Source organism: Malus sylvestris, chromosome 8 (genome assembly GCF_916048215.2).
Source record: "Malus sylvestris chromosome 8, drMalSylv7.2, whole genome shotgun sequence".
NCBI classification, from domain to species: domain Eukaryota; kingdom Viridiplantae; phylum Streptophyta; class Magnoliopsida; order Rosales; family Rosaceae; genus Malus; species Malus sylvestris.
The window spans coordinates 28,238,538-28,362,247 of record NC_062267.1 but is presented as its reverse complement, the minus strand read 5'-3'; the positions used below and the strand labels follow the sequence as shown (position 1 = coordinate 28,362,247).

General features: G+C 38.6%; 11 protein-coding genes, 3 long non-coding RNA genes and 2 pseudogenes across 21 annotated transcripts; 11 read left to right on the top strand and 5 right to left on the bottom strand.

The window, feature by feature from the left end:
- Positions 1 to 11,138: 11,138 nt before the first annotated feature.
- Positions 11,139 to 17,184, top strand: LOC126632997 (peroxidase N1-like). Of its 2 annotated transcripts, XM_050303543.1 has the most exons (3): positions 11,139 to 11,701; positions 11,924 to 12,126; positions 16,605 to 17,184. In XM_050303543.1, the coding sequence occupies exons 1-3, from the start codon at positions 11,291 to 11,293 to the stop codon at positions 16,984 to 16,986; spliced, it is 996 nt and encodes a 331-aa protein (XP_050159500.1). In that variant the 5' UTR covers positions 11,139 to 11,290; the 3' UTR covers positions 16,987 to 17,184. The 2 variants fall into 2 exon arrangements, with proteins under 2 accessions (XP_050159500.1, XP_050159501.1); XM_050303544.1 differs by lacking the exons at positions 11,139 to 11,701; positions 11,924 to 12,126 and adding an exon at positions 15,511 to 16,174 and having other exon boundaries at positions 16,402 to 17,184.
- A 1,057-nt stretch (positions 17,185 to 18,241) lies between these two features.
- On the bottom strand, positions 18,242 to 20,444 carry LOC126630920 (54S ribosomal protein L51, mitochondrial). Its single transcript, XM_050301061.1, has 4 exons — positions 20,240 to 20,444; positions 19,992 to 20,071; positions 18,785 to 18,891; positions 18,242 to 18,668 (listed from the first exon to the last, which is right to left on the bottom strand). The coding sequence occupies exons 2-4, from the start codon at positions 20,069 to 20,071 to the stop codon at positions 18,496 to 18,498; spliced, it is 360 nt and encodes a 119-aa protein (XP_050157018.1). The 5' UTR covers positions 20,240 to 20,444; the 3' UTR covers positions 18,242 to 18,495.
- Positions 20,445 to 25,007: 4,563 nt separating this feature from the next.
- LOC126633202 (3-ketoacyl-CoA synthase 7-like) lies at positions 25,008 to 26,517 on the top strand. The gene has a single exon (XM_050303775.1). The coding sequence runs from the start codon at positions 25,092 to 25,094 to the stop codon at positions 26,460 to 26,462; it is 1,371 nt and encodes a 456-aa protein (XP_050159732.1). The 5' UTR covers positions 25,008 to 25,091; the 3' UTR covers positions 26,463 to 26,517.
- Positions 26,518 to 27,455: 938 nt separating this feature from the next.
- On the top strand, positions 27,456 to 28,883 carry LOC126632893 (3-ketoacyl-CoA synthase 7-like). Its single transcript, XM_050303423.1, has one exon. It carries the CDS (start codon positions 27,456 to 27,458, stop codon positions 28,803 to 28,805), a length of 1,350 nt encoding a protein of 449 aa, XP_050159380.1. The 3' UTR covers positions 28,806 to 28,883.
- Positions 28,884 to 32,717: 3,834 nt separating this feature from the next.
- On the bottom strand, positions 32,718 to 33,790 carry LOC126631148 (uncharacterized). The gene is made up of 3 exons (XR_007626254.1): positions 33,734 to 33,790; positions 32,900 to 32,969; positions 32,718 to 32,758 (listed from the first exon to the last, which is right to left on the bottom strand). It is a non-coding gene; the product is annotated as an uncharacterized LOC126631148 (long non-coding RNA).
- Positions 33,791 to 44,690: 10,900 nt separating this feature from the next.
- LOC126632058 (phosphatidylinositol 4-phosphate 5-kinase 8-like) lies at positions 44,691 to 52,655 on the top strand. 3 transcript variants are annotated; one of them, XM_050302278.1, is made up of 10 exons: positions 44,691 to 44,859; positions 46,263 to 46,404; positions 46,499 to 47,566; positions 47,821 to 47,988; positions 49,263 to 49,428; positions 49,705 to 49,815; positions 49,907 to 50,094; positions 50,976 to 51,130; positions 51,684 to 51,852; positions 52,033 to 52,155. In XM_050302278.1, exons 2-10 carry the CDS (start codon positions 46,388 to 46,390, stop codon positions 52,079 to 52,081), a joined length of 2,091 nt encoding a protein of 696 aa, XP_050158235.1. In that variant the 5' UTR covers positions 44,691 to 44,859; positions 46,263 to 46,387; the 3' UTR covers positions 52,082 to 52,155. The 3 variants fall into 3 exon arrangements, with proteins under 3 accessions (XP_050158235.1, XP_050158236.1, XP_050158234.1); XM_050302277.1 differs by lacking the exon at positions 52,033 to 52,155 and adding an exon at positions 52,187 to 52,655 and having other exon boundaries at positions 44,693 to 44,859; XM_050302279.1 differs by lacking the exons at positions 51,684 to 51,852; positions 52,033 to 52,155 and adding an exon at positions 51,260 to 51,606.
- A 783-nt stretch (positions 52,656 to 53,438) lies between these two features.
- Positions 53,439 to 82,210, top strand: LOC126632057 (disease resistance protein RPV1-like; annotated as a pseudogene).
- Positions 59,792 to 67,559, top strand: LOC126632073 (uncharacterized). 5 transcript variants are annotated; one of them, XR_007626564.1, is made up of 9 exons: positions 59,792 to 60,076; positions 60,161 to 60,317; positions 60,414 to 60,470; positions 60,566 to 60,643; positions 60,729 to 60,808; positions 60,920 to 61,039; positions 61,508 to 61,601; positions 61,934 to 61,982; positions 67,460 to 67,559. It is a non-coding gene; the product is annotated as an uncharacterized LOC126632073 (long non-coding RNA). The 5 variants fall into 5 exon arrangements; XR_007626560.1 differs by having other exon boundaries at positions 59,794 to 60,076; positions 60,239 to 60,317; XR_007626561.1 differs by having other exon boundaries at positions 59,794 to 60,076; positions 60,239 to 60,317; positions 60,897 to 61,039.
- Positions 68,523 to 95,203, top strand: LOC126632055 (disease resistance protein RPV1-like; annotated as a pseudogene).
- A 551-nt stretch (positions 95,204 to 95,754) lies between these two features.
- LOC126632074 (uncharacterized) lies at positions 95,755 to 96,607 on the top strand. Its single transcript, XR_007626566.1, has 2 exons — positions 95,755 to 95,977; positions 96,014 to 96,607. It is a non-coding gene; the product is annotated as an uncharacterized LOC126632074 (long non-coding RNA).
- Positions 96,608 to 98,080: 1,473 nt separating this feature from the next.
- On the bottom strand, positions 98,081 to 103,389 carry LOC126632072 (uncharacterized protein At1g10890-like). The gene is made up of 5 exons (XM_050302300.1): positions 103,227 to 103,389; positions 102,534 to 102,694; positions 101,335 to 101,656; positions 99,138 to 99,357; positions 98,081 to 98,653 (listed from the first exon to the last, which is right to left on the bottom strand). Exons 2-5 carry the CDS (start codon positions 102,610 to 102,612, stop codon positions 98,387 to 98,389), a joined length of 888 nt encoding a protein of 295 aa, XP_050158257.1. The 5' UTR covers positions 102,613 to 102,694; positions 103,227 to 103,389; the 3' UTR covers positions 98,081 to 98,386.
- A 113-nt stretch (positions 103,390 to 103,502) lies between these two features.
- On the top strand, positions 103,503 to 106,823 carry LOC126632068 (uncharacterized). The gene is made up of 5 exons (XM_050302296.1): positions 103,503 to 103,725; positions 103,815 to 103,873; positions 104,026 to 104,075; positions 106,067 to 106,209; positions 106,305 to 106,823. Exons 1-5 carry the CDS (start codon positions 103,706 to 103,708, stop codon positions 106,507 to 106,509), a joined length of 477 nt encoding a protein of 158 aa, XP_050158253.1. The 5' UTR covers positions 103,503 to 103,705; the 3' UTR covers positions 106,510 to 106,823.
- Positions 106,824 to 108,146: 1,323 nt separating this feature from the next.
- LOC126632069 (uncharacterized) lies at positions 108,147 to 108,881 on the bottom strand. The gene has a single exon (XM_050302297.1). It carries the CDS (start codon positions 108,761 to 108,763, stop codon positions 108,320 to 108,322), a length of 444 nt encoding a protein of 147 aa, XP_050158254.1. The 5' UTR covers positions 108,764 to 108,881; the 3' UTR covers positions 108,147 to 108,319.
- A 1,695-nt stretch (positions 108,882 to 110,576) lies between these two features.
- On the top strand, positions 110,577 to 114,425 carry LOC126632066 (transmembrane emp24 domain-containing protein p24delta3-like). The gene is made up of 4 exons (XM_050302294.1): positions 110,577 to 110,988; positions 112,187 to 112,399; positions 113,933 to 114,009; positions 114,107 to 114,425. The coding sequence occupies exons 1-4, from the start codon at positions 110,776 to 110,778 to the stop codon at positions 114,249 to 114,251; spliced, it is 648 nt and encodes a 215-aa protein (XP_050158251.1). The 5' UTR covers positions 110,577 to 110,775; the 3' UTR covers positions 114,252 to 114,425.
- A 1,085-nt stretch (positions 114,426 to 115,510) lies between these two features.
- LOC126632067 (transmembrane emp24 domain-containing protein p24delta3-like) lies at positions 115,511 to 118,008 on the top strand. The gene is made up of 4 exons (XM_050302295.1): positions 115,511 to 115,798; positions 116,545 to 116,757; positions 117,630 to 117,706; positions 117,797 to 118,008. The coding sequence occupies exons 1-4, from the start codon at positions 115,592 to 115,594 to the stop codon at positions 117,939 to 117,941; spliced, it is 642 nt and encodes a 213-aa protein (XP_050158252.1). The 5' UTR covers positions 115,511 to 115,591; the 3' UTR covers positions 117,942 to 118,008.
- Positions 118,009 to 118,921: 913 nt separating this feature from the next.
- Positions 118,922 to 121,481, bottom strand: LOC126632061 (F-box protein At1g10780-like). The gene is made up of 4 exons (XM_050302287.1): positions 121,317 to 121,481; positions 119,804 to 120,546; positions 119,390 to 119,670; positions 118,922 to 119,297 (listed from the first exon to the last, which is right to left on the bottom strand). Exons 2-4 carry the CDS (start codon positions 120,543 to 120,545, stop codon positions 119,061 to 119,063), a joined length of 1,260 nt encoding a protein of 419 aa, XP_050158244.1. The 5' UTR covers position 120,546; positions 121,317 to 121,481; the 3' UTR covers positions 118,922 to 119,060.
- Between the last annotated feature and the right edge of the window lie 2,229 nt (positions 121,482 to 123,710).

The following is a 123,710-nucleotide window of genomic DNA, read 5'->3' as shown; positions in this document are numbered from 1 at the left end:
TGCCATCAAATTAGTTGCGTTAATCCGCACAACATGGAAAGCCCAAAACATCCATTTTGGGGACAACAAATAATTTATTAACACCTGAATTACTAATTTTGTAATCACTTTTCTTGATTGTTAATCTCTTTCTTCTTTTAATTTTATTGTATATAAAAAAAATCTAATTTATGTCGAATGTCACTTTTTTTGTTTTTTTTTTCAAACATGGAACCTATAAGATCCCACATCATCCAGAGGAGAAGAGGTGATGTGCCTTATATGTACATGTCCACCTCCCTATAGTAAGACATGTTTTGGGTGGAAGCCCAAGAACAAATCCGTGAGGGCATGGCCCAAAGTGGACAATATCTTACTATGTGGACTGGGATGTGACAATTTGGTCTCAGAGCCACTCCCCGGCCGGAAGTGTGCCGATGAGGACATCGGCCCCCTTAGGGGGGTGGATTGTAAGATCCCACATCGCTCGGGGGAGAGGAGGTGATGTGCCTTATATGTACATGTCCACCTCCCTATAGTAAGACACGTTTTGGATGGATGTCCAAGAACAAATCCGTAAGGGCGTGGTCCAAAACAAACAATATCTGCAGACTGGGATGTGACAGAACCCTTCCACAGCACTTCTGAATTTTCTATTCCTAATTTGTCAACCATATATGAATATGTACACATTTTTTATTGGTGGTGTAATTTACCGCGTATCTTTGGCTAATTGCCAACCGTTGTCATTCTTTAATCACCGCCGTGAAATGCTAGAAACATATTAATTGCCTAACGAGGGTCATCAGCATTCTGCATGGAGAGAGGAAATGATTACCAATGATTAGGAGAACACATGCTATGGTGCCAACCAAGTCAAATTAAAATATAATTCAACTATAAGAACTCATTTACCATATTGAAAAATTTTCTCTTGAAACAAATTACTTTATTAAAACTGATTAAATGACGTACATAAAGAAGACATGTAAAACGTAATTAAGAGGTCACACAAGCCAAAAGAAAAACCAACAACTTTACAATTACAAACTTATCAAGAATACGATGCAATTCCAACCATTAACACTCATGATGACTAAACTTTGCAAGTTGTAGAACTATAGGAAAAGCACCAAGTGGAAATGACAGCTCCACCCTTTGATGATCATACAATCATCAGCAAAGAAGCACTCGGTGAGTTACTTCCGACAAACGTTGAGCTTCCTTTTCATATGCACAAAAGCTCACCACACACCTTCATTAACTCTAAACAACAACCGTCATTCAAATATTCGAGTTTGAGTAGTAAGTCATTTATAGTTTCTACAAGGCTCTCATTGACAAAGCGAAAGAGCTACATGCACAACTTAACTTTGTTAAGTAATTTCTTTCTCTTCACCAAAGTGCTTAAGTAATTTCTCTTTCTCTTCACCACTTGCATATTGTGATATAATTCTCTACATACGTAAAGTCCTCAATAGGTAAGGCCAAGAAAGAAATTAAAGTTAAGTCACTCCAACTTAATGGCGTAGTATTTGGTTAGGCGTCAATTGATTAAGTGCAATCTCCATTAGTCAAACCCCATCTAAAACTGGTAACTAGTTGTAGCACACTCGAAATCACCAAATTCATATTCAAGTAAATTACCAACCTACATGCAGGACTCATGACGAATTTAGGGAATGAACAACTATTAATTTGCATCTTATTATATTTCACTAGCATAATTCTGCCTATATATAATGTGAGTAACTCTATTGTTTTAGTAACCTTCTAGTATTCTAGGTTTTCTGAAGGAAAAAAATATATAATGTTTATTCCTGGGCCTCATTCTTAGGTGAACATCACTTAGTCTTTCTTCAGTTCTAATGGTTTATCTAGTTTGTTATTAGGGTTTTTTCAGGAAAAATGCAGGGGACATGCCCAACCACCGTCCCTCACGTGCTCCGCCCCTGATTTCCTGGATAAATTCGTCACTGAAAGTTTACAAAACTAGGTATCCATGAAAATGTTTGTGAGGGTAAAAAAAGTCGGCCACAAAAAATTGGTCAACCAGATGAGGAAAGATCAACTCTCTTTCTATATACTTATCTTAGCAGTTGGCAGTACTTATGTTTTGGTTTTACTCCTTCCTCGGTTGTAACGCTCGTACCCGTGAATGCATGTGCTGTTTCCTTTTCTTGTTTTAATTCTAGTCAAACATGGAGCCCCTCCACTTCTGTATTTTCTAGTCCCACTTTGTCAACCATGTATGTATGTATGTATGTATGTATGTATGTATGTATGTATATGAATATACATACATATATATATATATATGTGTATATATGTATACACTGTTGCTTTTTGGTGTGCTTTACGGCGTGTCTTTGCCAAACGTAGTCATTTTCTAACAATTCTTTCTTTAATCGCTGCCAAAAGATAGAATCTAAACTATCAAGGTTTTACTTTAAAATTAATTGGTAATACAAGGAGCAATTTAATTATTTATAAGCACATGTAAGTCCCTCATTTCATAAATATAGGATTCGACCTCAATACGTCTCTCACATGTGGCGAACTGTCAGCTTAACACATGAACAATACAAACACGGTGACGTGGAGCACTTGCGGCCGTTTGGTTTCACACGTGGGACAATCTGTGATGATACCACGAAGAAAGTTGAGATTCTACCATATAAAACCAATTGGCAATATGGAGGTAGCCTAATTACTTATAACCACATATAATATTCCTCCTCCCATCAATGTGAGATTCATTCTTTAATTATTGCTCCAAATCATTTCTAGGGCTGGGTTCGGTTTGGAAAAATTGTATATCAAAACTAAAGCGATATGCAATTTTTGGGTTTTTTGGTATTTGGGTCTGGATTTTTCGAGTCAATTGTATTTCGGTACGAAAATCCCAACCCTAATTCCCCTCTTCATGTATAGGGAATTTTCTAATATAACCAAGAGTATGGAATACTACAAGTATTTTAACCGTAAATTTTTGTTAAATATAAAAAAATTAAGATTTAATAATTAAAACATCTAGAGTATCTCCATTTTGTTGACTGAGATGGATCAATGGTTAGATGGAGTGCCAGCTCATTACTTCAATCAACGGTTAGAATATCAAAACAGTTTATAGTTAGTTAGTTAGTTAGTTAAAAGAGAAAGCTTGCTAGCTAAGACTGTATGTTGGTTTATAAATAGCAGTGAACACATATTGTAATTCAGTTAGTCAATTCTAAAGATCAATACAATTTCTTTTTTCTTCATTTCTCTCTTTCCTTCTTTCGTCTTAGTTTTCTGGTTCTTCTCTGATACTCATAGTGTTGGTCTTAGAGTATCCAGAGCACAGAACGATCACTTGGGATTCTTCCGTTGCAGTTTTGTGTATCAGGCCGACTGAGATGCTTACTGGGGAGTTTCTGGAATCTAGTATTTTCGTTTTTCGATTGTATTTTTCTGTTCTTGAAGTTGTAGATGAATTGTTTGATGAAATGTCGCTGTGAAATATATGCTTTGCTGGGTGTGAAATGATTGTAATTGGTGGTGAAATTTTTTAGTTGAAAGATTGTTGATTGTCAAAGTGTTGAAGATTGAAAGAATGAAAATGGTTGATTGTTAAGTTGTGTACTGCATAAAAAGGCCAAAGCCAGCAGTGTGAAGTGTGTTTTGTGTATAAAGATTCAGAAGTTTGTTGATTGTTGAGTGTTATTTTTGTGTTACAATGGCTATGAATTCAGTCAAGATTGAAGGGTTACTTGGTATGATTACTGTAAAATTGCAAGAAGATAATTTTGTCAAATGGAATTATCAGTTTTCTTCTGTTCTTCGTGGGTATGATCTGTTTGATTTCTTTACTGGTGAATCACAATGTCCACCGAAGTATTGTATTACGCCTGAAGGAGGTGTTACAAATGAGATTACTTAGGCTTATAAACAATGGATACAGAAAGATTTGGCGTTACTGAGCTTACTCATTGCTACTCTTAGTGATGAAGTTATGGATCATGTGATAGGATGCAAGACTGCACAAGAAGCTTGGGAAAGTTTACAAGAAAGATTTGCTTCTATTTCTGTAGTGAGGATCAATCAGTTAAAAACTGAATTTCACACTGCTCAAAAAGGGTCTGAATCGGTTGATAAATTCTTGCTGAGACTGAAGGTTATTAAAGATCAACTTGTAGCTACAGGGGAGAGGATTACTGAGAATGATTTGATGATTGCGGTGTTGTCAGGGCTGCCACCAGAGTATGAAGTCATTAAAACTAGAATTCTTGCTCGAGATACATCTATATCTCTAAAGGATTTCAGGGCTCAATTGATTGGAGTTGAGGGTTCTCTTGAAACAAGATTGACTAATATTGCTGGGCCAATGTCAGCTATGTATGTTCATGGTGATTCAACACATGATCAAGGAAGTCAAGGCGGCTATCAGTCATTTGAACAAGGTGAAAGTTCTCATTCACAGAGATTTAATGGTTCAAGCAGTTTTAATGGTGGATTCGGTTTTACTGGCAATGGTGGGAGATCTTTTCAACAGAGATCGAATTTCAACAATAACAGGCGGTTCAATGGTCCTAATAACAATACCAGGTCCTATTCTAATTTTGGGAATATATCTTATGGTTTCAGTGATTCTAATGGTTCAACTAGTTCCAATGGGTCAGTTGACAATCAAAAAGGTCAGTATGGTAGTTCTAACACTCTGTCGGGTGGAAGTGGTTTTCGACAAGGAAGTAATTGGCATGGTAATACAAATTACAAGGCTGCTATATCTCCAGAGTGTCAGATTTGTTCAAGAAGGGGTCATACTACACCAAATTGTTATTATAGGACTGACAGTGATCAAGTGTTCAAGGGACCAGTTTTTTGTCAAATCTGTGGCAAGAAAGGACATACGGCTATACAATGCTATCACAGGAACAATTATTCTTATCAAGGACCTCCTCCACCTCAGTCATTGAATCCAACGCCTGTGGGAATGGCAGCTCAATCATCCAATTCAACACAAGCAGCTCCAAGTATTCATGGGTTTTCTAATGCCGATACATGGGTAGTTGACACAGGTGCAAGTCATCACATGACAGCTAATCTTGAGCATATTAACCAAGTCACTCCTTACAATGGTGACTCGAAAATCACAATAGGAAATGGAGAAGGTTTGCTTGTCAAAAACATTGGTGTATCTAAACTTATTACTGATACTCATACTTTTGTGTTGAATCATGTACTGCATGTCTTACTTCTTGCAATGAATTTGTTATCAGTCAAGAAATTATGTAGAGATAATGGTTGTTGGTTTATTTGTGATGATTTGGTGTTTTTTATCCAGGACAAGGCAACTCGGGTGATTTTGTACCAAGGAAAGAGTGATGATGGGGAATTATTCAAGATACCAGCATCTGTTTTCAGAAGTTCATTTGCTGCAAAATTAGAGAAGTGTAGTGCATTTCTTGGGAAGAAAGTGAGCAGTTCAATTTGGCACAAGCGATTGGGACATCCATCTGAGGAAGTATTGTCTATCATATTGAAGACTGCAGGTGTATCTGTTCATAAAGATTCTTGTTCTACTATGTGTTCAGCTTGTATTTCAGGGAAAATGTGTAGACTGCCTTTTTCTGTAAAGCAAGTTAGAACAACACATAGGTTTGAAAAGATACATTCGGATGTCTGGGGTCCATCACCTCAGAAATCTATAGAGGGATATAGATACTATGTCAGCTTTGTAGATGATTTTTCCCGTTTTGTATGGATTTTTCCAATGATCAATAAATCATATGTGTTTCAGATTTTTGCAACGTTTCATGCGTTTGTTAACACTCAGTTTAATATCTCAATTAAATGTCTGCAAACTGATGGTGGTGGAGAGTATGTCAATAATGTGATGAAGAGGTTTTTGGATCAAAAAGGTATTACACATCAGATTTCATGTCCTTACACCCCTCAACAGAATGGAGTTGTAGAGAGAAAATATAGGCATTTGGTTGAAACTGCTTTGAGTTTAATGACAGACAGTTCACTTCCTGCTATATTTTGGTATCATGCCTGTTCATATGCTACATTCTTGATAAATAGGATGCCGTGCACAGGATTGGATAACAAGTCACCTTATCAGATTTTATTTGGTGAAAATGCTGCAATACATAATCTTAAGGTGTTTAGGACAGCAATATATCCATATCTCAGGCCTTACAATCAAAATAAGTTGCAAGTGAGATTAAAGCAGTTTGTTTTTCTTGGATTTGCAATGGGATACAAAGGTGTGATCTGTTATGATATTCTTAGTGGGAAATTCATTATTTCTCGCCATGTAATTCATGATGAGGATGTTTATCCTTTTAAACATTCGTCTGGTTTACAGGGTGTTCATTCCGGTGGGACTTCCAATTCACATCAGAATCATATAGCTATTCAGGTACCTATTCCAATGTCTAGTATTCAAGGGGACAATTCAGGATCACATGCTACCAATGATGTTGAACTGCAATCTTCATCTCCAAGTCACACTATATCAGTTACAAATACTGACACGGGTACACAGTCAAGGGAGTCAAGGGAATCAGTTTTGGATTCACAGCAATATCAAGCTCAAAACACTTCTCATCATCACTCTGGTACATCATCACTGTTGCCTGTCCACACGGATTCCCAACTTCAGGTAGTTTTACCTTTTTCATCACAAAGTGAATCATCCATTAATACTGCAAATTCTACTGATATAAATAATGTTGGTTTTGTCCACCAAATGGTTACACGATTGAAAAGTGGTGTTATTCAGAGACAAGATTATAGTGCTTTCATTGCATCATTTCCTGAACTTCAATCTCTAAAGCTAACTACAGAAGATCATTTTGGGGGAGGCTACAGTTTTGTGTCTGAGATTACTGATGCCACAGAACCAACCACATTCAGGAAGGCTGCTTTATTACCACAATGGCAGCAAGCAATGCAAGAAGAATATGACTCACTCAGGAGTCAAGGCACTTGGGTTTTAGTACCATCTCCAAGTGACAGGTCAATTGTTGGCAGTAAGTGGGTATATAAAGTGAAAAAAAACCCTGATGGTAGTGTTTCTAGGTATAAAGCAAGGCTTGTGGCTCAAGGGTTCTCTCAAGAGCACGGCATTGACTACTTAGATACTTTCAGTCCAATGGTTCGACATACTACTGTGAGAATCGTGTTGGCTTTAGCAGCAACCAATCATTGGCAGCTTAGACAGCTTGATATTAAAAATGCATTCTTGCATGGTGATTTACAAGAAGAAATTTACATGAAACAACCACAAAGGTTTGTAGATGCATCACATCCCATTCATGTCTGCAAACTGATCAAGTCATTATATGGCCTAAAACAGGCTCCAAGGGCATGGAATTCCAAGTTTACATCCTATTTGGCAGCTATGAATTTTCAAGTTTCAGCTTCCGATACAAGTTTATTTATCAAGAAAGATGATAGTGACATTGTTATTCTCCTCCTATATGTTGATGATATCATATTGACAGGTTCAAATTCAGTTAAAATTCAGAAGATGATTGATGAGCTATCTGAGGTATTTGAACTCAAAGATATGGGACAGTTGACATACTTCCTTGGATTGCAGATTTCTTATAAGGACAATGGGGATATTTTTCTAAATCAGTCCAAGTATATTAGAGATGTGATTCATAAGGCTGGGATGGATTCATGTAAACCTGCAGCTACTCCATGCAAACCTCATGATCAACTGGTCATTTTTGGGGGTTCTTTGTTGACTGATCCTTCTCTTTATAGGAGTATTGTAGGATCATTGCAGTATTTGACCTTTACTAGGCCAGATATTGCATATGTTGTTAATACAGTATGTCAGTTTATGAAGTCTCCAATGGAAATGCATTATGCAGCAGTCAAACGCATACTCCGTTATCTTCAAGGCACACAACACCATGGGATTCTATATTCAGCAGCTAAGGAAACAACATTAACTGCGTTTTCCGATGCTGATTGGGCGGCTGATATCAACACTAGAAGGTCGATAACAGGCTATGTTGTGTATCTGGGTAACAATCCCGTGTCTTGGCAATCAAAGAAACAATGTTCAGTCTCGAGGAGTTCAACAGAGGCTGAATATAAGGCTCTTGCTCACACTGCAGCTGATGTTGCTTGGGTGAGGGGAATACTGAAGGATCTTGAAGTGTTTTTGTCTTCACCTCCTACAATTCATTGCGATAATATGTCGGCCATAGCTCTTACTGCGAATCCTGTATTTCATTATCGCATAAAGCATCTTGACACGGATTTTCATTTTGTGCGTGAACGTGTTCAACAAGGAGATCTAGAAATGGTGTACATTCCAACTGAGAATCAAACTGCCGATGTTCTTACAAAAGGTTTGCATAGTCCAGCCTTTCTTCGACACTGTTACAATCTTAGGCTGAGTACCCCAGCCACGATTGAGGGGGGATGTTGACTGAGATGGATCAATGGTTAGATGGAGTGCCAGCTCATTACTTCAATCAACGGTTAGAATATCAAAACAGTTTATAGTTAGTTAGTTAAAAGAGAAAGCTTGCTAGCTAAGACTGAACACATATTGTAATTCAGTTAGTCAATTCTAAAGATCAATACAATTTCTTTCTTCTTCATTTCTCTCTTTCCTTCTTTCGTCTCAGTTTTCTGGTTCTTCTCTGATACTCATAGTGTTGGTCTTAGAGTGTTATCACATTTCTAATATTTTATGGCGATAAAAAATAAATAATTGGATGAAAACGACAACGGTTGGTCAAAAGCAAAAGATTCGTGGTTGACAAAGTACACCAATCATGCATGTATTGCTTTGCATCCATCTCTCGGGGTGGACTATTCACCAGTCACTCATTTGAAAATTATTTCTAAAAAAGATATCATTCTAATACCAAGTTATTTAGTCATTCACGGATATATGAAATAAATAAAAGAATAATCACGAACATAAACGAAAATAGAAATATTTTTGAGTGGGGTCAACTTTGAATAAAAAATTATATTAAAACTTTAATACATGCTATTATTTTATTGTCCAACAACATAATTTTGAGTAATTGGTGTTTAGAACGGTAATATTGTAGAGATAATACTTACGTACTTACTCTTTTTTTTTTATTTTGGTCCAATCATATTTTAACACATGTTTTATTTTATTGTTTTAAAAAAGTAGACGATTTGAGTTTTAAAAAACAAAGAGCATATGACATATTTTGATTGAACAAAATAAAAAAAGTGAGTATCTGAGGAACTCACCTAAGTGCCATCCATATTGTAAATTATTAGCTAGTGGAAAAACTACTTGGCTCGGAAGGGTAAGAGATGGAAGTTACAAGATCGGAAAACCGATGTCGCTTAGACTATCAATCACAATATGTGTGAGGATATGAATTAAAGAGTGAGAACAATTATATGTTGGAATTGAATGCTCCGACAAGAAAGGTATTTGGTGAATATATAGAGATGAGATACCCTTTTTGGAGGAGTTGTATTCTTCAGGGGAAGTTACAACTTTTCCTATTGAATACAACTGTTCAATTATATCCAGCAGTCATATCCTTTAGAATTAATTAATTAAATAATAAATGATTGTATTACTTTCTTTATTGATTAATCAACTTATTCAACTACAATCATATGAATATTAGTTTACTAGTATTATGATGTATCTTCACACAGGATTACACATATTGTGAAAACTATGTCATCATAATCATATTGCAACATAAGAGGGTATAAAAAGTATAGAAGATCAGAGCATATTTTAAGTTGAGTCTTTAGAGCAACTCCAGTGTAGGAGCCCTCCCCCTAGGCTATTCACTATTTAATCCACCTAGTGAACAGTAACTGCCCTTAATGAATAGTAATTGCCGTGACAATTGCCTTTTGCATCTTCACCCCTGCATTGAATAACCCTGGCAATTGGTAATAAAATATTTTTTTTTTATTTATAATTAATATTATATTATTTACTTTGTATAAATTAATATTATATATTCCTCCTTCTTCCTTTTCTCTACAGATTTCCTTCTTCTTCTCTGCAGATTTGGTTCTGCTTCTTCTTCAATTATTCATCTTCTTCTTCACTTCCTTCTTTCTTCTTCGTTTGTTTATCGGAAAACTTCTTCAATTATGCATCTTCTACATCTTCTCTGACAACCATCTCCGAGGAAGTCACAACGCCAGCTTCGAGAAAGCACGATGCCGACTTCGGGAAAGCCCACGATGTTGACTTGGCCTTTAAAGATGACGAAGCTTCGAAGGATGACGGAGGTCGGGTAGCTGCAAGGTTGAGGCCCAGAAATGCAAAGGAGATTATGGCTGACGTCGCCGGGACGTTAACCTTGCGTCAGGATGCCTTCGGCTCTCGGGCTGGCAATCGCTGCCAGGCTTGTCGCTCGGGCATGGCTTGTCCCTCGGGCTCGCATACGCTAGACCACATTCCCCGACCTATTCGGTCCTGTTCCGCAGCCTATCCCTCGAGCAGAAGCTCCCGCTGGAGCTGCTCTTAGACCGAGACTCATTTATGAATATATAGGAATTTTATAGCTTTAATTGGAGCATTTTATGGGAAAAAAAATTTTAAAAAATCAAAGTTGAGTAGGGAAAACTGTCTCAGCGGGTATATTCTGCCCTCGATCGTGAATATGTTGATTATGGTTGACAAACTAGGGATAGAAAGTTCTGAGGTGGAACAGTTCCATGTTTGACCAAAAACAAGAAACGAAACAGCACCATGCCACCATGCATTCCCAGGTATGGTCCTAAGCAAAAATATTACTCTTACCATATACTTGAACTATTATTTGTATCATTTGTTTAATAGAGATGATACATACATGTTGCTGAGTCCTATCTCTATTAAAAATGGTACATTAATAATACAAATAAGTAATAAATGATAAATGTAGTATTAGTCGGTCATAAGATATCATTCTGAACGTTGCAAGTGGTAACTGCCAAGTGCCAGCCAGCTGACCAGATAAATATATAGATAAAGAGTTGATCTTTTCTCTTCTGGTTGACCCCCATACATTTGTAGCCCCATTTTGTTTACCCTCGCATATTATACTTGCATATAATTTAATATCTACGCGTTTAATAATTTGACCAGCTCCTATAAATACCTGAGGCTTCATTCTCTCCAACACACACAGAGCAGATTACAGTACTCACACAGCCTAAAGCACTTTTGATCGAGAGAGTGAAAATAATCCCTTTCCCTCGCTAGCTATATATATTATTTCTCCAAACTACAAGCTGCGTCTAGCTTGCAATATATACACACACATCCTTTAACCACAAACTGTCACACAACATGAGCTCCTCCAAATTGTTACTAATGTACTTTCTACAGCTACTTGTTGGTTTTGCTACCACCTTGGTGATGGTGCAAGGCCAAGGCCAACTTACGCGCGTTGGATTTTATTCGCGTACATGTCCCACGGCAGAATCTATTGTCAAACAAACAGTTCAAACTCATTTCAACTCCAACCCTTCCGTTGCTCCTGGCTTGTTAAGGATGCACTTCCATGACTGCTTTGTCCAAGGTTGTGATGCTTCTGTCCTTCTTGACGGCCCTAATACTGAGAAAACCGCCGGGCCCAACCTCGGTTTAAGAGGTTCGGAAGTCATTGACGATGCAAAGACCAAGCTTGAAGCTGCATGTCCCGGGGTTGTTTCCTGTGCAGATATTCTCGCTCTTGCGGCCCGTGATTCCGTGGTTCTGGTAAGTATTAATTTGATGGAAGCTCTTGTGTGCTTGTTAATTTTAAGTTGATATACCGTTAAAAACTGAGTCATACACTAATATTAAAACACTAACTGAAGGAATGCATAATTACATTCTACGTTTGGGAATAACATTGCTCAATATTTATGTATCTAGCTAAATTATAATGTCTAGTTAATTAATCATCTCCTTCTAATGTACATAAATTTAATTCTACAGACCAAAGGATTCACTTGGAATGTGCCTACTGGAAGAAGAGATGGACGAGTTTCGCTGGCAACTGAGACTACTAATTTGCCTGGCTTTAGAGATTCCATTGATGTACAAAAGGCCAAGTTCCAAGATTTAGGTCTCAACACTCAAGATCTTGTCACGCTAGTTGGCGCACACACCATTGGCACCTCAGCTTGCCAGTTCTTCAGGTACAGACTGTATAACTTCACCACCACCGGAAATGGCGCTGACGAAACAATCAACCCTTTATTCCTTGCTCAACTACGATCAATTTGCCCTGAAAATGGTGACGCGGCCAGGCGTGTTGATTTAGACACGGGCAGCGCAAGTCGATTCGATGCAACTTTCTTCACAAACTTGAAGAATGGTCGTGGGATACTTGAGTCGGATCAGAAGTTGTGGACCGACGCCACCACTAAAAGTTTTGTCCAACGGTTTTTGGGCGTGAGAGGCTTACAAGCATTGAATTTCAACGTCGAGTTCGGAAAGTCGATGGTAAAAATGAGTAACATCGGTGTAAAATCTGCCACAAATGGTGAAATCCGCCGCATTTGTTCTGCAGTCAACTAACGAAATGACCCAGATTGTTGGATATTTCTACTAATTAATTAGTTCATTATTTTGTCGGCACAATCAAGCCATGTTGTATTACTGTCTTTTCGTTTCTCATGTGTCTTCGAAGAGAAAGATACTTTGAGCTCATATTATCGTTTCTGTAAGCTGTTAAATGTATCATTCTTTTAATTGAAAGTCACATATTTCAAATACATTTTACTTTTCTTGCATAGTACTGTGTTTATTTTACTGGATAATGTGTATATGATAGGGAATCTAACCTTTAAGGACATAGACAACTTTAAAAAACAAAACTTCAAGACCACGAACGAGTTTTCAGTTTTCAATGCCAAATTGAAGAAATGGTGATTATCGGTAGGTTTCCTGATGTGGGACGAACAAAGAAAGGATGAGTAAGCGGTGATATGACAATCTTATATTACATTAGTTAGTTTCATTATAGTTTATTCTTTTAATAAGATGCTTTATTAAACATCATAAGATAGTACACATGATAACATAATCCAAACATGAATATCATGAACTAAAGTTGTGTCTTAATTGAAAGACATGCTACCTGATTAATATCAAGGGGCTTAAACAAAAAAGTCTTTCAAATATCAGCACAACTAACTATAGATACAAAGTCTTCGAAGAAAGAATACATCAAGCGGGATTATCTACGCTAATGATGTCGATCTTGGTAAAAATAAATAAATAAATAAATTCCACTTAGAAAAAAATTTTGAGATAGAAAAAAAAAAAAGAGAGCCGCACATGCTTGAAGTACAATATAAACCAACTTTATCATTAGTCTGCACCACTTCCATGACAGCAACACTAGTAAGAACATCCTCAATGTTAACTCCAAACGTCATCAAATTATTAAGAAGTCTTCCAGAAGAAAACCCATGTAGAACAAAACACTGGGCCAGGGAAAAGAGCGCCGCAAACTTACATGAATTGAGTCATAAGCTTGTTTCCATTACAGTAATTCAGGGTTACATTCTATTAATAATCTTTCATTATGTTGATTTTTTTTTTTTTTGAACAAACGATATGTTCAATATGTTGATTTGATTAAGTAAAGTTATTCACGGTCACATTTTACTATTATATAATATAGATTACACTGATGCAGTAGAGTTAGTGTGAGGGTATATTGGCCGCTCGAGCAATATTATATTAAAGGTGTTTGCACCATACTTGACCAATCTCGAAACTACTGAGTACCGGTCAACGTTATACCGTCAAGGACCCAGAAGAGCTTCCCTTCAACCAGGAGACCAATCACAATGTGACACGTGACATCAGAAGCCAATCACAGCGCGACACGTGTCAACATCAGAAGCCAATCACAACACAACACGTGTCAATGTCAGAACAAAACTAGAAACTCTCTTCTATAAATAGGGATCATTCTCCCACAATAATTTCTAATGTCATTTTGTACTAAACTATTCACTAGAACTCACAAAATGAGAGCTTGAACCTATGTATTTGTGTAAACCCTTCACAATTAATGAGAACTCCTCTACTCCGTGGACATAGTCATTCTGGGTGAACCACGTATATCTTGTGTTTGCTTCTCTGTCTCTATTCATTTACATATTTATCCTCACTAGTGACCGAAGCAACCAAGCGAAGTCACAAAACCTGACACTTTCTGTTGTACCAAAGTCCTCACTGATTTTGTGCATCAACAAAAGGTAATTTAGATATACCAATCCATATGGTACTAAATGAAAACCCTAGTCTGCAGAGAGATATAGTAAAAAAAGAAAGAAAAAAAATCCTCCGGCAGCGTGTCAGAGACCATTCCTCTTGGTCTCTTCTTTTTATTTCCTTCGTGTTTCGCCTACCTTTTAACTACCATTAGTTCTTGGTTGTGGTCACTCTCTAGGTTATGATGCTCAAACTAGAATCTATGAACAATGGTTGTTGTTTAGAGTTAAGGTGGTAGCTTTTGTATTTCTTTTGATTTTGTGAGCATGCAAAAAGGACTATGAGGAAGAAGCTTGACATTTATTGAAGATAACAAATGACAGTGCTTCTTGGCTAATGATTGTATTATTATCATAGAGTGTAGTCTTTTTGTCATGCTTCCTTTACAATTTTAATCTTCGTAAGTGTTATCTTTCATGTCGGTAGGATTTGTATCGTATTCCTTATAATCAATTTGTAATTGTAAAGGTATGATGTTTGTTTTGGCTTATGTGACATGTCTTTTCTAGATTTACGTACGTTCTTTATCGGTTTTAATTAAGTTTCATTTGATTTAAAATAAAAATCCATATGGTATATGAATCACTATAGTTGTATATATATTTGAATCTGACTTGGCGCCATAACAGTCTTCACCAAATCCTTGTTCGTAGTCATCTCCTCCATCCATGCAGATTGACGTCCCTCTTTATGCAATATTTTTCTAGTATTTTATGGCGGTGATTTTAAAAAAATGATTGGCTGATACGACTATGGTTGGCAATTAGTCAAAGATACGCGGTATAGTACACCCAATAAAACAGGTTAGGATCGGAGTCACATGCATACTTATAAAAAAATTCAAAGATTTAAACAATCTTTAAATTATTATTTAGAGATATTTTTTTACAAAAAATTAGATAAATTTAAAATTATTAAGAAATTTATTTATAATAAAAAAATAGATGAATTCGATTAAATAAAAATCTAATATGACAATCATTGAATCCAGCGATTATATAGTTTCAATTTTGAATCTTTGAAAAAAAACCTAAAAAGAAAATAGTTGAACCTACAAAATACATTGCGGAATGAGTTTGTGTCAAAAATTTGATACCCACTACCCTAACCCATATATATGTGGTTGACAAAGTAGGAGTAGAAAATTCAAAAGTGGACAGCTCCAAGTTTGACCAAAAACAAGCGAAGGAACAGCACCATGCATTCACGGGTAACTGCCAAGGGCGAGCCAGCGGATAAGATAAATATATGGATAGAGTTGATCTTTCTTCTTCTGGTTGACCCATGCATCATTGCATCTTGTAGCCCGACTTTGTTTACCCTCACATACATACATGCATATAATCAGTTTCTCCTCCGCGTTAGCTCCTATAAATACTTGAAGCTTGAAGGCTTCATTCACTCCAAAACACAACCAGCAGATTACAATACTCACAGAGCCAAAAGCACTTTGTTTCACAGCAGATATCATCTTCCTACTAGCAAAGCCAAAAGCTACAAGCTGCGTCTAGCTTGCACTATATACACATCATTTTAACCACCGAACTGTACCACAACATGAGCTCCTCCAAATCATTGTTACTGCACTTTCTACAGATTCTTATCGTTGGTTTGGTGGTGCAATGCCAAGGCCAACTTACGCGCATTGGATTCTATTCGCGTACATGTCCCACGGCAGAGTCTATTGTCAAACAAACAGTTCAAACTCATTTCAACTCCAACCCTTCCGTTGCTCCTGGCTTGTTAAGGATGCATTTCCATGACTGCTTTGTCCAAGGTTGTGATGCTTCTGTCCTTCTTGACGGCCCTAATACTGAGAAAACCGCCGGGCCTAACCTCGGTTTAAGAGGTTCGGAAGTCATTGACGATGCAAAGACCAAGCTTGAAGCTGCATGTCCCGGGGTTGTTTCCTGTGCAGATATTCTCGCTCTTGCTGCCCGTGATTCCGTGGTTCTGGTAAGTATTATTAATTTGATTGCAGCTCTTGTGTGCTTGTTAATTTTAAGTTGATATATCGGTAAAAACGGATAGTCATACACTAATATTAAAACACTAATGGAAGGAATGCATAATTACATTCCAAGTTTGGGAATAACATTGCTCAATATTTATGTATCTAGCTAAATTCTAATGTCTAGTTAATTAATCATCTCCTTCTTATGTACATAAATTTAATTCTACAGACCAAAGGATTCACTTGGAATGTGCCTACTGGAAGAAGAGATGGACGAGTTTCGCTGGCAACCGAGACTACTAATTTGCCTGGCTTTAGAGATTCCATTGATGTACAAAAGGCCAAGTTCCAAGATCTGGGTCTCAACACTCAAGATCTTGTCACGCTAGTTGGCGCACACACCATTGGCACCTCAGCTTGCCAGTTCTTCAGGTACAGACTGTATAACTTCACCACCACCGGAAATGGCGCTGACGAAACAATCGACCCTTCATTCCTTGCTCAACTACGATCAATTTGCCCTGAAAATGGTGACGCGGCCAGGCGTGTTGATTTAGACACGGGCAGCGCAAGTCGATTCGATGCAACTTTCTTCGCAAACTTGAAGAATGGTCGTGGGATACTTGAGTCGGATCAGAAGTTATGGACCGACGCCACCACTAAAAGTTTTGTCCAACGGTTTTTGGGCGTGAGAGGCTTACAAGCATTGAATTTCAACGTCGAGTTCGGAAAGTCGATGGTGAAAATGAGTAACATCGGTGTAAAATCTGCCACAAATGGTGAAATCCGCCGCATTTGTTCTGCAGTCAACTAACGAAATTACCCAGTTTGTTCTAATTAATTTATTAATTGGATTCATTTTTATTTTGTTGGCACAATCAAGCCATTTTGTATTACTTTCTTTTCGTTTCTCATGTGTCTTCAAAGAGAAAGATACTTTGATCTCATTCTTTGGTTTCTGTGAGCTGTTTAAAATCATTCGTTCAATTGAAAGTTATACAGGCTTAATTTTTAGTTATGATACCCGTACTTTTAATCAAATCTCATTTTAGCTCCGGACGCTTTATATTGACTCACTTTACACCTGCAATCTATCTCCGTACTCCACTTTACCCTTACACTCTATATTGTCTCACTTTAATACCTACACTTTTCCTCAATGTCCCACTTAATCTTATTTCGTCAAATAAGCTAAAAGGGGCTGTTAATTGTGATAACGTGACATGGACAATTTAGTCTTTTCAACGATGTTAGTATAAGAACCATAAGTGCAATTTAGTCTTTTCAACGATGTTAGTATAAGAACCATAAGTGCAGGATGTGGGTTAAACTTAAGAGTTCGATTTCTCTAGATTAAGAAAAATAAAGAAGGGGAGAGCGATGGCGGTAGAGATTCCCACGACTGAACCCTAAGAATCTTTGCAAAAGCATCCGAAAACATTGAAATTGATTCACAAATATTGAAATTCAACCTTCACTTATATTTTTTTTTCTTAACAACGATGTTAGTATAAGAACCATAAGTGCAGGATGTGGGTTAAACTTAAGAGTTCGATTTCTCTAGATTAAGAAAAATAAAGAAGGGGAGAACGATGGCGGTAGAGATTCCCACGACTGAACCCTAAGAATCTTTGCAAAAGCATCCGAAAACATTGAAATTGATTCACAAATCTTGAAATTCAACCTTCACTTATATTTTTTTTTTCTTAACTATGGAGAAATCAAACCCTAATCTGAGTTTAACCCACCTCTCTGTATTCTTTATTAAGTCTCCCATATACACTGTTGTGTCTCACTATCGTATGTGCTCTTGTTCTGTGGCTCAGTTTACCTTACTCCGACAATTCCGTCAACAAAACCATCAAGTACTAATGTGGCATGGGCATTATACGAGAAACTAATTAGAATTACAAATAAAAAAATTGAACCCAAGAAGATAAAAATTTAAAGATTTTCAACCCACACATCTCCTTAACGATTTTGTTGACGGAATTGACAGAATAGGGACCAGAAACAATAGCATGGGAGTAAAGTGAGACGCAATACAGTGAAGATTATGGGAGCATTGATAAAAATAAGCCTTTTTTCTATTTTCTCAATGATAAGCAGTCACTTTCCATGTAAGCATCCAATTGAGAATATCATAATCTCGAACAGCATCTTGATGAGGTTAAATTATTTGATCAAGAACATAATACCATATTCATAGAAGAGAAACTGCTAAAGTAAACAACTGACTTGACTACCAATTCCGAACTATAGTCCACAACTGCTCGGAAACATGCCAGAAGAAACTGCCTGTGATGCGATTGTTTCTTGTGCTTCAAAACTTTACGTCTGTTGTCCAGGTACCTTGCACGCTGGGATGTTTGGTTACATGTCTAGTCTTCAGCTTCACCACTTTTCTCCCCAGTTGGTTTCTTAGCCTGTTTGCATATTGAAGAACCTCTTCTGAATCCATGTTTTTCACACATACCACCTTTTCAGTCTTGTTCTCTGTGCATTGACAAAGAAAACTCTCATGAGGATTTAAGGTGTTATGCAGTGACCATGAGTGCAAGTGACTGTGTGCACGGGTGCTTGATAAGAGAGAGAACGGGAGAGAGAGTTACTGTATAAGCCCTTCAGATGTGGATGCTGACCGCGGATGAGTTCAGTAATCACCTCTAGCTGAGGATTCTTCTCCTTAAATGTCGGTAGATATGTCTCCATAAATGATCTACCATGTAAACAACTAAATTCATCAAAACTTGAAAAGGAAAGCAGTAAAGTTTAACATTCCAACATTATCCATCAATATAATGAAATGAAAAGGATTCATTTCCCTTCTTGAACACCAGGAAAGAATTAGAGCCTCGCTAAGGGGGACACGATGTTGGGAACCCCAAAAAGATTGGAATAAAATGAAAGAGAATGTGCTATCCAATGAAAATATCACCTAAATATCCTAAGAGACCCATAAATTCATTTGTGTGTGTGTTACAATTTAAGAAGGTCCTAAAGGCTAAAGGCTAAAAGATTATAAATATGCCTCGTAAAGAGTTCCAGTAGCTGGACTGACGATGCCATGATGACCTTCACTTCAGTTCAGCTCTTAGTCTATTAACCTCCGAACTTAACATTGTAATGCAAAATACCAAAGCACCTCCTAACACATAACACAAACCCATTCCCCAGCTGCAACCCAAAAGTCATGTCCTAAAAGTGCAGAGAATGCAGCTAAGTCACGAAGCCTAGGCCCTCGTGTCCAATTTCATACTGCGCCTAGAGAAACACATTCCCTTCCTATAATATCAAGAAAACAAACAAAAAAAGTTTCCTTTCAAAATGATCTTGCAGTAAATTATAATTTCCAAATTTTACGCCACATTTGCACGGAAAAAGTGTCACTCAATACTTTATCAGAGTAGTTCAGCGGTTTCCAGTAAATTTGAAAGAAAAACAAACACCCTGACAACTACAAGTTTTATAAAAACAAAATCCAAGAACTCAGTTGGAGAATAAAAAACCACTTCTTCCATTGCAAAGAAGGAAGGGTGTTTTTCTAAAATATTGGGTTCAAAGTGTTTTTCTCTGAAGTATAATGGTATTGAGTACTTAGAGCTAAAGGAAGACTTGGCGCAATACTGAGCGCAGTGGCGTTTTAGGATTCATACAGCCAACCCCACTTAGTGGGATAAGGCTTTGTTGTTGTTGGTGTTGTTCTAATGGTATCAAGGGCTTCTTTCCCATAAATTTTCGAAATTGATAAAATCAGATAATCTAACTTGATAAGAATACAGAGAATTGCAAGTGGTGGTGGGGTTTTGAGGAACAAACCTGATGCCCCTACTGCTTCCTCCCCAATCAGAATAGCTCACAACTAGTTTTTGCAATTGCCACACTCCTCTCAACGCCATCTGCCACGCATTCGTTCCCAATTTCAACATAAATCATTTCAATCAGAAATTTAAAACAAAAATTAAAACAAATAATGAGTTCAAATTTTGTTAAATTCATATATGAATTTCAAATTACAAAAACACTAAAATGTCATTTCATAAAAAGTTATCAGTCTTAAGAATTACCTTTTTCTCGAAGCTCTGTTACAGTGAAGCTTGTATACGGCGTCGATAATGAGAGAGGAAGTAGGAAGAGGTGAGATTGTGGAGGCGGAGATGGCGTCGACCCGTGCTTTGGGGTGGTGGTGGACCGGTGGCGGCGGCGCAGCAAACAGAGAGAGAAAATAGACAGAAAGCGAGCGAGAGAGGGAGTTGTAGGAGGAAGAGTTGTGTGGCGTGGGCTTCGTACTTAATTGAAACGATGGGCTTCCTGGTTGTGGGCCTTTAAGCCTGCATGAGATTGAGCCCACTTCAACCAAACCCAGCCCAGTTTGTTACTCTAAATTTCCCACCTTGCCCCAAGTTGGCTAAGTGTGAATTGTTATGGAGAGTTAACAACAATGTTAGCGACTTCTAATGAAGAGGTTTTGAAGAAGACCAACTAGCTCTTATGGCATGTTTGGGAATGCGTAAGCACCTTTGTTCATATGTGTTCTATCATTTTATACGTACGTAACTTTAGTGCTGGTTGGAAATGTGTTTGAATCAGGTGCCTATCCTACTGAAAGTTTCGTAGTTCAGCACCTCAACTGGCTCTGGTTTTACATTCCGCTCCCAAATCCAAATCCAAAAAAAATAAAGGTTTGCCCATGATTAGATGCCTAGAACGCCAAAGTCTATTTGACTCTAATGTTGAGAAGTACGAAAGCATTTTATAACGGGGCGATATTATGATAGTATCTTAAACCTATCAAATGTTGTCGATTGATGAAAAGAATATTTAGTATGTCACGCAAATACGGAAACACTGAATTAAATTCTATAATTACGGTACTAGACCAGTTAACAACATCGTTAGTGACGCACGATCATCCACGGATGTCGATTTTAAAAGCTTGCTTTCAAAATATGAGAATCGTTAGATCATTTTGGTTTTACACGTTTAGTAACTCGTGTATCCGTACGAATCTATCATATGGCCATGCAGAATCTTCCTAATTTCTCCAATCAAGGCTGCAATGTGGATCGCAATTATTCGGGCACAAATCGAGGTAATTTTCAGAATCGTGGAAATTCCAGATTCAACAATGGCAGAAATAACAACTCTTGAAATAACAATCAAAGATTCAATCGTGGAGCTTGCAACAACTACTCTTCAAATCGAAAGCTTTTCTGTCAGATTCATCGACAACCAGACCATGAAGCTTGTGATTGTCCTCATCGCATGGATCAAAACTACAATGGCAAATCTTCTCATTCTACTCCTACCTGGATTGTTGACTGTGGTGCTAGTTCCCATATGACAAACTCATATGCCAACCTTCAGAATCCAGAAGCATACACTAGTCTTGAGCAAGTGTATATTGGAGATGGTAAAGGTTTGCCTATTCTCCATTCTGGCTCAACATCTTTACATACTTCTACTCAATCCTTTGCATTGAAGCATGTCTTACATGTTCTTGATTTGAAGCATAATCTTCTTTCTGCTAATCAATTTCTACTTGAAAATTCTTGTTCTATGCATCTTTATCCTTTTTACTTCACTATGAATGATCTTTCTTCGGGGAGAATGCTCTTTAAAAGACCAGTTCAACATGGTTTCTATCCCTTGCACTCCTTATCCTTTCCTGCTAACTCTCAACAAGCTTAGTTGCATCTGTCAAAGCTCCAAAGCATCTTTGGCATCAAAGATTGGGCCACCATTCTGTAAAGATCATAAATAAGTTGGCCTCTCAATCATGTATTTCTGTTCCTGATGCTTCAAATCAAACTTTTTGCGCAACTTATGCATTAGGGAAGTGTTCTAAACTTCCTTTTTCTAGTACTACTTGTATAACCTGCAAGCCTTTAGAACTCATCCATATGGATGTTTGGGGACCTTCACCATAATGTCTCATCACGATTTTCGGCATTATGTCATTTTCATAGATATTGTTGGTTCTATCTTTTAAAGTGTAAATATGATGTACTCTCCACTTTTATGCAATGGAAATTACTTGTTGAGAATTCTCTGTGTACAAAAGTCATTACATTACGATCAGATTCTGGTGGAGAATTTGTTAGCACTGTTATTTCTCAGTTCTTAGCTAGCTATGGCATTCATCATCAGCTCACTTGTCCTCATACCCTCGAGCAAAATGGGTGTGCAGAACGTAATCATCAGCATAGTGTTGAGACTTCTCGAACTCTCTTGACAGCATCTAAGGTGCCCCATGCTTATTGGGTTGAGGCTTTTGCTACCTCTATCTATCTCATCAACAGGTTACCTACTATTTCCAAATACTCTCCTTAGCAGTCTCTTTTCAAGAAAGCAATATACTATAAATCTCTCAAGATCTTTGGTCGTAGTTGTTTCCCTTGGTTGAAACCATACACCTCCTCAAAACTAGATCCTAAAAGCAAGCCCTGTGTCTTCTTGGGGTATAGCTTAAATCACAAGGGCTACCTGTGTCTACATCCATCTACTCACAGGTTGTACATTTCAAGGCATGTCATCTTTGATGAGTTAACCTTTCCATTTCATACCTTCCAACCTCCTTCATCCCAACCTGTTTCCTCTTCCTTATACCAATCTTTTATTGCCTCATCCCTCACATTTACTCCTTATCCTACTCATATTATTTCTACACCAAATCCAGCACTCACATCCACTTTATTACCTTCTGTCTCTTCATCAACCTCTCGAAATACAACATCTGCAGCTTCTCCAAATATCAACTCCTCACAGCCTACATTACCTACTAACAACCACCCAATGCAAACCAGATCTAAATTTGGAATTTTCAAACCCCAAGCATTAGCTGCAACTAAGCACCTCATTCCCTCACATCTTGCAGTTGACTATGTTCCTACAACCTACCTACAAGCCTCCAAACACTCTCATTGGCGCACAACAATGCAATAGGAGTTTAATGCCCTTGTAATAACTGGTACCTGGTCTCTTGTACCACCTTCTTCTTCTCATAACCTTGTGGGATGTAAGTGGGTTTTTAGAATCAAAAGGAAACCATATCAATCTATTGACAGGTACAAAGCCCGTTTGGTTGCTAAAGGGTTTCACCAGCGAGAGGGTCTTGACTACACTAAAACCTTTAGTCCAGTGGCCAAACCTGTGACTATTCGCCTCATTCTCACTCTTGCAACCCAATATGATTGGTTCCTCAATCAATTAGATGTTAGTAATGCCTTTCTCCATGACACACTTATTGAATCAGTGTTTATGCAACAGCCACCTGGCTTTGAAGATCCAACAAAACTACATCATGTTTGTCATTTTCACAAATCCCTTTATGGTTTGAAACAGGCTCCTCGAGCCTGGTATGACAAGCTTCATAGTGCTCTATATTCTCTTGGGTTTCAAGGCTCTCAAAGTGATCATTATCTGTTTATAAAGAGTTCTCCTACTCTGGTATTCATCCTACTCTATGTGGATGACATCTTAGTCACTGGACCTTCATCTGCAGCTTGTCAACAAGTCATCACTCAACTTAGTGCTCTTTTTTCCATCAAGAATCTTGGTGCTCTTCACTATTTCCTTGGTATTGAACTTAAAAGATCATCATCTGGTCTTTTTATCTCTCAAACCAAGTATATTTTGGATCTATTGGTAAAAGAAAAAATGGAAGGTGCCAAGCCTTGCAGCACCCCTCTCAGTACCACCAAGCTGGATCACTCATCTCCTGAAAATGCTTCTGAATATCGATCTCTAGTTGGAGCTCTTCAATACTTAACATGGACTAGACCTGATCTTAGTTTTGATGTTAATTTGGTATGTCAGTTTATGCATAGTCCACAAATTTCACATATGCAAGTAGTAAAACGCATTCTCAAATATCTTAAGGGCTTTCTTGATCTTGGATTATGGTTCTCCAAGTGCTCTCAGACTCCATCTATTCAGCCTTTTCAGATGCCGATTGGGTAGGGTGTTCTTTGGACAGAAGATCTACATGAAGTTATTGTGTCTATTTTGGCAACTCTCTCATAACAAGAAGCAACCTACTATTGCTCGTTCATCAACAGAAGCTGAGTATCTCTCTCTTGCTAATACAGCTATAGAAATCACATGGGCATGCAAACTGCTTGCTGACATTTCTTACTCTTTGCCTCATTCTCCCAAGATATGGTGTGACAATATCTCTGCCATTTCATTAGCGAAAAATCCCATTTTCCATGCTCGAACAAAGCATGTCGAGATTGATTACCATTATATTCGTGAAAAGGTTCTAGCCAATCAAGTTTTTGTGTAGTTTGTTTGTACACAGGATCAGGTAGCAGATATTTGCACCAAGTCTTTGTCCAAGCCTCGGTTCTTCCTTCTTCGTGACAAACTACAACTGAGAGCACCACAGTCTCGTTTGAGGGGGGATATTAAAGATAAAAATGTAATTACACCTTCAAGGGATAATACTTAGAGGCTAAGGAATGTTTAGTTAGTTTTGGTTGTTATTCCTCTTTTGTTAGCTGTGATGACAACTGTGATGGCTGTGATGGTTTTGTATAAATACCCTAAGTGTAAGGTTATACATTGAATTAATGAGAACTATGTTTCTCAATATTTGGTACGTCACGCAAATTGGAGGTTCTGAGGTTAAAAAGGTCTTCATAATTGTATGGTCATGAAAACTTTGTGATCAAACCAACTAGAGGTTGCCCTTACCCGCAGAATGTAACCATCTAAAGAAGAAAGATTGACAGATTATGCACTAAGAAGAGAACAATCTTTAGGTCTAATCGTCACAAAAATGATCATTCATGCGTAAAATCTCGGCTTTTTCAACGAAGCAAACAACGCACGCGTAAAATCTCAGACACCCTTCACTGCGTACTTAAATTGCATTATATGCGAAAACAAAGTGAACTCCTCGATTAACAAGTCGACATGGAGACCGCATTGTTTGCATCTTTCTCATCTATCACCGCAGAATTATCTCCAATCTCCCTCACCCATTTCTTAGCTACAACTGTCTTGACCACTGCCCTAGTTCTCTATTTTCTTTTACGATCCAAGAGTATATACCTTGTCGATTTCACCTGCTACCTGCCTCCTGAGAACCTGCGGGTTCCGGCTTCGAAATTCATCGAACACATTGAAATATCGGGAATTCATGACAAAGAAAGTGTCAACTTCCAAGCCAAGGTATTGCAAAGATCAGGCATCGGATCGGAGAGTTGCATGCCTGTTACAGTGCATGAGATCCCATCTTATTCTTCATTGGAAGCTACTAGGAAAGAAACAGAACTGGTTCTCTTCACTGTTGTTGAAGAGCTTCTTTCCAAACACAACATAAATCCGAAAAGCATTGACATTCTTGTATCGAACTGCAGCCTTTTCTGCCCTACGCCGTCCATTTCATCAATGGTCATTAACAAGTTTGGATTCCGAAGCAGCATAAAGAGCATCAGCCTCGGTGGAATGGGTTGTAGTGCGGGAATCTTGTCGATAAGTTTGGCTAAAGATCTTCTAAAAGTTCACAAGAATTCACTGGCTTTAGTTCTCAGCATGGAAGCTGTAACTCCCAACGGTTATAATGGTAAAAGAAAATCAATGCTTCTTCCAAACATTTTGTTCCGAATGGGAGGAGCTGCTATCCTACTATCAAATAGGAAACAAGACAAGGGAATAGCTAAGTACGAGCTCCAGCATCTTGTTCGAACCCACATTGGTTCGGATGACCAAGCATACGAATCTGTTTTCCAGCAACCTGATGAAGCAGGACATGTAGGGGTCTCACTGTCGCGGGAACTTGTACATGTGGCCACCAAAGCTCTGAGAATTAACTTATCAGAGTTGGGGCCACTCGTGCTACCATATTCTGAGCAGCTTCGATATGGATGGTCAATGATCCACAAGAAGCTTTGGTTTTTACCAAAGCAAAAGGCAATTTATGTTCCGAAATTCAGCAAAGCTCTCCAGCAGTTCTGTATACATGCCGGTGGAAGGGCGGTGATTGATGGAATTGTAGATAGTCTCAAGCTGCAGAAAGAAGATGGAGAAGCTTCGAGGATGACGTTACACAGATTTGGCAACACTTCATCATCTTCGGTGTGGTACGAGCTATGCTACTTGGAGGCAAAAGGAAGGGTGAAGAAAGGAAACCGAGTTTGGCAAATTGCGTTTGGAAGTGGCTTCAAGTGTAACAGTGCAATCTGGAAATGCATTGCGGATATTGATCGGACAGAAAGAAATGCATGGTCGGACAGCATCCATTCGTATCCCATTGACGATGATGCCCCAAATGTAACCAAATGACATCCAGTGTAGATGCAAGCAATGATAATCTATGTCTATACTCAAAAGAACTCTTCCTGTTAACATAATGAAATCCAATATTTTCAATTCAAGAAAAGTTCATATTTTCGTTCATTGCATTCATCGCACTTCAGACATTGTATTTTTAGGGCAACATGTTTAAAGTTCTTCAGTTCTTACTCTCTTGATAATCATTCGACTGAAGCTCGATAAAATACTCAATTTAGAGTGTCAAAATTGCAACCAATTACGAGTCCATGCCACGTCATTTATGTTCATGGCTTCGCCAAACATTATTTGATAAAAATTAGGAAGTTGTTTTCACTGCTTCGCCAAACATTTATGTTCTAGGCGTGTTTTAATACAAATGACAAGAGGCCTAATTAGGAAGTTGTTTTCACTGCTAATATTGCGGAGAGATTTAGTTGTAAGTTAGGAGGATTCCTAGTTGTATGCACATGAAAACTTTGTGACTAAAACAAACTAGAGATTGACGTTACCCATGGAATTCTAGCATCTACAAAAGAAAGATTGGCAATTATCTTGGATACTTGGGATGAGGGGTCTCTCTCCGTTTTTATCGGTGGAGGTCAGAGAATTCGAACTTGAAACCTCTTCAAATATAGATTAGAGAAGATAGTTGTATGGTAAAATAAATGGTAATGTTGGATTAAAACAATCAAATACTAGGTTTTTTTTATCAATGGAGACCAGAGAATTCGAACTTGAAACCTCTTCCAACGTTAGATGACCCGACAGGCCAAGCATGTCAACAACTTAATCCCGAATTTGAAATTAGTGTATCCGAACTAATCCAATCCCTAAACAACAATTAAATCCAACCCCAAGTAGTCAGTACCGTAAGGCTAATTAGCACAAGTAAAATGCGCTCTGCATGAATCTTAGGTAAGTTAGAAAGAATTTCAGACTTTCTTTCCTACTAATATATAAGCAAACAACATACCAAATCAAATCAAAACATAACACTTTGAGATGGGGACTGCATTGCTTACATACATTACGGAATCTCCAATCTCCATCGCACATTTATTAGCCGCGACTGTCCTTATCATTGCGGTTCTTGGTTTCAAATTCAAATCCAAGAGTATATACCTTGTCGACTTCACTTGCTATCTGCCTCCCAATGGCTTGCGAATCGCAAAGGAGAGCTACATTGAACACCTTGAAATTTCAAACCTCTATGATGAAGAAAGCCGAAATTTCCAAATCAAGGTAATGAAAAGATCGGGAATCGGAGAGGAGAGTTGCTTGCCTATTACAACCCATGAGCTCCCTCCATATTCTTCTTTAAACGCTACTAGAAAAGAAACCGAAACAGTTCTCTTCTCTGTTGTCGAAGACCTTCTTTCCAAGCACAAAATAAATCCAACAAGCATTGACATCCTTGTCTCAAACTGTAGCCTTTTCTGCCCAACTCCGTCCGTTACATCAATGGTCATAAACAAGTTTGGATTCCGTAGCAACATAAAGAGCATCAGCCTCAGCGGAATGGGTTGCAGTGCTGGACTGTTGTCGATAAGTTTGGCTAAAGATCTTCTACGAGTCCACAAGAACTCATTGGCTTTAGTTCTCAGCATGGAAGCTGTAACTCCCAACGGTTATATAGGTAAAAGAAAGTCCATGCTTATTCCCAACCTTTTGTTTCGGATGGGAGGAGCTGCTATCCTATTGTCCAGTAGGAAGCAGGACAAGAAAATAGCAAAGTACGAGCTCCAGCATCTTGTCCGAACACACTTTGGTTCGGATGATGAAGCATACCAATCTGTCTTCCAGCAACCAGATGAAGATGGCACTGTAGGGGTCTCACTGTCAAGGGCACTTGTACCTGTGGCCACCAAAGCTTTAAGAATTAACATATCCAAGTTGGGGCCACTCGTGCTGCCATATTCCGAGCAGCTACGATATGTATGGTCAGTAATCCGCAAGAAACTATTTTTTTCACCTCGCCAGAAGAGAACTTATGTGCCGAATTTCAAGAAGGCTCTCCAGCATTTCTGTATTCATGCTGGCGGAAGGGCAGTCATTGATGGCATAGTAGATAGTCTGAAGCTGGACAAGGAAGATGGAGAAGCTTCAAGGATGACGTTACATAGATTTGGCAATACTTCATCGTCTTCAGTTTGGTATGAGCTCTGCTATTTGGAGGCGAAAGGAAGGATGAAGAAAGGAAACCGAGTGTGGCAAATAGCCTTCGGAAGTGGCTTCAAGTGTAACAGTGCAATTTGGAAATGCATTTCGGATGTTGATCCAACAGTAAGAAATGCATGGTCCAACAGAATCTATTTGTATCCCGTCGATGAGATCTCAAATGAATCCTTTTGAGATCAATTGCGTCGTAAACTATTTGTATCTGATTACATGCGTCGAAGGTTATGTGATAAACCTAATTCAATTCTTTCACTGTACAAAGGGTCTGCCAAAACCAGTCGAACCCTGGATTTTTATACACCAAGCAACTAGCTCGAATATGTTGATGGCAATGCCAAGCTTTGACCTCAACCATCAAATTGCACTATTTTTCTCACGAAGTGTTGAGCTAGGATGGAATATACCTGGTATTTCACAGATTTCAAACTCTTTTATCCTTCTCGCGAGATTTCGAAGCTTTCGAAATCATATGCTGCTTTGAGAACATCTCCGCAATTTGTTGGCGACCAAATAAGTGAGAGCTATTCGGTATCGGGTTTCTTGTAGCTGAATCAGCAACATAACCTTGTCCTGGCATCCAGTGTAGCATTTGAAAAAGCATGTCCTTCTCAGGGAGTGAAAAATAGTCCCTGTGGAATGCAGGAAGGTGTTAGATGACGTCAGCATACTCAGCGCATCACTGAAACTTGTGGAGTTTGACTTGGTTCAAACTCCTATCCTTTCAGCTGTTCCTAGTTTATAGGACTGCTTGGTGATTTGTTTTTCTGTTGTAATTTGAACCTGTGGTTGTAATCCTTTCCTTGGTTTCTGATTGTATTTTTGAATTTCGAAAGCTCCTTGTATCTAGGGTTTTCAAACCCAATCTATAATCATGACAGTATTATAAATACATGCATCCCACAATTGTTTGGGTATGCAATTGAAGTGAAACATTGAACTAGTAAGTTTTACATGGTATTGAGCCCTTTTTTTTGTCTAACTACATCGATCCTTTCCTTCCTTTCCCCACGCTCCAATGGCTGAAAACAATGTTACCTCTTCCTCCTCCACTTCAAACCCTCATCCCACCCCCACTTCAAATCATTCCTTCCACCCATTTTCCACCGTCGTTAACATCAAACTTGACAGGACCAACTACCCACTGTGGTTGGCCCAAATTCTCCCAATTCTCAAAAGTCGAGATTTGATGGGATATGTTGATGGTACCTCGGTGTCCTCTTCCAAGTATCTGGTTGGTTCAACAACCGTGGACCCTGCGTACACTACATGGGTTCAACAGGATCAAATTATCCTCAGTTGGATAAATGGATCTTTAACGGCTTCTGTACTATCTGTCATGGCGAGCAAGATGACTGCTCGGGCCACCTGGGAAGCACTCTAGCAAAGGTATGCTTCTACTTCCTAACACAGGATTTTGTTTTTGCGAAATGAATTGATATAGACAAAGAAAGGTGATCTTACTGTGGCGGATTACCTAAATCGCATGAACGTGATTGCCGACAACCTTACTCTAGCTGGGCAACCTGTGAGTGATGATGAACTTGTTCAAATTGTGTTGAACAATCTCGGACCTGCCTTTGAGATGACTGTCTGTGCAGCTCAAACCCGTGATTCACCAATCACCTACCCTACTCTTGAGGCTCTGCTGTTAACAACTGAGCGTCTGAGCACACTGCTCCTTTGGTGGAATCTGCACAGGTCAATGCATTTCTTCCTTCTCGAGGCCGATGTGGTGGCCGCACTCGAGGGATTGGAAGAGGTGCATCTTCATTCTATCGAGGTAACTCTTTCAACCAACGAGGCAATGGCCCTCGTAACAACAACACCTTCCGCACCATGCCATGCAGTGGCGAACGGGTTGGCTCTAATGGTGAGAGAATTGTCTGCCAAATTTGTGGCAAACCAGGCCATCCGGCCCTTGATTGTTATCAAAGAATGAATGCTGCCTTTGAAGGCAAAATTCCAGCAACAAAGCTCTCAGCAATGACGTCTTCTCCCGTCTCTCTCAACAAACAAAATAATGGTACCTGGCTGTTAGACACAGGCGCCAATGCTCACGTTACTCCTGATCTTCAGAATCTGGTTAACCCTAAAGAGTACACTGGTAACGAAACTATTGGGGGTGTAGGTAATGGCTCTGGCATTTCTATCTCACATCATGGTTCAAATACATTACATACTTCAACTTGCTCATTTGATTTGCCTAATATCCTTCACTGTCCCACTGCCTCCCAAAACATTCTTTCTGCACATAAGTTCACTTTAGACAACCATTGCTACCTACTAATTTTTCCATATTTTTTCCTTGTTAAGGACCTCAAGACCCTGAAGACGTTTTTTCGAGGGAGATGTGAGAATGGATTATATCCATTTCCATGTGGCACTGGACAACTCAAACATCCACTATCTGCATTTGTAGGGCTTCGGTGTTCAGTGAATACATGGCATGCGAGGCTAGGTCACCCTGCCAATTCTATAATTAAGTTTTTAATTTCCAATAATTTGGTACCAATTCATGGTACTTCAGATGTAAGCTTTTGTGAGTCTTGTCCCTTAGGCAAGAGTACTAAGTTACCTTTCAAATTGTCTGAGTCAGTTTCTAAGTTTCCTTTGCAACTGTTGCACTCTGATGTGTGGTGTTCTCCTATTATTTCGAATGAAGGTTGTCGTTATTATGTTTTGTTTGTGGATGATTACTCTCTCTATTCTTGGATTTTTCCTATGAAACACAAAAGTGAAGTGTTCCAAATCTTTGTCAAATTTAAGGCCAATGTCGAAAAAATGCTTAATTTGCAAATTAAAACCCTTCAGTGTGATGAAGGTGGAGAATATAAAAGCCATGCCTTTCAAAAATTTCTCACTGATAATGGTATTTCACAATGGTTTTCGTGTCCTAAACACCCTGAACAAAATGGAGTCGCCGAGCGCAAACATCGACATATTGTTGAAACAAGTATAGTCATGCTTTCTCAATCTCACATGCCTAACAAATTTTGGTTTGATGCATGCTCCACTGCCATTTACTTGATAAATCGTTTGCCCACTAAACTTCTGTCCTATGCGTCTCCTTATGAGAAATTTTTTCAAAAAACCCCAAAGTATGACATTTTAAAGGTTTTTGGATGTCGATGTTTTCCTTGGTTAGTGCCTTATATGCAAAATAAACTTCAACAAAAATCAAAACCGTGTGTTTTCTTAGGTTATTCACTGAATCACCAAGATTACAAGTGCTTAGATCTGTCTACTAGACGTATTTACGTGTCTCGTCATGTCCTATTCGATGAGGACTGCTTCCCTTTTAAGGGACTCACATCTTCTTCAGAAAACGTCACAACTTCAGGTAATACTCAGGCCCCGGCCCTATTATTCACTTTTGATAACCCTAACAGCCATAGTTTACCTCCACCACGTAACCTTAATCTGGTCGTCCCACCACTTGCCCAAGAAGCCAATCCCACTCCACTCCCTCTAGCCACGGCAGTCTCCCAACCTGTTACACACTCTAACCTCATTGTAGTTCCAAACTATCCTACCATACAAGTGTCATCCAATCTTCCACAGACTCTCCAACCATCAAATGAGCAAGTCGCCGTAACTTCTGAACCTATGCCTCCTGTCCCTGCCAGTAGTTCACACCATCCAATTGCTATATGCTCCAAGTCAGGAATCCATAAACCCAATCCTAAATACGCTATGCATCTAACTGTTGACAAGTTACCTGTTGAACCAATGTGTTTCAGTCAATCTGTCAAGTCTCAGGAGTGGAGGAACGCAATGATTCAAGAATTTAATGCACTGCAGAGATGTGGAACTTGGAGTTTGGTTCTTCATCATCCCAAAATGAATCTGTTGCTTAATAAATAGGTGTTCAAGTTGAAGAGACGTGCAGATGGTTCGATTGAACGACATAAAGCTCGACTTGTCGCCAACGGGTTTCATCAACAGGCTGGTGTGGATTACAATGAGACCTTCAGTCCCGTTGGTAAGCACAGTACGATAAGGCTTGTTTTAAGTCTTGCTTTGTCCAACAAATGGCATGTCAAGCAGCTGATATTCCTCGAAATACCAGGATAGACACGTGTTAGCCGACACCCGAGGGTGACGAAAGCCATTAATTGATACAAAAGCTAAGAATAAGAAATAAATAAGAGTTAGAAATTTAAAATACAAGGAATTAATAATTTAGGAACGTGCTCAGAGCATACAACTAAACCTAATCACTAAAAAGAATTAAGATGAAATTGAATGAATAAAGAAGTTAGTCCTACATCGAGAGGATCCGAAGATGCTACTGCGGAAGTGCCTTCACGCCGGGATTATGTGCCTTGATTCTAAGTCCTGGATGGGGGCGCAAAACAAAGGTGAGTGGACCAAGTTCATATATATAATAATAATAATAAAACAGTTATCAAGGTACTATCCCCCACAGTTTATATAATAAAAAATACTAGCATAATAAATGATGGACTTAATAAAAATCCTAGCATGCCAAAATATCTTAAAAGCCATAACGCGGAAAACATCATATAAATCATCGCGTAAATCATCTCGTAGATCGTCTCGTAAGCGCGGTGTGCTGCTAGTAAGATCACCGAATAAATATAACTCCCGACCCAATGTCTGCTCCGTGGTCTCTGCGCCCGTAGCCATAGATTACCAACTCCCGGCCCAATGCCTTTTCATGTCCTTCAGCCCGTAGCTAGGGATTATTTCTCCCGGCCTAAATGCCAACACCAGTTCCTCGCCCCAGGCGGCATAGTGTCCACTAGGTACGCACAAATAGTTACGCCTCTCATAAATAACCACTTCCTAGCATAGATACTGATCATCGTCTACACTATAAAGAGGGGTTCAAAAACATGTTCTAGCATCCTATCGTCATCTATCAGATAGTCTACCAGTTCACGATTTTTATAGAAAAATAGATATATTAAAATATAGCTCAATATAGGCCAACAATTAATTCCTCACCAAAACACGAGACGAAAATCAATATATTCAATAAATAGGCTTCACATAAATCAATCATAAACTCGTAGGCATGCTAATCATTTATGCAATTAAACTATAAAATCATGTAATTTTAGAAGGGGTCCACTCACAGTACTTAGTTGCCAAAAGCTGCGCCATTAGCGAAGACAGAAACGTCACAATAATTGTCCCTAAGCACATAAATAACACATTTAGTCAAACTCTACTTAAACGATTGAATCTGTTTCCAACACTCGAGGGTGACGAAAGCCATTAATTGATACAAAAGCTAAGAATAAGAAATAAATAAGGGTTATGAATTTAAAACACCATGAATTAATAATTTAGGAACGTGTTCAGAGCATACAACTAAACCTAGTCACTAAAAAGAATTAAGATAAAATTTAATGAATAAAGGAGTGGGTCCTACATCGAGAGGATCCGAAGATACTACTGCGGAAGTATCTTGACGCCGAGATTATGTGCCTTGATTCTAAGTCCTGAATGGGGGCGCAAAACAAAGGTGAGTGGACCAAGTTATATATATAATAATAATAAAACAGTTATCAAGATACTAACCCCCACAGTTTATATAATGAAAACTACTAGCATAATAAATGATGGATTTAATAAAAATCCTAGCATGCCAAAAATATCTCAAAAGCTATATCGCGGAATATCATTACGTAAAACCAAAGCATGAATCGTCTCACAGATCGTCTTGTAAGCGCGGTGTGCTGCTAGTAAGATCACCGAATAAATATAACTCCTAGCGTGAAGGCACTTCCGCAGCAGCATCTTCGGATCCTCTCGATGTAGGACTCACTTCTTTATTCATTCAATTTCATCTTAATTCTTTTTAGTGATTAGGTTTAGTTGTATGCTCTGAGCACGTTCCTAAATTATTAATTCCTTGTATTTTAAATTTCTAACACTTATTTATTTCTTATTCTTAGCTTTTGTATCAATTAATGGCTTTCGTCACCCTCGGGTGTCGGCCAGCACGTGTCTATCGTGTCTATCCTGGTATTTCGGGGAATATCAGGGTCGGGGCGTGTCAACATGCCCCAACCACTAGGTTTTGTTGACCAACAATTTCCTACTCATGTGTGTAAACTTCAACGTAGTATTTACGGTCTAAAACAAGCGCCCAGGGCTTGGTTTTAGAGGTTCTCAGATTTTCTGCTCGAACTCAGTTTCCAAGAATCCACATGTGACTACAGTTTGTTTGTGTTCAGACAACAAGGTGTGTATCTGATTCTTTTAATCTATGTCGATGATATACTAATCATCGGAAATAGTCCTCATCAAATATCCAGATTGATTCAGGGATTGGGCACATTGTTTTCGATGAAAGATTTAGGTCTTCTTCATTATTTTTTGGGTGTCGAAGTCAAATATTAAGGGACTGCTATGCATCTTTGTCAGTCTAAATATGCATTAGACTTGCTCTCTTGCACCAAATTCACTAAAGCAAAGCCAATATCCACTCCGGTCTCATCTGGTCACAAGCTCAGTGCGTATGTGGGAGACTCGTATGACAAACCCGATGTGTATCGTAGGGTAGTTGGAGCACTACAATACATCACCATTACACGACCCGATCTGTCCTATGTTGTCAACCAAGTGTGCCAATTTATGCATGCTCCAAAAACTACTCACTGGATGGTTGTCAAACGGATTTTGAGATATTTGAAGGCCACGCATACTCATGGTCTTCTATATAAGCCTAGAACTACTCAATTAAGTGCATTCTCTGATGCAAATTATGCAGGGAATCCAAATACTCAGCATTCCACTGGTGGCTTTTGTATATATCTTGGTTCCAACCTTGTCTCCTGGAGTTCTAAGAAGCAAAAGACAGTATCTCGATTTAGTGTTGAAGCCGAATACAGGCAGTTAGCATATACTGCGGCTGAGCTATCGTGGTTCAGGTCTTTATTCAAGGACTTGCATTTGCATCTGGTTTGTCTTCAAATTTGGTGCGATAATGTCTCCTCCATAGCTCTGGCGTCTAATCCAGTATTCCATGCACGCATCAAACACTTGGAAGTTGATTATCACTATGTCAGGGAGAAGGTTGTTCGTGGTCAATTATTGGTTAATTATATTTGTTCGCAAGACCAACTTGCTGACTTGTTCACCAAAGGCCTGTCGTCGTCTCGGTTTAAGTTACTTGTCTCCAAGCTTCCGATTGTTCCACAGCTTGTCAGCTTGCGGGGGGCTGTTAGATGACGTCAGCATACTCAGCGCATCACCGAAACTTGTGGAGTTTGACTTGGTTCAAACTCCTATCCTTTCAGCTGTTCTTAGTTTATAGGACTGCTTGGTGATTTGTTTTTGGGAAATTTGGAAATATAGCCCTTTTGAGAAACACTTAATGAAATATGGCCAATCTTTTTAAATTGGTATAAAATTAACCAAAATTGATGTTAAAAAGATTTAATTACCCTTAATTTAAAACTCTCTCTTCTCCTATTCCTCTGTCGTCTGGAGTTCATCTCCTATCCTTATGACCAAAAACGCTAGTCTCTACTCCAGCAAGTTGAAGAAGGAGAATCATTTCTTCTTAGCCAAAGAATCTCCTAAATTCAATCCAATACAACAATTTCTAATTTCCTTGTCTGAAACTCGTATGTCCCACCAATTTCCCCTAGAAAATTCCCAACTATTTTCCCAGAAAATTCACGACTTTCTGGAGAAAATCAGACCCAGGTTTCCAAATCCGAAAATGACGACAATCAAAGACCCAAGTCTCGCAATTGACTAATGGGGTAGCGCCATTTACTTATCCAATTTCCCTGAGGATGTCCAGCTCTGCTTCATCTCATTCCTTACGCCTTCCGAGATCGCTAGCTTGGCCTGCACATCGGACTGGTTTGTTTCGCGCTACAAATCCAATGACAAGCTCTGGTTCAACATGTGCGATCGCAGGTGGGATTGCAAATTAGGCGGCAATTAAGGAGATATTGGAGAAAGATCTAGGATTGGATGCGATCGTACAAGTTGCTAAATTATTGTTTTGTCTTTTAGAATAGAAGATTGGCAATTATACTTATATACGAAAGGTTTATCTTTTCTAAACATGTGTTGGTTTTCCAAGTCGCCTGGCTCATAGACTTGCAGTTTTTGGTTATATGGATGGAATCGATACCGCATAAGCTATTCTACAGAGATGTATTTGTTATGCTGGGATATCACCAAACCAATTGGAACCAACTCAAGCTAACCCACATATATATATATATAATGGAATGCAAGAACAAATATAAAAGAACATCAAGATTTTAACGAGGTTCCTCAATAGTCAATGTAACTGGAGTACGTCCTCGAAGCAGTAGGAGCTCACCCAATAATCCACTATCAACCAAATAGGAGTTTACAAAGTGTTGGCAAGCTCACAACCCAAAAAACCCGAATACAACCAATAGCTCTCACACACTAAAGAAACAAATAGAGAAAGAAATATAGTGATTAATTTATTCTCTATACAAAGCTCAAAGCTATTACAACAACAACTACCTTGGTGGATGATTACTAACCAAAGAAAATATCACCTTCTTCTTCTCTTCAAAATGGGGCTGCTGCCTTTTATTTTTCTGCTTCTCTCTCGGTTTCTTTCATTACCAAATGCAACAAGTGGGAGCACAACAACCAATTCTCTCCCTTTCTTTATTTGCTGCTCTATGTTTTTCTGCAGCCATTCCCGTGACTTTTCACATATGCCAAAGAAAAAAACTTTAGACAAAGTGCCATTTTTTTCTCCCCAAAACAAGGAAGAAACATAATCATGTTGTCCTTTTTTCTCTTTTGATTTGTTTAATAGCCAAAAGCATTTTGTTTTGTTCTCCACTTGGCCACTTGGCCACTTATTCAACAATCTCCACCTTAGCCAAGTTCCGAAAAACACCATGATAAGCCAACCAACACAATTAACACACAACATCACTCCCAAACACTAGCAACAGAACAACTCATGCCAAGCCAAATGCTCCAAAACTCCTACTGCTCATCGCCTTCTTTATATAGGCAAAATGTGGGTCAAGTTCAAGCAATGAACAAACTTGTCTACACCAACAACCTTAGTCAACATATCAGCGTGGTTGTCTTTAGTTGGAATCTTCTGGAGAATAATCTCTCATTCATCAACGACTTTACGCACAAAGTGATAACGCACATCTATGTGCTTGGTCCTCGCATGATGAACCTGATACTTAGCCAAATAAATGGCACTTTGACTATCACAATGTACCTCCACCTACTTCTGATCAACCCCCAAATCTCTAATCAGCCCATATATCCAAATGGCCTCCTTTATAGCTTCGACAACTGCCATATATTCAGCCTCTGTAGTAGACAAGGCAACAGACGACTGCAAAATGGACCTCCAACAAACTGGCCATTTAGTCATAGTAAACACATAGCCTGTAGTAAACTTCCTTCCATCCAGATCACCTGCATAATCTGAATCAACATAACCAACTGCAAAATGACCAATACCAGAGTCTTCTCTCTCAAAGCATAAACCAACATTTCGAGTACTATGGAGATATCGACTCACCATGCCAACCGCATGAGCAATATCCGGTCTAGAGCATACCATTACATACATCAAACTACCAACCAAATTTGCATATGGTATATTTTTCATTTGCAACTTCTCTTTATCAGTTTTAGGACATTGTAGAGAATTCAATTTAAAATGAGGAGCCAAAGAGGTACTAACCGGTTTGGTTGAATCATGAACTCCAAACTTCCGAATCAACTTCTCAAGGTATTGTCTTTGATTCAAACTGACCAAACCCTTCTCTCTATCTCTAGTGATCTCCATGCCAAGGATCTTCTTCGCTTCACCAAGATCCTTCATCTCAAACTCATTCTTCATTTGCTTCTTCAATTTCTCAATCTCTTCGACATTCTTTGAGACAATCAACATATCATCAACACATATCAACAAATAAATGAAAGACCCATCTTGCAACTTCTTGAAGTACACATAATGATCATATTGACTTCTAGAATAATTTTGGCCTCTCATAAATTTATCAAACCTCAAATACCATTGCCTGCAAAACAAATTCTCCTTTCCTTTCACTATATACCCATCCAGTTGACACATATAGATCTCTTCATTCAAATCACCATGTAGGAAAGTCGTCTTCACATCGAGTTGCACAAGCTCAAGATTATAATGTGCAACAAGAGCTAACATAATGCGAATTAAGGAGTGCTTCACAACCGGAGAAAAGATTTCGTTGTAGTCAATGCCCTCCTTTTGTGCATACCCTTTAGCAACTAATCTTGCTTTGAATCTCACATTGCTTTTCTGATCAGCATCTTCTTTCTTGGCATACACCCATTTGCAACGGATAGCTTTCTTGCCCTTAGGCAATTTAGCTAACTCCCAAGTCTTGTTCTTTAAGAGAGAATTCATCTCATCACCCATGGCATTGCACCACCTCTCATTTTCTTCACTCTCAATAACTTCCTCAAAATTGGATGGAATCTCATCAGTGATAATAGGAAGAGCAAAAGCAACATAGTCACTATACCGAGCTGGCTTGGTAATTTGTCTCTTTCCTCTGTTCTTGGCAATAGACTCTTGAGGTGAAACTTGCTCTTCAACTTGAATAGAATCTTCAAGTTCAACTTCTTCAACATCCTCATGGCCTCCCACTTCTTCACTTGTAGTGGCTTCAACATCACCGGAAATAGGATTTGAAGTACCAAAGGCAACTTTCTCAAGCTCCACTTGTTGGACATCTTTCACATTCTTCTCAGAGTCTCTGAACATACTTTCTTCATCAAATGTCACATCTCTACTGATTACAAGTTTCTTCATCTCTGGGCACCACAACCTGTAACCTTTGACACCATTACTAAAACCAAGAAAGATAGCCTTTTTGGCTCTAGGATCAAGTTTATTTTCAGTTACATGAAAATAAGTAGGCGAACCAAAAATATAAATATAATCATAATCAGTAGAAGGTTTCCATGTCCATACCTCCATTGGTGTCTTACCCTGAATAACAGCTGAGGGTAACCGGTTGATGATGTGACATGCATAATTAACTGCCTCTGCCCAAAATGACTTGCTTAAACCCGACTGAGACAACATACATCTAACCTTCTCAAGCAAGGTTCGATTCAATCTTTCTGCAACTCCATTTTGTTGTGGAGTTCCTCGGACACTAAAATGTCTCACAATCCCTTCCTCTTTTCAAACTTTAAAGAAAGGGTCGGATGTGTATTCACCACCATTATCCGATCTCAAAATCTTAATCTTTATCCCAGTTTGGTTCTCAACCATTTTCTTCCAACCCAAGAAAATGCTCAACACATCACTCTTGTGCTTCATAGTGTAGACCCAAGACCTTCTTGAATAATCATCAACAAAGGTCACGAACCAATGTCTACCACTTAAAGAGGGAGTCTTTGTAGGACCCCAAACATCTGAATGCACATAATCAAGAATGCCCTTCGTCTGATGTACTGCAATACCAAACTTCACTCTAGTTTGTTTCCCCAAGACACAATGCTCGCAGAAATCAAGCTTACAAGTCGTGGCACCTTTTAGAAGACCTTGTTTCATAAGCATTTGTAGAGCTTTCTCACCGGCATGGCCTAATCTCATATGCTAGTAGTATCTGAATCAGATGTGCCCATATTTTCTGAGACTACAGACGCTTCACCTGTCACAGTGCTTCCTTGCAATAGATACAAATGACCACATCGAGGAGCTTTCATCACAACAAGTGCACCATAAGTAACTTTCAATGTCTGCCCATCTGAATGAAACCTGAAGCCCTTGGATTCTAAAGTGCCCAAAGAAATAAGATTTTTCTTCAAATTCGGTACATACCGAACACCTGTCAACTCTTTAACCATGTCATCGTGCAACTTCAAACGAACTGTACCAATCCTTTTTGTTATACAAGGATTGTCATCTCCCATGAACACAACACCACCATCAAACTCTTTCAAGCGTGAAAACCAATCCTTGTGAGGAGTCATATAATGAGTACAACCCGTATCCAACACCAATTTAGTAGCACAATCAAATGATGAGGAAGTGATTAAAGTAAAATCAAAAAAATTTGTTTCAACCTCAACAACATTGGCTTTAGAACTTTCTTTTCCTTTGGTCTTCAACTTAGGACAATCTTTCTTCCAATGACCCTTATTATGACAAAAGGCACATTCATCCCTTTCCAAGGTTTTTCTACCTTTAGAGTTTCCTTTAGGTCAAGAGTGTGATTTTTTCCTACTAGAAGATGACCTCCTCTCCGATGATCTACCTCTAACAAATAAAGCTTCAGAGGTACTATCATGATTTTTATCTATATGCCTCATTTCATAATTCATCAAGGCATTTGACACATCTTCAAATTTCACAGTTTCTTTACGATGCATAATAGTGGTAACAAAATGCTCATAAGAGTCCAGCAAGGAATTCAACAATATTAATGCCTTATCTTCATCTTTAATATCCTCATCTAAATTTAACAAGTCGGCAATCAACTTATTAAAAGCATCAAGGTGTCTAATCATTTTTGTACCTTCTTTGTATTGGAAGTGGTAGAGTTTTTTCTTCAAGTGTAGACAGTTCTCTGTACTCTTCGTCATATACTTGTCTTCCAATTTTTGCCATAACACACTTGCCAATGTCTCCCGCATCACAAAATACTTTTGAATTTTTGCAAGGCACAACCGAATTGAAGAGCAAGCCCACAAGTTTAATTTCTCCCATTCCGGCTTCGACGTAGCTTCTGGCTTCTCTCCCAAAGCGGCAAGTAGATCTTGTTGAGCCAACACATCTTTGACCTCACATTGCCACATCCCGAAGTTGTTTGTGTCATCAAACTTTTCCACTTCGAACTTTGCATTTTGCATCGTAATTCTTGCAAAACCGGAGCTGCTTCCAAAAGGATTTTCATCTTGCCCGTCTGACATCTTTGGCAACTAGACAGTACCCAAGAGCAACCAGTGCTCTGATACCAATTGTTGTGCTGGGATAGCACCAAACCAATTGGAACCAACTCAAGCTAACCCACATATATATATAAAATGGAATGCAAGAACAAAATATAAAAGAACACCAAGATTTTAACGAGGTTCCTCAACAGTCAGTGTAACTGGAGTACGTCCTCGGAGCAGTAGGAGCTCACCTAATAATCCACTATCAACCAAATGGGAGTTTACAAAGTGTTGGCAAGCTCACAACCCAAAAAACCCGAATACAACCAATAGCTCTCACACACCAAAGAAACAAATAGGGAAAGAAATATAGTGATTAATTTCTTCTCTATACAAAGCTCAAAGCTATTACAACAACAACTACCTTGGTGGATGATTATTAACCAAAGAAAATATCACCTTCTTCTTCTCTTCAAAATGGGGCTGCTGCCTTTTATTTTTCTGCTTCTCTCTCGGTTTCTTTCATTACCAAATGCAACAAGTGGAAGCACAACAACCAATTCTCTCCCTTTCTTTATTTGCTGCTCTATGTTTTTCTGCAGCCATTCCTGTGACTTTTCACATATGCCAAAGAAAAAAACTTTAGACAAAGTGCCCTTTTTTTCTCCCCAAAACAAGGAAGAAACATAATCATGTTGTCCTTTTTTTTTCTTTTGATTTGTTTAATAGCCAAAAGCATTTTGTTTTGTTATCCACTTGGCCACTTGGCCACTTATTCAACAGTATTCTTTGCTGCAATTTATTTTTTCAGAATATTTTACAAAGTTTTACCATATGGAGTGGTAGATATAAAGATGACCGAACGGGCTGATAAAACTAAAGATGGCTGAATGAAACCATGGAAGCGGTGGAATGCAGGTTCCGCTGTATGAGTCAAAGCTGATCGTTTAAGTAATTCAATATGCACCTTAAGGGTAATTAAGTCTTTTTAACTTCAATTTTGGTTAGTTTTATAATAAGTGAGAAAGATAGGTTATATTTCTTTAGTTGGTTCTCAAATGGCTACATTTCCAGATTTCCCTTTGTTTTTCTGTTGTAATCTGAACCTGTGGTTGTAATCCTTTCCTTGGTTTCTGATTGTATTTTTGAATTTTGAAAGCTTGTATCTAGGGTTTTCAAACCCAATCTGTAATCATGACAGTATTATAAATTTATAAATACATGCATCCCACAATTGTTTGGGTATGCAATTGAAGTGAAACATTGAACTAGTAAGTTTTACAGAAGGAAACTGAGACTGAGAGTGATTTGAAAAGGTCAAAGCTGAAACAGAAGAGGTGAAAAGCTTCCACTGAACATTTTATAGACATCGAAGATTTCATTGCTTATTTAGATTTTTCGCCACAACTCTGCATATTTATTGACATTGTTTACGCCAGCCCGTATACCCCAGCCCGCATACCTGAGGGAAGGCGATAGGGTTTGCTAGCAGCAATGCAGGGTTTGATGATTCCCCCATGCTAGCAAAAAATGTGACCATGACCGACTCGTCATTCTTCTAAATATGCACGCGTAGCAACTGATCGTCAGTGCTTCTAGCAAAAAGAAGTACAAACTTTCTGAAAAAACTTATTGACAAGCACGATACTCACCTGATCAATCTTGCAGCCAGAAGCATCAACTGCCGTCAAAACATCATTTATCAAACTGATATTTCCCAACTTGATAAAGGCAGTTGCTAACTTTTTAACAGCAGGCTCAGGAATCAACCCTGCATTGTCCTGACCAGGAAAGAAAAAAAATAGAATTGTTACAGCAGTCGTACGATACGGGAAGAAACAGTAAGGAGGAACGCAGTTCCTGAAATACAAGATACCGCCACAGTTTCAAAACTCAAGGTTCTTGCATAATCCCGTATGTATGTGTGTAGGTATTTTATGCATCTATATATGTGTGTAAATACAAAGAAAACACTTATGAACAAGGAGAAAGGGATTCATGCACATGTTACTGTTGAGAGTGAATCCCACATCGGGAGAAAGAATGGATCTTGCGTGTGCTTATAACTAATTGGCTACTTTTTATATTAACAATTGATTTTATAGTGAAATCTCAATTTTCTTCAGTTACTTAAGATAATTTAAGAGGACCTATCTTGTACATATCATTATTGACTGCCTGTTTGCGTCACATGTTCGTTTTGAAATTGAGTCTCAGGCAAACCCATTTTGATTGATCCGAATTTTTATAAGGGGATGCCTCAAATTGGAGAGCAATATATAAAATGCTTTTACTCTCACGTGTAATTTCTATTTAATAATACATTTTTATATGAAAAAATAATTGCACATAATAATATATTATTACATAAGAATGTGGTAATAATTTATCCGTTGCATGCAATTTTTTTCAAACGATTTAAAATACAATTACGAGAGAATCCGGTCGGTTGCAAGTAGAGGCTATTCCACATGGCTTTTAGGCTTAGCTGAAGACTGAAGCGACCAATGGAATCCAATTCCCCACACGAATCACGACGTCGTTTGGTGCGCCGAGACACACCCGATTCGACCCCCTCAGCCCCCAGGTAAACCATACTATACTTTTCGTGCCAGTAAACTTGGTGTGAGTCGGCGGCTGCTTTTAGAATCCTAGATCGGGTACAACGCAGGTACACGCTTTTGGGAAGGATCCTCTCCGGATGTCTTCTACCAAGTCCATGAGACTTTTAAAATGTAATCAAACAATTAAAATTATTATAACTTTTAAAATGGATTGTCAGCCCTCCACTTCCGGTCCCTCCGTGCCCTCCTGTTTTGTGTAGTCACGGTTAAATCACGTCAACATTTTATATTATTTTTTATAGATATAATAAAATTAAAATAAATAGTAATATAAAATTTTAATATAGGTTAACCATGATCATACAAACAGAAATGTACAGGAGAGTATCGAAAGTGGAGGCAGACAATCCTTGTCCGAGAGAGGATCCATTTCCCACGCATTTCCCCGTCCCTCTCTTTCTGTCTGTCCGTCAATCACATTCCACGTGGTGATGCCATGAAGTAAGAGGAGAAAGAAAACAAAGATGTGGGTCCCAAACTACGGTTGCATTACACGTGGCAGGATTCCTTAACAACGGAATCAAGGCTCTGTTTTTCGGATGGGTTTTGTCGCGTTTTCCTTTGATTCTGCGTTCTTCATTCCCAGCTGGCGAAAAAATAGGAAACAGCTTCAAACCGAATGATCACTTAAATTTCGGTCCTTGAAAGCCGGAATCCGGTTCAGTGAGCTGAGAGTTCGTCTCGGTTCTCGAATCGAGTTTTTCTTCTGAACCCAGGTGAGTTCATGCTGCTCCTCCTCGTTTAACTCACTAATTATTTACTTGTTTGAATGGTTCTACTACTAATTACGCATACTCCTTTTTGTATAAAACTCTGCACCTGTTGGACGGTTAAGTTGAGGATAATATCGGTGTTGATTATTAGTGGGTCGCTAGACCGTCCCTGGAACTTTACCAATAAATAATCTGTTGGATCATTTGTCTGATAATTGTGTCGAAAATTCATTAGTGTTTGAAAGGAAAAGAAGTTCAATTTATCGGGTGAGGTCTCTCAATGACGGAAAGCGGTTTTAGAGAAAATATTTCCAAGTTCCAAAAGCGCTTGAAGTGCTTTTACTAAGAATTGGTTTTAAAAACATTTTCTCTAAAAGCGGTTTCAGTCATTTAAAAACACTTCCCAAACAAGCCCTAAGTAGTTGCGAACGTGCGTTGGTGTTTTGTATATCTTTTACTTATCCAATGTTATAGGAATAGTTTACCTCACTGCATCAATTTTCTGTAAAAGGTAGTTGATTATTGGATACTTACCAATACCATGTCACAGGCTTCAAAAATTATGATCATGAGACCGTTTTCATGTTGTAAAATTACTGTGAAGGAGACAACGGTTAGCTGTATAATCCGTTGTCTGGGTAAGTAGTAGTTTACATAATTAAAATTATTTGAAATTTAGGTTCTGTCATTTTATAAATTAGTGTTGGATTTGTTGTCGAAGTTTCGGAGATGGTGTAGTGGCCCAGTATTTTCAATTTCATTAGGTTTCCGAGGTGGTACTTCACGTGCTTCAACGGTCTATACACTTAGTACATGCTGCAAGTAGTGTTCGTTTGTAAGAAGCTGTGCTCTGTTGGTAGCTTGTTGCAATTCGTTTTTATCCAAAAAATGAAGTCATATAGTGATGTTAAGAAAGATATAAGATCTACGGTTTTTAGTTTGGAAGTAGATGATTAGGACAGTAAGAAACTGTGCTTTTACGTTAAATCCTTTGGGTTTGTTGCTTACAATTGTTTGGAATTCGATGTGTAGTGTTTGCTTTAGACGCGTCCACCTGAGATTCCTTTCTGAAAGCTACGAGCTCTCGAAGTTTCTATAACTCAGCATCTTAAGCTTTTATAATGTACCTCATAATTTAAGACATAGAAGTCAAAATGCATTGGAATTAAGAAAAAAAAAGATGACTATTTGCAAATAATATCCTATACGATTGGCAACCGTAATACAAATGTGTGATAACCTAAAAGGATCGTACATCTTTTTGCTAGTGCAGAAGTAATCAGAATCTGCGTCCACTATCTCCTCTTTTTGGCATCACAAAATGGGAAATATGATATATGATTTTTCGTTTGATGTATGTGCTTCAATTACTGAGTCCCAAAACCCGCTTGCTGCTTCTATCGTAGATGGTGAAGCTGATTGAAGATAATTTGTTATACTACCTGATGATCTGTCTATAGTTAGAAAGCCTGTACAAGATGAAGTCTGTGAATGCTATACAGTACAGCTGAGTTAATTGTTATATGCTGTCATGGAGTACGCTGTAAGGTAATAATTCTCAGGTTATCTCTCTATCTTCTCTCCTTTGATCTATAAACCAGGTTCCATAAATGATATCTTTCTTTTTTTATCTGTTGCATAGCGAGAAAGCCTTCTCAAATGGAGATGTCTACATTGGAAATTTCAAGGGAACTCTGCCTCATGGTAACGGTAAATACACATGGTGTGATGGAACAGTATACGATGGTGATTGGGAAGAAGGGAAAATGACAGGTAAAGGGAAGCTAATTTGGACATCAGGAGCACAATATGTTGGTGATTTCTCTGGAGGTTACCTTCATGGTTATGGCATTTTTAATGGACCTGATGGTTCTTTCTACCAGGGTTCCTGGAGGATGAATATTCAGCACGGGATGGGAAAAAAACAGTATTGGAATTCAGATATCTATGAAGGATCGTGCAAGGAAGGAGTACAGGAAGGTAGTGGTAGGTATTTGTGGAGTAGTGGGAATACATATATTGGGAGTTGGAAAGGCGGGAAAATGTGTGGAAGAGGGATCATGAAATGGGAAAATGGTGATCTGTACAATGGCTCTTGGTTAAATGGGTTAAGAGATGGGTGTGGAGTTTACAAGTTTCCTGACGGAGGATATTATTTTGGAACGTGGAGTCGGGGCCTAAAGGATGGAAAAGGAACATTTTATCCAGCAGGAACTAAACATCCGTCCCTAAAGAAGTGGTGCGGCTCTGTAGGATATAGCAGTGACGGGCCAAGCTCGTTGTCTGGACATTTGCTAAATTCAACGGAAGGCAACACTAGACCAACTGTCAAGTGCAGTTTTTCAGAGAAAATGTCTATTGGTGGAATTTTAAGAAATTCGAGGCATATATCACGCAAGGCCATGTCATTAGATAAAAATTGGACCGATCGCTATCCTTCTAGAGATTTTATACGTTATGACTCCTTAAGCTCATTGTCCCAATCCTCTGAGGATATTGAACATGAGATGCGAGATAATAACACTTCAGTTTATGAGAGAGAATATGTGCAAGGGGTGTTGGTTAGAGAGAGAGAGAGGAATCATACAGAGATATCCCGGAAAAGTAAACAACGAAATAATGTTTCAGTGATGCCAAAGAGTTCATGTATTGACATGATTGGAGCCAACATAAGCTATTATCTAATGCTTAATTTGCAACTCGGTATCAGGTAAATTGCATGACCCACACCTTTGTAGTCTTAAATTTTAATACTACGATGTTCACAAAAGTGACGGTTTGATATTCAACATCTGGTTTGCATGTGTGTTCAATCTTCAATGTTTCTGATTTCATGCATATTCACCGGCACTGATCTCTCAATATTTTACCTGACGTCGGCCAGTATAAAAAAATATTGGGCAGATCTGTTTCTGCTGAAGTCATTATTTTACACGTACTAAATATTCTGCTTGAAGCTCACAGGTACACTGTTGGGAAGATCACACCAGTTCCTGTACGTGAAGTTCGACCTTCTGATTTTGCAGATCGAGCCAGAATAAGAATGTATTTCCCTAGAAAGGGTTCTCAGTTTACACCTCCACATTATTCAGTTGATTTCTATTGGAAAGATTATTGTCCGATGGTCTTCAGGTAATAGTTGTCGTATCCACGTTTTCTAACCTCTGAAAGTGAGTGACATAATGAGCATCATGCATTTGGATTGTTTGGTTTCTGATCAGTGCATATTTGTCTACATATGTCTCAATGAATGGAAAAATCTTGAGTCCGATTTGTTATCTTTCATCCAGCACAATACATGAACCATTAACCCATCGGTTTTGGAAGAATAGCACAGTACATTTCTTCACTACAAATATAGACGGATTTGTCTCATATTTACAAGAATGATCTATGAATGATGAATTGAAATATAGACGTTTCGGATCCTTGAAAAAAGTAAGTTACACAATGGGAACCGCAAAAATGTGTGTCAAAATGTTTAAATAAATACACATCTGTTGACCGCAACAGTGGTTCTCTTGGCATCTCTCTTTTTTTCAATGTTATATAACTGCCTTCTGTCCTGCTCCTATGTTTTTTCTTTACTGTCCATCACCAACACCTGACCACTTTTAAATTTATTTGAGTGAATTACATTGATTTCTAGGACTAATGAAAAACAATGAAACTTCCCACTATTTGTAACATAGCACTAGCCTCCTCCATCACAGTGGATTTCAGCAGAGCTTTTAGTACTGGTTTATGCGCATGAATAAGGTAAGTATAGGATGCTACCTACACTTAATGATTTCCTGGCCTCGGAAGTACCAATTAGCCCTTATATTCGAGCTTGCTTGCACACTTACAGAATGTAGAATAATTGTCGGGTGTTGGTTCAACCTCTAATAGGTTAAGCGTTTGGGAATAATAGTAACGAACAATTGAAGATGTTACCTATGGAGGGGGAGTTTGGGTTCCCACATGCGGGTTACTGCTTTGAAATTCAACTATTATCGGTCCATGTCCTAATAGCTAAGCTCAAGTATTTGGAAGCACTAAAAATAGACTAGCAGATAATAGCTCTATCACGAGAAGGCCTAATCAACTTATTTCCCTTTGGTAATGTGCTTGTTGTACCTGGATTTACATGGTTGGCCTCCATAATTGTGATATTTGTGGAGAATCTGCAGATATGGAACTTTAAAAATGATGCTGTTTCTGTTAAATCTGTAAATTTGATTCATTTATATTTCGACTTAATCTCTTGTTTAATTGGAGTTGTATTCAAATAAGTTCAAGTTTAATTGGAGTCATACATGTCTTAACAATATGGACAATGTATCGTTGCAAGTTTATGTTTCCGCTGTATCTGTGCAAATAAGCAATTGGATCTCTTTCTGCCTGATGAAACTTTCGCATTTCAGGAATTTAAGGGAGATGTTTAAATTAGATGCAGCAGAGTACATGATGTCCATTTGTGGTGACAATGGTTTACGAGAGATTTCTTCTCCGGGGAAAAGTGGCAGTATTTTCTATATTTCTCATGATGATAGATTTTTCATCAAGACTTTAAGAAAAACTGAACTGAAGGTTTGAACTCACGCAAACTTCTACGCTACATACACACGCACGATAACTTCTTTGTACTCAAAATTCCTGTCGTTCCAAGCCGTTTAATTACCCTTTATATTCCTTTTTCTTCGTACTCGAACAGAATGATCAATCAGCTCCATATGAGGACTTAGATTTTGCTTTTCTCAATTTTATTTTTAGCTTTATCTTCGGCAACTAACTTATCTCATCCAAGTTTGGGAAGGATGTTGAAAGGAATTATGAATCATTTTCTTTTTCCCAATTCATATGCAGGTTATGCTGAAGATGCTGCCTAGATATTATAGCCATGTAGACGAACATGAAAACACTCTCATCACAAAAATTTTTGGGCTCCATCGGATAACGTTAAAAGGTGGAAAAAAGGTATTGAGCAACTTATCACTCTACCAGATTGCAGTTCTTCATTGGATGTCGCCTCGGTTGGTGTGACTTATTCTAAATGCATTGTTTTTAGGTACGGTTTATGGTCATGGGGAATATGTTTTGCACTGAATTACGAATTCATCGCCGTTATGATTTGAAGGGTTCAACTATTGGAAGATGTACGGACAAAGATAAAATTGATGAGAATACCACATTGAAAGATCTCGATCTGAAATTTGAATTTCATATGGACAAACTGTTGCGAGGAGGACTTTTTAAGTAAGTCCTTGTGAGTTTTTATTTGTTGCGGTTTTTTTAATTTCATTTATTACGTTTTAGAAAAGGTATTAGTGATTACCTGTGAGTGATTTTCATTGCTTAAGCATCCTTCTGGAATAACTTTTTTTTTCGGTTACAATCTCTCTGGAATAACTTCATTGATCATAAGATTAATAAACTTATGCAATATAACATACTCGGTCCGAGGTCTAATTCTCCAAAACCACTTGCAATAGAATCTAACCCTTAGATATATGTCCTGCATTAGTTTCTTCTTCCAGTCCTCTGCATCCTATCTTTGGATTTTGACCTGTAAAGCTTGCCTTGAGGAAGAGCCAAGCCGGTTGGAGGGATATTTCAACCTCACCGGTAAATTTGTATCATGCATCTTGGTACATGGAAACTGTGTAGTCCCTGGAAATCAATTCTTTGCCTTGTTGATTTGTAAGTTAAAATGCTTCAAATCTCCTGTGGTTGATTAGTTTATTTACTTTCAATGTTAAGACAGGAAACGTAAAACATGTTCCAAATGCTATTAGTCAGTTCAATAAGCTTTAAGTCAATTTTAGAATTCCGATCAAAATGGATTTGATATAAGAATTCTCTTACGTTTCTGCAATTTATGTTGTTGTTTTTCATTTATAACACTACTTTTCAGTACTATATTTTGTTCTTCCGGTAACAAGCTTGATATTCTTACGAAGTCTTAACGCTATATGTAGATCTATACTCAATAATACATTGTGTGTTCACATCTCATAGATTTGCTGCTTATCGATTATGCATGTGTCCCCAAAATGAGAATGTTAATAAGAATTGGCTGAGTAAGGTCTTCCACATTTTATAATCTCTTGGAATCTTTCCTCCTCTTTGTTTTGCAGACAAATATCACTAGACTGCATGTTTCTACAATCTCAGCAAATTATCGATTATAGCCTTCTGTTGGGTCTACATTTTAGAGCTCCCGAGGATCTGAAGGGATTTTCACAACCTCCTCCTACAATGCACAACCATGAGAGTTTACCTGCTGAAGATGGTAAGCATCTCCTTCTGATTACAAATACTTTTCAAATGAACTTGTATTTGTTTTACGTATGTTCTGATTTCTTTTCTATTTGGTGATGCGAATAGTTTTCCGATTAATGATTTCTTTCCCTGGAAACAGTAAAGTCATACACTCAGAATAAATGCAGAAAAAGGACTGTAGGAAAAGAAAATCTGAGCAATTAATGACAACTCGGCAACTGGCCTAGTTCTTATTACAATTTAAAATTTGGGCAAACAGACTTTAGTATTGGTCGACATTTTGGGATTTGGAACATCCTCACGCCACTAAAGGGGTGGAACATTTATCCTTACCATGTTATTGACATCTAGGCGGCCAACTAGCGCCTATCGCATTTTAGAATCTTGATTTTCATAATTTCGAAATGGCACGCACTTGGAAGAATGAAGAAATGGGAAAGAAACATAATGAAAATGACATTGAATGGAATTCCCTCCAGCCAAGCTTTTAATACCAACTGAATTCCCTTATCTCCTCGCATTTTACGTATTTCATATTTGAACTTATATTCCAATTTGAATAGGTGTGACTTTGCAAGGGGAGCTTGTGATTCCTCCTAAAGGTCTTCTACTGGTAACCCATGAACCTGGCTCTGTCAGTACTGCACCAGGTCCTCACATCAGAGGAAGTCCGTTGAAAGCTTATTCTCTCGGTGACAAAGAAGTCGATCTCTTACTCCCTGGTACAGGAAGGTACTTCTATTGTTTGTACTTTTATACTTACTATTCGCACTTTTGCGCTCTGATATATTTTGAAGTTTGATGCCATAAGCATTCGGATCTTCTGTTACCTTGGTATGAGTGAAACGACACCCTAAAAGATTCATGATATGCGGCCTAACCTTCTAATCAACTTTCATCTGATTTGGATAGTTATGCTTATGCGAGTAACTTAGTAGCACGGTCAAGCAATGGTAATTAGATTGCTGAAAACATAGAAATTCATTGCTTGAAAACTGTTGTTGGATTCGGTGTTTCATTCATTGTTCGAGCAGCACATAGTTACTGTCAGCTGAATCTTTCTCAGGTTAAGGGTGCAATTAGGCGTAAACATGCCGGCCCAGGCCAAACGTAAGCCTGCGCAGGAAGAGGTCGATTCAACAGAAGTAGAACTCTTTGAATTCTATGACGTGGTTCTTTATATGGGGATAATCGACATACTGCAGGAATACAATGCGAAAAAGAAACTCGAGCATGCTTACAAATCGTTCAAGAATATTGACCCTCAAGGGCCTCAACGCATTTCTGCTGTCGAACCGGAGCTGTACGCTAAACGTTTCATCAATTTCTTGGAGGAAGTTTTCCCGGACCTGCCATAACGTTTTCTTACCTTCTTTTGTGTTCATAGTCACTTGCGCGATCATTTGTTTGTAAAGTTGTATATTCTAAAATTTCAATATATGAATAGCAGTATTTAGTACATAAAATCCAGAGTAAATTGCGTTTTACCTCATCAAGTTTAAGGTTAATTGCAACCGCTTACAACATCTTGAAAACATTTCAATGTCATACATTACTTATCATTTCATTTCAATATCATACATCCTTTAGAAATTTTGTTAAATTGAGTATTAAATAATGATTTGCAAATATGGGTTCATATTTGTACTGATGAGGCTGACACTTTTGCACCACGTGGAAAAATAATAAAAAAAAATTAATTATTACTTTGGAAAAAAAAAATTATTGATAAAAAAAAAAGTGTTCATCCTGTTATTCCCCTGCCATCCGAGCAACCACCTCTATCTCCACTTCTTTGTCCATCACCACCCCCATTCGAACTTTGAACAACCACAAAAACGATCTCTGCAATAAAATTATAATTTGATACCAAATTTTAAATTTACTACAATATGATAGGTAATTTTAAAAAATTAGGCTAAAGAAATGCGTATGAAAGAGTCATCTTAAACAAAAATTCTATTACCATCTATTTAGGGCTGGTTAGACATTGTTGAAATTATTTTAAAAGTGTTTTTTGTTAAATTTATGGATCCAGAATAGCAGAAGCCGTTCTACCTCTACTTCTTAAAACAATGTTTTTTTTACAGCACAGCAACCCAAACTAACTTTTATACCATCATTTGTATCATCTTTTTAATACAAATAAGATCCACATGCATTCGAGGATACTACTTCTATTAAAAAGATGCTACAATTGATGATTTAAATAGATATTAAGCATAACATTATATGTATTGTGCAAATTATTAAGATAAGACGGGAGAATTATCATCGGATAGTGAATGCTCATGGGCCTGGGTCTCATAACAAAATGAAATTTGAGCATCTCTTTTTGACCGACACCGTTGTTTCTTCGAAGATGCGAAAAACATAAAAGCATTCCTTTCCTCTTTCCCTTTTCCTCCAATTTGCAGGTCAATCGAGTCTTTCTGTTCTTAAATTCCTCTTCATCTTAGCTGCTCGATCAATGGCTGCTTCTTCTTCTTTTGGCCGTCAATGGAAACACGATGTGTTCATCAATTTCAGAGGGGAAGACACTCGTAAGGGCTTCGTCAGCCATCTTTACAGAGCTCTGCGTCATAAACCAATCAACACCTTCATCGATGCCCAAGAGCTCAGAAAGGGCGACCGCCTTTTCGAGCTCCTGACAGCGATTCGAGAGTCAAGGCTTTCGATTGTTGTTTTCTCTCAAAACTATGCTTCTTCCACTTGGTGCTTGAAAGAACTCGTGGAAATCTTGGAATGCAAGGCTACCAAGAACCAGATTGTACTCCCCATTTTCTACGAAGTTGATCCGTCTGATGTTCGTAAACTCAAGGGAAGATTCGCGGAAGCTTTTGCTCAGCACGATCACGATTCTAACGCTGAAATGGAAGAGGTTCAGAGCTGGAGATCCGCTCTTACAATTGCCACCAGTTTATCCGGCTGGGATTCGCGAAACTATGAGTAAATTCTAATTTGTTTTAGTTTCCTATTAATTTTGAGATTTTTGTAGGGTTTAGGGGTTATTGTTTTAAGTTTTTAGATTTCATTTTTCGTTTTTTTTTTTTGGGAACTAGCAGATGAAAACTTGTTATTTGGTGTTGTTCTTTATTGGTTGTTTATTTATTTATTTATTTTGAATTTGACAGGGAGGATGCAAAGCTTATTGAGGAGGAAATTGTGGAAGATGTTTTTAGAAAATTGAGGCACATCTCATCAACACCATGCAAAGATAATGACTTGGTTGAAATGGATTCTCATATTCATGAAATGCATTTACGATTACATCCTGATCCTCCTGGGGTGCAGTTGGATGATGTTCGCATTGTAGGAATATGGGGTATGGGTGGTTTAGGCAAAACAACCATCGCTAGAGCTGTTTACAACAAAATCGCTTGTCAATTTGAAGCATGTTGTTTTCTTGAAAATGTCAAGGAGGGTTTCATGAACCATGGTGAACTACATATGCAGAAAAAACTTCCATCTAGTATCTCGGGCAACAAGGTGGGGAGTTCCAACATATCGAAAAATGGTTTCCAGGTGATGTTAAAAAAACCTTGGTCACAAAAAACTTCTTCTTGTTCTTGATGATGTAGACAAATTAGCTCAAATTGAAGCCTTACTCGGAAAGGAACATTCTTTTGGCGGGGGAAGTAGAATCATTATAACAACTAGAGATGCACAATTACTAAGCAAAGCTGATGCGATATATAGCCCCAAGATTTTCAGTTGTGCTGGAGCTCTAGAACTCTTTAGGCAGTACGCCTTCAGAACAAACCAACCCACCAGAGATTATGATTATCTTTTGTGGCATGTTATACAATATGCTCAAGGTCTGCCTTTAGCACTCAAAGTTTTGGGAGCTTTTCTTGATAACAAAACTGTACGCGAGTGGGAAGATGTGTTAGAAAAAATAAGGAAAATCCCACATAGGGAAATTCATGATGTGCTGAAAACAAGCTTCGATGGACTAGATGACGCAGAGAAGGACATCTTTCTAGATATTGCATGTTTCTTTAAAGGAATGCAAAAAGACTATGCAATTGAAATTCTGGACGGTTGTGGTTTCTATCCTCATACTGGTATAAGAGTTCTAATTGATCGAGCTCTCATAGCTGTCTCACAGAGGGGGGAACTGGAGATGCATGATTCACCTCACCTTGATTTGCACAGGGTACAGAAGCAGTTGAAAGCATAATCCTGGATTTGTCGGACTCATATGAGGTATGCTTAAATGCTGAAGCTTTTGATAGTATGACTCAACTAAGACTTCTCAGGATCGGTCGTTCTGTACGGCACTTAGAGTTTCTTCCTCATGAGTTGAGGAGTTGTCATTTTTACGGCAAACACCACCTGATTGGGCACTTAAAGTTTCTTTCTCGTGAGTTGAGGTGTCTCTCTTGGCCTGGATCCCCCCTTAAGTCTTTGCCATCCAACTTTCAATTCAAAAATCTTGTTGACCTTGACATGCAATATGGTTGCATTGAACGACTTTGGGAAGGCACGCAGGTACCGACAATCACCATTTACATGTATATGTTTCTTTTAAATGTTTGGGTTCTGATCGAGATGTCTTATTAAGTAATGCATGTTTTCATGAATGTTTTAACAGACGCTAGGAAAGTTGAAATTCATCAATTTAAGATATTGTGAATACCTTAAGGAAACCCCTGACTTCACAAAGGTGCCAAATCTTGAGAGGCTAATTTTTGCAGGTTGTATAAGTTTGGTTGAGGTTCACCCATCTATTTCGACTCTTACAAACCTTGTTTTATTGGATCTGACTGGGTGCAACAATCTTATGATTCTAGCCAGCAGCATTCGTATGCAATCTCTTGAAACCCTTGATCTTTCTGGGTGCTCAAGTCTTAAGATGTTTCCAGAGATTTTAGAAGTTATGGAGGAACTACCAGAGCTTAATTTATCCAGGTCAAAAATTAAAGAACTGCCCTCGTCAATTAATAATCTCACGGGGTTGAGATATTTGAAACTAAAAGATTGCAAGGAACTCAAGAGCCTTCCAAGCATTTGTTTGAGATCTCTCAAAACCCTTGATCTTTTTGGCTGCTCGAGTCTTAAGATGTTTCTAGAGATTTTAGAAGTTATGGAGGAACTACTAGAGCTTAATTTATCCGGGTCAAAAATTAAAGAACTGCCCTCGTCAATTAATAATCTCACGGGGTTGAGATATTTGAAACTAAAAGATTGCAAGGAACTCAAGTGCCTTCCAAGCATTCGTATGAGATCTCTCAAAACCCTTGATCTTTTTGGTTGCTCGAGTCTTTTGAGATATTTCCAGAGATTTTAGAAGTTATGGAGGAACTACTACAGCTTAATTTATCCGGATCAAAAATTTAAAAACTGTCATCGTCAATTAATTATCTCACGGGATTGAGATATTTGATCGTAAAAGATTGCAAGGAACTCAAGAGTCTTCCAAGCATCAATCCTATGAGATCTCTCAAAACCCTTGATCTTTCTGGCTGCTCGGGTCTTGAGATGTTTCCAGAGATTTTAGAAGTTATGTAGGAATTACAAAAGCTTAATTTATCCGGATCAAAACTTAAAGAACTGTCGTTGTCAATTAATAATCTCATGGGGTTGAGATATTTGAAACTAAAAGATTGCAAGGAACTCAAGAGTCTTCCAAGCGTCATTCATATGAGATCTCTCATAATCCTTGATCTTTCTGGCTGCTCAAGTCTTGAGATGTTTCCAGAGATTTTAGAAGTTATGGAGGAATTACAAGAGCTTAATTTATCTGGATCAAAACTTAAAGAACTGCCCTCGTCAATTAATAATCTCACGGGGTTGAGATATTTGAAACTAAAAGATTGCAAGGAACTCAAGAGTCTTGCAAGTGTCATTCATATGAGATCTCTCAAAACCCTCAATCTTTCTGGTCTTAGCTACTCGAGTCTTGAGATGTTTCCAAAGGTTTTAGAAGTTATGGAGGAACGACATGAGCTTAATTTATCTGGATCAAAACTTAAAGAACTGCCATTGTCAATTAATAATCTCATGGGGTTGAGATATTTTAAACTGAAAGATTGCAAAGAACTCAGGAGTCTTTCAAGCGTCATTCATATGAGATCTCTCATAACCCTTGATCTTTCTGGCTGCTCGAGTCTTGAGATGTTTCCAGATAGTTTAGAAGTTATGGAGGAACTACTAGAGCTTAATTTATCCGGGTCAAAAATTAAAGAACTGCCCTCATCAATTAATAATCTCAGGGAATTGAGATATTTGAACCTAAAAAATTGCAAGGAACTCAAGAGTCTTCCAACTAGCATTTGTCAACTTAAATCCCTAAATTATCTCCATCTTTCTGGTTGTACAAAATTTGAGGTGTTTCCAAGCATTGAAGAAAATATGGAAGAATTAACAGAGCTGCATTTGGATGGAACATCTATCAGAGAGCTTCCCCCTTCGATTGAACGGCTTCAGCGGCTTGTATCATTAAATCTGCGAAACTGCGAAAGCCTTGTACATCTTCCCGACACTTTCTGTAATTGGGCGTGCCTTTCAGCTCTCAATCTCAATGGGTGCACAAATCTTTCTCAATTTAGTCAACTCTGAAATTTTGACTCATGTACTACCCTCCAAAACATCATCGGCATCCACTACAGAGCTCCGTCTTGGCCAGGGCTCCTCTCTGTGTTGCCGGATTCTTTGAAATCCCATCTCGAAAAGGTGGAATTTTCTTCAATTTTAGATCTCATCCAGGGCACTTTTAGAAAAACCTCTACATGCGTGATTGAACCATATCATAACTTTTAAAATTTAATTAACTATCGATAAAAGTAGGTCATAAGTTCTTTAATATTAAAGAATATAAACGGATTTCAATCATTTTCCAATTCCGAGACAAAATATAAAATTTTCTATGTGCTCAAAACATAAGCTGGTATTTCATATTATGACATGTGATGTACCGACTCGTGCTTCGAGCACTGACAAATCTCTCCCCACTTAGAATTGAGGAGGAAAGTGGCCAAATCTGTAAAAACCAGAGACTCTACAGGTATGCAATCAACTGCCGAGTGGCGACCGTCTAAATCAAATAATTAATTGTGTGTTGAGGTGCTTAAGAACATAGGGGAATACATTTGGATGAAACCATGAAGGGGGAATGGAATCGCTCACGTTCGAAAACAAAAACCCCACAAACAACATTGCAACTGGTTGCCAGATAAGCCTAGCGGAGCTCCGAGCAATCTAAATTAGTGTGTCCACCCGAGTATTCGTAGAAACCGACCCAGCACATTGCGGAATAAGGTGCCCAAAAGGAAGAGAAGGGATCCATCTATCCAACCAAAGTCAGACGTTACTTCAGTTCATAATTTGCCAATGGCCCCCTGAAGTAGTATATATTGTTGGAAATTTGAGTAGAAATTTCCTTGTCCCACATTGGCCATTTCCAAAAGATTTTATCACTTTATAAGGCTTTGTCCTTTAAAAAAAGTTATTGGAGTAATAAGCCTGGAAACTAAAATTGGGCTCACCCTTAGGGTTGGGCTTTGGGGTGTATTAATTATTTGGTAATTAATATATAATTAATTATTTTTCGGATTTACTTAATTATTTTTTAATTAAATTCGAATTTAATTAATTATTTTTTTTTTATGAAAAGACTCATCCTTTCAGATGAAGTCTGAGAGTTCTTTCTGAACATAGAGCAAAGCACCCCTCTGAAGAGATGTCTCCCAACAGTCACACCCCATTCTCATACCTGTTGCAAACAAACATCCATCTGCTATATATACATCCATCTGCATAGCATTTAAAACACAGAAAATAATCAACTTCATCTTCTACATTCCTAAACCTTCTTAATGAGAGAACCACACTAAATTCGCCATAAGTTAAATTTTCCGGTGCTGGAATTTTAACTTGATCATTGAATCCTGGTGAAGCAGACGTCCGTAGAACTACAAGCACAGAGTAGGGACGAAATTTCTGTTTCAAGGACATTGCGGTACGCAAGCCTCGATCTTCAAGTTGTCTGTTTTATAATTCATATTCTAGTTTATATTCTGTTAGTTTCTATTGCATTTATTATTTATTAGCATATATAAATTATCACAGATTGTTGACTTATATCCAGCATATATCTCCCAACCAATAGACTCGCCCATGCTTCTTCCTCCTCTTGTTTCTTCCTTCGCAACACCTCTTCTTTTTGTCTCTGGAGTTCTTCCACCAAGTAGCCCTTATATCCGAGCTTGCTTGCAGACTTCCAGAATATAGAATAATGTCGGGTGTTGGTGTAACGACCCCTCCCCAAAGGAAACAACTTCGCTGCTGATGGTCTATCACACGCGGATACGTATTCAAATTTTAATTAAAAAAATCAAAATTTGGACATGAGTTCGCGTGTGAGTGGTTATCAGCAGGATGTTTCAGCAGCGAAGTCTTGTTCTGTCCCCAAATGGTATGATTTTCGTTCCGAAAGGTAATTTACAAAATCACTATTTTAGATATTTATATTATTTTGTTATTTCGGGTGGGATTTTGTGCGGCCGTGGGACTCACGCCCTTCTTCCCGTGTCCTCCTCCCCTCATGCGCTGAGAAATTTTTGATTGTTTTCGTATAAATTGTGAAAAATTTACATTAACTTTTTAATATACATATTTTACTATTTATACAATGATACGTGACATCCGTGCACTAATCACGTTAAAAAATTTCTCTAATACTCTCATACGGTAACTTTGTATCCTTTATCTTATCTGCACCGAAGGCCACAGACCACCACCATGATGCCATCCTAAACCTCCGTTTAAATCGTACCTCTAAACCCTCAAATTAAGCTTATACGCAGCCTGGGAAATCGAATGGTGGGTTGCATGTCCAGTTTGATGACGGAATGGAGCTGAACAAGGAGCTTCATAGTTCTCACCGAATTCAGGGAGGAGCTCAGACTTCCAATCTCTGTTTCGGCTCGAGATTTCCCCTATAATGTCACAGGTATCATCCTCAAGCCCTGCATGTTCGAATCGACTTGGAATCCAAGGTCTAAAACCCCTGTAATTTTCTGTTCTTCAACTGTAGCATCTGAGGTAATGTCTTCTAGCATCTCGGATTAAATCTGGGTCTCTGATCTCTGTGATTATTTGTTCTTCACCCCAGCTTCTGGCGTGGAGCTCCGGCGAGGAACCCGTCGAACTTGGGGTCCCATGAGCTCGAATTGGTCACGTTCGAAACTCAGGTAGCTTAACCCATACTCTGCATGTTAATTTCAAGTTAAATTCGAAGGACTGGAGCTAATGCATGTTCTGTATTTTCTGCCCGGAAACCAACGAAGCATCACCGGTGCCGTTGCAACTAATGAAAGACCAATTCATTCCTAATCGACGACTGGGTAAATCTCTGAACCTCTGTGTGAAGTTTTAGCTGGGATTAAATGAAAATTTGGGAGAATTTCACCTCTGGGGTGGTCTTTGTTATTATTTCCAGAAACTGGTGAAGTATACCGAAGTAAACTCGACGACCCCGAGTTCCGTTCACCCAGGATTGCTCGAAGTTATTTATTAGGTGAAGTCTATAATTTTATTTGAATCATCTTGGACTGGAAATCTTGATAATCACCTGTGCATGCATATGTCTTTTCCATTTCCAGAAACTGGCAAGGAAAATCCTGCGAATTCATGTTGAATCTGAAGTGGATTCAACCTTCCAACTCCTTGAATTCGACTATAGGTAAATTCTAAACCTTTTTGCTGAGCTATAGGTTGCGTTTTGGAATTAATTTACATGGGAATGGAACTGATATGAAGTCTGTATAAAGTTATGGGAAATCTGCGATGTCAGGCGAACTTCGACGACCAGGGCAGGTATCGTTAGAGATAATGGTCTCTAACGGCATCAGGTGCAATATAAGGGATACAAACCTGGACTATGCACCTATTATGGATTATGCTCGCGTTAGCGGTGAGTGGACCCCTTCTGGACCCCTTCTCAAATTGAATATTTTATAACCATTAGTCTAACATGCATTTCATATTTCATGATTTGAACATGTCTTATATTATGCTTTATGGATTTCTAAGTTTATGGTTTCCGGAAGTTATGCTTCATTTAAATTGCTTTACGAAATATTTATGAATATCGAATTTACATTTTTCTAAAGGTTATGAATTATTACGGATTTATGAATATGATTTATATTGGTTTAAGAATTGATACTTTGAGCATTTGAGCTCTGATGATTGGATATGGAAAATGTGATTTATGTTTTATATGCTTATCTAGCGGGTTATCATACAACACATACACACAACATGGGTATGTAGACGTTTATGGACATAGGACACAGTTGCTTATCCAGTGTCGGACAGCTTCACTAGCCACGGCTATTGTCGGTGTCTTATGTATATTTTCTTCTTTGGCGTAATCCAGAGTCGTACAGCTTCACCTTCGAGTGATGGGGCCTACCATGTTTCTTTCACTGGCGTAACCAGTGTCGTACAGCTTCATCTTTGGTGATGGACAGGTATTGCCTCCAAACGATTATGATACCCCTAGTTGAGTATATAATTGAGGTGATTTACATATGTTTTACGGATTTGCCTTTGGGGGGCTACACTACCATTGATTTGAGTTATGAGATTTTTGGGTTTTGCCTTCGAGCGTTTCGATACCATATTTAGAGAAGATTTCATTGCTACGAAATTACGAATATATATATGTATGTATATGTGTGTGTGTGTGTGTGTGTGTTTTCAAAACAGGGGGTTATTATGTTCAGAAAGGAATTGGCTTTCATATTATTCGTATTAGTATAAATTATGGTCCACTCACCCTTTAGTTTTTGCGCCCCCTCAGGAGTTAGAAGCGTGGCACATGATCCCGGCGTCAAGTCAATTCCGCATAGGTATATTCCAGTATTCTGTATGTAGGACCCATTCCCTGTTCTAATAATTTTTTCTTATTATTCCTAATCAGTTGTATGCTCTAAACATGATTCGGTATTGGTGTATTTCTTCGTAATGACATATTTTATTTGTGTGCATATTTAAAATGGCTTCATCACTCTCGGGTGACGGCCAGCACGTGCCTATCATGATATTTGAAGATATCGGGATCGGGGCCTGTGAGTGTTAAAACCAAGAAAAACGTAGGAGTTTCTGCAATGCAACACTAGAAAGCTTTCAGAAATCAGAGAGAATTCTTATTTTTGTGAAAACAACCATCACGGCTATTAAATAGCCTTACACTTGAACTGAAAGGAAATAACAACTACCCACGATTTTACAGTTCCTATAATCGTGGTAAAGACTACGTCAAAACAGAAAATGCATACTTGTCCCTCAAGAATAGGGATTATTGAATAACAACCCTTAAAACTAGGAACCCTAGCTATACCGGGAACCCTAGCAGTAACGAAAAACCCTAACAACTTTAACATCCTCCCTTAAATTGAATATTCAATCATTCAGTTTACTTCTGAAAACTTGCATACGCCCAGTAAGCCTCGCAACTTCAAGAAAACATCACCCTTCAACGGTTTTGTGAAAATATCTGCAATTTGTTCTTGAGTTGAACACTGCACTAGCTCCAGAACTCCATCTTTGACTAAGTCTCGAAGAAGATGAAACCTTACATCAATATGCTTGCTGCGACCATGCATCACAGGATTCCTTGAAAGTTTGATTGTCGAAACATTATCACAATACACCAGGGTTGGAGCATATTGCTCCTGATTGAGACTCTTCAAAATCCTTTTTAACCATACGGCTTGACAAGCACTCGAAATTGCTGCTATGAACTCTGCTTCAGTGGTGGATAAAGTGACAACCGGCTGTTTCTTTGAGGACCAAGAAATAGCCCCTGAGCTTATTATAAACACATAACCTGAGGTGCTCTTCCTATCATCTTGATCACCTGCATAATCGCTATCCGTATATCCAGTAAGCCCCTCAGTTCCTCCATTTTTGTAGAATATCCCCAAATCAACAGTTCCTTTCACATACCTTAGAGCTCTTTTTACTGCCTGCAAATGAGACTCGTTTGGATGCTCCATGTATCGACTTATCAAACTAACAGTGAACATCAGATCAGGTCGTGTGGCTGTCAGATACATGAGGCTCCCCACCATTTGCTTGTAGGCAGTGCTATCCACTTCAACCCCTTCTTCATCCTTCGTGAGTTTAAAACCAGGAACCATAGGATTTATCACTGGGTTACGCTGATCCATGTTGAATCTTTCTAAGACCTCTTGAGCATACTTTCGTTGACTGATAAAGATCCCACCAGAACTTTGTAACACTTCAATACCAAGAAAGTATCTTATTTTTCCAAGATCAGTCATGTCGAATTCAACCATCATCGATTCTTTAAATTGTTCAAACATTGCATCATCATTGCCAGTAAATATGAGATCATCAACATAGAGACATACTATTAAGATCTTACCTCCTTCTGCTGACTTTGTGAACAAGGTATGCTCATAAGGGCACTTGTTGAATCCTTCCTTGATGAAATATGACTCGATACGACTATACCAGGCGTGAGGGGCCTGTTTAAGTCCATATCAAGCCTTCTTGAGTCGATATACCTTTGACTCTTGGCCCTTCTGTTCATATCCCGGTGGCTGATCAACAGACACCTCTTCATCAATCTCCCCATGCAGAAATGCAGATTTTACATCAAGCTGGTTGATCACCCAATTCCTTTGTGCAGCAAGTGAGATGACAATTCGAACGGTGTCTAGGCGAGCTACTGGTGCAAACACCTCTGCATAGTCGATTCCATACTGTTGACAGTAACCTTTAGCAACTAAACGGGCTTTGTACTTGTCCACTTCGCCATTCTCATTCAGCTTTGTCTTAAACACCCACTTCACCCCAATGGTTTTCCCTCCTGGTGGTAGCTCCATCAATTCCCATGTATTGTTTTTCTCTATGGCCTGTATTTCTTGATCCATAGCACGCCTCCATTTTTCAGACTTCACGGCATCTTCAAAGGTTGTGGGATCCTGTTTAATACACAATGCCAAATGAGCCATGCTTGCATCCTCCTCATCAGATAGGCCTTGACCCGTCTCATAATCTCTCATCCACATTGGTGGTCTCCAAGTTCGTCCCATGTGTGGTGATATCTCATCACTCTGAATGTCTCTTTCAATTAATGAGTCACTTGGGTCTGTCTCGGATTCAGTCTCTCCCTCGACTTCATCTTCATTAGACTCGAGGTCGATCTCCTCCCTTGATGTGTTATTCTCTTCATCAATGTCCCACTCGAGTTCTGCTACTATGACTTCCTTGTGCCTGTCTCCCCAACTCCACTGTTGATCCTCTTCAAACACAACATCTCGACTAATAATTATTTTCTGTGAAACAGGTTCAAACAGTCGATATGCTTTAGATTCTTCAGTTACCCCAAGCAATATGCACTTACAACTTTTGGCATCGAGCTTCACCCTTTTGTTGTCAGGTACATGGACATGTGCAATGCAACCAAAAATCCTGAAATGATCCATAGACGGTTTGTGTCCATTCCAAGCCTCTTCCGGTGTTTTGTTCTTCACAGCAAGAGTAGGACATCGATTCAACACATGCACAGTCCAATTCACTGCTTCAGGCCAGAAAGTTTTAGGGATTTGTTTTGCTGACAGCATGCTTCGCACCATGTTCATGATGGTACGATTCTTTCTTTCTGCAACCCCGTTCTGTTGGGGGGTATAAGCTGCAGTTAGTTGCCTGTGAATTCCATTCTCAAGGCAGAAATTTGCAAACTCATGCGAGGTGAACTCTCCTCCTCGATCTGTTCTCAAACTTCTTATAAATACCCTAGTCTCTTTTTCAACTCGTGCCTTGTAGGATTTGAATGCGCCAAAAGCTTCTGACTTCTCTATCAAAAAATATACCCATGTTTTTATGCTGAAATCATCAATAAAAGTAATTAGATACCTCTTATTGCTGTTCGAAGTAGGATTAATTGGTCCGCATATGTCTGCATGCACCAGCTGGAGAATCTCGGAGGCTCTCCCTAAGCTTTCTTTGGGAAATGGATCTCGATGTTGTCTTCCTACCAAACAATCTTCACACACCCTTTGAGAGGCTGTGAATTGAGGCAATCCTTTCACATTTTCTTCTGTTGAAGTACTTTAAGCCCATTCCAACTGAGATGTCTAAAGCGACGGTGCCATAGATTTGCTTGATCTGTAATGAGAGAGGAAAAACACTTTTGTTCCTTTGGAGAGCAACGAGCCAACACTGTAAACATTCTATTGTGACTCATCGTGGTCTCCATAATTAGTCCTCTTTCAGAGTGAAAGATCTTGCATTTTCCAGCCTGAATTAGCACTGTAAGCCCCTTTTCTTGCAACTGACCGATGCTCAACAAATTGTTTTTCAAATCAGGCACGTAGAAAACACCTGTGATAACATGTATGATACCGTTCACCTCCATTCGCACACTTCCCTTGCCTTGCACAGTTGAACTCGAATCATTTCCCAACCTGACTGATTACCTGAAGCTGTTATCAAGCTCACAAAACATGTCCTTCTTGCCACACATATGGTTGCTGCATCAAGAGTCCAGAAACCATAAGTGCTCCATTGTTGCCTCCTTGATATCCACCAGTGCCATTAGTAGCATCTCTTCCTTTGTCTCCACATAGTTTGCTTTCTGTTCCTTAGGTTTCTTAGGACACTCCCACTGAAAATGCCCTAATTCATGACAATTATAGCATTCTAGGGTTGACTTGTCAAACCCTCTACCCTGTCCTCTTCCTCTTCCTCGAGAAGTTCCTCGACCTCGTCCTCCTTGTTGGACTCCATGAGTGACTTGGAGAGCTTGTTCATCCATCACATGTCGACTTATCCTTTGCTCATGGACCAAAAGACTGCTTTGAAGCTCATCAATAGATAAGGTATCCAGATCGTTGGATTCTTCAATGGAGCAAACTACATAATCATATTTCGGGGTCATGGACCTCAAAATTTTCTCTATAATTACCACATCATTCATCTTCTCCCCATGAATTCTCATCCTGTTTGCTATGGCAAGTGTTCTCCCAAAATAATCATTGACTGTTTCTCCATTCTTCATGTGCAGCACCTCGAATTCCTTGCGAAGAGCCTGCAATTGAGCACATTTTACACGTGCAGTTCCCTGATACTTTTGTTTCAAAGAGTCCCATATATCCTTCGCATTTTCCTTCTTCAGGATGGTCTCCAATATTGACCGATCTATGGCTTGGAACAAATAGTTCTTAGCCTTCAAGTCCTTCAGCTTCAAATCATCCAGAGTCATCTTTTGTACTTCACTGGATTCCGATCCTCCTGCTGCAGCAGTGATCCCAAACTCCACCAAGTTCCAATACTCTTTGGAACGAAGAAAGTTTTCCATCAGCATACTCCAATGGTCGTAGTGTCCATCGAACCTTGGAATGGTTGGTTGCACAAAACTGTTCTTAGACGCCATGTCTTGTTTCTTCACTCTAGCACCTAGGTTGCAAACTTTTGATCAGGCCCCGTAGCGGGGCTCTGATACCAGATGTTAGAACCAAGAAAAACGTAGGAGTTTCTGCAATGCAACACTGAAAGCTTTCAGAAATCAGAGAGAATTCTTATTTTTGTGAAAACAACCATCATGGCTATTAAATAGCCTTACAGTTGAACTGAAAGGAAATAACAACTGCCCACGATTTTACAGTTCCTATAATCGTGGTAAAGACTATGTCAAAACAGAAAATGCATACTTGTCCCTCAAGAATAGGGATTATTGAATAACAACCCTTAAAACTAGGAACCCTAGCTATACAGGGAACCCTAGCAGTAACGAAAAACCCTAACAACTTTAACAGTCAGTTGGTTCAAGCTCTAATAGTTTAAGCGTTTGGGAATAATAGTAATGCACAGTTGAAGATGTTACCGATGGAGGGGGAGTTTGGGTTCCCATATGCAGGTTACTGTTTTGAAAATAAACTATTATTGGTCCTTGTCCTAATAGCTAAACTCAAGCATTTGGAAGCACTAAAAATAAACTAGCAGATAATAGCTTCATCACAAGAAGACCTAATCAACTTATTTCCTTTAGGTAATGTGCTTGTTGTACCTGCATTTTACATGGTTGGCCTCCGTAATTGCGATATTTATGGAGAATCTGCAGATATAGAACTTTAAAAATGACACTGTTTCTGTTAAATCTGTAAATTTGATTCATTTATATTAAAACTTAATTTCTTGTTTAATTGGAGTCATATTCAATTATGTTCAAGTTTAATTGGAGTCATACATGTCTTAACCATATGGACATTGTATCGTTGCAAGTTTATGTTTCCGCTGTATCTGCGCAAATAAGCAATTGGATCTCTTTCTGCCTGATGAAACTTTCGCATTTCAGGAATTTAAGGGAGACGTTTAACTTAGATGCAGCAGAGTACATGATGTCCATTTGTGGTGACGATGGTTTACGAGAGAATTCTTCTCCTGGGAAAGTGGCAATATTTTCTATATTTATCATGATGATAGATTTTTCATCAAGACTTTAAGAAAAACTGAACTGAAGGTTTGAACTCATGCAAACTTCTATGCTATATACACACGCACGATAACTTCTTTGTACTCAAAATTCCTGTCATGCCAAGCCGTTTAATTACCCTTGATATTCCTTTTGCTTCTTACTCGAACAAAAAGATCAATCAGCTCCATATGAGGACTTAGATTTTGCTTTTCTCTGTTTATTTTATTTTTAGCTTTATCTTCGGCAACTAACTTATCTCGTCCAAGTTTGGGAAGGATGGTGAAAGGAATTATGAATCATTTTCTTTTTCCCAATTCATATGCAGGTTATGCTGAAGATGCTGCCTAGATATTATAGCCATGTAGACGAACATGAAAACACTCTCGTCACAAAATTTTTTGGGCTCCATCGGATAACGTTAAAGGTGGAAAAAAGGTATTGAGCTACTTATCACTCTCCCAGATTGCAGTTCTGCATTGGATGTCGCCTCGGTTGGTGTGATTTATTCTAAATGCATTGTTTTTAGGTACGGTTTATGGTAATGGGGAATATGTTTTGCACTGAATTACGAATTCATAGCCGTTATGATTTGAAGGGTTCAACTATTGGAAGATGTACAGACAGATAAAATTGATGAGAATACCACATTGAAAGATCTCGATCTGACATTTGAATTTCATATGGACAAACTGTTGCGAGAAGCACTTTTTAAGCAAGTCCTTGTGAGTTTTTATTTGTTGTGGTTTTTTGAATTTCATATATTACCTGTGAGTGATTTTCATTGCTTAAGCATCCTTGTGGGAGTAACTTCATTGATCATAAGATTAATAAACTTATGCAATATAGCATACTCGGTCCGATGTCTAATTCTTCAAAACCACTTGCAAGAGAATCTAATCCTTAGATATATGTCCTGCATTAGTTTCTTCTTCCAGTCCTCTGCATCTTGTCTTTGGATTCTGACCTGTAAAGCTTGCCTTGAGGAAGAGCCAAGCCGGTTGGAGGGATATTTCAACCTCACCAGTAAATTTGTATCATGTGTCTTGGTACATGGAAACTGTGTAGTCCCTGGAAATCAATTCTTTGCCTTGTTGATTTGTAAGTTAAAATGCTTCAAATCTCCTGTGGTTGATTAGTTTATTTACTTTCAATGTTAAGACAGGAAACGTAAAAGATGTTCCAAATGCTATTGGTCAGTTCAATAAGCTTTATGTCAATTTTAGATTTCCGATCAAAATGGATTTGATAAAAGAATTCTCTTACGTTTCTGCAATTTACGTTGTCATTTTTCATTTATAAGTTATCACTCTACTTTTCAGTACGATATTTTGTTCTTCCGGTAACAAGCTTGATATTCTTATGAAATCTTAACACTGTATGTAGATCTACAATCAATAATACATTGCGTGTTCACATCTCGTAGATTTGCTGCTTATCGATTATGATTGTGTCCCCAAAAAGATAATTTTAATAAGAATTGGCTGAGTTAGCTCTTCCACATTTTAATCATCTCTTGGAATCTTTCCTCTTTGTTTTGCAGACAAATATCACTAGACTGCAAGTTTCTACAATCTCAGCAAATTATTGATTATAGCCTTCTGTTGGGTCTACATTTTAGAGCTCCTGAGGATCTGAAGGGATTTTCACAACCTCCTGCTACAATGCACAACCATGAGAGTTTACCTGCTGATGATGGTAAGCATCTCTTTCTGATTACAAATACTTTTCAAATGAACTTGTATTTGTTTTACGTATGTTCTAATTTCTTTTCTATTTGGTGATGCGAATAGTTTTCCGATTAATGATTTCTTTCCCTGGAAACAGTATAGTCATACACTCAGAATAAACGCAGAAAAAGGACTGTTGGAAAAGAAGATCTGAGCAATTAATGACAACTCGGCAACTGGTGTAGTTCTCATTACAATTTAAGACTTTAGTACTGGTCGACATTTTGGGATTTGGAACATCCTCACGCCACTAAGGGGGTGGAACATGTATCCTTACCATGTTATTGATATCTATGCGGCCGACTAGCGCCTAGTGCCTTTTAGAACCTTGATTTTCATAACTTCGAAATGGCACGCACTTGGAAGAATGAGGAAATGGGAAAGAAACATAATGAAAATGACTTTGAATGGAACAATGTTGTCTTTCCCTCCAGCCATGCTTTTAATACCAACCGAATTCCCTTATCTCCTCGCATTTTACGTATTTCATATTTGAACTTATATTCCAATTTGAATAGGTGTGACTTTGCAAGGGGAGCTTTTGATTCCTCCTAAAGGTCTTCTACTGGTAACCCATGAACCTGGCTCTGTCAGTACTGCACCAGGTCCTCACATCAGAGGAAGTCCGTTGAAAGCTTATTCTCTCGGTGACAAAGAAGTCAATCTCTTGCTCCCTGGTACAGGAAGGTACTTCTATTGTTTGTACTTTTACACTTACTATTCGCACTTTTGGGCTCGGATATATTTTGAAGTTTGACACCGTAAGCGTTTGGATCTTCTGTTACGTTCATATGAGTGAAACGACACCCTAGAAGATTCATGATACGTGGCCTAACCTTCTAATCAGCTTTCATCTGATTTGAATAGTATGCTGACGCGAGTGACTTAGTAGCACGGTCAAGCAACGGTAATTAGATTGCTGAAAACATAGAAATTCATAGCTTGAAAACTGTTGTTGAATTCTGTGTTTCATTCATTGTTCGAGCAGCACATAGTTACCGTCAGCTGAATTTTTCTCAGGTTAAGGGTGCAACTAGGTGTAGACATGCCGGCCCGGGCCAATCGTAAGATTGTGCGGGAAGAGGTCAATTCAACAGAAGTAGAACTATTTGAATTCTACGACGTGGTTCTTTATATGGGGATAATCGACATATTGCAGGAGTACAATGTGAAAAAGAAACTCGAGCACGCTTACAAATCGTCGAAGTTAGACCCTCAACGCGTTTCTGCTGTCGAACCGGAGCTGTACGCTAAGCGTTTCATCAATTTATTGGAGAAAGTTTTCCCGGTCCTGCTGTAACGTTTACTTACCTTCTTTCGTGTTCCTGTCACTTGCGTGATCATTTGTTGGTAAAGTTGTATAATCTAAGATTTCAATGTACGAATAGCAGTATTGAGTACATAAAATCTAGAGTAAATTATGTTTTACCCCATCAAGTTTGAGATTAATTGCAATCGCTTACAACATTTTGAAAACATTTCAGTGTCATACATTACTTATAATTTTATTTCAATATCATACATCCGATAGAAATTCTGTTTAATTGACCATTAAATAATGAATGGCAAATATAGGGTTCATCTTGCTATTCCCCTGCCATCCGAGCAACACCTCTATCACCATCTCCACTTCTTTCTCCATGACCACTCCCATTCGAACTTTGAACAACCAAAAAAACGATCTTTGAAATAAAATTATAATTTGGTACCAAATTTTAAACTTACTACAATATGATTGGTAATTTTAAAAATTAGGCATAATAAATGACGTATGAAAGCATCATCTTAAACAAAAATGCTATTCTTACCACTTATTTATACTATCATTTGTATAATCTTTCTAATAAAAAATAATTCACATGGGTTGGCGATTCCTATCTCTATTAGAAATAATACAAATGATGGTAAAAATACGTGATAAACATAGCATTATATGTCTTGTCCAAAATTATTAAGAGAAGACGAGAGAATAACCGTTGAATAGTGAATGGTCATGGGCCAAGGCCTTATACTTTTCCAAACCACACCAGTGTGAGTGTGCATTTTAGCCCATTCTACAAAGTGAAATTTGAACATCTCTTCGCCCAGCGCAATTCTTTGTTGGAAGAAGATGGGAAAAAAATCATAATGTTGTAAAATCGACGGTGTGTGCAATGGAATAAATAAACAAGACACAAAATTTACAAGGTTTCTCTACAGTCCGTGTGACTGGAGTATGTCCTCGGAGTAGCAGTGATGCTTTCGTTTATAATATGAAGTAATAAGATTACAAAGATAATTTTCTCCATTATGTCCTCCCTTTTTATTCTCTCTACCGTGTGCCTTGTGGCTTCTCTCTTCTTTCTTCTTTCTTTTCTCTCTTTTCAGCCGTAAGGCTTTGTGTTTTTGTGTGTGATTTTATATGAAAGGATGAGGCAGTAAGTGAATTAGTGGACAAACATGTAAAGTTGTAGTGGGTTGACCATCCAGACATTGAATGGCTTATAAGATTACAACACATAAAGTATTCCTTCCTTTTCCCTTTTCTAGCATCACTTTTTGACCGACACCGGTCTTTCTTGGAAGAAAATGCGAAGAACATAAAGCATTCTTTCCTATTTCCCTTTTTTAGCATCTCGCTGGCACCGTTATTTCTTGGAAGAAGATGCAAAAAACATAACTTTTTTTACTTTTCCTCCAATTTGTAGATCAATCTAGTATTTCTGTTCTTAAATTCCTCTTCATCTTTGATGCTCATCGGTGACCAGGTGCGATCGATCAATGGTTGCTTTTTCTTCTTCTGGCCCTCAATGGAAATACGAAGTGTTCATCAATTTCAGAGGGGAAGACACTCGCAAAGGCTTTGTCAGCCATCTTTACAGAGCTCTGCGTCAGAAAACAATCAACATCTTCATCGATGCCCAAGAGCTCGGAAAAGGAGACCGCCTTTCCGAGCTCCTGACAGCAATTCGAGAGTCAAGGCTTTCGATTGTTGTTTTCTCTCAAAACTATGCTTCTTCCACTTGGTGCTTGAAAGAACTCGTGGAAATCTTGAAATGCAAGGATACCAAGGAACAGATTGTACTCCCCATTTTCTACGAAGTTGATCCGTCTGATGTTCGTAAACTCAAGAGAAAATTCGCGGAAGCTTTTGATCAGCACGATCACGATTCTAACGTCGAAATGGAAGAGGTTCAGAGCTGGAGATCCGCTCTTACAACTGCCACCAGTTTATCCGGCTGGGATTCGCGAAACTATGAGTAAATTTTAATTTGTTTTAGTTTCCTATTAATTTTGAGATTTTTGTAGGGTTTAGGGGTTATTGTTTTAAGTTTTTAGTTTTCATTTTTTTTTAAACTAGCAGATGAAAACTTGTTATTTGGTGTTGTTATTATATATATATATTTTTTTTTTTAATTTGACAGGGAGGATGCAAAGCTTATAGAGGAAATTGTGGAAGATGTTTTTAGAAAATTAAGGCACATCTCATCAACACCATGCAAAGATAATGGCTTGGTTGAAATGGATTCTCATATGCACGAAATGCATTTACGTTTACAACCTGGTCCTCCTGGGGTGGAGTTGGGTGATGTTCGCATTGTAGGAATATGGGGTATGGGTGGTTTAGGCAAAACAACCATCGCTAGAGCTGTTTACGACGAAATCGCTTGTCGATTTGAAGCTTGTTGCTTTCTTGAAAATGTCAAGGTGGGTTTCATGAAGCATGGCGAACAACATATGCAGACACAACTTCTATCTAGTATCTCGGGAAACAAGGTGGAGAGTTTCGACATATTGAAAAATGGTTTCCAGTTGATGTTAAAAAGCCTTGGTCACAAAAAAGTTCTTCTTGTTGTTGATGATGTAGACAAATTAGCTCAAATTGAAGCCTTACTCGGAAAGGAACATTCTTTTGGTGGTGGAAGTAGAATTATTATAACAACTAGAGATGTGCAATTACTAAGCGGAGCTGATGCGATATATAGCCCCAAGCTTTTCAGTGGTGCTAGAGCTCTGAAACTCTTTAGGCGGTATGCCTTCAGAACAAACCAACCCACCAAAGATTATGATGATCTTTCGTGGTGTGCTGTAAAATATGCTAAGGGTCTGCCTTTAGCACTCAAAGTCTTGGGAGCTTTTCTTGATAAAAAACTGTACGCGAGTGGGAAGATGTGTTAATAAAAATAAGGGAAATCCCACGACGAGAAATTTATGATGTGCTTAAAACAAGCTTCGATGGACTAGATGACACAGAGAAAGACATCTTTCTAGATATTGCATGTTTCTTTAAAGGAATGCAAAAAGACTATGCAATTGAAATTCTGGACAGTTGTGGTTTCTATCCTCGTACAGGTATAAGAGTTCTAATCGATCGAGCTCTCATAACTGTCTCACGGAAGGGGGAACTGGAGATGCATGATTCACTACAGGAAATGGGTCGGGAAATAGTTCGCCAAGAATCTATCAAAGAGCCAGGGAGACGAAGCAGGTTGTGGAGTTATGGAGATGTTCATCGTGTGCTAACTGAAAATACGGTGAGAAATCATTTTCTTATGCAATGTTTAGTAGAAAGCTTCAACTTTTGACCAAAATTTATTTCTTAGGCCAGTTTGGGAACGATTTTTGTTAACAATTTTTAATTTTTAGTTTTGATTTTTTTTTAATAATTGAAAATTATAAACGATTACCAAACAAGTTATGTGTTTTCTATTTTCATATTTAAAAAAATGGACAAACAAAAATTAAAAACTGAAAAGAAAATGATTATAAAATGGCTCCTTAAGAAACAAGCATTAACTTTCCATCAAAAAATAGAAACAAGCATTAACTTCACAATCTAAACAAAGGTTCTCTGTTTTTTCCTTCACTTTGATTTGCACAGGGTATAAAAGCAGTTGAAAGCATAATCTTGGATTTGTCGAACTCAGGTGAGGTATGCTTAAATGCTGAAGCTTTTGATAGTATGACTCAACTAAGACTTCTCATGATCATTCAGTCTTCCGACAAACAACACCTGATTGGGCACTTAAAGTTTCTTTTTCGTGAGTTGAGGTGTCTCTTCTGGCTTCGTTGCCCCCTTAAGTCTTTGCCATCCAACTTTCAATTAAAAAATTTTGTTTACCTTGACATGCAACATAGTTGCATTGACCGACTTTGGGAAGGAACCCAGGTACGTAAGATCATCATTTACATGTATATGATTCTTTAAATGTTTAGGTTTTGACATGTCTTATTAAGTAATGCATGTTTTCCTGAATGTTTTAACCGACGCTGGAAAAGTTGAAATTCATCGATTTAAGATATTGTCAATCCCTTAAGGAAACCCCTGACTTCACAAAGGTGCCAAATCTTGAGGTGCTAATTCTTAGACATTGTACAAGTTTAGTTGAGGTTCACCCATCTATTTCAACTCTTACAAACCTTGTTTTATTGGATTTGCATCGGTGCAAGCAACTTAAGATTCTAGCCAGCAACATTCGTATGCAATCTCTTAAAACCCTTGATCTTTCTGGCTGCTCGAGTCTTGAGATGTTTCCAGAGATTTTAGCAGTTATGGAACTATCAGAGCTTAATTTATCAAGGTCAAAAATTAAAGAATTGCCCTCGTCAATTAATAATCTCACGGGGTCTTATACCAGAAACATGCCTCTGACAAATCACAAGGTTTCAAAATAGATGGTTCCCAATTGCACTTATGTCAAAGAGGGAAGATGTCTAAATTTCACTGTTTGATTATGTAATTTAACAATGGTGAAGTGCATCTGAAAAAAGCAAGATGAGCTACAGACACTTGTCCAGGGATTTTAAAGTTGAGCACAAGGTTTTCATTTTAGAGATTGAAGAGAAGTCTTTTGGCGAGAGGATTAGGATAACAGAGAGAACGAGAGCCAGAGGATATCAGATATCTTTTGACTTGGGTTGTGCAGCATGGATCACTGATCAGTTAAAGGCGGCCATTGACACGGGAGGACTGAACTTCTTCAGAAAATACAAGGGTCACAACTATCAGTTTTGGGTTGAAGGATTTCAGAACAGAAACGGGGAGGTCCTTGTTCTTTCCAAAACTGAAAAGGATGGTTTTGTCAGAAATATCTTCGTTCCGAAAGGTTTCAAAGGCATCGGATGGAGAAATCTGGAAGAGCTGATGTCTGAGATCCTGCGAGGGGGAAAGAAGACGGGGGCTACAATGAGGAAGGTGAACCGGGTTGGAACTAAGCCTAGGAGAAATCTTTTGGGCGGCGGCTTTCAGGGCTCATACAGGGATGCAGTCATTGGAGGCAAGTCGACGTCAACTGAGGAATCCACACGGAGTGCCAGAGAGGATTTTTGGAAAGAACACACTTGGAATCAGATGACTTGCTCTAAAGAATCTTACAGTTGGGGATGTGTTGTAGTCTGTGAGAGAAAGGTGGTGCATCAATCCTGGAGGGAGGTGGAGGCCTCACTTCGAAAACTTCTGGGAACGGACATCAGACTCTCGCCATTTCAATGCAACAAAGCACTGTTTGTTTGCCAGAACGAGGAGGAAGCAAAGAAAATTGCACTACTTGGAGCTATAGCTATGAAGGAGTATCCCGAGGTGGAACTAGCGGGGTGGTGGGAGAGTTTGAATTCAAATAAAAGATTGACGGTCAGTTATGGAGGTTGGGTTGCATTGGAAGGTTTACCACCGCATCTTTGGACCAAAAAATTCTTCCAGGATATTGGTGAGGCTTGCGGAGGTCTGGTGGATATTGACCAAACAACCACTAGTTTTGGTTTTCTGCTTGAAGCAAAGATAAAACTAAAAACCAACTTCACTGGTTTCATCCCTGAGGTAGTAGAAGTGGCTGACGGAGACCTAGTCTTCAGGGTCAGGATCCGACAATTAACGCCAGCGAAGAGACCTATGCTTTCGGATGAAGATCGGGGTAAATCGGAATCTTTAGTTGGGTCTCTGAAAAAGGATCAGCAATTACAAAGGATTTCTGGAATACATCATCCGGCGACGGCTGAGCTCGGAAAGGCAGCTCACACGACGGGGACTTGCGTCAGTTTCCGAATAGGCGCCTTCGACTGCCCAGTCACCATCGGATGTGACAGAAAGCTTGATCACAACAGGTCTGTGACTGTGGGCGCGAGTTCCGAGGAGCATGCAAACCCAATCTATGACCTTACTTTCCCTGAAAGAGAGCGTGGGACGCCATCTCAAGAACAGGACGTGACAGCTACGGCGAGTCAATCAACAGAAGCGGCGGTAAATGATTTTTTAATGATTTCGAAATTGAAAGGAAGTTCCAGTATCATGATTTCTCCGGGTAAAAGCAAAAGTTTGGAATTAGATGGGATAGAAGATGGCGGTGGCTCTAGTACAGAGGAGGCACAAATTTCAACAAGCAGGGAGTATTTTAATGGAACAAGAGTGGAGATCTTCACTAGAAATAGTGTAAATGCATGTGATAGGAGCGGGCCCAATAAAAACAACTTTATTCCAATTAAACTTGATGGAGTAGCGGGCCTTGATCCACAAAGCCCAAATATTGGAGATAACATTGTGGTGAGCGGGCCTATGACTGCCAAACATTTATTTACAATTATAAATGGTAATTCGGCCCTAACTATTCCCGGGCTGAGATCTCATCAACAATCCGAAATGGACTTTCTGTGTAAGTCTCTAACGTTTTCGAACCCGCTTGAGGACCTAAGGCTGCCAACTCTAAGGAATACCGCGCCACAGTATATGGCTTTGGGAGATCCCCAGCAACTTCGGGCCATGGAGTTCTATGCAGCAGGCGCTCCAATTAGACCTTCCTGGAGCATAAGTTCGAGTTTCTTTGGGAGATTTGGACAACACGACAGGGGCGGAAAGCGGCTAAAGCTTCTTCTACCACATGATTTTGGCTCTTGTCAGAATCACCTAGAATGGCCTAATCCGACGGAAGCGCTGTCTTCTAACCTCACATTCACCGATTCAGTTAGTGAATTAGAGGAAGATATGGAGTGCGAGGCCGATGACGACATTGTCCGATCACCGGGCGGGTCGAGTGAGAAGAATTCAGCAGATCAATGGTGGAGAAGGATGGAGGATTTTGGCATGGATTCGGTTCAATTGTTAGACAGTGACGACGAAGATTTCTCCGCTCAATCTTCTGTCGCTGATGGGGAGGTGGATGCTTACTATCAAGAGGAAAAAGAAATATCTGACGATTTTAAAGTATCATGTGAGGACCTCCACAACCTCTTCATTGATTCAAATTTGGAAGCAGTGACAACGTTGGAGGAGGCAACCAATCACGAGGAGCAGTCCGTTACTGAGGAAATAGGAAAAAACAAGAAAATATTGAAGTACAGTAGAAGGAAAAAATCGGCAGGAGTATCAGCCAATCGTGAGGCCCAACATCTAAGTTCCAAATTTTTGTCTAAAATGAAGGTTTCCTTGTTTCCGTTGAAAAGGTCTCTATTCCAAGAAAAGAAGAATGGGAAAGTCAGAAGAGGCAAGGGAGAGGGTGGTTTTAAGGGAGAAAGCAAACTTCACAGGGGCACTAGTAGTGTTAATGAAGATAATTAGTTGGAATGTTAGAGGATTGGGAAGTACACGGAAGAGGCTAACATTGAAAAAGCAATTCCAACGGTTACAGCCGGACATCATCATACTACAAGAAACTAAGAAATCATTGATTGACAGAAGTCTTGTGGCTAGCGTGTGGGGAAGCAGATATAAAGAGTGGATTTTTGTCCCTGCTCAAGGAAGCTCAGGGGGTATAGCTGTAATCTGGAACACAAAACACATTTCAGTAACCGAATCTTTGGTCGGTGTTTTCTCTGCATCAATAAAAATTAAGGCTCCAAATGGGATGGAGTGGTGGCTATCCGGAGTCTATGGTCCATGTAAAAATAGAGAGCGAAGGGAGTTTTGGGAAGAATTGGCGGGACTTTATGGTATGTGTGGAACAAGATGGTGTATAGGAGGAGATTTTAACGTGGTTAGATTTATAAATGAGAAATCAAACGGGGGGAGGCTGACTAAAAGCATGAGGAATTTTAATGATTTCATTCGAGAGACAGAACTCAAGGATTTGGATCTACTCAATGCACAATTTACCTGGTCAAATCTCAGAGAAGAACCTGTGTGTCGGAGATTAGACAGATTTTTATGCTCTACAGGTTGCGAAGATATCTTTCCTGAGGCTAGACAAACGGCCTTGGCTAGGGTCATTTCCGATCATTGTCCAATCCAGCTAGACACCAACAAAGTGAAATGGGGGCCATGTCCTTTCAGATTTGAAAACATGTGGCTCCAAGATCCAGAATTCAGGAACAAATTCAAGGAATGGTGGCAATCGGAGCAAGTGGAGGGGTGGGAGGGTTATAAATTTATGAGCAAGTTAAAAGCCATGAAAAAAAAGGTGCAGAGCTGGAGTAAGGAGAGTTTCGGCGAAATCGAAAAAGTCTTGAAAGAAGCGGAAGCAGACATAGAGGAATTGGATAAGAGAGAGGGGGCGGAAGGCTTAGATTTTGAAGCTAGAAGTAAAAGGGAAAAACTCCAAAACCTGGTGGGAGACTTGGCTTTTAAAGAAGAAGTGAAATGGAGGCAGAGAAGCAAAGTGGAATGGGCAAAGGAAGGGGACGGTAATACAAGATTCTTCCATCGAGTTGCAAATGGAAGAAGGAAGAGAAACTATATTGAAAGGTTGGAGTCGGTTGGAGGGGGATTAATAGAGGATGCAAAAGAGATTGAAGAGCATATTGTAAATTTTTTCAAATCCTTATTTAGCAGTAACGACGAGGCATGTTGGGGTTTAGAAGGTATAAATTGGGCCCCAATAAGCGCCCTTGAGGCAATTTGGCTTGAGAGGCCTTTTGAGGAAGCAGAAGTGAAAAGAGCAGTTTTCGATTGTGGAAAGGACAAGTCACCAGGACCAGATGGCTTCTCTATGCAAATGTTCCAACATTGTTGGGATATTTTGAAGGAAGATATAATGAAGATCATGGAGGAGTTCTTTGAGAAAGGGATAATAAATGCAGTGACGAACGAAACTTTCATTTGCCTAATCCCAAAGAAGTCAGATTCTTTGAAGGTGACGGACTATAGGCCCATCAGTTTAGTAACTGGATTGTATAAAATTATAGCGAAAACACTGGCTTCAAGATTGAAGGAGGTTTTGGTTACCACTGTCTCTCCACATCAAGGGGCGTTTGTTAAGGATCGACAAATTTTGGATGCTGTCCTCATTGCAAATGAAGTGGTAGAAGAGATAAGGCAGAAAAAAGAGAAGGGATTGGTGCTCAAGATCGACTTTGAAAAAGCGTATGATCATGTTGAATGGAGATTTCTGGAAGAAGTAATACAAAGAAAAGGTTTTGGCAATAGATGGAGGAAATGGATGCAGGGATGTTTATGCTCTGCAAATTTTTCAGTTTTGATCAATGGGAGGCCTAGGGGAAAATTTCAAGCTTCAAGAGGATTGAGACAAGGCGACCCACTGTCACCCTTTCTCTTCACCTTAGTAGTCGATGTTTTGAGCAGGTTAATGGAGAAGGCTCAAGAAAATGATCTCATCAAAGGTTTGTGTATTGGGCAAGAAAAGGTGGAGATCTCTCATCTTCAATTTGCAGACGACACCATATTCTTCTTGACGGAAGACGAGGAAGTTTGGAACAACCTATTACAAGTGCTCAACTTATTCTGTTCGGTCTCAGGATTGAAAATCAACAAAGCGAAGTGCTTTTTGGCAGGAATAAATTCAGAAAGTGAGAAATTAAACAGGATGGCAGTTTCTTGGGGTTGCGAGGTAGGATGTTGGCCTATAAAGTATCTGGGACTTCACCTTGGGGGAAGGCCAAGAGCTATAAGGTTTTGGGATCCAGTGGTAGAAACAATGGAAAGAAGACTTCAAAGTTGGAAGAAGGCTTTCCTATCCAGAGGAGGTAGATTAACTCTAATTCAATCAGTCTTGGGAAGTTTGCCGATTTACTATATGTCATTGTTCAAAATTCCTGGCGGGGTAAGAAGACGTCTAGAAAAATTAATGAAAGGGTTTCTCTGGGAAGGCGTGGAGGAAGGTAAGAAATCCCATTTGGTCAAATGGGAGTTAGTTACTAAAAACAAGGAGGAAGGAGGTCTAGGGGTGGGGAATTTGAGGAATCAGAACGAAGCACTATTGGCTAAGTGGTTGTGGAGATTCCCAAGGGAGTCTCATTCCCTATGGCACAAGGTGATAAGAAGCAAGTATGGGCTACAAGTGAATGGATGGAATGCACTTCCTCCAAGGAGGGTTTCAAGTCGTAGCCCATGGAAAGACATTTCGAGTGGTGCTCATCAGTTTCTTGGATGCTGCAAGTTTGAGGTGGGCAATGGAGAGAGGGTGAGGTTTTGGGAGGATGGGTGGTTAGCAGGAGGACCGCTGAAGGAGCAATTCCCCAGATTATTCTTATTATCGAGGAAGCATAATCATAACATTTCTAGCTTTGTGGAAGCTTCGTCAAGTTCCTTGAGTTGGAACTTTGATTTTAGGAGAAATCTGAATGAGATGGAGATAGAAGAGGCGGCCAGCTTATTACAGAAAGTGGAAGTGGTTCGCTTGTCTCCATCAAAAATGGATAACAGAAGGTGGAACCTAGAAGCTTCAGGTTTGTTCACATGCAAATCCTATCGTTCATTACTGAGCAACAATGGGATTGTGCACTATTATCCACCCTACTCTCAGATTTGGAAATCAAAAGCTCCTCCGAAGGTTAAAATACTTGTATGGCTTGTGGCCACTGGGAGTCTCAACACTTGCGACAAAATTCAAAGGAGAAACCCTCTGATGTGTTTATCCCCACATTGGTGTAGTTTATGTAAAGCTAAGGAGGAGAGTGTAAATCACATCTTTCTTCATTGCTCCTACTCGATCCAACTATGGTGGAAACTGTTTCAGGAGGTTAAAGTAAGTTGGGTCATTCCTAAAGGGTGTTTTGAGCTACTAAGCACCAATTTTAAGGCACTTGGAAAAGGGAAAAAATCCAAAGCTTTGTGGGGTTGCCTGGTATCGGCAATTTTTTGGAATATATGGCTGGAACGCAACAGAAGGATTTTTGAAGACTATACTGGAGTGGGGGCAGAAGTACTTTGGGGGAGAGTAAAATATTGGGCATCTTTTTGGGCTTCGGCTACTAAAGAGTTTAATAATTGCTCTCTTTCTCAAATACTGTGGGATTTGTTAGCAGCAGTTAAGTGAGCTAAGTCTAGAATTGGCTACTATAGCCAAATCCTATTGGGATTTTCCTTTCTAATTTGTTGGTGGACTTCTTATCCACTTCTATGTTTTTCACTATTCTTTAATAAAATTGTTTCTTCTCAAAAAAAAATTAATAATCTCACGGGGTTGAGATATTTGAAACTAAAAGATTGCAAGGAACTCAAGAGCCTTCCAAGCGTCAATCATATGAGATCTCTCGTCACTCTTGATCTTTCTGGCTGCTTGAGTCTTGAGATGTTTCCAGATATTTTAGCAGTTATGGAGGAACTATCAGAGCTTAATTTATCCGGGTCAAAAATTAAAGAACTACCCTCGTCAATTAATAATCTCACGGGGTTGAGATATTTGAAACTAAAAGATTGCAAGGAACTCAAGAGCCTTCCAAGCGTCAATCATATGAGATCTCTCGTAACTCTTGGATCTTTCTGGCTGCTTGAGTCTTGAGATGTTTCCAGATATTTTAGCAGTTATGGAGGAACTATCAAAGCTTAATTTATCCAGGTCAAAAATTAAAGAACTGCCCTCGTCAATTAATAATCTCACGGGGTTGAGATATTTGAAACTAAAAGATTGCAAGGAACTTAAGAGCCTTCCAAGCGTCAATCATATGAGATCTCTCGTAACTCTTGATCTTTCTGGCTGCTTGAGTCTTGAGATGTTTCCAGATATTTTAGCAGTTATGGAGGAACTATCAAAGCTTAATTTATCCAGGTCAAAAATTAAAGAACTGCCCTCGTCAATTAATAATCTCACAGGTTTGAGATATTTGGACCTAAGACATTGCAAGAAACTTAAGAGTCTTCCAAGCATCATTCATATGAGATCTCTCATAACCTTTGATCTTTCTGGCTGCTCAAGTCTTGAGATGTTTCCAGAGATTTCAGCAGTTATGGAGGAACTATCAGAGCTTAATCTATCCAGGTCAAAAATTAAGGAACTGTCATCGTCAATTAATAATCTCACAGGTTTGAGATATTTGGACCTAAGACATTGCAAGAAACTTAAGAGTCTTCCAAGCATCATTCATATGAGATCTCTCATAACCTTTGATCTTTCTGGCTGCTCAAGTCTTGAGATATTTCCAGAGATTTCAGCAGTTATGGAGGAACTATCAGAGCTTAATCTATCCAGGTCAAAAATTAAGGAACTGCCATCGTCAATTAATAATCTTACGAAGTTGAAAAGTTTGGACTTAAAAGACTGCAAGGAAATCAAGACTCTTCCAAGTAGCATTTGTCAACTTAAATTCCTATATTGTCTCTCTCTTTCTGGTTGTACAAAATTTGAGGTGTTTCCAAGCATTGAAGAAAATATGGAGGGATTAAAAGTGCTTCATTTGGATGGAACATCTATCAAAGAGCTTCCCCCCTCGATTGAACGGCTTCAGCGGCTTGTGTTATTAAATCTGAGAAACTGCAAAAGCCTTGTACATCTTCCCGACACTTTATGTAATTTGGCGCAACTTTTAACTCTCGATCTCCGTGGGTGCACAAATCTTTCTCAGTATCCTGTCAACTGTGAGGATTTAGTAAGCTTTTGGGATCGTCTAGTAGATTTTGAAAATGGGCATGCTGACATTTTGACACCTGTACTACTCTCCAAAACATCATCGGCATCCACTACGGAGCTCCGTCTTGGCTAGGGTTCCTCTCGGCCCCAACCCCCCAATTTCTAGGTAATCAAAATCCAAACCCAATATCTCTACATGTGGAATACATTTGTTGCCGATCTTTTCGTTCGTGTTTGGCGGGGTTCAATTGCTTATGTGCTGCTTTTCTTATACTTTTGATTTGTGCTTGTGCAGAAACTGTGAAGATATTGCTATGTCAATTCCCGTTGCAAATTTGGGTGAAAGGTAGTTTGCATTTCCTTTTATCTTAACATTTCTATGTCTGCAAATTACAGTGGATGAGCCCTCTGATTTTGTGTAAATGAAGTCTTTCTTGGTATTGGTAAAGGTTGAAACTTTACTGGGGTATTGCTTGGAATAGTGATTTCTGGCTTTTGGATATGAGTGGGGGTTTTTGACCCTGTGAAGGCTCTGTGAAGTGCTTCTGCAAAAAGGGCTTTTTGGATTGCTTTTCAGTTTGCTTGCTTTGTGGTGATATAGTGCTTAGGATTTCATGCTTGGTCCAAGACAATGGAGATGTTTATGGCCAGATTTTTATTTCTTTGGCCTTCGATTTTGTTGTGACTTATGAAAACGATATGAAGAACCTTCTTAAGAAACTGCATATCATGTCCAACCAATCAGAAGATTCAGAAGGGTCTGCAGCTTCATCAAGGGGTAGTAAGTCCATTAGCAAGTCATCCCCTGAAACTGAAAGGCTTTTGCACTCGAGGTCCCATCAGGGTTCTGAGAATAAACCCTTCTCGGGGATTTCGGGTCAGTTGAATTCAGTTGCCAATAAGCATGGCCCTAGTCCCCCATCATCTTCGAATGTCAATAGGGCAGCGAGAGTGGAGCAGCCACCTGATGCAGCTGTTAGTGGGAGTAGTTTAGATGTTGTTTCGGATACAGGTAGGCGCGATTCGGGGTCTAGTACCTCGAGGGATGCTGATATAGCAGAAGAGTATCAGATTCAATTGGCTTTGGAATTGAGTGCTAGGGAGGATCCAGAGGCAGTTCAGATTGAGGCTGTTAAGCAGATTAGCTTGGGATCTTGTGCTCCTGATAATACTCCAGCTGAAGTTATAGCATACCGCTATTGGGTACGTTTCTTTTCATGTACAACTCTGAATGAATTTCGGTTGACTTACTGTTCATTACCTGCGACTACATTCAAACTAGACCAAACGGTGTTCAACATTCCTTCATTAAATTTAAACTTGGAATTTGTTTGGTTAGTCAACTTTCTGCTTATAATATGCCGGAAACTATATACAGAGAAACGAATTTCAGTTGTCGTCTGTCCGTAGATGATAGTATTCTAAGTACTAGGCTTTAGTTACCTTCGTTGCCAAAAGTGTGAAAAAAAGTGTGTACCGAAAGGTATTGGTGTCAACATCATTGCTCCTGTGATCCTTGCCTCTTCATTACCTGTGATGAATGAGACACCGGAGACCTTTTATTGATAACCTTTGAGAAGTTTGAACAATGTAGTTGACAGTCACCATCAACAGAGCTGAAAAAAAACCTCTGTTTTGGGCGGTAACGACCTGTTTGTCCATGGTGAAACTGAGTTTGCATTTCCAACAAAGTGAACATCATCCACCCCGGGACATAACAGTTAATCCATTTTCTGTAAGCGGGAATCCATTCCAACCAAGCCATTCTTTTCACTTGATGAGATGTTGAGCAATTTCTTAAAAATATCATCTACAATCAACTCAATAAACTCAAATTTGAATTAATTACGTTTCTGCCATTGTCTGTGTGTGGGTTGTGCTTCACCCAAAACAGCCGGTTGGGCTGTTGTTTTGGGGGCCGAAGGGTGGAGGCGTGATTTTGTGGGAGAGAGGAGAGGGGGTTGGGTGCAGAAGATCTGATCTCGTGATTTGGGGGAGAGAGGAGAGGGGGTTGGATGCAGAGATTTGGGGGCGTGATTTTGGGAAAGGAGGGGGGGTTGGTCGCAGAGGGTGCATGATGTGGGGGATTGTATCTGTCATTCCTCTTGAAATGGCAGCTTCCCTTCACAACGCAATTTACGCTGGTCTCTCTCTCCCCTCCCTCTTCTTCTCCATCAAAACCACAATTTCTCCAATCCAATCTGTCCTATTTCTCAATACACCCACCTCCCTCTCAAGTCTCTAGCTTTAGCCGGCAGCAACCCAACCAAACTAACCCAAACCCTCAAATGGGCAGCCCACCCAAACCCATCACCACCCATCACCATCCATCCCCATCTTCACCGCCTACACCACCAACCCACCGTCCCTCCACCGCCTCTGCACCCAAACCAACGTCCAAATGCACTCTCTTGCTTTGTTTTTGGAATTCGTTTTTAAATTTGATATCTTTTTTGCAGCTGCTGGAAAGAGGTCGCATGAAAATTTCTCTTATGGGAGTTATGGTGGAGTTGGGGAGGAAGAATAGAGTATTCAGCAGCTGAGATTCAAAGCTGCTTCGCTTTCTTTCTCAAGTGTTTCATCAAGGAAGAAGATGGTCAGTTAGTTCTCTATTTTTCGCGAAAAAAAATATAAAATTATGATTTGAAGAATTTTTGGGAAAGTTGAGTTTTGAGCTTATGAATTCATTTTGCAGAAACCAAATGAACCCAAGATCCGGATTCCGAAATCTTCAGGACCTGTAGAAGAGGAAAGGCCATTGAGATTATTCTTAGTGCATGCTGAAACAGAATCTCAACAAAACATTATGCTGTTGATTTAATCATCAACTATAGTGTTGTGGTCTGAATTCTTTCTTATTAAATTCAGCTGGTATTTTACCATATTTAGATCTATATGTGCATCATTCGTTTTTGAGGTCTCTCTAATCCCATAGTCTTTTTTGCCAAATCCTTTCAATAAATTAGCATGTCAAATTCATAGGAATTTAGGAATTAATGCACGCTTGTTGATCTTTTCTCGAAAATTCACTGAGTACACAACCTGCATAATACAGGCTTAGGAAGATATCAGAATTTATGTTTGGGAATGAGCTTCCTGCCAAAAGAGAGGTAATTGTCTTATATCTTCTTCTCTCATTGTGTTTATATTTATTTTTCCTGAGTTTTGTTCGAATTTGACAAACAAGAACTACAAAGGCAGCTATGAATATCCCGCGATCCATTAGTGGTTGAAGAATTAATTGGCCGTATATCTTGGATTTGTAGCGTTTTCGTTTCGGAAACATGTGAGACTTTATGCATCATGTCTATTTGTGCAATATATATCCCTTATATATTTGTTGTTCAAAATATTAGTTCACTTACAATTTAATTCTATTCATTGTTGTCGTGTCTTTTCAGGGTAAACTAGGGATGGGCAAATACCCATTGGTTATGGGTAATCGCGGTTATCCTCCCATTTAAATTAAACGGTTACGGTTATGGGTAACCGTTTAGATAAATAAACGGTTATGGGTATAACCGTTTACCCGCGAAATTTAAATGGACGATTACGGGTATTAACCACGGTTATAAACGGGTAACCGTTTACCCATTTATTTTATATATGTAAAACTAACACAAATCATGTTCTCAATCCAATAATACTTAGCACCCAATAAATTAGCAAGGAAGTCATCGGTCCTTCTCTCAATAACACTATTACAGGAATGATGATTTTCATCATCAAGGAATTGGCCAAATTAATTTAAATTTCTTGCGGGTAACCGTGAAATTGACAGAAATGCTTTGACAGAAATGTCTTCTAAACAATTTTTGTAACCCAATAATACTTAGCAAATATTATATTTACCTTCGTTGGTAACAGTTAAAAATATCGTCCGTAAACTATTATTTCAATTATTGAAATGGTATAAGGACTTAAAAAATTAAAATATGGAAATGTATGATGAATGTACCTATAACGGTGTTTAATTGTCAAAAAAAAAATTATGACAATTTTATTTTAATTTTCAACTTCTTTTCGAACGACTCCACTCAAAGTTGTTTGGGAGCATATGCTCCTATCAACTTTACACGGGACACACAAAAGAAGTACTTTGATTCTATTAGACGGGGGAGGGTGAAGAAGCTAGGACAGAAGGGTAGAGTTCAAGAGAGCAAAATGCGTTTAGGAACGTGGAATATAGGAACCTTAACGGGAAAATCTATGGAAGTAATGGAAGTTATGGTGAAGAGAAGGATAAATATTATGTGCCTACAAGAAACTAAGTGGGTTGGTCGTAAGGCAAAGGATCTAGAAAACTCAGGGTTTAAACTATGGTATTCAGGCACAAATAGAACGAGAAACGGTGTTGGCATCATCGTGGACAAGACCTTGACACAAGATGTTGTAGATGTCAAGAGGGTAGGAGATAGAATCATGGCAATCAAGATTGTAATATGACAAGAACTTATCAATGTGATTAGTGCGTACACACCTCAAGTAGGGTTGGATACGAGTTCGAAAGAGAAATTTTGGGAAGACCTTGGAGACTTGGTGCAAGAAATTGCTCAGACGGAGAAGTTATTTATAGGAGGAGATTTAAATGGACACATGGGCAGGGAGACAGGCAACTATGGAGGTTTTCATGGTGGCCATGGTTTTGGGGAGAGAAACAAGGATGGGGAAGCTATCTTGGATTTTGTAATGGCATATGATCTCTTCTTAGCCAACACCTTCTTTAAGAAGAGAGAAGAACATGTGATCACCTACAAGAGTGGGTCGTCAAAAACACAAATAGATTTTCTTCTAATGAGGAAAGGGGATCGTATAACTTGTAAGGATTGCAAAGTTATACCAGGAGAGAGCGTGGCTAATCAACTTCGCTTGTTGGTGATGGATGTACATATCAAAAGAGTGAGAAAAAAAAACAAGACTTAGAAGTGCCCAAGGACTAAATGGTGGAATCTAAAAGAAGAAAAACAAGCAATTTTCAAAGAGAAAGTAATCACCCAGTGTGTGTGGGATAGAGAGGGGGAAGCTAACCAAATGTGGGATTCCATGGCTAGTTGTATCCGAAAAGTAGCAAAAGAGGTATTAGGAGAGTCCAAGGGCTTTGCCCCACACCAAAAGGAATCTTGGTGGTGGAATGAGGAGGTACAAACAAAGGTGAAGGCTAAGAAGGAATGTTGTAAAGCCTTATACAAGGATAGGACCGATGAAAATGGTGAAAGGTATAGAAAAGCGAAGCAAGAGGCGAAGAAAGCTGTGAGAGAAGCTAAGTTAGCGGCTTATGACGATATGTATAAGCGACTAGATACCAAAGAAGGAGAGTTGGATATCTATAAACTAGCTAGAGCAAGGGAAAAGAAGACAATGGACCTAAACCAAGTGAGGTGCATCAAGGATGAGGATGGAAAGGTTCTTGCTATAGAGAACGCGGTTAAAGACAGATGGAAAGGTTATTTTCATTATCTTTTCAATGAAGGACATGAAATGAGTGCTTCTTTAGGGGAGTTGAGTAACTCAGAAGAGTGTAGAAACTACTTTTTTTATCGTTGAATCCGGAAGGAAGAAGTGGTTGTAGCTTTGAAGAAGATGAAGCATAGAAAAGCAGTAGGCCCAGACGATATACCAATTGAAGTGTGGAAAGTTTTGGGAGAGACAGGTATAACATGGCTCACTGACATTTTCAATAAGATTTTGAAAACGAAGAAGATGCCAAATGAGTGGCGAACGAGCACTTTGGTGCCTATCTACAAGAATAAGGGCGACGTACAAAATTGCATGAACTATAGGGGTATTAAGCTAATGAGTCATACAATGAAGCTCTGGGAGAGAGTCATTGAGCATAGATTGAGGCAAGAGACACGGGTTTCGGACAACCAATTCGGGTTCATGCCAGGGTGCTCAACCATGGAGGCAATCTATCTCTTACGAAGATTGATGGAAAGATATAGAGATGGGAAAAAGGATTTACACATGGTCTTTATAGATTTGGAAAAAGCGTATGATAAGGTCCCAAGAGACATTCTTTGGAGGATTTTAGAGAAGAAAGGAGTACGAGTAGCATATATCCAAGCTATAAAGGATATGTATGAAGGAGCAAAGACTGCCGCAAGAACTCATGAAGGACAAACCGAAAGCTTTCCCATAACTGTAGGATTACATCAAGGCTCATCCTTAAGTCCTTACCTTTTTGTGTTGGTAATGGATGAGTTAACAGGACATATTCAAAATGATATTCCTTGGTGTATGCTTTTCGCAGACGATATAGTGTTGATAGATGAAACTCAGGAAGGGGTAAATGTAAAGCTTAACCTTTGGAGAGAAGTGTTGGAATCTAAAGGTCTTCGCCTAAGCCGATCAAAGACAGAATATATGGAGTGCAAGTTCAGTGCAAATGAAGGCCAAAACGAGTTAGGGGTGAGAATTGGAGATCAAGAAATACCAAAGAGCGACCGTTTTCGTTACCTAGAATCTATCTTGCAAAAGAACGGAGAATTAGATGGAGATCTCAACCATAGAATACAAGCTGGATGGATGAAGTGGAAGAGTGCATCCGGCGTGTTGTGTGACCGCCGTATGCCACTGAAGCTCAAGGGAAAATTTTATAGGACGGCAATAAGGCCGGCGATGCTGTATGGCACAGAATGTTGGGCGGTGAAGTATCAACACGTACACAAAATGGGTGTAGCGGAGATGAGGATGCTTCGTTGGATGTGTGGGCATACGAGAAAAGATAAGATTAGGAATGAGGATATCCGGGGTAAAGTAGGAGTAGCCGAAATTGAAGGAAAGATGAGAGAAAATCGGTTACGGTGGTTTGGACATGTGCAGAAAAGGCCTACTGACGCTCCGATTAGAAGATACGACTATGGGACAGAGGTTCAGGGCCGAAGGGGTAGAGGAAGACCTAGGAAAACTTTGGAAGAGACCCTAAGAAAAGACTTAGAGTACTTAGATCTAACGGAGGACATGACACAGGACATAGCACAATGGCGTTCTAAGATTCATATAGCCGATCTCACTCAGTGACTTGGATTTTCCAAATCTCTAACCGAGAAGTTTTCCTCACTCGGGAAATTAAGGGAACACTACCTCAACCTACATGCTCCACTCACAAAGCTTCAACATACAAGCTTCAACAAAAGAAAATTCAAAGAACTTAGCGAAGAATGCTTTGGTGTATTTAACACAATACGTTGAAATGAAGGAAAGCTTATTTATTGATATCCCCGATAAGTTACAAATATGTACATATACATAAGTCAAAATAAACAAACAAGAGGAAGCCTTCACAAAGGTTGCTTAGGAGAAGTCTCAGCAGTCGGTTGAGCCCCAGAAAGAGAAGGCACCGGAGGGGGATCATTCGGAGCCTCAATACTGGACAGAACCCTAGAAGGAGAAGGCATCAGAGGTTGATCATTTGGATCTTCATTACGCGGTACAGCCCCAGAAGACGAAGGTAATAAATGCTTTTAGAACAAACCCACAAATCTCTGATGATCAAGTAAAACATGACCATCAGATTCCTTCATCTGGTCAAGCTTCCTCTTCATGTTTGTAGCATAGTCATGTGCGAGCCGGTGCAACTGTTTATTCTCATGCTTGAGCCCTCTAATCTCCTGTTTGAGACTCATCACTTCAACCGCTAATGATTCAACTTGGCGGGTTCGAGCAAATAGGCGTTGGGCCATATTAGACACAGAACCTGCACACTGAACACTGAGAACCAAAGAATCCTTAACAGCCAACTCATCAGACCGTTTGGAAAGTAGTCTGTTATCTTTGGGAGTGAGAAGGTCCTGGCCACCACCGCAGCGGTCATATCATTCTTCATCACGGAATCCCCAACGGTAAGAGGACCAGTAGGGGAAACGAAGGATGGGCGCCATATGTTGTCTGGAGAAGGCGGGGTTGCCTTTTCAACAAGGTTCAAGTCAAAACGACGGTCGGAGGGGCCAGACATTTTCAAAGGTATTGAAGAGAGAAGAGGTCGGACAAATCAAGATCTTAGAAGTGCAAGAATAGAGCTTCTACTGGTGGAGATTCAAGTGTGCTTTGGAACTTAATGACATCCCCTATAAAAATCTGCACTCGACGAAGCTTCAGAAATCGAAGAGGCGCCTGCTCAGAAATCGAAGAGGCGTTTGCTTTCTCAAAAGCTGGGCTGCTCAGAGACCACGAGGGTCGATCTCAGAAATCGAAGAGGCGTTTGCTTTCTCAAAAGCTGGGCTGCTCAAAGACCACGAAGGCCGATCTCAGAAATCGAAGAGGCTTGCTTTCTCAAAAGTTGGGCTGCTCAGAGACCACGAGGGCCGATCTCAGAACTCAAAGAGGCACCTACTTTTCTAGCCTTGTCAGCACCTGTCACACGCACACTCAGCTTTGCGGAAATTATGAGCATTCTGTCGAAGATTTCTGGTGAAGTAGAAAGCACATGAATCGTACTGTTCAATCACCCACTTCCCACACACAACAGTAGCTCATGGGTACCACAAATAACTTTGCCAAAGTTTTCTGACAAAGTTGAGACACGTGAAGCTTGCAGCTCCCACTACATCGCTCTGACCAAGAAGGGTAAAAGAATAGCAAAGAAACAACACTAACAAAGTTTAGACACATAAATTTTGAAGGTCTAGCTACCATATTATTACCCACAAGGGTAAAGGAACAGTACCACTGTTGGATAATTGGAAAGTCCCTGTGTGTCAACCTCTGTGCTTCATGGCAAGGTAGACTAGCAAACATGCCCAACCTTTACTCACATTCGAGAAAACTCCTAACAAGATTGCTTGCTCCAAAATCGAAGAGGCACCGCCCTCCGAATCTTGAGAGCCAGACTCCCAACATGATTACTTTCTCAAAAATCGAAGAGAGGGTAAAGGAACAGTACCACTGCTGGATAATTGGAAAGTCCCTGTGTGTCAACCTCTGTGCTTCGTGGCAAGGTAGACTAGCAAACATGCCCAACCTTTACTCACATTCGAGAAAACACTCCCAACAAGATTGCTTGCTCCAAAATCGAAGAGGCACTGCCCTCCGAATCTCGAGAGCCAGACTCCCAACATGATTACTTTCTCAAAAATCGAAGAGACACCACTCTCCGAATCTCGAGAGCCAGACCCCCAGCAGGATTGCTTTCTCAAAAATCGAAGAGGCATCGTTCTCCGAATCTCGAGAGCCAGATTCCCGACAGGATTGCTTATTCGAAAACCGAAGAGGCACCACTTTCCCAACTTCAAGAGCTGGATCTCCTTGGATAAAGCTTGTCTGTAATCTTCACACGCAACATCAGCTTTCCAGATACCACAGACCATTTTTTCAAAGTGCTCTGACAGAGTTAAAACATGTGAAGCTGGTAGCTCCCACTACCGTGCTATGACCAAGCAGGGTAAAGGAATAGCATTACTACTTGATGTTAGGAAGACTCCTATATATGTTGACCTCCATCCCTAACGGACAGGCAGGCCTGCAAAAATGCTCAACCCTTCCTCATATCTGAGAGAGCACTCCCAACGAAGCCTTTCGAATTATTCAGCTTTCTTTCCCCCGATAATACCTCTGCAAACAAGCTATACTAGAGCAAGAATATCTCATATCATCAGGGTTAAAAGCAAGAGTATCCCATATCATGCTTTTTCCCTGTCTTTTCCTTTGGCCTTGTTCTTACCTGCAAGACAAGGAGAAAGAGAGCAATCAGTCAGCACTTGGAATCAAGCTTCCAGCCAGGAACTGACTGCCTGGAACCCCTTACCTGATTACTTACCTGACATTGTTCTCGAGTACTCATCTTCAACATCTTATGTTTCCAAGGAAGATACCGCATCTGCCTGAGAAACAGATAGGGCAAGTGAGAAGGATACAAGGAAGCATGTGGAGACAAGCGTAACAGCACACGTGCCGATACATCCACTACTCTGTCAAAAGCAAAAGTATCCCATATCAGCAGGGTCGAACGTACTCTAGATTTGATGGACTTGTTTTGACCCTCAAATTCTTCAGTCGGCATTATATTCTGGAGGAAACCAGAAAACCCTCCAGCCCAGTTCAAGAATAAGCCTGTGGAAAGTTACTTCTTCAAAAGCAAAAGTATCCCATATCATCTCTTCTCATTTTTCTTCTCTTTATCCTTCATGTTGCCTGCAAGATAGGGAGAATGTGAACAATTAGCCGGAGCTCTGATTATTTACCTTGTCTGTCACCTCTTTCAGCAGATCCCCTAACTCGGCGACTTGAGGGACTCCTACTACATGGTTTGTATCGCGCTTGACCAAGCCTAAAACTACAAGTAAGCTTCAAGTGAAATTGATACATTACCTTGTGCATCTCCACCAGTTAAAGATACCACCCCTGGATGGAGGAAGAGTACTTCCAGAGAAGATGCCACATCTACCTATGAGATAGATAAGGCAAGTCAAGACGATACCACACTCCGGTACTTAGAAGTTTCGTGATTACGAGATCATTCTCCCACAATATTTCCTAATGTCATTTGTACTAAATTATTCACTTGTATTCACTAAAGGAGAGTTTGAACCTATGTACTTGTGTAAACCCTTCACAATTAATGAGAACTCCTCTATTCCGTGGACGTAGCCAATCTGGGTGAACCACGTACATCTTGTGTTTGCTTTCCTATCTCTATCCATTTATATACTTATCCACACTAATGACCGGAGCAATCTAGCGAAGATCACAAAAAGCGACCGTTTTCGCTACCTAGGATCTATCTTGCAAGAGAACGGAGAATTAGATGGAGATCTCAACCATAGAATACAAGCTGGATGGATGAAGTGTAAAAGTGCATCCGGCGTGTTGTGTGACCGTCGTAGGCCACTGAAGCTCAAGGGAAAATTTTATAGGACGGCAATAAGGCCAGCGATGTTGTATGGCACAGAATGTTGGGCAGTGAAGCATCAACACGTACACAAAATGGGTGTAGCGGAGATGAGGATGCTTCGTGGGATGTGTGGGCACACGAGAAAGGATAAGATTGGGAATGAGGATATCTGAGGTAAAGTAGGAGTAGCCAAAATTGAAGGAAATATGAGAGAAAATCGGTTCCGGTGGTTTGGACATGTGCAAAGAAGGCCTACTGACGCTCCAATTCGAAGATGTGACTACAGGACAGAGGTTCAGGGCCGAAGGGGTAGAGGAAGACCTAGGAAAACTTTGGAAGAGACTCTAAGAAAAGACTTGAGTACTTGGATCTAACGGAGGACATGACACAAAACCGAGCGCAATGGCGTTCTAGGATTCATATAGCCGACCCCACTTAGTGGGAAAAGGCTTTGTTGTTGTTGTTGTTTCAAGTTGTTAAAAAACATGTAGACAGGTGAAAAAAGGGTAATGGTAAAAAAAAAAAAAGATAAACGGGTTAAAAAGGATAAATGGGTAAACGGGTATTAAACGGTTACGGTTAAATGGGTATGGTTAACCGTTTATAAACGGTTATGGGTATGGGTATAACCGTTTAGGCAATTACCCAACGGGTATGAGCATAAACGGTTATGGGTAAATTAACCGCGGTTACCCGTCCGCATAACCATTGCCCATCCTTAAGGTAAACCGGTTAATATTGAAGTCTATTGATACTGCAATTTAATTCTATTCAATAGCACTTTTAGTTATTTCTTTTAGCCTTACCAAAGCATTCCCAGACACACTCTTTAAGTTGATCAATCATTTGTTTTGTTCAACGTGGCATGTTGCTCTTTAATATTTGTGTATTTGTTAAAAATTGAATCAATAGATTAGGATGAGAAATTCAGTTTCGGGTTTTGTTCCACAATGACCCTGGTTGGTCATTTATATCTGTGTGTGAATTTTGCAGTGAAATTAAGGAGAGGATTAAGAAGACCAAGTAAAGAAGAGGCGTGGTTTTGGCGTGGTTTGGCAATCTATGACTGCTACTTGGACAAAGCTTTTTGAGGGGTTGGGTTTGTTCGTTTTGGCATCATCATCCCCATCTGAGCAAATCCATGCTCAGAAATCAGAGATGAGAGCCCCAAGACCGTTGCCTACACCGCCGTCTCAGAAAAGCTGAGCCCAGATCTCGTGAGATTCAAGCTCCACGCAAAGCCTTAAAGTAATTTTCTGTTATACGTTTGCTTTTGTTTGATATCACCAACATTATTCTATGGTTTGTTTTTTAAATGAATTATGAGATTTAGGTCTATTTATTTGTTTCATTTCTCTCATTTTGAGTCTTCTTCTGTCCGTATGTTCTTTGTTCCAAGTCCAGTTGGCTGTTTTCTTTTTCTGTGGTTTTATTTGTTGTTTTCAATTTGTTGATCTGTGACAGTTGATTCACCGTCTTCACTGCACCATTTGTTGTTTTCAATTTGTTAATGTCTTCACCGCACCATTTGCATAATTCACTGATGTCTTCACTGCACCATTTGCGTAATCCAGTAATCACTGGTAAGAACAATTTGTAAAACATCACCAGCATTCGCTAAAATTTGGTGCATATATCGATGGGATACTGATAAATGTAAACATCTGTGTTGTTAATTTCTTAGTGGTTCAGTTACTTTAATTTTTCTATTCATTATGTTGTTCTTTTCAAAAAAAAAATCTAGTTGATTCGTAATTTATCACTACAAGAAAGTTATTTTTTTTTTTTGTCACATTTCAATATCTGAATTATAACAAAAACCCGTATTCTTCCCGGGAGAAACATTCACAGATGTTGTTAGGAGCCCTTACTGTGTGGTGCCAGAAGTACTACGGAAGCACTATGGTGAGTTATTCTCTAAAAACACACTTTTTATGTTTTTAGAGAACCGAATATATTTTTTTAGTTAGTCTTGAGTTCGGTTTTTTAAAATAGTCTTACCAAACAAGTTTTTTAAGCCTAAAACTTGAAAATTGTTTTTGAGTTTAAAAAGTTGGATTCAAGTAGAGTACCAAACAGACTCTTAGCTTTATTTTAGTTTTGTGCTCCTATTTTAGATTGTGCCAGCCACTTTGTTTGAAATTTTGTTTGCTTTTTGGTGAGTTACAAGGGGCGAAATTTTGTTTGCTTAGAACGTATCTCTGCTTCTTTTGCTATGCAAAAATTGGCCGTATTGCTAAGTTTCTGATTCTTTTATTGCATTTGCAGACGATAAACTATATTGAGGGCTGGTTTGGTATTGTTGTGCTTTGAAAAAAAACTGCTTCTGTTGTGCTGTGAGAATAAACTCATTTTTGTTGTTTCACGTTTTCAGCTTTTTTTTACCTAAAATTGTGAAAATAAGCTGTTTTTAAGTGTTTACCAAACACATATTTTATCTCAGCTTTTTTTTATACCAACTTTTTATAAAAGCACATCAGTGCCTACTGAGAGTGGAGGAATCAACTTCTTTTGAGCTGGTCATGTTGGAGTACATTTTTACCAACTTGGTACACAGTATGGAAATTCATGGACTCTTTTACTTGCCCCTTGTGAATTTGTCTTTGTTAATTACATGACAAATTTTTCAACCCGCTGCGGCGCAGTGAGGGGTCAAAGCACAACAATTCTGGGGATGCTTTTGTAAAATAAGAGTTGTATTTTGAACAAACTCTTTGTATGTATATAATATCGGTGTATATGGTGAAACTATTAACAACTGTTATATCTTTGTACACATTTGATTTTTAACTAAACTATTAATATCTCTTTAAACCCTAATTTACTACCTAATATACCCCCATAAACCCAATTTAATGTGGATTTATTTTTACACCCATAACAGTTGGTCTCTCTCGAGTTAGGTTATAGAACCATTGAATTTTGGCAATTAAACGCTCCAATCATGATCTCTTCAAGCTGAGAGATGAATATTGAACACCATTTCTTTAAAACTAAATCTTAAGATTGATTAATTACACTATTTTCTTCTTCTTCCGCCTTGAAATTGAACTCATACAGAACAAGCATGCATGTCTCCAGTTCTGCTTTCTTAAGCCAGAAATAATAATTTTTTTTCAACAAAATCGATTCCAATAACAGCAACTGTGAGCCTGTGACCAAAACCAGAGCCAGAAGCAAACCATATATCTAAAACTACTATAATCTACAAGGAGGTGGACGCACTGCCCCGACCAACTAGTCTAACCCACATCTGTAGACAGCAAACTGAGTTCAGTTCTCATCAGTCCTATAATCCTATTCAAACACTGAACCAAGAACATAGAGAAGAAACAAACTTGACAAAAGCATTAACAAACGAATACACATTTCGAAATTCGAAAGAATTAAATGATACATGTCCAGTTCAACCTTTTAATTTAGCTGCAAATTCACACAACCCCTCAACCTTTTAAATCGTAAATACTAGTTTAGTACATAAAATTTTAAGAATGTACATGTTAAAGAGTTGAAGCCTATTAGGGTTTTAGCCAAAATGAACATAGACTAAACAAAGAATGATAGTAGGGTTTAATTATAGTATTTAGGTTTATTGATAAATTTGAGTTTGATTATTAATTTCATTTTGTACTTAATAGTAATTATGCAATAGGATAAAATAGACAATTAACATTTAAAATTTAAATTGGGTGCAAAAAAAAGGTTACATGGGTTTAAATAAAATTTCCCTTTAAGTTTCTGTGACGATGACGAATGAGTAGCCCATTGATAATGCGCATCCCATTAGTGCCAAGTATTTTATAGCTGGAATTTTGCTAAGGTCGATCACCCATGCACACGTGGACGTTCCCTTGATAAGAGTTTAGATCTCATCCAGGACACTTTTAAAAAAACTTCTACATGAGCGACTGAACCGTAGCACAACTTTTAAATTTAATATTTAATTAACTATCAATAAAAGTAGGTCATAAGTTCCTTAATATTAAAGAATAAAAACGGATTTCAATCCTTTTCCAATTTAGAGACAAAATACAAATTTTTCTATGTACTCATAACATGAGCCGGTACACCACATTATAACACGTGTGGTATCAAAACTCGTGTTCCGAGCACTAACAAATCTCTCACCACTTGCGAAGGAAAGTGGTCAAATCTATAAAAACCACAGACGCTACAGGTATGCAATCAACTGACGAGTGGTGACTGACTACAAATCAAACAATTAAGTGTGTTGTGGTGCTGAAGAACATAAGGGAATACATTTGGATGAAATCATGAAAGGAGGATTGGAATCGCTCACGTTCGAAAACAAAAACCTCACAAACAACATTGCAACTGGTTTCCGGATAAGCCTAGCGGAGTTCCTGGCAATCTAAATAATACACGATGAATGCCTCAACTTCGACAGTTGGAGAATTGATCACATTAGAACCCCAAAAACTGTATTGACCAAAAATATTCTTAGGTACAAGTACAAGCGCGGCAATCAAGTCAGGGACGGACATAGTCAAAAGGAACCGAGCGGAGTTCCACAAAAAATACACTATTTGGATCCGAGTGCAAATGACAATTTTGGCCGAGCTTTGTGCTTACCCAACAATTTCATTTGGTTCAACCGTGCTTCCTCCTCCTCTTGTTTCTTCCTTTGCAACGCCTCTTCTTTTTGTCTCTGGAGTTCTTCCAGCTCCCTGTATCTCTCCTCCTCCCTCCACTGCTGCTCCAAAGCCTCCCTTCTTTGAGCTTCTTCCACTCTCCTCCGGTTCTCTTCAAGCATCCCTTCCAGCTCTTCTTTTTCTCTTTGAGCTTGTTCCTGTAGGACACACAAAACACACGTAACTTACTTTGATTGTTCCGCTAGTATAGAGGGAGGAAAAGCAGGTGCAGACTAAAAATATCATCCCATCTGGAATTGTGATTGTTTAAAATAATTACACAGCCAAGCAATGCTGTGTTGAGGTCTTAGATGCTCGCCGCCCCCAATATCTAGGTCTTCCAGCACCAGCACTCTTTGTAGATGAATAATACTTACTTACGGTAATGATTTACTATTATCTTAACGACACTTATTGTGTGTACTTATTACCATATCTGCTATTTTACTTTTCCCCGAACAGAGCAATTGTTCCTAACAGTAATAACTATAAAGACAAATGATAACAATAACAACACTAGTATTTTCAAGAAAACAGAAGATGTGCATCCAACAATCCCTAAAGCCAACCATGACTCATAAGTGTGCCTCTGTCACATGAGAAAATGAGATTTTGGAGGCAACATGGTAGCCTAAATATTACCTCCTTACGCCTAGCCTCAATCAGAGCTGCTTCCTTTTCTTTCTCAAATTGCGCTGCCACTTCAGTAAGGAGCTTCTTCTGTCCTTCCTCCAACTGCCTCTGTATTTCCACTTTAATCTCATCAGAGTTTAAGCATTCCTCAACCTTCCTACGAATTGCTTCTTCCACTCTTCTTGAAGTCTCTTCTTCAAGCAGTTTCAATTCTGCTTCCTGTTGCCGCCTGAGAATACAAGCAAAAAAAGTTAAGCGATAAAGTGGTCTCTAATATAAAGAGGGAAGCTGCCGCCCGAGTACAAATAAAATGCCAATTAACGTATACTGATTCCATTTTTTACCCCTCCCCTTCTCTCTCGTCAATATCTGACTGAATAAATGGCAAACTAACATCATGAGGACAAAGGTACTATAGATATGCTTATACTTTTAAGGCATACCTCTAATGTATTCTGATCCAAACATATGAGTTTCAAAACTGGTGAACAGTAGATAAACGATGCACCCATTTTGATCATCAAATTACAAGTTGAACTAAAGCAGTATCATCCTTCAGAAAAGCCTGTGGAGGAGAATGTCAAGTAAACCTGCTGCATTTTTAAAACTAATTATCAAGTTACTTCAAATTTGAATTAAATGCATTCTTGACATATGATAGACTACAGTTTTATAATATATGGCCCAAGTGCAGTGCATCTTGAGTGTGATAAGCACTAAAGCAATAACAAGACATTGGAAAACATTCACATGACAGAAACGGCAGTTCAAGACTGATGGAGAACTACGGTTGCCACATGGCAAAATGGAGTAAGATCAGAAGCCAACAAAGTCCAAACCTTAAGGAATAGACAGTGTACTAAATGATTTGGTAAACAAAAGTTAACCAGGACTTTCCACCAACACTCAACCCAACTGTTGCATGGCTCAGCTTCTTAGGTTAGACACAACAGGTACTTCTAAAGGATCTCCAAACACTTAGGTCTACCATATGGTTGGTTTTGTACACCAAATTAAATGACTATATATTTCTGGATACTCCAAAAATGAAATTATGCAGGAAGATGATAGTGTCCTGAAGAAGTATATGCCTCGAAGAGTAACTGAAAGTGAACAAGCTATAACCAATGATTTGTGGATGTGACAATAAGTATCATGTGTTGACAGGACAAAGTGTGCTCTAACACTTCCACTCATAAAATTTACACAAGAGGTGCATTTTTTCTTGATAAACCACAAATTCTGTACATATCTTATTGATTAGCTTTCACATAACCAGACCACCTCAGCCCAATTTTAACCCCCATCTGCCTACAATTGTGTAGAGGAGCAAGTTTCTACTCAACCTAATCCCGATGTTCTTAAAAGGCCTTTGACTGCATTACCTACCGTCATAAGAACATTAACAATAGTTAGATTCAGAATAGCTGCATCTGGGATCAACTGCATACAATCTGGAAGTCTAACTCAATTTCATATTATTAACTTCTGAAATCAAGAAATAACTGCAACCAAACTGAGGGATTCCCTGAATAAATTTATACAAATTCCAACTCCCATTGGAAATCCGGTGGAAGAATCTTTAGAGGTTAGCTGATGAAGAAATACATAGCAAGGTCTAACAAACATGCTCAAACACAAATTTTCCTTTCTTTAAACACAATTGCAAGCCTCATATCACTGAATAGCATTGTAAAGCATCGGATTTTGATACCTCTTCAGTATTGCGGTTTTGGAGATTTGGTTCACACTCCACTATTGAAGCTGACATTCTTTACAAATTAAAAAAAGTTGTGTGCATCTCAATTTTGCATACGTAAACAGCAGCCATCCTTAGTTTAATTTTCCAAGAAAGTACTGTTGTATAAAACTTAAATGTTAACAAACAAGCATGTTCCACAGAGTGTCTAGTAGGCTAATTCAAACATGAACCGGAGGTTCTTTCCCTTATGTTAATTACACTATCGTTTCAATGAACTAAACACAATAGTAAGCATCCAGAAAAATACAGTAATTTTCAGGAGGGCTACTATTCATGTAGAAATCAAAACTCATAAATTTGTGGGTAACAATGAAAACAGTCCCACTATGTAAGCACATAAGTCAGGAAAGAATTAAAACTGTTAGTCTACTCTAAAGATGAACTTAAAAAAGTCATAAAAAAAACTGATATCATAAAAGAACTGATGTTAAGTAATTGTTTTACCTTTTCTTCTCTTCTTCTTCTTCTTCCTTTCTCAATTTCTCACTGGCATTTTTCTGCTCCAACAATCCAAGACTTGAACTAGAAGATTTACGAATAGGAGACAAGGAGGAGCTCCTACTTCTTTGCCTCTTATAGTGCTTCAAAACTGGAGAACGACTTTTACGGTGTCTTGGGGTTGGAGAACGACTTTTACAGCGTCTTGGGGTTGGAGAACGACTTTTATGACATATTGGGGTCAGTGAACGACTTTTACGACGTCTTGGAGTCGGAGAACGATTTCTTCGACGCTTAGGGGTAATTGAACGACTTTTCCGTCTGTATACTAAAAACAAAGCTATTAGCAACAGCAATTAAAACTGGACATGACTACACATAATCAATAACTATCAAGTCTGTCCACCATGTAGCACAAAATATATAGAAACATGTACGGTTACCTCATACATTGTTAAGTATAACCTTTGTGTGCTCCATCTTTTATCACATGAAGAAGCAAAGGTCACAATCGAGCAACAAAAGGAAATCCAACAACAAACATCACCTGCTCACTTCCCATTTGATGGGAAGAATCTGAATTCTTTTAAATTCTTAGGAAGAGCATGCAACCTTATATCACTCTGGCAACTCTATATTTTAATCCATATTTTCATACTAGACTCTTATCCAGTTATTTATAAAGAATCAAGAACTAATTTATTTTTTCCAAAGGTCACATGTCCATCAATGTTAGATCCAAAATGAGCCAACCATCAGATTTTATGACAACGTCAGCAATTCTTTGGCATTAGCATGACAGCAACGAAACCTACAAACCACAACTGTAGTTGAAGATGGGAAAAGAAAACTCAGAACAAAAAATGTCAAAGCATACCAAGCCCAGGCAATGGAACAACTAATTCCTGTCCACTTGAAGGTTTGAGGGAAAATGGTCAAATATTAGCAATTAGCATCCAGAATATCGACTCAGAGTGATATTTCATGAGAATGCTCCGTTTAGCTGTGACCTCAACATCAACATAATAGGTTCCAGGTAAACTTGAATGCACATATTCATTTTCTATAAAACAGATTTACAAGACTTCACGATTGGGAAATGAAACAATGTTCTAAACGAAACTAATCCAAGTGTTCCAAGCGAAAAAATCTGACAGCCAATACCAAAATCCTTGGTCAGATATTTAACAAATTACATACATCACTGTACCCCACTGGAGATGGCGAAAGCCTTCGCCTATAAGAAGGTGATCGTGATTGTGACCGTGCCAAGTCACGAGGCATCCTTCCGCCTCAACTTTAAGCCTACTAGGAATATTTCTTAGAATGAAACTTGTACACTAACAACAATTTTTCCTACTTTGCCCTATAAAAACCAAAACAAATCAATCATAAACGGTTCGTTTGTAGCTGAGAAACTGTCAAATGATCAATTAAGCAATAAAAACAACGATTCTTAACATTTCAGTTGCAGCTGAGAAACTGTCAGAAAATCTAATGAATATACAAAACTTGTCATGTAAATAATTAAGCAGAATGCTGAAAATACAACAGATTAAAATTAATAAAGACCCCAAGCCAACAAGGCTCCCGCTTTGCGAGGGTCGGGGGAACGAAGACCTACCTTGCTTGCAAAGAGGCTGTTTCCACAAAAACCACAAATCAATAAGCATTAATTAAACAATGGTGTCTGATTTTTAAGGGCTAATTAGGAACTGATTAATCAGCGAAGAACAATCCACTAAATCATATACATAATTAATAAATAAAAATTGAATATTCTACCGACAATTTAATCCCCAAGAAACTGCAAAGTTAATCATCGCCATGGAATTAAAAAATAAAAAACCGGTTTGTTCGTTAATTTTGTTGATGGAAAAAAAAAATTAGATATATACCTGTGAAGCACAGAGCAGAGCAGATGGTACCTACGACAAGAGAGCAATCAGGAAGATCGGAAACCGCCCAGCTCCGCCTTGGACGAAACCCTAACTCCTAACAGAGGCAGTTTTGTAATTTGGTGCGACGGACAGACAGACGGAGATTTTGATCAATTTGGTATTTTGATAAAGTCTTGGGCCTCGGATGAAAATACGAAAGACGGAGAGGGCTTTTTTCTAAAAATATACTCATAAAATGTAAAATAAATAATAATAAAACATGACAAACCATAAACCGCTGCGCACCCCCAACACCTCCTAAATCCGCAGCCCCGCCGCATAAACACTCAGGGTCCCACCACGGTCGCCAACCGTCGCAGCACTACCACCGCCCCAACTACCACACCTCCACCCATCTAACCTTCCCCTCTACACAATATCTCTTTCTCTCTGTATATCTCTCTTTCTCTCTCTACCAAAGCTCGAAAGTTTCAGTGATGGGGAAGCCAGGTTCACGGTAAGACCTTACCACCATGCAGCGCAACCCCTTCTCTCTCTCTCACTCTCTCTCACTCTCTCTCTCTGAGTTTTATTTTTTGGGTGCAGATCAGAATCGTCGACCAAAGCTGGCCGGAAGTTCGAAAAGAAGCTCGAATTTTATGCTAGTAAGTTTGGATTTTCGGTGTCTCTTGAAAATGAATCGTAACAGTAAATATCGATACAGATTTTGATCCCCAATTAGTTTCTCTCCGAAAGATGATTGCTTTTTGATATATAGCTTTTCCGAAAATTTAATTTTTGTCAATGAACAATGCAGAGGTTAGAGATGCAGTTTCTTCCTTGGGTGCACAGAAGGCTATTGTTAAGGTGAGGATCTCCAATTCATCAACTTTCGCTTTGTTTGACGAAATACCAATGCTTTTCCGGTATTATGACCGGAGTTATTGTGGTACATTGTTTAGATATGTCATTTGATGAGGTGATATTGGAGGAGGTCTGCAATGGCGGAAGATATATTTGAGTTTTTAGACTTCAGAGCAATTAATTGGCGGTGACATAACGTTTAATGTTCATGGTTTTTCGGTTGGTTGCTTTGAGCTCATTTTGAGGCTATGTTGATGTGGAGGATTAGACTATAATAAATTGGACTAGGTTAAATGACTGGATTTTATGTGCAATCAAGGAAGACTATGAAATGTTGTGTTCTTATTTGGAGCATCAACCTCTTAGGAATATTCCATCGTAATCCTCCATGTTAGACTACAGCATCCACATTCCTCCTTGATACACACATGAAATCTAGTCAGTTAGCTATACTGCATCCATATTCCTCCTTGATTGCACATGAAATCTAGTCGTTTAATTTTAGCTAGTCTAATCGAGTTCCCATATCAAACTTGGCATGAGAGGAATATGTTTCATTGTAATTTTTGTTATCATTTGTAAGGGGTGGGGTGGTTTTTGTTGTTTTGTTTGGGGGGGGGAAGAGAATGTGAGGTTATCAACACTTAACTAAGAAATTTTGAGTGGACCAGAAATTGTGCTGGATGGTGGTGACTCATGGTGTGGGTGTGTGTCTTGGTGGGGGTTGATCAAGATCATTGAGTGAAGCAGAATAAGAAGCTACACTATGAAAATTGACATAGGATGTGTTTATCTAACAATGCCTCATGGAGAGTGGCACAGAAGAAATTACTTAGGGAGTTCCTTTCAAGTTTGGAGGGAGAGAGAAAATAATCATAAAGTCATGTTTGTTGTTATTTATGAAAACCTGGGTTTGGGAAGTTTACAACTTCCCAGCTTTATTTGGCCTGCCACTCATGGAACCTTGGCGAGTTTCAGCCCTATTTATAGTGGACAAAAAGACATGAGTAACATTTTTGAATAATCAAGGATTCGCGAGAGGGGACTAGTGCCAGGGGCTCTTCTGAGTTCTCTTGGGATCGAAAGCGTGACCACCCATTTGGCAACAACGCATAGTGAGTTGCATGAAAGCATCTTTACGCCATCTATTGATGGGTGACAATGAAGATGCAGGGGGGTTGCTGACTTTGCACGGATTCCCTTTGATTCAAACACAAGTATTGAACCCCTAAGCTCTTCGGTTAAAACTAGGTCTTTCACAAGAATGGACAAGTCTTGGTGCATAAATGTTGGAGGAATGGGGATCACTGATGAAGAGAATTGGGACGCATTGTTGCTTTAGATGAAGACAATTAGCTTTGGAGTTTGGAGGTTGGGGATAAAGTAGCAACAAACAAAAAGAAACCAAAAGATACACATTAGAGTAATGTGGTCTTGCATTTCTTTTTCCTGGGAAACTTAAAGCTTAGTATGGACTGCATATTGGGGCCAGACGAGGGATGATAGGATGTCTTTGTGGCCTATATTTAGTGTACAGGGATTTTGATCCCATTTGTAAGGGTTCAAAATGGGCCCAACGAAAACCCAAAACCGAGCTCATTCTTAGGGCTTAATAAGAGTTGAAACAGTTCCCAATCTTCAAACCGTCAACTTGTGTAAACTGATCAGGAAGAAGTTACCACTGCAGTGATTTTGAAAACCTTTGTTGCTCTATATGAACTTGGAGTAGCTTAAGGCAGGAAGAGGGCAGATTTCTAGAAATTCTGGATTTTTGTCTTCAAATATTCTCCCACCCCAAACAAAATGCTGTATCAAACTTCCACTTGGCATTTTGTTTTTTGTCAGAACTTGGCATTTTCTTCGTTTCAATAACAATTGTTTTCTGGATTTTTTTGTTCTGTATGTTACTGATATAACTTGAACACGTATCATTATGTTTTAGTGGTCTTTTACAATGCGTTGGATGCTAATGAGTTAACTTTATCTTCTACCAGAAGAAGAAACTACGTAGTCGACAGAAGAAACTGAAAGCATATGATCTCTCTTCTTTCTCAGAATTCCTTCCGGAGTTGAAGGAAAAGCGGCCCACTCCTGCTTCGGAGTTGAAGATAAATTGTAAATCCAAGAAAAGGCTAGTGTAAGTAACTCTAAATCCGGTTGCAATCTTCACTTTTCATTTTCACATTCTCCTATGAAATTTCAGTTAAGTAATAGTGGATTCCGTTTCATCAGATTGAAGGAAGGAAAGCAGTTGACTACAGTTCTTAATCATCCCACTTTCAAGTCGAATCCCCTAGCTGCCATTCATCAGCACTTGCAGAGTACTCAGCCAGTCGTAGATGTCAAGCCAGTGAAAAGGAAAAACAAAAGTGGAAGCAAGAAGAGGAAAGAAAAGAAATCTAAGGCGTCAGTCGGACCCCAAGCTATGGATATGTGAGTTGATATTCAGACCCTCATCGATCCAACCTTCCTGTCTCTGACTCAGTTTTGTCTATATATCGTCCTGAATGTTACAATGCTCAAATTTTGAATTCGCAATTTTGTTAGTCTTGCTGGAACCTGTAACAGATTCTATATTTCAACACAACAATCTGAACCATATGTTAATTGTGAGCATGTATTTAATCGGCATATACTTTAGACCGGCCGGACGAGTCAATAAAATTGTCTTTAGACCGGCCGGACGAGATCTTCGTGTGACATAAGATATACTTTCATGTTTCAAATACCATGTTGAATTGGTTCTGGAAATGGTGTGCTAAATTTTGCTTAGCTGCTTATTACCAGGCAGTGAGGCTATTGTTAATTTTGAAGAAAGTAATTTGCTTTGTTTCCCTAATTAGCCAATTCAGGATTCAGGCTGATCATTTTAAATTAATTTGATGCTGGAATGAAATCAATTGGTGAGGGGAAAAAAGAATTAACACTACAGGAAAATAAACTTGGAATTTGGATAAAAATTAAAATTTATAATTGACATGCATCAATTTTCTTATTTGGATTTATAAACATAAAAATTTAGAATTTTCGTGTGGAAAAAATACTCTGAATTTGAGACTTTAAATTCTTAAGTTTAAATTTCATGTAAATGACTGTTATTTTTTTAAATATTTTATGAATGGGAAGTTACAAATAAAGTATTAAAAAACTCAACCACGAGTGACCACTACCACCACCATCATCACTATCACGGCTGCCTCCACCACCACATATCGGTGTTTCCCCCGCTGCTACAACCGCCACTACCCATCTACCCATCTTCATCACCGTTGCCACCATCACCCACCATTATCATCGCCATCTCCAACATCAATACTAGCACATTTTTTAACTACTATATCTCATTTATATATTACTAACTCTATACCACATTAAATTTGTATCTAACCAAACAAAAAAATTTATAAATTCTAAAAAATAAAATTTCGTTATTTCAATTTATTTTGATTTAAACTGCCTTGGTAATTTTAGATTTGCCCGTACATACATATACACGCAGTATAAAAAAATTTATTCAGACTCAATTATTGATGTCAAAGTAGTCAACAATGAACGACTATCCACGTCCCACCATCAACGGCTACCCCCGTTTGCTGCTTCCCTTTCTCCAAATAAGAATTAAAAATTAAACAACTTAGCTGTGACTATAACATTCCGGTTCAATAATATCTATGGCAAGTGATCATTTATCACAATAACGAAAAAATGTTGATTCTTTAGGACGTTGGTTCAAACCTTGTCAATGGTTAATCTAATCTAACAAAATTCTATTTTTGACAAAAAAAACAATAATGTCATGTAAGTTTTTTTTCACCTTACATAATATTATAAGATCAAAACACCACAAAACAGAAACTCGTATTATCCAAGTTGCTCTCCAAACAAAAACTTCCCTCTTGGAAAGATTGTTCCTTTAGGCCATGATCTTTTTCTCACCGTCCACCCAAGTTAGAATCCGATCCCGGTAATTAGAGTAGTTTTAGATATCGTTTCTAAAAAAAGAACCAAAAAAAAAAAAATAGAGGAATTTATATGCGATGGATATGATTCATGCATCCTGAACAAAAAACAAAATTTCAGAAAGTACTGATTTATTCTCAACTGTATTTTGTAGAAGATTATGATCCTTAATTCCAAAACGCCTCATTCTTTTACACTGCCATGGCCCAAATCCAGTTTTAATACATGAAGAATAAGCAAATACAAAGGCAGTACTTATACTTTGAATCCAATTAATACATGATTAATTAAGAAGGGTGAACCTTCTTACCAGAAATGCCCTTCCAAGCCGATTTCATTGAAGCAGTAGCAGAGTTGAGTGCAGCCTCAATATACCTCTTGGCAGCAACAGTTGCTGCATTTTCCACCACCATCCCCATCCTCCTAGCCCCTTCCGCCGTCGCCTCCAGTTTGTCCAATTCCGCTTTCGACATGCGTTCCATCTCCTCCTCGAAGCGTCTGAACTCGTCCATGGCGCTCTCCATCACCGAGTCCATGTACTCCTCCGCTTCCTGCATGGCACACTCAGCGTCTTCCAGCTCTTGTTGCTGTTCGAGCTCGACTGCGGCCCACGAGTTGTAGGCTTCGAGCTCGAACAGCTTCATGAGGTCCTCGATCGTGGAGGGGTCGAAGGTTTTGTCTTGCAAGGCTTGGTTGGAGAGGAAGCTGAATTGGGCAATGAGATCTTCCATGTTGTTGCTGCTGTTGTTGGTAACTTGGTGTTGTGGGAGGAAGAATATTATGGTAGATTTAGCTTTAAGATTAGTCCATGGTGGGTAAGATAATGGAGGGAGGCTACTTTAGCCACTTAAAATGTTTTTATATAAAAGTAGATGGGGTCTATAGGAACCTTCAACTTTATGTCAACTCATGGAGTCATCGGTGAGGTCAAGTGCATGATGAGACGGAAAACGATACCTTCAGATTCCTTTCTCTTAATCTTGGGATCTACTAATCTGAATCATTGAAATTTGATTCAACGGTTTCATTTTAAAAAATAAAATAACTTTAACTGTTTGATCAAATTTTATAGCTCGGATTGATGGATCCCTAGAATTAGGAGGAAATGATCCAAAGAGGATCCCTTTCCTGATGAGACAAGCATGGCCAAAATATTCTAAGTGCATTTGTTACACATTTAGGACTGAATTAATTTTAGAGGCTAGATTGAATTGGCTTGGCTTGAACTAACTAAGATAAAAATAGTGAAGTGTTTCATACAATGCCGAACTAGGTGTCGGGCTAAAATGTTTTAAACCCAATATTTTTTTTTTTCCATTTTGCAATGGAACTAAACTTCGAAATTTGCCTCTAACCTATAAAAAATTGCCAAGAGGGAGATTTTGGAGACGTTGAGCTTCAGGCGCCCTGGAGTAGGATTCTCTCCCCTCCTAATCTCCTTCCCCTTCTCTTCCCTCCTATTTAAATGGTTATAGTTAAGTCACGTCAATATTTTATGTTAATTTTTTAATAACCAAAATAAGACAAAAAGCAATTTGTGAGAAGAGGGGATAAAAGTAGGAGGAGAGAAAATCCTACTCCTTGTGGATGAACTTGAACACGTCGAAGGGGATGATTGGGCATCAATCAGATCAGATCAAGGTGAATCAAGTCTCGATTGAGCAGAAATAGAAGAAAGTGAGGAGAAAGAGGAGGAGGAGGGGGAAGGGGAATTGGCGAGGGGGAAACAACATCATTTTGGGTTCTCGGGGGGTCTCGCTAAGACCTTCTTGCGAGGGAATTAGCATGCGTAAGCTCCCTTTAATCCCATTAAACTTAATTTCTACTCAAAACAAACACGGGTCTACACTAATAAATAATCCAGTCCAACATAGTGAAAATTAGTGAGGTCAAACAAACGTACTTTTAAATAATAGGGATGTGATTTTACACACTCTTTTTAGCTTTTTACGTATTCTTTTTTGTTTTTGGTTATTGATATGGATTAATCAAACGAAGGCAATGGTTGGAATTAAACAAGAGTCCACGATAAACTAAACGAGGGAACTAAACGAGGGTGTATGTTTATGCTTTCCCTAAAGGATGCTGATGGGCTCTTCCAGGCATTCATACTCGTCTGGCTGCATATCACAATTTGACATTTTCTTTTTGAGCAAACACAATTTGACATAAATATAAAATAAACGCATGTTTAAATTGTGATTTGTATGTCTCACTGAAAATTCTCCTTCCAAATTCGTTGAGCAATGAATTTTCAATCGGATATAATGATCTAAAGCATCTTCATTTTTTTCAACAGAAATAAAATACGTTCTTTTCATTGTCATCCATGTAAGTTGAATCTAATACCTCTCGATTGTAAATACAAAAGAATATCACTAGACGGTAATTAACAGAGCAATATCAATCAATAATTAAGCTTGAAGAAGAGAATGAAAACAAAGAAGATGGGCCTCCAGTTCGTAAAAGCCAGTCTCCCACGCCCAAAAAACAGCCTTGGGCCCAAACCAAGACAAGTCACATAACTCAGGCCCAGTCGTCGCCATCAGATCTGAGAATTCACAAAACACAGTTCCTTCCTTCCTGCGTGAAAAAGTCGACGCAGAGGAAAAACCATCTTCCGTTGCTGGGTATCGGTATCTCCTCCGATTCGGAAACCAAGGAAGCACACAACGTCGTCGTTTGGGGGAGAACAGAGAGAAGAGAGAGAAACGGAGAGGAGAGAGAGAGCAGAGGAGTTGCGATGGCGACGAGGAGGAGTTGGAGTGGGAGTTCGGTCGCTGCTGCCATCTTGTTGATCCTGTGCTTGGCACGGACTGGTCAAGCCATCTGGGTGACGTTACCTGCCTCCGGCACGAAATGCGTCTCGGATGAAATCCAGAACAACGTTGTCGTTTTGGCCGATTACGTCGTCATTCCCGATGATCATTCCCAAACCCCCACCATCTCCGCCAAGGTCTGCTCCAATTCCCCTCCTTTTTTCCCCTTCCTTCAATTCGTAATCGATTTTAATTTTTTTTATTTTTTATTGCAATTAGGCAGATACATAGATTAGCAGAAAACCCAGTAGTTAGTTTATCGGATTTTCTGCCGTTTGGATAGATTTTAAGAAGAAGAGAGGATCTTAAATGTAAAGTTTGGATCTTTGTATCCTGCTTGGATGTCTTTTTTGCTAAAATTTGTTGATCTCTATTTTTCCATGTATGACTTAACTCCTCTTAATTAAGAGCATATTAAACGAAACTCCTGCTGTAAATTGCAAAAGGAGAAACAAATTATAAGTTTTTTATACAAAAATAAATAAGTAAATAAAAATAATTACTTTGATGGGTTCTCATTTGACTTGTATATTATGGGCTCATTCGGTGCCTAGGATTGGATTACTCGTAAAATTCATGCTATCTGGAAGTTTAAGGTGAATGGGAGGGGATTAGAAGGGATTAGACATGAAGGAAACTTAACCTGTCGAATCCTACCATTTTGTGGGATTGGAAAGGAGTTTCCTTGATGAGTAATGTATCTTCTTCCTTCAAGTTACACGATTACTTCGTTCCTTCCTTTAGTATTCGACGGGATCTTGGGTTCTACTTTGATGTTTTGTTGCTTGTCAAACCTATTTTTAATGTGGTCAGACTCAGCCCTTTATCAAGGAGTTTCTAGGCTCTAGAACAAAATGGGGTTTCTTTCACTCTCAAGGCCGTTGATTTGATCTGCATGTTGGGCTGCAGAGTCACATTGACACCTTTAGCTGGGGTATAGCAATAATTACATCTGTTAACAATCAGACAATTGGTCATCTTACTAGTTTCTAGTCGATGCAAAGGTGGTCTGTCCTTTGTATTGGGAATTTTTCGATATTATCATTATTTGATTTTCTTCTACCTCAAATACTTGGACAGGATTCAAACTTGTAACTTGATGTCTGAGGAGAATTTAAGTGAATTTATGAACGAAGTTTCTGTTTCAAGTTAATTGAGCATTATATTTTTCATTATGATAACTCCTTTGGATCTTAAAGGAAATGGTACTGGAAAATTGCAAATGGAGTTCTAATACATTGACAAGTGCTCTACCGTCTTGGATAATTATCTTTTTGTCTTAGATTTCCTTTTGCTTTCTTAGCACTTTTCATATTACTTCTTGCTCTTCTTTAGGTAACATCACCATATGGGAACAATCTTCATCAAAACGCAAACGCAACAAATGGTCAGTTTGCATTCACAACTCATGAGGCTGGAAATTACTTGGCATGTTTTTGGGTTGATGGTAACAATCCTGGAGGTGGAGGGGTAAGTGTCAACCTTGACTGGAAAACTGGAATTGCAGCTAAGGATTGGGAATCAGTAGCAAGAAAAGAGAAAATTGAGGTAAGCACTGCCATAATTTTTGTCGTTCATTTTTTCTATTGTTTTTATTAATGGTAACATTTATTTATCCCAGGGACATAGACATGAACAGAGTATCATGTTTAAAGGTTTTTAAAATTTGGTGTCTGAAATAATATTAGAAATGAATTGGTGAGTTGAAAGTTGTTGGTACATGTGACTGCATATCCGCTTTCTGCCAATTAATAATCGTGATATGGATTCATCAAGTCAAGTGCACAGCCTTCACTCTAAGTTTAGAGTCATGGAGGTCAATGTGGTGGTTGAGTTAATTATAAACGTTATACAATTCTTTAAATATGTTCTTTGATTGCATCAGCATATAGTCACCTAGTTTTGATGAGGTGGCATGACTTTTTTTCTTTTTTGAAAAATCCTATTTATTGATCATGTTCACAGTTCAGAAAACCGTTTCGTTAATATTAGAAGTTTTGTACTGTGATAATGTAGTAGTATATATCACTTATGAGTCTATGACCATTGGGATATTAGCTATGTGGTATTTGAACTTGATAGGTTGAAGGTAGGAAGAAAGGAGTAAACTTTAGTATTATACACGCAAACTTTCATGTGCAACCTGATGCACATTCACGTGTTTTAGGGTATTTGATGCAGTAGCTACAGCTTGATTAGACAAGCAATACCCTCTTCGGAATCCCAACACTAAGCTCGTTGGCCCAAATTTAAAAATAAGTCTTTTTTGGTCTAAGGAGAAATGCCCATGGTAGTTCAAGAATCAGAATATAAAATATGATAATTAATAAATAATTCAACTTTAATTAAGAGTCTTTAACAGATCAATTGTTGTTAAGAAGTCTTTGAAGTTTCATGGGTCTCCTGTGATTAATGAGTACAACAACAAAGCCTTATCCCACTACGTGAGGCCGGCTGTATGAATCCTAGAACTCAACTGCACTCAATTTTGTGCCAAATCTTCCGTTAGCACCAAGCACTCCATGTCTTTTCTTAAAGTTTTTTTCCAAGTCTTCCTCTACCCCTTTTTGCACTGAGCCTCTGTGTCATAATCACATTTTCTAACCGGAGCCTATATTTAATGAGTCCTTAGGATTAAAAAGATTGGAATATATGAAAATTGTGTATTGTTCAAGGCTTGGTGCCTTGTTATGTCTTTTACCCTCTGCATTCTCCAAGACCATTAGCTGTGTGTTGATGCATCATACAGTTATTATTGTACTTACAGTGATTCACCAAATGATCTAGTTCTGTCTGTAGATCTTTTTTACTTTTTATTCTGCCCTCTCTACTATACGTACTTTATGTTGTATATATGTTGGACCTAAGATTATAACCTTGCCATGGCATATAAGCTAGTACAATCCTCGTCGGTTCTAACATTGACTCCTCAAGGTTAGATACGTCTTATTTGTTAGACTTTCTTGAACATGCAACAGTATGTGAAATTTCATTAACACGACTAAACTAAAACATACTCTCAAGTGTTTCGGATATTGAATAGCCACCACAAATATTGACTGACATTTCCCTCATATGTAGGGTCTTGAGCTTGAGCTGCGGAAACTCGAAGGAGCAGTTGACGCCATCCATGAGAATCTACTTTACCTCAAGGGCAGGTACGGTTTACATACCTAATAGGAATGCATTCAACGTTTCCTGTACTGTCTTTCTGCTGTAATTTATTCGTTGTTTCTGTTTTCGATGGATGCTCAGAGAATCAGAGATGAGGGACGTGAGTGAAAGAACAAATGCCCGGGTGGCGTGGTTTAGCATGATATCGTTGGCTGTCTGCATTATTGTTTCGACTCTTCAGTTATGGCACTTGAAGCATTTTTTCCAAAAGAAGAAGCTTATTTAAGTGATGTTACTCCAGTTTTTCAGTTTTGTAGATGAAAAAAGATATCGAGAAAGAAAAATTTCAATGTCATGTAATGTAAACTACGACTTCACATACTCTCGGTTTTCTTGCTTTCCTTTCCGAAAGAGAACTGTGAAATGCAACACAACAGTAATAGATTTTAGATGTGAACCACGGCTATCTCGAACAACTTATTTGGTCGTAAATGCATATTATGTTTGTCGTCGGGTTTGAGAATTTGAAAGGGAGCTGTTAACGGCACTCCAAAGAAGTGATTAAATCTCACCCAAAACAACCAGCCAACATAGTCAAGAGTCCATGAATACCACAGTAGCAAAGAGTATTGTGTGTTGTTGGTACATAATATTTCTAACCCTAATCTAAGAGTGACAGTTAAAAAGTTGGATATTTATAGAGATTTGGATCTTAGTTGACAATTTATTTCATGATGCATACAACTGAGTGCTTTAGAAAATTATTGGTTAGATTTTACATATAGTCATCTAATCTATCTTTGCAACGGTTCAATCGTGCATACAGAGTTCTAATGGATATTTTGTAACAATTAAATTTTACGTACAACTCGTATCACTGAGTGGGATATAGTATTGACATAGCATTGTACCGCCCATACAAAACGAGATCCTCTCCAGATCTTTAAGTCGAAGCCAGAGATCTGAGTCATTCAAGAAAGAGAGAAAAGAACTAGACGTTTAATTAGTATGAGGCGAGCCATTAAGCTGAGTTAACAAAGGTCGTAAAATTTCTAATAAATGATCCAAATCTCTCTCTCTCTCTCTCTTTCTGCTAGCTCCATATAGAGATCCAAAGAGTTTTCAATTCCACCCACACAAGACATCTCAATCCTTTTGGGAAAAAGATCCTCTTCAGATCTCTTTTACCAAAGTTATCAAATCAAATGATCTATGCTTCTAAAATTTGATCAAACGGCTAAAATTATTATAACTTTTAAAGGGGACCTCTGTTTTTAGCCATTAGATTAAATTTCAAAAATCTGGATCACTTGACTTGGTGACTTTAGTAAAAGAGATCTGGAGATGATCTCTTTCCTTCTTTTGTACCATGGTTGCAACTACACAATTTTCTCTAGCCACATTAGTCTTAGGCCGACCAATAAGTATTTAACACGTGTTGAAAAATGTTGTTGGCGTCAATAAATGATTGCCACGTAGTTGTTTATTTGTCATTTGGTGGGCCCAAAACATTTAAGAGCGGGAGGGCTGGCAGTACAAGTTGTTCCTCCGTTTTGAAAAACAAGCAAACACAATATCAATGCACATTGATTTCTCGGGGATCAAATCAAAGGAGTTACGACGGCGATGACGACGAGAACGACTGCGACGGCGGCCGCGACCATCTTGTTGATCGTGTGCTCGGTGGTTCTGACGGGTGAAGCCATTTGGATGAACTTACCCTCCTCCGATACCAAGTGCGTCTCTGAAGAAATCCAGAACAACGTCGTCGTTTTGGGCGATTACGTCGTCATCTCCGACGATCGCAGCCACTCCCCCACCATCTCCGTCAAGGTCTGCTCCAATTCCAATTCTCCCATTTTCCTTTGAAATATTCTTACTGAAAAATTTATACGACTGAGATATCTTTTTGATGTGTAACTGAAGAAAAAAAATGTCATTTCTTTTGTTATGCTTGGAAGGAAGAAAATTCTAATCTTTATGCGATGCGATGATGAATTAGTTGGTGTCACATTTGTCGATTCGATTTGATGCTCTTGTTTGTGAAAAAAATTGGAAGCAACTGGTGCCTCAGATTGTGTATGTACATATTTTGCATTAGTTTTGATGTTTGGTTCGACGGTATCTGTCAGCATTGTCTGCTGAAACGTAAACGAATTCCGGTGCATCAAGCTGCCAACGCTTACTGGACCGGTATATTAATGATGGTGAACAACTATGGACTCGTTTGGAAGACTTTTAGAGAAATTGTTTTTGGACTCCAAAAGCACTTGAAATGCTTTCCTTAGGAAGCACCATTTTTTAGAACATTGGATAATTTATATGGTTATAATGACATGATGTTTGTTGAGAGAGACTTTGCGGGAAAATTTTGGTTCGTCAAGTGAATCGAGCAGTAGATTTTTCACTTGTTTATAAGTCCTCTAAAATGAAAAGGGGAAAGTAGTGACCTGGAAATGAAGTTTTTGATGGAAAGCGATTGCATTGATGAGTTCTCTGTCATTTGACTTGCATCATTATATTTTCATCTTAGATCCGGTGTAAATTTTGTGTAACTTTTAGTCCTTGTCCTTCATTAGATTACATCGCCGTATGGGAACAATCTTCATCACGGGGAGAATGAAACAAATGGCCAGTTTGCCTTCACAACACAAGAGTCTGGAACCTACCAGGCTTGTTTTTCGGTTGATGGTGATGAACGTGAAGGTAGTTCAGTAAGTGTCAGCCTTGACTGGAAAATTGGAATTGCAGCTCAGGATTGGGATTCAGTAGCAAGAAAAGAGAAGATTGAGGTGAGCGCTCGGAGAACACTTTTTCTTATAATAATACAAATGCAAATATCACCCACTTTTTATGCACATATTATTTTGCATTCACATAAGCGGATGCTAAGATATTGGCAACCAATGGTGGACGTTAAGATTGAACTCAGTACTGTCTTGAAATTTTTTTCAACGCTTTAGGTTTCCGATGGCCAAATGAAATGGATTTCTAAACTGAAGCTGTAAATTCATTTAACGGAAAACTTGCATTTAGACCACTACTAAAAATTTTGTATTGATTATTGGCTTTTCAAGTGCAACTCTTCATTTTAAATTCAGACTAGTCTACATCAATGTCGTGCTGGAGTTAACTGTACTTCCACACTTTTATATAACTCTTAAAATGTTCTCAATAACCCATCATCATGCCTGCCAAGTTTTGATGCGTGAGAGTGTTGCATTCTTATCATTTTTTTTATTTTGTTCCTATAACCTTTAATTAACTGTTTAAAGATAGAACTGGTAAGATTGAGAAAATGCCTGTTTTGCTGATTCGGATCTTAGAAATCACTTTTTAATATTCGAACTTTTGTATGGTAACAATGCTGTAAAATTCAGTTTTGATGACATAGGGACGGAAGTTTCCATTTGATACGTGAACAATGTTAGGAACTAGAAAGGATTGAATTTCACATTATATGCAGAATTTCAATTGCAAGCTGACGCACGCTCATATTTTGGGGTAATAGTGTATATGGACTCCATACATGGTGTTTAGCAGAGTTGTTATTCTTGTGTCATCGTCACTTAAGTTTCCGCTAACCCTAACTCTTAATGTGTTTCTATTTTCCTTGCATCATTATCTTTATTTGTGCTTATTCTGAGTACCCACCCACATATAGGGTGTTGAGCTTGAACTACGGAAACTTGAACAAGTAGTGGAGGCCGTCCATGTGCATCTACTCTATCTCAAGAACAGGTAATCTTTATCTTCCTAATTTGAATGAATTGAGAATTCCAGTCGGTTTCTGTGGTAATTTATTCCTTGTTTTATTTTGGTTATACATAGAGAAGTGGATATGAGGAATTTGAGCGAACGAACTAACTCGAGGGTGGCGTGGTTTAGCATGATATCGTTGGGCCTCTGCATCGGAGTTTCAAGTATGCAGCTATGGCACTTGAAGAGATTTTTCCAAAAGAAGAAGCTTATTTGAATTACGCTACTCGGATTATCTGTGTAGACACAAGAAAGTAAAATAGAAAATGCAAATTTTACCAATATTTACTTTGGTTTAGTTTACTTGGTAATTGAGAATTCAATAGGCATTCGCTACATGGTTTTGTTAAAGGTTGAGAAATGCGTCATGTTAGCCAAGAAATCAAGCATGCTTTCTCAAAGAACAACTACTTAATGAATCTTAATTGTGAAAGAACGGAATATGGTTGTATAACTTTTTCGCTACGAGAAGAAGCACTGAAGATTTGGGGGCTTCGTGTGGTTGCTAGCACAAATCTGTTTCATGTCATCTCGAGCTTTTATGTCATTACGAGTGAATAGAAATTCGAATTTGGAACCTCTTTCATTGGAATCAGGTTCATTTCAAGGGTCTTCGGCCATCCAAATGAAGTGAAGATGAACCTGAGGGAAGATTCATAATTTGCCTTCTAACTTTAGTCGCAACAAGATTAGATGAAACAACATGGTATAAAAGCGCCATAGATATTGTGTAAGCCAATCAACTCGCTCTTAGTCTAGCAGTGCTACCTTCTCTTCAACGGAGAAGTGGTCGCAAGTTCAAACCTCCCATTAGGAGGAGAGTTTGCACCTTTATCTTGGATAAACAAGAGATTTCAGTTGCATTCAGTTGCAAAACTGAAAGACTGCTAACTTTCAGATTTCAGATGCAAAACTCGATCGTATATCTGATTCCAACTCCAACAAGGTAGTTTTCATGCTTCCGCCGAAAACATAGATGCCTTAGTTGCATTCAACTTCCCAACAAAGAGGAAGTACAAGAGTTCCTGAATCCATTTAGTTCTGCTGCATTTTTGCTAGGGAAGGTTTAGTTGCATTCAACTTCCCAACCAAGAACTATTAATTTACGTCCGTAACTTACAAGAAAAATACAGCAAACATATACTATGGCATATAAAACTAAAGACAGCAAAACCATACGCAAAGTTGACAAATTAGTTTAATCCAAATTTTGAATCGATTCAATAAATGACGATCGTAGTTCAATGAAATTAGCAGTCATGCCGTATTTAATGAGAGAGTTAAAGCAATGGTATGAATTAAGAAGGAAAAATGAGTAAGTTCCCTAAGGAAGCTTTTATTCTATTCTAACGATCTTTCGGTTCATGTATCTAAACCTGCAAATCTCGTCAAAGAAATCATCTGCACTGCTGTGACTGCTCTTCATCTGAAGAATCTTTATCACCATTGTCTTCAGATTCTTCCCGTACTTCAACAAGGACTCAAGAGTGCTCATTTTCTGTTCAGCATTCAGCGGCGATCTCACTGTGATCATCACTTCTTCCAGGCAAGGAATTGCAAATCCTGAATCAACCTGAAAAATGAAAAGAAAAGAAATATAAACTCAATCGTACTTTAAAAGATTGACCTAAACTGAAACTAAATTACGAAATATTAACAACTTACATTTTTCAGGCTGTTCTTTTGACAGAGGGCAGCAAACATGGCTCCATGGATATCAAACTTTTGCAGCCTGGGATGGTTATTGAAGAAATCAACCAAGTCAACCTCTGGAAAGGGTTGAAGGGTCTCGAAATCCCCTGTGAATTCCACCTTCATATAAAGGTGCTTTACTTCACTTGCCCATTGAAGCATTTTTCTTATTGCGTCCCAACACCACTGGACTCCCCTAATGGATAAGAACTCTAGAGCAACAAGTTTCTCGAAATCGACCATGTAGACTCTCCCTAAACACACACCAGAAAACACAAGGATAATTCATCTTATAATTCACACAAGTGGGGAACAAGAAATTAAAATGCACTCAATACATGCTACATTTTTCAAGTCACCAAAGGTAAGCTTGTAACAAATCATTACCTGCATTATTGGCAATTGAAAGTTTGCACAAATGCTTTGCATCACGAACCCGAATCCAGCTACAGCCTTGCACTTCAAGGACTTTAATTTTCGGGCAAACCATGGAAAGTGAGCAGTTGCCCGAGCCATAGAAGTCCAGCTTACACTGCTCCAAATGTGGCAACTCAATCGAAACCAATCTCACTCCTTCACAACCAAGTAACACCAAATTGGTGAGATTAGGACTGGCCTGAAGTACAGTTGACAACGCAGGATCCTCCAGTTTTGCTCCAACAATTTCAAGGTTCTTCAGTTTCTGGAAGACATCCCACTTTGGTGAACGGGCCATTAATACTCCCCAGAGTTTTAAAGACTCCAAATTTTGTGCAGCAGTTAAGTAATCCAATTTTGAAGGCCTTTCAAGACAGGCCTGATAATCAGCAAGGTTGTCCATTCGGGGCTCCAGATGCTTAAGAGAGGGACCAATGATTGATAACCACGAAGCAAGGCCAGCACCGGAGAAGGGGCTATAAACAACCAGATTTTCTAACCGTTCAATGGCTGAAACCATCTTCAATACAATGTCATCAGGGCTGTCTCCGCCCTTACGGCTATCAAAGGAGCTTCTAGGGAAGTAAAGGCTCCTTATATAAGGCATTGAATCCTTCCATTTCTTGGATACACAATTACAAATTACAACGTCTTTGGCGTTATCCATATACGACAATATGTATTGAACAATAGCATCAGGCAGGGAGTCCATTCTGTGAGGACAGCAATCAAACAGTTAGCGGTCATTACGAAAATATTTACGAACTAAAAGGAAAAGATCTTAAAAACTTACGATTTTACACAATTCGTAAAATTTGAGAAAGAAATTAGATTGGTTAAGTATAACTAGTTATTATGTCGGGCAACAGCGATTCACATGAACTCAAAGCTATCTAAAGCTAGTAGTTTGTGAGGTCTGTTACTTGTGCTCAACATTCAAACAGTGTTCCCTCTCTTCTGAATTCATTTGGTTTCTGACGTAAACGTTGGAGATTTAAAATGAATTAAAAAAGGGAAATACAACACGGGTTTATCCAAAAATCGGAAGAAAAAAAATGAAAAAGAAAAGGATATGACTTGGTAATTGCAACAAGAATCTGAAGAAGGAAACTACTGAAAGTACAGAATGTGTGAGACTCGTAGCTGAAACGAACGAAGATAACAAAACAATTTGGAAATTAACCACATTTGAAATGAGAACTACATCAATTAGGCAGATTGGATTAAGGGGGTTTGAACTAATAGAACCCAGATAAAGGGCGATAATTTAGAACAATTTGGAATGAACCCAAAAAAGGGTTCCCCCTAAATGCTTAACAAAATAAAAAAATAAAAAAAAACCATTAAAAATTAGCTTGGAAACAACCATCCATGAATCTGATATAGCAAATGTTAGACGCAGTAGCAGTAAATCTGTGAAACAAATCAACCATCTTAATTAAACAGATAAGAGGGAGGAGGGAGGAGGAAGGAGGGAGCTTACAGATGAAAATTTGAATTGAAATTTGCAACGGATCTGAGAGCGTTTGACAATTTCCGCTCACTCTCTCTCAAAGCGTCTCTGGTGCTTCACAACAAATCCATTTATATCCATATCAGAGAGAGAGAGAGAGATAGAGAGAGAGGCTAGGCGCGCTTTTACTGTCAATGTTTGGGGGGTCATTTCAAAATTCAAAAAGTTTCTGTTGAACATTTTCCCCTTTTGTTTAAAGGTAAATTAACCAAAAATCTTCAAAAATTTAGTTTTTAACGAAAATGATGTAAGTAAATAGTATCAGGAATAACTTTTCAAAGTAAAAATGTTTAACGTTAAATGTGAACAATATCAAAAGTGTTTCATTAAGATTCCCTTTGTTTAGTGGTTTTATGTTTAAAAATTTAAACTAAAAAGATGTGTTTTTAAAGATGTGTTTTTGAATTGAAAAGAACCACTATTGAATAGATTCCTCAATAGCATACACGGATTTGATCAGTTGGTCAGAGACTTAGAGTCGTGTGTCCGTTTTTTTATATCTGAGTTTGTATCTTCGCGCTCAAATAACAGTAATTTAAAATAGAATTAAATATTTGTCAACGTACTCTTCAAATTTGTATAGAGCTGCCAATTTTCCAGAACTTTAATTTTATTCGATTACATTCTTGAACTTTTATAATTAACTAATTTCCCCCCTGAATTTTTATAATAGCCAATTTCTCCCCTAGTGTTAGATTTTAAAACTTTTCATCCTATTTTCTCCATCCAATTTCTATTCTTTTTGCCTCATGCATTTGCCATGTGTTGTCTGCATGATCAAGATGGAGAAAAAATTGGATAAACATTTTAAAATCTAGCACCAGGGAAAAATTAACTATTCTAAAAATTCCGGAGGTTAATCGACTAAATTTAAAGTTCAATAGGAAAATTGACTAATTATAAAAATTTTAAAATAACTAAAAGTTTAAAATTAAAGTTCAAGAGAAAATTGACATCTCCATATAAATCAAAGGACAAATTAACAAATATGTCAAATAAAATATCGTATTGTCAAAAAACGAATAAAAAGAGTTTTTTTTTTCTTTTCTTAATATAGAAAAACCATTACTAGTTATTAAAAAAAAGATATTTGACCAAATAAGACCACATTTGTTTCCATTAATGTTGGGTCTTTTTCCTTATCTGTTATTTTTAGTAATAACATGATATCAAAGTAAAATCTACAAAAAATTAAATTGAACCCTTCAATGCGCAGCAAAATGCAAAAGTGGCCCGCTTGTTTCAAAATTTTGAATTTTCGACCGTTCAAACATGTTACATTTTTAACTTTTGGCACCTCGTGGATGGTGCATATATACACAAAGTGAGAAAAGGATACTCTTTGGGATTCGGGAATCAATCAATTATGTCTGTTTATCGTATATTATGCAGTTAATTTTCGTTATATACTATTTATATTCAATTTTAAATTTAAACTTTAAAATAATTTTTAATTGCATGATATACGATGAACGAAAATGACTAATTGATCATTTGGATCCCAAGAGAATCCGGTAATAATCATTTTCACACAAATTGGCACGTCACGAGTAAAACTTGGTCGCTGGTCCACCACATGTTCCTTCTTCCTGCCCAAAACACTGCTTTTAAGTTGATTAGGAGATCCAATTAATTAAAATAAAAGTTGATTAGGTAGAGCACTAGACACCGATTTTTTTTATAGGCTTTTAATATTATGTGCCGACAAATCGCTGATTTACTTGCAAAGATGGTGGGGCCGTGGGGATCCCTGACTTTTTATTTTTTTAAATTAGTGTTGTAGGCCAAAATTGATAGAGAGAGGGAGAAAAGAATGAGGCTTAGAATTTTGGTGTTATATATATATATATATATATATATATATATTTTTTTTTTTTTTTTTTTTTTTTTGGAGACTGGTAATATTTCATAGAGAGAGATGAGGGTGGTGGTGGTGGTTGTCATAGTAGGGGTGGCGATGAGCTCATGGGCCATGGCAATGATGGTTATGGCAGCACAATGGTGGCGGCCGGAATTGGGGATCAAGATGGTCATGGTGAGGTGGTTGTGGCAATATGGTGGTGAAAGTGGTGATAATGATATCATTATATTAGGATGGGTGGTGGAATATATTATCTGAGAATTGAGAAAAATAAAATCCATCAAAATCTTAAAGGGGAGAGGTCGGACTTGCTATGTAAAAAAACTTACCATAAAAAAGTATTCAAAGTCCATCAAAATCCATGAACTTTTTTTCTTTTGAGAAAAAAGTACGATATTCATTTAGATTGATATAGAATATATACAAGATAGTAGGATAGGGTGCATATTTAATGGGTCTCGATAAAATTCTTGTTGGGGATTTCAACCTGGTTGAAAGGAAAA

Coding starts and splice junctions, on each gene's coding strand:
- LOC126632058 (XM_050302277.1), top strand. Junction 49,429..49,704: donor TAAGAAAAACTGAACTGAAG/GTTTGAACTCAC, acceptor ATTCATATGCAG/GTTATGCTGAAGATGCTGCC. Junction 50,095..50,975: donor TTGCGAGGAGGACTTTTTAA/GTAAGTCCTTGT, acceptor TTTGTTTTGCAG/ACAAATATCACTAGACTGCA.
- LOC126632066 (XM_050302294.1), top strand. CDS start 110,776: ATGGCGACGAGGAGGAGTTGGAGTGGGAGTTCGGTCGCTGCTGCCATC. Junction 112,400..113,932: donor CAAGAAAAGAGAAAATTGAG/GTAAGCACTGCC, acceptor CCTCATATGTAG/GGTCTTGAGCTTGAGCTGCG. Junction 114,010..114,106: donor CTACTTTACCTCAAGGGCAG/GTACGGTTTACA, acceptor ATGGATGCTCAG/AGAATCAGAGATGAGGGACG.
- LOC126632893 (XM_050303423.1), top strand. CDS start 27,456: ATGGGGACTGCATTGCTTACATACATTACGGAATCTCCAATCTCCATC.
- LOC126630920 (XM_050301061.1), bottom strand. CDS start 20,071: ATGGCGTTGAGAGGAGTGTGGCAATTGCAAAAACTAGTTGTGAGCTAT. Junction 18,892..19,991: donor GGAAGCAGTAGGGGCATCAG/GTTTGTTCCTCA, acceptor TTTACATGGTAG/ATCATTTATGGAGACATATC. Junction 18,669..18,784: donor ACATCTGAAGGGCTTATACA/GTAACTCTCTCT, acceptor GTCAATGCACAG/AGAACAAGACTGAAAAGGTG.
- LOC126632068 (XM_050302296.1), top strand. CDS start 103,706: ATGGGGAAGCCAGGTTCACG. Junction 103,874..104,025: donor GAAGCTCGAATTTTATGCTA/GTAAGTTTGGAT, acceptor TGAACAATGCAG/AGGTTAGAGATGCAGTTTCT. Junction 104,076..106,066: donor CACAGAAGGCTATTGTTAAG/GTGAGGATCTCC, acceptor ATCTTCTACCAG/AAGAAGAAACTACGTAGTCG.
- LOC126632061 (XM_050302287.1), bottom strand. CDS start 120,545: ATGGACTCCCTGCCTGATGCTATTGTTCAATACATATTGTCGTATATG. Junction 119,671..119,803: donor TTCAATTGCCAATAATGCAG/GTAATGATTTGT, acceptor GTGTGTGTTTAG/GGAGAGTCTACATGGTCGAT. Junction 119,298..119,389: donor AAAAGAACAGCCTGAAAAAT/GTAAGTTGTTAA, acceptor TTCATTTTTCAG/GTTGATTCAGGATTTGCAAT.
- LOC126632067 (XM_050302295.1), top strand. CDS start 115,592: ATGACGACGAGAACGACTGCGACGGCGGCCGCGACCATCTTGTTGATC. Junction 115,799..116,544: donor CCCCCACCATCTCCGTCAAG/GTCTGCTCCAAT, acceptor GTCCTTCATTAG/ATTACATCGCCGTATGGGAA. Junction 117,707..117,796: donor CTACTCTATCTCAAGAACAG/GTAATCTTTATC, acceptor GGTTATACATAG/AGAAGTGGATATGAGGAATT.
- LOC126632997 (XM_050303543.1), top strand. CDS start 11,291: ATGAGCTCCTCCAAATTGTTACTAATGTACTTTCTACAGCTACTTGTT. Junction 11,702..11,923: donor CCCGTGATTCCGTGGTTCTG/GTAAGTATTAAT, acceptor TTAATTCTACAG/ACCAAAGGATTCACTTGGAA. Junction 12,127..16,604: donor TCAGCTTGCCAGTTCTTCAG/GTACAGACTGTA, acceptor CCAGTTCTTCAG/GTACAGACTGTATAACTTCA.
- LOC126632069 (XM_050302297.1), bottom strand. CDS start 108,763: ATGGAAGATCTCATTGCCCAATTCAGCTTCCTCTCCAACCAAGCCTTG.
- LOC126633202 (XM_050303775.1), top strand. CDS start 25,092: ATGGAGACCGCATTGTTTGCATCTTTCTCATCTATCACCGCAGAATTA.
- LOC126632072 (XM_050302300.1), bottom strand. CDS start 102,612: ATGCCTCGTGACTTGGCACGGTCACAATCACGATCACCTTCTTATAGG. Junction 99,358..101,334: donor GAAGAAGAAGAGAAGAAAAG/GTAAAACAATTA, acceptor TTGTATTCTCAG/GCGGCAACAGGAAGCAGAAT. Junction 98,654..99,137: donor TTGAGGCTAGGCGTAAGGAG/GTAATATTTAGG, acceptor TGTGTCCTACAG/GAACAAGCTCAAAGAGAAAA.